The sequence below is a fragment of the Miniopterus natalensis genome, chromosome 15 (assembly GCF_054644295.1).
Source record: "Miniopterus natalensis isolate mMinNat1 chromosome 15, mMinNat1.hap1, whole genome shotgun sequence".
Taxonomy (NCBI): domain Eukaryota; kingdom Metazoa; phylum Chordata; class Mammalia; order Chiroptera; family Miniopteridae; genus Miniopterus; species Miniopterus natalensis.
In genome coordinates, this window is record NC_142095.1 from 36,097,197 (window position 1) to 36,235,620 (window position 138,424).

General features: G+C 53.9%; 5 protein-coding genes, 1 long non-coding RNA gene and 1 pseudogene across 7 annotated transcripts in view; 4 read left to right on the top strand and 3 right to left on the bottom strand.

Moving 5' to 3' along the window:
• Positions 1–3,751, bottom strand: part of LOC148091450 (uncharacterized) — a 4,017-nt gene extending 266 nt beyond the window's left edge. The window contains exons 1-3 of the long non-coding RNA XR_015715718.1: positions 2,905–3,751; positions 2,021–2,292; positions 1–403 (exon numbers count right to left, since the gene is read on the bottom strand). The exon at positions 1–403 is cut by the window's left edge and continues 266 nt beyond it. This is a non-coding gene — a long non-coding RNA (uncharacterized LOC148091450). The remainder of the gene's footprint in view (positions 404–2,020; positions 2,293–2,904) is intronic.
• On the top strand, positions 1,112–5,453 carry GLYCTK (glycerate kinase). Its single transcript, XM_016210025.2, has 5 exons — positions 1,112–1,238; positions 2,270–2,685; positions 2,925–3,076; positions 3,693–3,868; positions 4,193–5,453. The coding sequence occupies exons 2-5, from the start codon at positions 2,309–2,311 to the stop codon at positions 5,057–5,059; spliced, it is 1,572 nt and encodes a 523-aa protein (XP_016065511.1). The 5' UTR covers positions 1,112–1,238; positions 2,270–2,308; the 3' UTR covers positions 5,060–5,453.
• A 23,492-nt stretch (positions 5,454–28,945) lies between these two features.
• DNAH1 (dynein axonemal heavy chain 1) lies at positions 28,946–99,367 on the top strand. The gene is made up of 77 exons (XM_087825013.1): positions 28,946–29,311; positions 30,310–30,382; positions 32,584–32,758; positions 33,190–33,346; positions 34,271–34,403; positions 36,918–37,079; positions 37,634–37,886; positions 46,940–47,097; positions 47,922–48,133; positions 48,770–49,068; positions 50,256–50,406; positions 51,452–51,645; positions 51,734–51,959; positions 52,721–52,840; positions 53,329–53,411; positions 54,473–54,614; positions 55,126–55,281; positions 55,677–55,875; positions 55,954–56,207; positions 56,787–56,999; positions 58,486–58,650; positions 59,623–59,744; positions 59,906–60,011; positions 60,617–60,796; positions 61,459–61,599; positions 62,169–62,332; positions 62,573–62,686; positions 64,154–64,342; positions 64,628–64,733; positions 65,414–65,527; positions 65,961–66,110; positions 67,589–67,675; positions 67,786–67,972; positions 70,137–70,228; positions 70,423–70,577; positions 72,015–72,192; positions 73,075–73,269; positions 73,358–73,477; positions 73,730–73,888; positions 74,053–74,157; positions 75,522–75,662; positions 75,779–75,939; positions 76,388–76,545; positions 76,871–77,044; positions 77,808–77,846; positions 80,456–80,634; positions 81,693–81,923; positions 82,613–82,809; positions 83,282–83,417; positions 84,335–84,543; positions 84,766–84,937; positions 85,698–85,889; positions 86,267–86,377; positions 87,133–87,318; positions 87,708–87,899; positions 89,127–89,294; positions 89,384–89,575; positions 89,768–89,899; positions 90,406–90,531; positions 91,169–91,288; positions 91,405–91,554; positions 91,681–91,841; positions 92,650–92,875; positions 93,029–93,224; positions 93,548–93,699; positions 94,136–94,332; positions 94,556–94,704; positions 94,929–95,083; positions 95,156–95,287; positions 95,674–95,844; positions 95,923–96,102; positions 96,171–96,347; positions 96,863–97,033; positions 97,191–97,321; positions 97,684–98,035; positions 98,353–98,587; positions 99,136–99,367. Exons 1-77 carry the CDS (start codon positions 28,964–28,966, stop codon positions 99,255–99,257), a joined length of 12,810 nt encoding a protein of 4,269 aa, XP_087681139.1. The 5' UTR covers positions 28,946–28,963; the 3' UTR covers positions 99,258–99,367.
• On the top strand, positions 62,808–63,241 carry LOC107534676 (prefoldin subunit 1 pseudogene; annotated as a pseudogene).
• Positions 99,368–99,859: 492 nt separating the features above from the next.
• Positions 99,860–108,841, bottom strand: BAP1 (BRCA1 associated deubiquitinase 1). Its single transcript, XM_087825012.1, is given in 18 exon segments — positions 99,860–101,220; positions 101,428–101,500; positions 101,617–101,739; positions 101,741–101,764; positions 101,954–102,114; positions 102,230–102,708; positions 103,244–103,377; positions 103,867–104,051; positions 104,537–104,684; positions 104,950–105,073; positions 105,525–105,603; positions 105,879–106,021; positions 106,105–106,166; positions 106,636–106,755; positions 107,119–107,251; positions 108,479–108,533; positions 108,645–108,674; positions 108,771–108,841. Coding segments are annotated over 18 exon segments (2,244 nt in total). The 5' UTR covers positions 108,808–108,841; the 3' UTR covers positions 99,860–101,086.
• Positions 108,842–110,939: 2,098 nt separating this feature from the next.
• On the top strand, positions 110,940–120,345 carry PHF7 (PHD finger protein 7). The gene is given in 11 exon segments (XM_016210010.2): positions 110,940–111,126; positions 112,531–112,583; positions 112,991–113,082; positions 116,774–116,875; positions 117,228–117,352; positions 117,812–117,971; positions 118,533–118,639; positions 119,109–119,225; positions 119,658–119,782; positions 119,995–120,050; positions 120,052–120,345. Coding segments are annotated over 11 exon segments (1,146 nt in total). The 5' UTR covers positions 110,940–111,088; the 3' UTR covers positions 120,223–120,345.
• A 9,862-nt stretch (positions 120,346–130,207) lies between these two features.
• SEMA3G (semaphorin 3G) overlaps positions 130,208–138,424 on the bottom strand; it is a 9,727-nt gene continuing 1,510 nt past the window's right edge. Inside the window, exons 2-16 of one of the 2 annotated variants that reach the window (XM_016210030.2) lie at positions 137,990–138,150; positions 137,813–137,875; positions 137,491–137,610; positions 137,131–137,221; positions 136,900–137,016; positions 136,517–136,662; positions 136,228–136,342; positions 136,064–136,133; positions 135,620–135,764; positions 135,092–135,323; positions 134,907–134,998; positions 134,174–134,215; positions 133,230–133,458; positions 132,827–132,966; positions 130,208–131,493 (exon numbers count right to left, since the gene is read on the bottom strand). In XM_016210030.2, coding sequence (XP_016065516.2) covers positions 131,053–131,493; positions 132,827–132,966; positions 133,230–133,458; positions 134,174–134,215; positions 134,907–134,998; positions 135,092–135,323; positions 135,620–135,764; positions 136,064–136,133; positions 136,228–136,342; positions 136,517–136,662; positions 136,900–137,016; positions 137,131–137,221; positions 137,491–137,610; positions 137,813–137,875; positions 137,990–138,150 — 2,204 coding nt within the window. In that variant the 3' untranslated portion in view covers positions 130,208–131,052. Of the gene's footprint in view, positions 131,497–132,826; positions 132,967–133,229; positions 133,459–134,173; positions 134,216–134,906; positions 134,999–135,091; positions 135,324–135,619; positions 135,765–136,063; positions 136,134–136,227; positions 136,343–136,516; positions 136,663–136,899; positions 137,017–137,130; positions 137,222–137,490; positions 137,611–137,812; positions 137,876–137,989; positions 138,151–138,424 lie in introns of both variants that reach the window. The other variant, XM_016210028.2, reaches the window with a different exon arrangement.

Here is a 138,424-nt window from a genome sequence, read left to right on the forward strand (position 1 = left end):
GGCCTCGCCCCGCCCACCCGCGGGTACTTCCGGTATCCCGCGCGAGAAGCTGCAGCCTCGAGCTATGGGTAAGTCTGCGCTGCGAGAACTTACAGAAGCAGTCCTTGAGCAGGGCCACAGCCGGTCCAGGCGACAGTGGGCTCCTATTTTTAGGGTTACTACCGAACATTACGCACCCGCCATTTCCGTCGCAAATTCCTGCAGGCCAGGATGTGGGTGACGTCACTTCCTGGGCCTTGCGAGCAGGCGAAGGCCAGAAGTGGCTTCAGCTCCACCTGGCGGCTGGGAGGAGTCACGGCGGATCTCGGAATATCCAGGTTTCGCGCTGTAGTGCCTTGCCTGGGCGTTTGAGAAGGTGTCCCGATTAGAGTTCATGGGTTTAGCAAATAAAAATACAGGACATCTAAAAAAATAAAAATAAAATAAATGCAGAACGTCTGGTTAAATTTGAATATCAGGTAAACAACAAATAACATCTCAGCATAGGTATGTTCCAAATATTCTATGGGACACCCCTGTATTAAAACAATTCTTGATCACTAAGTTGTACACCTGAAACTAATATAACATTGTTAAATGTTTGTTAAGAAAAAAATTCCTCAATTATGTGAAATTCAGATTTAACTGGGCGTTCTCTATTTTCTCTGGCAACCTTAACCTTGAGCACCCTCTTGCCCTGGGCTCTGCTATCCAGTAGCAAGGCTGGGGATCCACTAGGCCTGTGTCCACCTGGGAAATAAGTACAAAGTTCACCCAGGCTAAAAAAATCAGCTGTTGCTAGATGCTAAGATGCTTTTAACTCCAAGCCTAATGGGGACCAGCTCCAGGAGCCCCCTGGCAAAAGCTGGGCCCATTTTTGGAGTCCTCATCATGATGCTGTGTTCCCTTTCACAACTGGGGTCAAACAGAGTTGGTCTCTTATGGGAAAGCTGAAAACCAGCAGGCTCAGTGGTCGAGGGCTAGAAGTTGCCAGGTTTTGTGAGTGTGGGATAAATTGGTGTTTGGGATTTCAGGTTTTCTGTGTTAACAGTAGACAGCTTCAGAGAGCCCAGGAGTTTCAAGAGGAAAGTATTAGTCTTAATTTCATCCCACTTCTCATTTTGCAGATGAGGCCCAGTGAGAGAAATGGAGCTCTTCTAACCACCCAGAAAACCTGTGGCAGAGCTGGAATCTGATTCCCAGCCTACTTCTCCTGCTCTGTCCACACTTGTTGCTACAGTCAACTGGCAGCATTTATGGTGGGCATTTATTAAAGTATCTGCCTTTTTAAAGATAAGCTCTTTGGGGTTTTTTTGTCCCTAAATTTCTCTACAGCCTCCTGACCTTCACCTCAAGGCTTCTTTAACCTTTACCCTGCCCCGTGGGGAAAATGATTATTTGGGCTCAGCTGTGGAAGCCTGGCCTTTCCCTGCTGTAGCCACTTGGCTCTCACCCCTGTGTGTGGTGTGGCCCAAGACTTGTTTTTGTTATGTGGGAGCCAATGGCATGCTATTGGCAGGGGTGGGTCTGGCCAGCCATGTAGGTGGAAGGGCGTCTTTTTCTGTCCTGCAGATTGGGTCCCCTGGTACATCACCTCATGTGTTGTCTAGGGATTTCTCTGAGGTTCTACCATGAGCTAGACTTTGCTGCCACTTCTAATTTGAAATTGAACCTATTGTTGGACTGGTCCTGAGTGCTGGGATCCCTCAGGCTGTATGTCTTTAGGATGTGTTCTGGGTCTGTCAGTGCTCTGGCAAGCCTACAGCCTCCCTACACAGGCCCATAAGCTAATGAAATAGAGCAAGCTGGAGGTCAGCGGGCTTGGGTCAGTTGGTGGGATGGCCAGCAGCCTCCTGGCAACAGAAGTGGTGAAGAGGCAAGGAAACAGTGCCAGAAAGGGGCGTTGCCCCTGGGTGAGAGCTCAGACTGAAGGGGTGGAGAAGGGGCGGGGCCAGGAACCCACTGATAGGAATTGCTCACTCTGTGAATAATTAACTCAGCCAAAGTGGGTGACCTGGGAGGAGGGCTCAGCTAACAGGACCTTTGGACTCCAGGCAGAGCATCCAGACGTCCGGCGTGTGGCCCGCAGAAGAGAAGGACATGGCTGGGTGGCAGGCCTGGGCTCTGAGGACTGGAGTGAGATCTGGCAGCTGTGGGCCTCGGAAAGTCTCCTGGGACTGGCAGATGGTCCATTCTTGCAGTAGCAGCTGTGGGGTCCGCTGTCCCTGAGACATCAGGGGCTCCCTTCTCCAGCTTTGCAACTGCCTCACTAGTGCTTTCTTCCCCCCAGGTGGCTATGGGTGCCAGGTGGACCTGAAAGCAGTGGGGCATGGCTGTAGCCCTGCAGGTTTTGCCTCGCTTGGCCCGACCCCCATTACGCCCACTCCTCTGGAGGGGCCCAGGGGCACGACTGGCCAGTGGCATGGCCTTGGCAGAGCATGCTAGGAAGCTGTTCGAGTACACTGTTAGTTCAGTGCTGCCGGGCCCCATGATGCACCGAGCACTGTCCTTGGACCCTGGCAGCGGGCAGCTGAAGGTGCGGGATCGGAGCTTTCAACTGCGGCAGAATCTCTACCTGGTGGGCTTCGGCAAAGCTGTGCTGGGCATGGCAGCTGCAGCTGAGGAGCTACTGGGCCAGCATCTGGTGCAGGGAGTGATCAGCGTTCCCAAGGGGATCCGTGCTGCCATAGAGTGCAGTGGCAAGCAGTAAGGAGCTTTGGGGGGCTGCTCCCCACTGTCCATCTGGAAGGGAACCTGGGCCCATACTCAGGCTGGATCGGGGCCTCCCTTCCTCACTAGCTTCCCTTTTCTACTGGGTCTGGCCTGGTTCCAGGATGGGTGTCAGCAGGCCTTCTTGTTCTTGCCCCTCTCACTTGTACAGCTGGGAAATTAGATGGGAGAAGAGGAGCCCACTCCATCTCTTACTCTATTCTCTCTCTCCTCAGGGAGATGCTACTGAAGCCACACAGCCGTGTCCAGGTATTCGAGGGTGCAGAGGACAACCTGCCAGACCGTGATGCACTGCGGGCTGCATTAGCCATACGGCAGCTGGCCGAAGGACTGACAGCTGACGACCTGCTGCTTGTGCTCATCTCAGGTGCGGTGCCAGATTGGCTCAGGACAGTTGGATGGGTAAATGTCAGGTCTGCGAGAAACCATTGGTCTGAGCCCCCAGGGTCACAGAGCAGGTAAGGCAGTGAGGAAGTATGGCTGTGCCTGAGATGGCCCTGGGCCAGTTTGGCCTCCCCTGAGCTATGGAGTCCTCCCCTTGATTGACCAGTTTGCGGACCATGAGAGGGCACACAGGGAGCACCTAACTCAGAGTCTTGCAAGGAAAATGTCAATGCTCTTGCTGCTGTCTGTACCAATATCACCTGAGGCTAGAACCCAGGTCTCCAGCCCTCATGGAGCCCTCTCCTTGTTCCTCTGCTGCCCCATCCTGTGTCCCATCTGCCCCCTACTCCAAGATCTTAAGGAATAGTTCTTCCAGTACTTGCTGGGACCTGGACTACCCCAAGGCAGAGTACACACTCAGGTGCTCAGTCCCCCGGGTGTGGTGACTGCACACATTCACTGCATGCCCATATAGAGGCACCCTAAGCCCACCTTTCCGGCCCCCACCCTTTTCCTAATGCATTCACTGCCCTCCCGCATCCCTGGGTGAGGAAGTTTCTTTGCTGCCCCTCTGCCTGAAGTCCTCGCTGTCTCTGCAGGTGGGGGCTCGGCGCTGCTGCCCGCCCCCATCCCACCCGTCACCCTGGAGGAGAAGCAGACACTCACCAAGCTGCTGGCGGCCCGGGGAGCCACCATCCAGGAGCTGAACACCATCCGGAAGGCCCTGTCCCAGCTCAAGGGCGGGGGACTGGCTCAGGCTGCCTACCCTGCCCAGGTGTGTGAATCACTTCTTAGCCAGGCAGCCCTGGGTTGGTAGAGCCAGGCCCACATGTGCCCAGCAGGTGAAAGCCTAAAACGGTATAGATTGGCAGGGACCTAGTATGGAGTTCACAGAGCCATCAGAGAGGGACCTCAAAGAGGGTGCGGGGGAGTCCACATGGCCAGGTATTCTGCTAACCCACTTGAGAGGAGTTAGAAAGGGGCGGGGAAATGCACTGGTGGTGTAAAGTGTGTGGATACATGGGAAGGGGCCATTTGTCCTCAGCTCTGGGGTGAGGACCAGGCAGGACTGAGCCTTGCGTCTTTGCCCCCTTCCCAGGTGGTAAGCCTGATTCTGTCAGACGTGGTGGGAGACCCTGTGGAGGTGATTGCCAGCGGCCCCACTGTGGCCAGTGTCCACAACGTGCAAGATTGCCTGCACATCCTTAATCACTATGGCCTCCGCGCTGCCCTGCCACGCTCTGTGAAAACCGTACTGGCCCGGGCCGACTCTGACCCTCGTGGGCCACACACCTGTGGTCACGTCCTCAACGTGATCATTGGCTCCAATGCGCTCGCACTGGCTGAGGCCCAGCAGCAGGCTGAGGCGCTGGGATACCGGGCTGTGGTGCTGAGCGCAGCCATGCAGGGCGACGTGAAAAGTGTGGCCAAGTTCTACGGGCTGCTGGCCCGAGTGGCCGGAGCCCACCTCGCTCTGCCCGGCGCTGGAACCTCTGTGGAAGACGATGAACAACTCCGCGAGCAGGCGGCTGCACTCCAGCTCCCAGACCTGCAGCTGAAGGAGGCTCTGGAGGTCGTGTCGGGGGCTAGGGGCCCCGTGTGCCTGCTGGCTGGTGGCGAGCCCACAGTGCAGTTGCAGGGCTCGGGCAAGGGGGGCCGGAACCAGGAACTGGCCCTGCGTGTTGGGGTAGAGCTGGGACAACGGCCACTGGGGCCCATTGATGTGCTGTTTTTGAGTGGTGGCACTGATGGGAAGGATGGGCCCACAGAGGCAGCCGGGGCCTGGGTTATGCCTGAGCTTACCAGCCAGGCCACCGCTGAGGGCCTGGATGTGGCCACCTTCCTGGCCCACAATAACTCACATACCTTCTTCCACCGCTTCCAGGGTGGGGCCCAACTGCTGTACACAGGGATGACAGGCACCAATGTCATGGACGTCCACTTCCTATTCCTGCAGCCGCGGTGATGACATAGGTCATGTTTTGGGAGTCTAGAGAAAGCCTAAAGGGCAGAGTCCTGGGGCAGACCAGGGTTGGTCCCCAGGGCCTCACCAGCCTTAGGGCCCCTTCTCTCCTTGGCTCTGTCTGCATGGTTGGCCCTTACATCTCCCACCCAGGGCTCCTGCTTCACGTCCATTTCTCCAACCAGAGTGGAAGGATGGCGGCTCTCTCCCACCCTTACTTTCAGCCATGGCAGCAGGTACCCGAGACCAGGACAAGTCTTGGCCAGTTCACTGTTCCTGGAATTCCCTAGATAGCCCACTGCTGAGCACCCAAGCCTGTTTTCTCTGCAGGAGAAACAAGGACTGAAAATAAAAAAGATCACTCTGTGGGATCTCGATGCATCTTCTTTCTGCTCAAGGGAGCTGCGGGGGGGCTACAGCCACAAAACCCAGGCCCGATAGGAGTTCCCCACATGCTCTGCGCAACACACTTGGCACTTGTTTCATTTCAACAGGAGCCTGGGAGGGTTAAGCCTGGCTCCTGACATGCTCAATGAGAATGAGCAGAGACCCCAGGGAGGACAGGCCTAAGAACTGCAGTCCATGGGGTCTGGGAGGGACTGGCCACCCATCCAACAGTGACTCTCCTGAGTGGCATACCTACCCCGGTCTCTAGTCTCTGCCATATGCCTCACTGGGTGCCTGCTTGCTACCTCCCACCAGGGTCATCCCTCCTGCTTTGGACAGCCCTTAGTCACAGACCCTACCTTCTTTGGCTGAGCTGCCCTCTATCAAGGGGCTACCCCAGCCACATAGGACATTGGACTTTGTTTCCTTGTGGCAGCCCTTTCCCCAGGCTGAGTACCCCCAGTTCCTTCAGCCATTCCTCTAGGGACAGTCTCATTCCTGGTACCAGCCTTGCTATGGGGATCTCCACTACTGGGATGGTGGGTCAGTGCAGTGATGGGGTCCAGCAGCCTCCTGCCCCTCCTCCTATTACAGCTGGTGGGGAAAGGGCCAGTGGGGAGGAAAGCAACAGAGGAGGGCTCCCTTGGCCAGGTCAGCTGCCTGTGCTGAGAAAAGGATGGGCCACTGTCCCGGCTCTCCTTGGGCCCCCTTGCTCAGTATCCAAGTCCTCCGCTGGCTGCCCCCGCCGTGCGCCACGGCTCCAATCCCTATATGAGTGAGCAGTAGAATCACATAGGAATAAAAAGCCATAGAGAACAGCGAGGCCTGGGGCTGCTTCTGCTGGACCCTCTGCCACCCCAGCCATCCCCTCCTTTCTGAAGGTGTGAGGGGCTCTGGACCAGAGCTGGCACCCGGGAGCAGCCTTCCTTCCCCACTTGAACTCTGGACAGCCCAGCTTGCAGACAGCACATGACCTGGGGACAGCACATCAGGCAGGCTGGGGATTGAGGGAGGTGAGCAGGTGAGCTGGGCTCTGAGGCCAAGGAGGTTTGGGGAAGAGGGGAGTTTGCACCACTCTGATGCAGAGGCACCAGTTTCTTCTGTCCTGCATGGAGTTTCTACTGACTGGGGAGGTCATAGTTTTAGGGGATATTGTCTCCACATGGCAGTGCCTATGTGCTGGTGCTCCTCTAGCAGCCTCCAGATATGCCCTGTCCCTGCTTCAATCCTTGCTCGCGGGACCATGAGTATTAGTACCAGGTGTCAAGTTCCAGGCAAGAGCATGAAAGGAGGGCTGGGCAGAGGACCTGTGCCATTTCCCCAATATGTGTATGTGTGTGCATGTTGGTGTTGGCATACCGAGAGGGGGGATGCATGTTTGTGTGCACAGATACTCAGCACAAGAGCTATGCTGTGGCTTGTGTGCATGGCTGTTGACACACCTACTGAGGGGTTGGGCGGGTGTGGGGCCTTGCCAGAAGCTCCCCCTGTGCCACCTTGGTCCCTGCCCTTTGTCTGTTTGTGGGGACTGGGAGGCTGGGGGCTGGACTGAGCCTAACCCATTAGATTTGCTCATTTGGTAGCCCCGAGATGAGAGAATATATTTGGCCTCAATCTAAATGAAAATACGAGATAAACCCTGCATGGTGAGTGTTCAATAAGACTCATTATTTGCTCCATAAATGTCAAGTATGGGTCATAATGATTGCTCCCATCTCATGGGTCTTGGCTCTGTCTCTCCTGGCTCAGATTCCTGCTGCCCTCACACCCACCTTATCTCCATCCCCGGACTCTTCGTGGCCCTGCTGGAGCTTTTGTAGAGTGACTGTCACCCTTTGCTGCTGCTCTCACAGGCCCTTCCATTCTCTGAAATTGCCGTAAACTGAGAGCAGCTGGACAGTGAGCCTGGATAGCCCTTAGGTGTCAGCTAATCCAAATTCCTTTGTTTTATAGCTGGAAAAACAGAGAGAGGAGGTGGCTTGTCTGGAACTACACAGCAAGTTTGTCACAGAACCAGAATTAGAACCTGGTTGGGACCTACTTGACCATCCTTTGCGCACCCTCTGGAGCTCAGAGGGTCCAGCTAGGGCTGAGTCAAAGCCAGGGGTCCAGCTACGGCTGAGTCAAAGCCAGGGACCCACTCCTGCCTCCCTGCTGCCCCTCAAGGGCTTAGGGATGATGATAAGACCACACTTGGCATCTTTAGGGATCCATAAATCAGATTTGTCAGACCCTTTTGGCTCAGATTGCACAACTCCGTGTGTGCATATGATTTGGAAGGAAACCACATGCAGTTGGATAGTGGGCTTTTATACAAAGGTGCTTGTCTGCATCTGTACACACATCTGTATATGTGTGCATGGGGATGTGTGGGCATGTGTGTCCAGTTGAACCCACAACCAGTCACTGAGCCAGCCTCTGAGCTGTGCTCTGTTCCATGCCAGGGTAGAGACACAGTTTGGTGTAATTAGAATGTTGGGGATAAGGTGAAGCAAGATAGGCCAGGAGGCCATAAAGGTTGTCACAGGCCAATTGGCAAAGGGCCTTGTGTGTCTGGCCAAAGGGATTGGACTTCACATTGACAGTGGCGACAAGCCTCATGAGGATTTTTGGCGAGGAGTGATGCCAGGAGGCTGTTTTGGGACTTTGATACTGAGAGGCCTTCCTTACTGCAGGAGTGGGGGATAGGGCATGCAAGGAGGTAGAGGAGGTATCACAGGTGGGAAAGAGGTATGTCGCCAGGCTCAGGAACCCCTTCCCACCTCCCCTCTGCAGCTTCATCCAGCAGCCCTCAGCCAGCCTAGGCAACCTTTTAAATGCTCACTTTGGAAGCCCTGGCTCAACGCCATTCTCCCCCTCCCCCCGGAGTAACCTAGCCCCTCTGTCCCTGGGAATGCCGTTAGGGTCTTGAGGATTTAGGGGGCAGAGAGGCTGGGCAACTGGTGGACACTTTGGTGAACACAGGTACCCTGTTCTCATCTAGGAACTCATCAGGGTGGCAATTAAGAGTCTTAGGTCCTTATCCTGGCCTTAGTTTTCTCCACTGACTAGTGGGGACAACATCCTTGTCCTGCTCACCTCTCTGGGGAGGTGTCAGCAGCAGATGGATCTGGGTAAGAAACCTGTGCCAGTGAGGGGCTCAGGGAGGGATGAAAAGAAAGGAGTGCCCTGGCCAGTGTGTCTCCGTGGTTAGAGTGTCATCACGTGCACCGAAGGGTCACAGGTTCAATTCCTGATCAAGGGCACATACCTGGGTCGCAGGTTCGATCCCCAGCCTTGATCGGGGCGTGTGTGGGAGGCAACAGGTCCACATGTCTCTCTCATATCGATGTTTCTCTCTCTCCCCCCCTCCCTCCCTCCCTTCCACTCTCTCTAAAAATCCCCAGGTGAGGATTAATAAACAAAAAGAAGGGAGAGGTACTGACCTCTTCTGAGAAGCTCAAGGAGCTCTCAGCTCAGGGAAACTACCTTGGCCAGGCAGGGCCAGGCTTAGAGCCAGTAAGGCCTGGTGTTATTGACTAAGACCAAGTGAGTGACTGTTATCCTCGGGTCCTGGACTGGCACTAGCGAGGGGTGGTATTTGAGTCTTTAATGGCTGCTGGGGTGCACAGTGCCCTGGGAGGTCACAGAGCCAACAGGGGGGTTGTAGCTGGAACTAGAGTAAGTTGACCCAGCCTGGGAGAGAGCACCCTTGTATCTCAGGAAAATAGGCAGGGCAGCCTGATCTCTCTGGATCTGAATCATGTGAGGGACATGATGAGGCCCAGACCTGGGTGTGGAGACCTGGCTTAATCCCAGGCCAGGAATCTTTGGGATGAGCTGTGAGAGGATTTGGGATGTGCTAGGGGAAGACAGGGGTTGTATAGGGGCGGGGGATGCTGACACACCTTGAGTGGTGGGGAAGCCAATGACTTAGGCAGACTGCCACATGAAAGATAGGGCCAAGGAGCTGTAGTGTGCTGTGCTCAGGCCAAGAAGGATGGCCTTTCTCCCTGAGACAGGGGTGTCTGAGGGTCAGCCCCTCCCTGGGTAACCACTGGGGCGAGTCCTGAGGCTTTGCTCTCCCACTTTCCCTGGCTTAGGCTGCCCTTGGGCCTCTAGTCTAGAGGCTGGATGGGGTAAGCTAGAGATGGACCACCTCGGTCCTTGAGATTAGATGCCCACATCTCTGATTCTACTTTTATCTGGGAGGGGTAGCTGCCTGCTCAGATGAGGAGGCTCTGGCCAGGGAAGAGGGTGAGAGAGAGTTAGGCCCCAGAAACAGGTGCCCCATTTGCCCAGTCCTAGAGGGACAAACATCCTTAGCAGCTCTGCTCATAGGATCACTACCCACTATGATCTTGTTCACTGCTGGCTCCCTTGAGGTCCAGGGAGCTGTAGGACCTAGCTCTGCCCTGGACAGAAAGTCAGGGGCTGCCCCCGCAAGATGCACCCCTTTGGAAAGTGCCGCCCCCCCCCCCCGCCCCCCCGGGGCAGCCAGTGGAGCCATCCCGTTGGCCTCTCTGAGGAAAGGTGAGCAACACACTCTGCCCTCATCTAGCCCCGCTGCTGCTCCATCCCCAGCTCAGCTGAGAAGGGGGCGGGGCTCCTGGCAGTGGCTGCTGCCCCTTCCATCCACTCCCACCCACCCGTCCCAGCTTCAGTGTCTCGGGATCTTCTCACAGCCCTGGGGCATCTCCAATAATCACACTTGTAGCCTCACTCAAGAGCCAGGGCTATGTCTCCACCTATCCCCCAGCCTACAACCATTCCAATCTGTCCAGCTCAGTTCACCCCAGGAAGCTGACCTCGAGAACATCTGGGCTCTGTCCTGAAACCCTGCTGTTTTGCAATCTGGATAAAGCTATCCTAGGGACCCTGTCTGGGGAAGCTGGCCAGAGGCTCCTAGGGGAGGGAGAAGTGCCCCTCCCCAGTGTGGCTCTGTGGGTCTGGTGGTCAGTAGCTTGGGGTGAAAGCAGCCAGCCTGTGGCAGGGGCAGATCTCTCTTCTGTCTATACCCTCGACCTGGGCAGTGGGAGCAGCCCAGCACATCCCTGTCCTACAACCAAAACCCCAGCTATGGACAGGCACTTGCAGGGGTCACAGCCCCACTGACAGCACCACAGCCCAGCCGGAGGCAGGGTTCGCAGCCCGGGACTCCAGGACAGGGCATACATTCAGACCTTAAGGAGTAGCTGGCTGTTCCAGGCAGCCCAGCCCCCGCCCGCCCCGCCAGGTCCCCCTGAGGGTCTCCCTCAGCCAGGAACACCCACAGAAGCCAGGCACTAGGGCAGGGACAGAGCCTGCTAGCTCCCTAGCAGTTTTGCCCACCCCCTGCCCCCCGCCGCCCCCACCCTAGGCGGCCGGCTGCCCCTCTGCCCTCCGCTCCTCCTGACCACTGGGGCATGTGCAGCTGGCACTCGGACCGAGGCTCCCACTGGCCTGGATGGAGAAGCGTCCGGGCTGCGCCGCCCGCGCTCCCCACCTGCGCGCCCCCGAGGTCCCGCCGCCCGCCGGGCGGTCCCGGCTCCCCCGGCTCACCTCGGCGGCGCCGCGTCCTCGCCACGGGCGCTGCGGTGTGGGAACTGTCCCGAGGAGCCGGCTCTCAGCTGAAACAAAGAGGTGGGGGAGAGAGAGGGGGGCAGCGGAGAGGGAGAGGGTGAGTGAGCGGCGAAGGAGTGGAGGCTGGAGGGGGAGAGACGGGAGGGGATGCGAGAGAGGAGGGAGGGGCGGAGGGCCGAGAGCGTGCGCGAGGGAGAGAGCCCGACTCCCGGGACCCGAGGGCCGAGCGCGGGGTGGGGGGGGGGGGGGTGAGGGAATGGGGGAGGGGACGAGCCCCCGAGCCGAGAGCTGGTTAGAGGGGCGGACGCGGGGCAAGTGAGGGGGCGTGGGCAGGAGGGGGTGGAGGCAGGGCTGCAGGGGGCAGCAGCCGGGCTGGGGGGCGGGGCTGGGCTCGGCGGGCATCCCGCCCCCACCGTCCCGCGACCCGGCCTGGCCTCGGAGCGGGCAGCGGGCCGGGCAGGGGACCGGCCGGGCGAGGTGAGCAGCGAGGCGCTGGGCTGCTGGGCTGGCCGACTGGACGGGGCCAGGACAAAGGCGGGAGAAGAACAAAGGTGTCTGACTGGAGGAATCAGCCCCTGCTGACCTCCGGGTGCCGCAGTCTGGGGCGTCCCAGGCAGCGTCCTGAGCGGAAGGCAGTTCCCCTCCGGGCAGCCCCGGGTCCGAGGGCGCAGCCTAGGGTCAAGGGGAGAGGGGCCCGGCTGCGAGAGGGGCGGGGATCCCCTTCATTCCGTGAGAGCTGCGAACACACCGAGAGTGACCACACATCAGGATGCTGGTGTCACTGTCTCCTTGGGGGAGGGGATGGTTGATGGGGTCCAAAGCCGGACTGATAACTGGGTGGGGAGGCCCCCTTTTAGGGAAGACCATTGGGGGCCCCAAGGGAGGCGGGGCAGGCTGGTGGGTGCAGTAGGCCAGAGGAGGAAGGGAGAGGGGGGCAGGGCATAGGGAGGAGAGGAGGGGGCTGCAGAGGTGGGTCCAGAGCTGCAGCCCCTCCACAAGCTGGTCTAAAGCAGAGCCCCCCTCCACACCCCACAATCCTTGGGCTGCCTGATGCAGACCTAGTGAAGGATGGAGTAATGAGCCTCTTCCCAGCAGCTGCCCTTCTGCTGCAGGGCACTGCTGTGACAGGGCAGGGCACCAGGGCAGTCAGCTTGGGCAGCTGGGCACAAGTCTGCGTTAGTGCTGCTGGGGGCAGGCGAGGTAGGGTAGGGTGGCCTTGCCCATAGCTGACCCATCCTTTTCTACTCCAGGGCACACTGCCCTGGGCCGGTCCAGGCTCCTCTCATGCTCGGAGGCACAGGAGGCCTTTCTAAGCCTCTGACCAAGGCAAGTTCCCTCGTCCCACTGGAGACTCCTCAAAGAAATTCCAGAGCACCTACATTCTCTGGAGAGCAGAAGGGGGGGAGTCGTGGGCGGAGCCTGGAGCTGCCACAGGGAGAGCGGGAGAGAGTCAGCCCCCATCCCGCCGCTATATTCCCCTTGGACTCTGCCGGACCCAATGCCCTACCGCCTCCTCAGGGAAGCCCTCTGGGCCTCACCAAGCAGGGCCACGTCCACCCAGCTGCCTCCTCTTGTAGCCCGGAAACCCATGAAAAGAAAGGACTTTCCTCCTTCCCTTCTTTCCCCCCTTCTTTCCTTCCTTTCCTCCTTCTTTTCTCCTACTTTTTATTTAAAAATAATTTAAAACTTACAGAAAAGTTGTCAGAATAAGAATAGTATGACACCCATATACCCATGAGTCATATTCAACTATTGTAATATTTTGCCTCACTTCCTCTCTCTCCATATATATATACTGTGTGTATGTGTGTGTAGTCATACATAATTTTTTTCCTGAGCCATTTGAGAGTAAGTTGCAGACATCACAGCTGAAAAGACAGCTTCTTATCTGTTTCTGTCTCCTAGAGCCAACCTGTGGGAGCCCAGACCATGTCGTGTGGAATGAATGAAGGCCTGGCACAGGCAACAAATGAGTGGACATCATCCACTGGGAGCCTGAGGCCTGGGAACTGAAGGGGCCTGGCCGAGGCCACCTTGGACGTTGGGCCGGTTTAGGGCTAGGTCTCACATCCCTCTCGTTTTGTTCTCTCCTCCAGCCTGGGAGGCAGGGAGCCATTGCCCACTAAAGTGAGCATGTGGTGTTTGCTGGGTGTGGAGCTGCAGCATATGTCTGCAGAGATGGCAACAGATGGGTGGGGTGGAGCTGGGAGAGCAGGGATGCCCACGCTTCGGCCTCTGGGCACACTCGGGAAATTGGGCACTGCCTGGCTTTGAGTAGGCTTGAGAAGACCCAGCTGCTGGAGGCCCCAGCCACAGTGCCAAGGACTTGACCTCTTGCCTTTGGGACCCTCCCCACAACTCCATGAGAGACAGGGCAGGGAGGGGGCCCCTGCTTGACAGCTGGTCCATGCTGATCAGCTCAGAGAGGGCAGGATGGAGGCTGTGGTCATACTGAGGCTTATATAATGGTTCCTGACACAGGGCTGCCATTCCTCTGTGTCCTCCAGTCCTCCAAAAGGGATTGAAGTCCCATCTGAAGGCCACCCTTTGGATGGCTGCTCTCTTATCCCTCCTAACCCCCACCTCAAAGTTATGGTTAAGATGTTTTGCATTTAAAAACCATACCTGGAAAGATGATCTGAACTCTGAAACCCTGATTTCCTCTTTCTCTGTAGGTGAAGTCCTCCTCCTTCAGGAAGCCCTCCAGACTTCCTCAGATCATCCCACCTCACATGGCTTCTGGGGAATGCCAGCCCTGTTTGTTCCTTTTCTGGTTCACACCGACATTGCCCCCAGGGCCTAGGGCTTTCTCAGGCCCTCAGCCTTTCTCCCTCCCACTGCCCCAGGCAGGGCATGTAACTGATGTCCCATAGATGATTGACAAAGACTCGATTAGCCCTGCCTAATGAGTCCCTCTGATGCCGCTGTGCCCAGTACGTCTGAGAATCCATAGGCTCTGGGCTGGCTGAGGTGGGGGTGAGCAAGGAGAACCACCTGAGAGAGGAAAAAGGTTTGTTCAAGGCCACCAGCCTGTCAGGATAAAGGCAGACCTCCAACCTGGGTCTCTGACCCACCTGTTCAGCTTCCTCCCCTGTCCAGGGCGGAGCCGAGGGTCCTCACTTCGTGATCACAGGACTTGCTGAACTAAGGGAAAAGACCCTCATCCTTCTTCATTCTCCCTTCCTGCATCTGTTACCCCCAGCCCACCCATGGGACAGCCCAGGAGACACTGGTTTCCTCTCCCCCTGCCCAACCCCCAAAGAAATTTCAGCCAATTAGCACATACAGTATTTACTTAATTAGGGTAATGACATAATTAGTATAACGTGGGCTCCATCACATGGCTTCAACATGCAACTAGGAGCCGTCAGTGGGAGGCGACATTGTGAAAATGCTCATTCAAGTTTGGTTCCAGCATGGAGGCCACAGCAGCTGCCTCTGCTCAGGAGAGAGGCGGGAGCGGCTGCTGTGTGTACGTGTATGTGGGGTGACTGCTGGTAGCTGACAGCAGCCTGGGACAGGAGAGTCAGCAGCAACAGAAAGGCAGTTTCCAGGGCTGATGGGGTCCCTGACCAAGCCTCTCCCATCACATATGGGCACTACCAACCCCCACAATCCCAGGGCAGGGGCTTGGCTGGTGTGGCTGAGAGTGGGGCCCTGAGTGTTTTAGGTCCTTCTGTCCCCATTCGCAGGCTTTCTCTTCTCTCTTCAGGGCTTTGCTGTTCACAGGAACCACTGGCCCTACGTGGTGGCACTACTAGGTCACACACTGGAAGGTCTGGGATGACTACACTTTTCCTTATTGGACTAGTGAGGAAACTGAGGCTCAGGGCAAGAAAAGTGGTAGAGCCCATCGTGGCAGTGCTAACCCTAAAAGGCATCCCAACATGGCTAGAGATGCCTAAAGCCCAAGCAAGTCACCCTCAGCTTTAGGGAGGTCTCTTTCCCCCATGGAGGGGGCAGGGGTGCCTTTGGAATCACTTGGGGGGGTCCCCAGATTCCTGCTCCCTCAGCCTTTTCCACCCTTCCTCTTACTGCCTTCAACAAAGCTGGAAGGCAGGGCCCTGACTCTCGGAGACCATCCACAGCCTTTCCATCAGTGAACCTCACAACTTTGAGGAAGGGGTGCAGGGAAATGAGAGAGGATGGGAGTCACTGCCACCATTGTGCATATAGGGAAACTGAGGCACCAAGGCCTCAAAGAGATGCTGTTAGAACTGAAATCAAGTCTCAGCAACCCTACTCCCTGCCTGGCTGGATCACCAGGGCTGATCCCTTCCCCCAGGCCTCAGTTTCCCTGCGTGAAAAGAGAGTCTATGATCCATAGTCTCAGATACCTTGGGTGTGTCCAGAGTCTGTGCAAAATGGGACCCAAAGAACTTGACATCTATCTTCCCTCCCTCCAAATTATATCATCATAGCTGTCCATCCTTTTGTGTCCCACCTGTGCCCTACCTGGGGATTAGAGGGAGATAGTTCTGGGTGGCAATTCTGTGGGTCCCAGTCTAGGCCCCCTGTCCTTCTGAACTGGGTAGCCCCTGTCTCCTGTCCAGGAGGCCTGAGATCTGACCTTCCCACTCAATGGTGTTCCATTTTATACTCCATACCCCCAGCTAGCTGGACCCTGCTCTTAACCGAGCTCCTCCCCAGATCTAGAGCCACGTGGTCAGGGTGAGCTGACTTGTTTGCTAATCACTGAACTATGGGCCAGCCACCTTGGGTCTGGCTCCTGGGGCAGAATAGGGAGTGATAGGCAAGCAGAGATAAGGGTCACCACCTCCAGGAGCTTATGGCCTCAGGGTCCAGACGGACGTAGGCCCAAGGAGTCTCCTCCAAGGGACAGGCAGAGATAAGTGCCAGGAAGAGCCAAGGCCTAGGGTCAAACCAAGCATAAAGTTCGAACAAGCAGAGGTCTCAATCCTCTCCCTCACTGGTCAGAAGCAGTACCACAGGGCCCGGGGAGGCAGGGATTTCAGTCCACAGCCAATAGGGAAAGGAGCACTTCAGCTGGTAGGACCAGTGTGAGCAGAGGCTGGGAGGCCAGAGTAGGATGTGGGGATGCCATGCTCAAGTGTGAGGTGTTTGAGTGGGCCCTGGGGAGCTCAAGGAAGTCTAGAGGGCTTCCTGAAGGAGGAGGACTTCACCTACAGAGAAAGAGGAAATCAGGGTTTCAGAGTTCAGATCATCTTTCCAGGTATGGTTTTTAAATGCAAAACATCTTAACCATAACTTTGAGGTGGGGGTTAGGAGGGATAAGAGAGCAGCCATCCAAAGGATGGCCTTCAGATGGGACTTCAATCCCTTTTGGAGGACTGGAGGACACAGAGGAATGGCAGCCCTGTGTCAGGAACCATTATATAAGCCTCAGTATGACCACAGCCTCCATCCTGCCCTCTCTGAGCTGATCAGCATGGACCAGCTGTCAAGTAGGGACTCTGGCTGTTTGAAGGAAATTTGAGGCATTCCCTCAACATCCATTCAATGAAAAGTCCCTAATGAGTGCCAGGCATATGGTGTCGTAGACTAAGAATTCAGTAGGGACCAAGACAGATGAAATCCTTGGCCCAATGTTGTCTCTTCTCTAGTCATGGGAGACAGGATAACAAGAACAGTGCCACGCAGGTGCCATGCAGAAGATCCTCACAGAGTGATATGCTAGGAGACCAGGTCATGGGACCAGGAAAGTCTGCAGCGACATTTAAGCCAAGATCTGAGGGATCTAGAGGTTAGGGAAAGAGCATTGTAGGCAGAAGGAGCAGCAAGTACAAAATCCCTGAGGCCTTAGAGGCATTGAAGGGGAGCCTACGTGACCAGAGTAAGGGGAAGAGAAAGGAGGTGAGGAGGCCAGAGAGGCAGGTGGGCACTATTGGTCAGGCGGAGGCCCAGGGGCCTTATTCTGTGTAGGACAGGAAATCATTGGAGGGCTTTGAACTGGGAGTGATTTTTAAAAATCACTGGGGCAGCTGTGTGGAGACTGGATTGCAGAGGCTGGAAGACCAGGGCAGCGCTGTCCAGGTGGGAGATGATGGTGGCCGGGACGGGAGCTCTTGCTGGGAGTTGGTGGGAAGTTGGTATCTGGGGGTGTTGTTTGGAAGGCAGCAGGGCCATCAGGACTCCTGAGGTTGGCTGTGGGCTGTCAGAGAGGGTTGTCAAGGGCAGCTCTCAATTCCTGGCTTGAGCACTTCAGCAAATGGTGTGGTCATTTTCAGAAGAGAGGATTGCTAGGAAGAGCTGACAGGTGAGAGGGAAATCGAGGGCAGATAGGGCTGGAGGAATAGAAGAAACAGTTGTCAGACTTAAGGCTGGAGTTCGAGAGAGAGGACTGCTCCAGGGAGAGAGAGTGGATTCATCTTTAGCATACAACACAAGAGCTAAAGTCCCTCTCCAGCCCCAGGAACCCAGAGATCCAAAGGAGCCGAATCCTCTAGAGACCCCAGCAGGACCAAGGCAGGGGCCAACTGGAAAGGACCCTGCTCTCAATGCCTCCCTCATATCTGCCCAGTGAGCCAAAACCACCTCACCCCGCCCCAAAGCTAGAGAAGTCTATTAGACGAACTTGGCTTTTCTAAGCCAAGGCCCAACTAGGGGTGGAAGGTGTTGCCATGGAAATCCTGGAGGCCAGCTGTCCAGGCAATCCTCTGCCCACCCTAACCCAGCCCAGTGTGGGAAGGGCTGGACTCCATCTGGGGCCTCCATCACAAGTTAGCTGTGCATCCTCAGGCAAGCCCCTTATTTCTCTGAGCCTGGCTCCCCATCAGAAGCAGCTGGAGGAATAACTCTGGCCCGATCCTCCCGTCGGAGGTCTGTGAATGCAGAAGCCAGCCAGGCCGTGCCTGCCACACCCTCAGCAGAGTCGTGTGGCTTCAGCCCCAGCTGAGGCAGGACAGGCAGAATGCCAGGGCTGCGTGGGGTGGGGGGAATGCTGTTCCCACAGGTATGGCCCTTGGCCCCTGCCTCACCCCACGCCCAGACTCTCAGCTTTTGGGGCCCGCTCCTGGCAGACAGCATCACTCCAGAGCATCGTTTCCGCAGAGAGGAGGCCGCCGGTGCCGCTGCTGCTGCCAAAGCCATCCTCCAGGACCCGCCTTCATGCAAGCACATTAGGGGATAATTAAGTAAAAATAGGCCTTCCGACCAGTGTCGCTCGTTAAGGCCTAATTAAGTTAATTAGTTCCAGGTGTGAATGGCAAGGCCCAAGTGAGGCAGCGGCTGTTTGCTGTAATTGCATTTTCACAGAAGCAGTGGTGGCTGCGATGGTAATGGTGGTGGCAGAGGCGGTGGCTTCCTCCGAGGCCTGGAAGCCCGCCAGGGAGTTCAGGAGGCTGCCACTAAGCTGGGAGGGGCCAGGGACCACCCACGGAGAGCAGTAGCTGGAGGTTCCAGGTCAGGCAGGCCCAGGAAAATCTACTGCACTCTCAAATGTGTCCCCTCTCTGCATGGGTGGCAGGGGACAGGGGGAGGGTTTGTCCAAAGCCACCAACAGGCATCTTTCCCTCTGGCAGAGCAGGGTCGGTCACCATGGCTGGAACTTCGGATTCCCTCACATCCCCAGGAAGACTGTAAAGGGGCTTTGCTGAAGGGAATTTATGGCTTAGAGGCGGCGTCGGAGACCTCACAAGTCTGGGGCTTCTACAAGGACCTGCTGGGCCAGTCAGTCTCTTGCCCCAGACATCTCCCCAAACCCGCTTCCTGTCTCAGCTTCCACACCCAGCTGACCCTGACGACCTGCCTGTGTGGGACAGTCCTCCTAGCCTTGGTCACACTCCCATTCATTCATCCATGCAGGTGTCGCTCACTGAGCATCTCCTCTGTGCCAGGCAGCAGGGCCAGGCTGGGGACACAATGCTGGGAAAAGCGGGTAAGACCCTGCCCCATGGTGCCTTTGGTCTTTCTGAGGAGGCAGGCACACTAATGGCCCTGGCCGCACAGTTCTGTTGTGGCCATGGGAGCACAGGGCTGCTTAACTCTGATCTGGGAGGAAAGAGCCTGAACTGCAGGGACTATGATGCAGCTGAGGCAGGGGCAGCCCCCTGGTATGTGGCAGGAACTAAGTAGGACTGCCTCTGGCCAGAGGTGCCAAGTAGGAAGACTGGTGCAAAATCAGGCAGGACTGAGGGGGCCATCGAAGAGCCTAAGCAGGGCTGCTAGGTAGAAAAGGTACTGGTAACTAGCAGTTAGCAGGCCAGGGTTGCCACTGTGGATCTGGAGAGTTGTAGCTGAGCGTTAAGGATGTTAGCGGAGCTGATGTCAGCCCCCTAGGGAGGGGCCTAGGGAGTGGGGTTGGGCTCTGAGGCATCCTCACAGGGCTGGGACTAGGGCAAGGGAAGGGAAGTTCCTAGGATGCAAAATTTGGGGTGCTCACTCCCAGCCTTGTGTTCCCACCTGTGCTCTGTGATTTCTCACTAAGAAAGACATCTCAGAAAGTGGAAGTCACCCCTGGAGATGGGGCAACAAGGGGTTAGTTCTGGGCAGTGTCCCCGCTCATTCCTTCAGCCCCTTCCTGGGGGCTGTATCCTCCAGGGCTGGAGTGGGGCCGATATTGACTCCTTAGGGTTTTACATGCTCTGGACAAGTACTCCATTTCCACTCTGATGCCGGAATGGCAGGTCCCCACCCAGCTTCTCCTTGCATGTCTCTCATGACAGAAAGCTCCCTGCCACCTGGGCAGCCTGGACTTAGGTCATTGTAAAAAGTTTTCCCCTGAACCCAAATCTGCCTTGCACTATCTGATACATAACAGTGGCCTCAGCTCTGCTTCCTACCCTTCCCCACCCCTCAGGTGGGTCTGCTGATCTCCTTTCCCAAAACAGCCTAATCTCTCAGGGCTGGTGCAAGGATTGAATGACATAATGTGCATAATAAACCTCATGACACATGCTAATTCCTCAATAATGAGTTAATAACCCATAACAATGAATAACTACAGAGATGGACACTGTCCTCCTCCTGGCCTGGGCTGCCCAGTGGTGCAGCCTTAACCCAGGCTTTGGCACCCAACCGTTGGCCTCAAGACCCCATTGTTGCCCCCTCTCACATCCAGCACAGATGCAGAGCTAATCCTCATGGGGAAGAGGAAGTGACATTTTCTTTAGATGACCGAGCCGTGCTTCGATATGGAGCCTGCCCTGCTTGTTTAAATCAGTTCTCTGCTCGGTATTTATTCCAGTTGCAGGCACAGCTCCAGCCCCAGTCCCCTCCTTGAGACCTCCTGCTCCTCAAGTTTCATTCACGGGAACCAGTGGTGGCTGAGAAGGGGGGATGCAGACCCACCCTGACTAAGGTGTCTGCCTGGAGGCATCTCTGGGGCATGTCACCAGACCCCATGATGTCTGTGGGCTGCCCGTGTAGTGGGAGTCTGTCCTGAGTCTGAGGGGCATGCAGAGCCCCAGATCCCATGGAGGGTGGCAGACCCAACAGAAGCTCCCTCCAAACAGGCTAAGCTCCTCCCAATGGGGGTGTCAGCAGGAGGGATGACCTTGGGGCTCAATTTGCATTTGCTTTGGGGGTCTGATGCCTTGAGGTCCTGGGTCCCCAGCAGGCCTGGCTCTGCCACTAACTTATGGTGGTGTGATCCAGGCCATGGCCCAGCTTTGCTCTGTGCCTCAGTTTCCCCAGTTGTACAGGGGAGTTATCAAACTCTGGTGTGGCCCATGCTCTTTTACTTCCCAGAGCCACAGTGCACCAGGGGAGAGGGGTTGTTCACAGGTCCACTCACAGAAGGAAAAATGAGGTTCAGAAGGGGGACAGGAAGGCCTAGGGCACAGGCCACTCCCAGGCCCACAGACCCTGCTCGGAGGGTGTGGTCAGCCACTAGGACAGAAGGCTGCAGGGGTCAGTGGCCAGCAAAGTCCAGCCCTTTTGGTCTCCAGTTTTCTTTCACCTGCCCTCCAGCCCCCTCTGCTGCAGTTCACAACTCCACCCCAGCTGAGTGTGTCCTGAGGCAAGGCCCCCTTCTCCATACCCCCAATTATGGCTGGTCCACAAAAGCTGGACCGTGACCAGACAAAAGGACAGGGATGAAAGTGCTGGTTGTCATGACAACCTGGCAGTTGCTGGGACCAGGGGAGGGGCTTGGCTGTGTGCCTGGGCCCAGGCATCTGGAAGACCTCTGAGCATCAGCCAGGGTGGCCCAGGGGCTCACAGGGATCCCCCTCCAGAGCTGGGCATACAATGACAACCTCACCCCCTCCATAGCAGCACCTGCTCCCTGGGCCTCCCCCGGTGGCCCCATTATCCTGCACCTGCTACCCCCACACACACATACCACACCTGCTACCCCCCTAGGCACCCTCCCCAAGGCAATCCCTGTCCATCCCCAGGCCCAGCTGTCTGCTCTGAGGGCCAGCCAAGAGGGGCTGTGGAACCAGGTAGCTGGGAGGGCCCCAGGCAAGAGAAGAGGGTCCAGCAGCCAAGCCAGCTCTGCCTGGTCAGCAGCATATGTACCCTAGACAAGGCCTCTACTTCAGGGCCTCAGTCTTCTGACCTGTAAAATGGGAACAGCCATTCCCTCCCTCCTCCCTCTGCTTGGAAGGAGATCTGATCCCCAGAGATGAAGAGCTCTCTGTGCAGCTTCTCAGGGCCCCATGGAAATGTCTTTGGGAGGACATCACTGTCTTGTCACCTGTGACCTGGAGCTTTGACCCAGGTAGGTAGAGGCCAGTGAGAAGCCCTTCCTGGCAGCTGCTTCTGGAGAGCAGAGCCTCAGCATCCTGGACTCTGTCCTCTGGTGTGGTCTGGAATTACAGGTCAGAGGGAGGTGACTAGGGAAGATGGGTCGTGTGCAGCTGGGCTGCTGTCAGCAACCGCCATCTTTAGGGTGGTGGCTATGATGTGGGTTGCTCTGTCTCCTAGTCATTTCCTAAAGGTCTTTCTAGGACTGGTGGGTTGGCAGGGCTGCTGAGGAAAGCAATAACCCCTGGTCCTGTTGTTCAAGCCCAGCCTCCAGTTGGGGGACACAGCAGTGACCACTGTACGATTGCCTACCAAGCGGTACTGACCATGGTCCCCTGGGACCCCAGAGGAGAATATGAACATGGTCTGTGGGCTAAGGGAGGGCTTCCTGAGGAGGTGTAGCCTGAAATAGGATGGAAAGCTGTAGAAAAACTGAAAGAGGGAGGAGAGTCCAGCTGGAAAGTTCCACTTGAGTGCAGGTGGGAAGGGCTTCAGCTGGGGACTGGGATGAGAACTGAGCATTCATGGGCCAGTGGTTCTCAATCCTTCAGCGCCCCCCCCCCCCCAAGGAATTCCTTTCCGCTCCTCCTCCTTATGAGCTGGGCTGTCAAGCTGACCATGTGGGTCAAAGGAGAATGCGTGTCCATCTTTATTCAGCCAAGAAAATTCTGGTCAGAGCTGCTGAGGCCAGCTGGCCAATGGCAGAGGGGGTGGTCAGGGGAGACCTGGGGAGAGGGTGAACCCCAGGCCTCACCCAGCCCTCTCTGACATCCCCCATGCCTTTGACTTGGTTTTACGTGGCAGCAGCTTAGAACCCCTGGCCTAGCAAACCAGAGGGCGATTCCAGGGGCCCAAGAGGCCAGCTGAGGGCATGTGGGGAGTGGGAAGTGGGTAGTTCCAGTTACCCCGTCTGGATGCCTGTTGCTCTCTATTCTGGCTGGCCAGCTACTTGAAGGGTCCATCCTGTCACCCATTCACACAGCGCTTTCGTCTCTGCAGGCAGTGAAGCAGTGCTCCCGCCTCAGCACTGCCAGCAAGAAGGCACAGGGAGGGGGAATGGGCTGGGCCTGGGCACCCTAAGCAGTCTGTCTGCCCAAGCCCCGAGCTTCCAGGCCAGCAGAGATGGGCAGAGAACTGGCCCCCTACAAACTCTGGCAGAAACCCCGTCTCCCCTCATTTCAACAAGAGCAAATCTGACCTCCTTTCCATCCACACAGGGCAAGAGACTGCCACCCTTCCACCACAAGAGGGGCAAGGAGCTCAGGGTGGGCTCATGGCTCAGCCCCTTGTTCCTCTCCCAGGGAACAAGTAGATATGGTGGCCTCCAGGACAGGGTAGGGACATCAAAGCCTGATCCCATACCCAACCATTGGAGAAGATGGGGCCCACTAGAGGGTGGACACCTGAGGCCCAGACTGAGCCACAGTCTCCTGCTAAGGAGAGAGAGAGACAGTCATATCTACTGTCCACACCTGTAGAGGTGCAAGGTGGAGCTGCCAGGGCTGCTGGGAAAAGCAGCTCCCCCCCTCCCCCGTCCCCATTACTCAAGCCCACCCTCCAGTTGAAGGACACAACAGTGACCATTGCATAGTAGAGGGTGAGTGAGTCTGTGAGTTGAACCTCCTGAGAGTGGACCCTCTCTGCAGTGGCCTGTCCATGTGCCCAACAGCCATGGCCCCCATGATGTCACCAACCCGCTGTGTTGCTTGGCAACTTTTCAGGATTAGCACTCTGCCCCTGTCATCCCTGACGTCCCACCATGGGCTGATGTTGCCCTGGCAACCAGATGGGTACTGCAGCTTTTTGGACAGCTGTTCCCAGTGTGGGAAATGCCAGGCAAAAGCAGGGAAGCAAGTGGCTCTCCACAGGCCAAATGGGGTACACAGCCTATCCCCAGGCTGCTGAAAACAGGGGTTAGGGGGGTATGTCCCCTGGAAGAGCGTGGCTACCCTTGCTTCCAGTCCCCCTCACACTTCTTCCTTCCTTCCACAGTGGTCACTGAGTGCCTACCCTGTGAATGCTAACGAGAAAAGCAAATAGAACCATGGTTGGGGCTCAGAAAGGTTGCACCAGCATAGGTATTAAGGATGAGGAGTTGGCCAGGAATAGGAGCTGGTGGACAGAGATGTTCTGGACAGAGGAAACAGAAGCTTGTGCAAAGGCCAAATCACTGTCTCCAGCCACAACTTATACCGTCCCTCCGAGTTCCTCGTGGCCTGGCCTCTCTGACTCTCCTACTCAACAGGCATTTTATGGGAGGGACAGGGTCCAGTTCAAATCTGAATACTTAATGCCCAGCACAGGACTGGTACCAAGCCAGCATTACTAAAATGTAAAATAAAATAGGACATTTATGTAATGAGCATCAGGCCCTACTGCCACCTCCAATAGGAACCTTTCTTACCAAGCCTCAGTTTCCCCACCTATGAAATGGGGCCACTTCTGAGAAGGCTCTGGGAAGGGATTCTCAAGTGGAGGTGGGGTGATTTTTAAATTTTCTTTTGGTTTGTAACCCACCTCTTTTCCTTACAGAACAATTGAAAGACCGGTAGAGTGGACATCTGTAAACCTTCAGATTCCCTAATTGTTAGCATTGGGCCACTTTTGCTTTATCTCCTACCTGTACTTATCTATTTTTTATTTTTATTTATTGCTTTTAGAGAGAGAGAGGAAGGGGGAGCGAGAGAGAAGGGAGGGAGGGAGAGAGACAGAGAGAGAGACAGAGACGGAGAGAAGCATCGATTTGTTATTCCACTTATTTATGCATCCATTGGTTGACTCTTGTGTGTGCCCTCTGGGGATCAAACAGCAACCTTGGCATAGCTGGAGGACACTCTAACCAACTGAGCTACCCCGCCAGGGCCTACCTGTGCTTACCTACATATCAGTTTTGCTGAGCCATTTGAAAGTCGCAGCAGCAGACGTCCTGACATTTGCCCTGAAAGTTTCAGTCCACATCAGCTAAGACAAGGACAGTCTCCCATATAAACACAATACCATGATCGCATCTAAGAAAAGTAAACAAAATTCAATATCCAGGACAGGCAGGAGGAGGAAAGCCCGAACCCACGCGGGTCATTGGAGCAGTGGGCGCCTGAAGCTAGGGAGGGGTGCAGGCGCACCCACTGCCCACCCAGAGGAGGTGCAGGAGGTGTTGCGGCGGGTGGGTGGGTGCGGCTCTTACGCTGAGCGCCCCCTGCTCCCCCTGTGAGAACTGGAAGCCACCGTTTGGGCAATGGCCTGGCATGGCCTGACTTGACTATTGGCCCTGCAGCTGTGGCTTAAACACGAATTTCCAATTCGTAAATGTCCCCTCCCATTCTCCCCAAATTATTTGCATAGCTTTAAAAAAAACCCCACAAAAACAGGATTCAGTAAAAGTTTTCGCACTGCATTTGGCTTTATTGTCTCTCATTCTAGAAGCGTCTGGGAGGGGAAAGGGAATACGGGGCGTGGATGTGAGAGCCTAGAGGGCTAACACTTTCCCGCCGCCCCGAGGTGGCCCGAGCGGGGAAGGGGAGGGGAAGCCGCGAGCGGGCGGGAGGAACCAAGTCCAGGCGTGGGGGGGGCCAGGCCCCGGCAGACTTGGCGAGGTTCCGCCGGACGCGCCGACCCCGCGGAGCCGGATGGTCTCGCCCCTTAGCAACGGACCCAGCCTCCGTCCCTAGAGACGGGTCGCCAAACGCGACACTGCGCTGTGCAAACGGTAGGTCGTTGGGGCCGGGGCTTGGCGGGGCGAGCACGGGCTGGGGGACCCCGATAAGGCGCAGAGGGCAAGCGGACAGGAAGGAGGACTCCCTCCCGGCCCAGGGTCCACGACCAGGTTTCCTGAGCCTTGGCAAGTGGGAGAGGAGTGGACGCATTTTTTAAACAACCTTGCAGATAAGTCCCGTGTTTACTAGACCGGTTTTGGGGACCCTGCCCCTCCACCTCCACCTCCCGTGGAAGACCCAGGAAGGGAAGGAGCCGAGATTCTGGCCCTCATCAGCCACCCAGTTGCTCTCCTGATGGCCACCACATCTAGTCTCCTTAGTCCTCAGTGTCCCCATCTATAAATTGTCAGAGTTGTTACAGAAATCACCAGCCTCCCTTTACTTAATTCATGCATTCAGTCATTTGGCAAACACTGTCTAGGCACCTACCCTGTGTGTAAGCCTGTGTCAGTCCCCTGCTAGGTACCAAGGTTCTAAAGATCAATGTTACTCAAAAATTCCTGCATATGCAGCCCCCATGCTCAGCAGGCAGATGAGACAGGTGTTTACATATAATAACGGGAGATGTTCACTGGTGGGAGGAGCCTCAGACAGCTGTGGGAAGACAGAGGAGGTCACATCAGGTGAGTACTCCAAAAAGGAGAGAACCCAAGCCTGTGGGGGTTATTAGCATCCACAGTATTATTTGCCAGGTAGCCCTACAAGGACAGAGACTTCTGAAAACCCTTAAGCCACAGACCCACTTGTCAAATGAGATCTGTGAAATGGTATGTGAAACATAAAGGTACAGGGTCCTTGTTGAGTCAGGGTGGGTGGCTTAGAAGCCCTCTTGCTTGGGCTCTCCTCCCCCAGGTTTTCACTTTGCAGAGCCTCAGGGTTCCTTGGTACACGGTTTGAAAACCACTGCTGTGGTGCTTTGGACCTTTAGGTCAGCCAGAGGTAAAGACCTCAGTTTCCATTCTGGTTCTGCCAGTTCTTGGCTGTGTGTCCTTTGCAAGTTTCTAGACTGCTCTAGACCTTAATTTCCTCGTTTGTGGATTGCTGATAAAAATAGCACCTGTTGTGCAGATCAAATACACTTGTTCATCTGTGTCCATTCAACCCCGCGCCTGGCAGGTGGTTGGGTCACATGGGGTTGAATGTCAGTGAGTCCAACCTGAAGCTTCCTCCAGCTCAAGCCAATAGGGCTCCCAGGTGATCTGACTGGGGAGAAAGAATAACTTGGGTTCAGATTCTAACTGTGCCTCTTCCTGGCCATGTGCCCTTGCATAGGTCACTTATACTCTCTGGGCCTTGTTTTTCCCACCTCTGAGAAATGAAGGTAGTCTCAGTTCCTACCTCAGGGGTTTAAATGAGATGGTGCATGAATTACATCTAAGCCCCTTAATAACATTCACCATTCCCAACACTGGGCCAGCCCTGACATCTTACTGGCCAGTTGCCTCACACAAATGAGGGAGAATGCCCAGCAGAGGTCTTGCTGGGAGCCATGTCCTCTCCTTCTTGCCAGCCACACTAATTTCCATGCAGAGGCTGCCATCACCCATGGGGTTGTGACAGAAGAGCGAGGTCTTTTTGTCTGTCTGTCACATGTCCTGTGCACACTGGCAATGTACAGGTGCCCAGAGCTGGGGTGGGTGGGACTGGAAAGAAGCTATTGATCCTTGTGAAGGGCTGAGGGACAGAGAAGAAACAGGACTCTGAGTGTGCAGGCCAGTCTTCCACCTTCCTTCTTGGGACATGCCTAGATGCATGTTTCCACTGCCAACCTGCTCAGAGGGAAATGGCTCATAGAGACAGCAAATCCCTCCATCACAGACTCCTTTTGTCCTCAGCAACACTGATTTCCTAGACATTTGTGCATCTATCTCCATCAATCTTTATAATAGACCAGTGAAGCGGCTGAGCATATTTAAGCCTATTTGAGAGCTGGAGAAACCAGGGAATGGAACACTTTCCTGTGGAGCTGAGACCTTGGCCTCTCCTAGATCTGCTGTATTTGTTGATTTTGTTCATCAAAGATGAGACAGACATCTGTAGGTTTATAACCATGATGGGGCTGATCCCCAGTGGATCCTCTGTCCTTCAGGATGCTCTGGGAAGGGCTGGTGACTGTCAGACAGGTGGACCAGACTTAGCATTGTTTTCAGCACCTGCCCAGGGAGGCAGCTGGCTACCAGGGAGTGGATTTGGGGAACAGAATTCTGGTAGGATAAGCCTGACTGGATAGAAGCTGCTCAGCCTTTCGGCTCAGAGTCTGGGGCTCTGCGGCTCAGAGTCTGGGGCTTCCTGCCAGAGCCCCATCTGCCCTTCACAATCCCTCAACTCACCATCCCCTTCTTAGAAACGGACTCAGCAGCTGCAGGCTGCTTCAGCATTGCTGGGGAGCTTGCTCCACACAGCCCTGTCTGCTCACCCACCTTTCAGATCAGTCCAGGCAAGATGCCCCTACCGTGATCCAACAGGAGGCCTATACCAGCCAGTTTCAACAGTGGCTAAAGTGGAGATGATGGAGCATGGAATGCCTAGCCAAAAGAGCCGCCTGTATTGCAAATTGGTGGTTGCCTCCTCCCAGTGTGGAGGGGGTGGGAAATGGAATGGGGAAGGGGGAGAGGGTGTTTCTCAGACCATTTTGTTAAAATGTTCGCCTTTTTTCCCTTGAAATTTTTATTGAGATAATTTAGACTCGTTCATTTTAATTTTTGCATCAGTATTACATGAAAACCTCTCCCATACCTTTGTCCAATTTCTTATAATGCTCCCTGACCAAGGAGTTCACCCCGTGATGCATTTTGAGGTAGCCAAAAGCAACAATGGCTCGGCAAGGGCTTGTTCCCCCCACAATGAAAACTCTGCATGCCCTTGACCTGGGTTGATCATGCAACCCAGTAGCACGTCTGCTGCTCCCTTTGGGGAGATAGGAGGGTGTATGTTTTCTAAACTGGCCAACCCTGAGCGAAGTTGCTGGCAGTGGAATCTGTGGGCAGTGGAGGGTCAGTGTCCCTCTGTGGAGGCCATTTTGTCCTCTGGATCCTAGGGTATGGTTGGTAGGGCAGGGCATGGCCCTGTCCCCACATGGGGAGAGGCAGGGCATCCAGCAGGGCTGGGATGAGGGCACTGGGGCTGCCGGTGGGTGAAAGCCATTTTGGGGAAAACCAAGCAGGGTCCTTCTTTGACTGAGTGAGCTCTGAGCTGCCCTCTTTGTCTCCCCTTGTGAAAGCCAAGCCTTGCACTCTAACATGAGGGAGACGGGGTGGGCAAATGGGTGGGGGCATTTGCAGAGCTTCCCAGACTTTCTTTGCTCAGCCCTACCTACTCTGGGGGCTCATTTCTCACATGCAGCGTGCAAGAAAGGCCCCATCTCCTGGTGGGAGACACTGCATTGTGTGCCTGTCTAGATTAGGCAGAGACCACTCCCTCTCTTGATGCTCCCTCTTCTGTTATCCATGCATAGAAGGCTGGGCTTGTTTCATGTGGCAAACAAGGCATCCTGTATCATGGTGTCCCTGGAGACTGAGCAGAGGCTGGCAAGGGTCCAGTGATGCCAATATCTTCTCCTAGGAGCTCTGGCTGGGACATTGCCCTGAGAGACAGCATGGAAGAGCATTATAAAGAAAGCTGCTGCCCAGGAAAGAGCCCTCAAAACCCAGAGTCGTCGAGTATTTCTGACTTCCAAAAGTATACTGTGAAGAAGACTCCTGCCAACCTAGAGAATAACCTGAGGAAGGTTCTTCTGGGAACAGATTCTGAGCCGGAGAAGCCTTGTCCAAGCCCTGACCCCAATCCCCCAGCTTTATCCTTGCGCCTGGTCCCATCCATTCCCTCAGATTTGGGGCAGCCCCGGAAATTGCCCCTGACAAGCACTGATAAGAAGTACCCACTGATGAAGCAGCATGGGTTCTACTCTGACATCCTTGGCCCTGGAAGCTTGGATCAACTTGGGGTGAGTGTGGCACCATCTCCTACTAAGCCTGAGTCCTTGTGGGTTCCATTTGCCCATCCTTCCATCCATCCTTCCTTCCATCCATCCATCCATCCATCTATCCATCTGTTCATTTATTCACTTCTCCATCCATCTGCCCATCCATCTATCTATTCATTTGTCCATCCATCCACCCACCCATCCACCCTTCCATCCATCCTTCTTACCATCCATCTGCCCATCTATCTATCTGTTCATTCATTCAACAATTCGTTACTGAGTACCTGCTGTGTGACAGGCCCTGGACTGAGCACTGGAGGCAGTGAAGATGACATATACATCTCTCTTGTCATGGGGCAATGGCTTTGGTGGGGAAGTTATCCCCCCCCCCCCCCCCCGCTCTGGTTTGGGAGGGATCCTTGGATACGAGATGGCATACTGCTGAGATCTAAGAGATGGTAAGATAACGACTGGGTGGAGTGGGGGGAATGTCCCAGGCAGAAGGTACAGATCATACAAAGGCTTGAGGTTCCTGACAGAGTTCATGGCCCATGTGGAGGAGGGCATGCTGTGAGGGGAGAGTTAGAGGATTGGGTCAGGGAGAGGGCAGAGAGGGGGTTCACAGAGCCCTGCATGCACTAGACAGCGTTAGGAAGGTTTTAGGTAAGGGAGGGGCCAAGAGAGACCCTAGAGAGGGGAGGTCCACACAGAGACCCCGGTGGCCTTGCAGTACCTCTGTCTTGTGGCTCAGTTCCCACACACACCAGCAGTGTTCTCAGAGTGAGGTATACCAGACCAGAGCAGGGTAGGGCCAAGGGTGTCCCAGGTGGTCACAGCTTGTGGCCCACTATAGCCTCTGAATGAGAGGTTGTACAAACTTGCTGGTTCCGCCCTACCCTCACACCCCTGTGGTGCTCCCCAGTGGACTCAGGGTAGACACTTGGCCTTGGGGTCCCTCCCAGGTCCTACCTTTCCCCGGGATGTTTATGCCCCCTTGGGGTTCTGGGGTTTGGTTCTAGGAAGTATGCTGTGGCCCCTGCATGAACCAGAACCTCCTACGGCAGGCTGACCTTGACAAGTGCACCCCAAAAGGTCAGTGCCCTGAGGGGCTGGGTGGGCAGGTAAGGTAGAAGCCAGGGCTCTAGCCTCAGGGAGACTCACTTCCTGGTTGAAGGTCTCAGTTTCTTCAAATGTAAAATGGGAATGACAAGAGATAAGGTGCTTTGCGAGGGCCCTCCTCACAACAGGGTGCTCACCAAGTGCTGAGTGAGCCACAGCTGCTTTATCACTACGCTTAGCAGAGATGTGACAAGCACACCTCAGTGGGCTTGGGTGCTGAGGGCCAGGGCTCCTGTTCCCTCCACCCAGATGGGGATGGTAGGGCATTTACTTGTGTATTTTCTGCCTCCCCTGGGACAGGGCTTGGAGGAAGCCAGAACTGTGTCTGAGCTGTTCTCCACTAGGGCCTCAGCACCCAGAAGAGAGCCTGACACAGGACAGTGCCCAGCAGATGTTTGCTGAAAGAGGGAAGAGGGACTCTGTTATGTGTCTGTGATGAGTCTTGTAAAGACTGGGACAGGTCTGCCAGAAGTGGAGCAGTTACCAGTGGCAAAGGGAAGAATAGGGTGGCTCCAGGATAGGCAGCGAGCAGGGTGGGGCCCTGAGTGGCAGTGAGGAATCGAGTGGTCTGCAGACAGGACTCCCCCTTCGATCAGGCACAGATGCCCCCTGGTCCTAGCTGTCTGCCCCTCCTCTCCCACCCTAGCAGAGGCCTGGCTTCTTCCTGGCACTACCCAGATTAATCCTGCTGGGACCCACAGGCCTCATGAAATCTATGAACCTCCCAAAGTGGCATGGGAAACATCACATGCATGTGCATTCATACTGTGATCTGAGGATCCAGCCTGTTGTGTTCAACAGTTTCATAAGCATATGTGGCCCAGAAAATAGTTACAAACCACAGATGTAAGAGCTGTAGAGATGCTGGGAATGGTGCTCCTACCATCCATGGTAGGGGGTAGGGTGGGGTGGTCAGCAGCTCTGCAACCCCACCCATGTGAGGAAAAGCAGTCCTAAAACCCCACAGGGTGGTGAAGTCAGGGCTCTTGGCAGCCAGCAACAGAAGTCCACTCTGCTGCCAGAATCCTAAGTGGAGTGCTTGAGAAGCCTGCCTGGGGCCCATCGATGCAGCAGGGGCCAGAGACCAGGCTCTGTTCCTCGCCTTGGCCCCTGAGACTCAACGCCAGGCCCAGAAGCCTGTGTTCTAGGAGTGGAGTGGTGTCATGGACCCACAGACTCAAGAGCAGACAATTAGGAGTCTGAAAGCTGCCTTGGCCAAACCTTCTTGTTGCTGTGAGGTTCCCTGAGTACTTGGCAGCTCTGATGAAAGAATGGGCTTCAGCTGAAGGCAGGTGGCCTCTGCTGAGCCTCTCGAGGCTTCTGTGGGGCCCCAGAGAGATGATGAAGCCCACAGGGGTGGGTGTCACCAGGGCCTCCCAAGAATGTGGAGGGGGCCATTACTAAGCTGTCCTGAGCCCATCCAGCCCCTGGGGAAGGGGGCTCATCTCCTAAAGCGTATTCCCACACCTCATTTCCCAGCTCCATGGTCTCAATTTTTCGGGAACTTTCCACTTAATGGCCCAAATCCTGGGCAACACCTCAGTTGGGCAAACTGGAATGGTCACCCTACCAATGGGTCTCTGTCCACCAGATCCCCCTCCCCCACACCTGGAATGAAAGCCTCTGTCTGTCCTGGTTGTCTAAGTAGAAGTGTCCATTTTGAGCCCCTACTCTACAGTATCCAGGATGCCTTGAGTCTACAGATGGCCCCAAGGAGTGAATGGCATTCAGGCTGATATGCTTTGGGTGGGGAGGGGGAGCTCTAGGGTAAGGGTAGCAGGAACCCATCCCAAATGTGCAGGGAGCTACCACTTCACCTTCCTATCTAGTTATAATCCTCACTCATGGTTTGATTCAGCAGCTGGCTTGAGCAATGGCCCCTGGTGCTGGGGTCGTGGGCAGCATGGAGGGGAAAGATTGAATGTGCCTGCTCTGGGCAAGGAGAGCAGGACCAAAGAGACCTGCTAGAGGCCCTAATCCCTCAGGCTTGTGCTCCCTTGGTGGCTGGTGCCACACCTGGCTTCTCTAACCCCTGCCTGACCATAGGCTAGCTCTGAGCATCCCATGCCCCAAAGTCGTGTGGGTACCTGCTATCTGCCTAGTGCTTTGTCTTGGGCGGAGTGTTGGGCCTCAGCCTGAGCCTCTGTAGCTCCTGTCCCTTCTTCCACCTGTAGTCACAACCTTTAAGGTTCCTGAGGACTTCGAGGAGCGCCTGGAACAGCAGCGCATCGGCTCCACCACCCAGTTGCTCACCCAGGCCGACTTCCCGCTGCAGGCCTATGAGCCCAAGGTGCAGGTGCCCTTCCTGGTGCTGCCGGGCCAGTGCCCCCGCAAGATTGAGATTGAGAGGTATGGCTGGGTAGGTTCTGGGAGGGCCTGTCTTCTAGGAGGCTATGTCCACCCAGCTCCGGGTGAGGGACAGCAGGCAATTCAGTGACCGTTCCCACAGCAGAGGCCACTAAAATGAGCTTGTGAGCAAGTGTTCAAACCAAAGCCTCCAGCTCTTTGGTCTTTTAATAGGAACAAATTGCTTTCCTTGCTGTGGAACCGGAAGGGTGATATTTGGGTCAATGTGGTAGCACTGCCAGGCAGGACAGGGGGCAGTGGAGCCCAGTACACCAGTTCCAGCCATCTCACTACTTCCTGATGAGTCCCAGAGGGGTAAAGGGCCCTGGAGGGGTCCCTGGGCCACATCCCTACCACCTCGATCCTGTGGGCTTTTGCTGACACCCATTGAGCCACCTCACATGAGCCATCATGAGATTCCCCTTGTCTTCCAGGAGGAAGCGGCTATACCTGAGCCTGGACATTGAGCAGTTGCTGGCCAGTGAGGGCATTGACTCCAACAAGCTCATGCCCAGGCACCCAGACCCCTACCACCCTCAGACCATTGAGCAGGGCAATGACCCACTCTTCCCCATTTATCTCCCGCTGAAGGTGAGCCCAGCTTCCAGAGGGCTGGTGGTTGGGGGGTGGGAGTGTAGGACCTCTGCTGAGGGATCAAACTGGAAAGGGGACCCCATGGCAATCACAAGTGCTTACTTGTCAAACAGGGCACATTGCATAGTCGGAGCCCCCTCGGGGCCTCAAGCATCCCAAACTGGGATACAGGGGCCCCAGGACCCATGGGATGGCCTGCTCTCCACTTCTTCCCTGGGAGCCTATGCAGCCTGTATGCCTGCTCCTGCCCCCGCCCCACCCACAGGCACCAAGAAGCAGCCCAGTTGAACTGTGGAGTATTGTATAGGCCTCTGACCACTGCTCTGGGCTGAACGAGTTTGGGAGACTGGGAGTGGAGGAGAGCATCATTGCAGCCCCTTTGGGGTACTGATGGGAAAACTGAGTCCAGGGAGGAAAGAGGGAGGCTAGCCTGCTCTGGCTTTCACCCGTCTCCCCATCCTTCCTCTCCATGGCCCCGAGTATCTCTTGTGGGGAGGCAGAGCTGAATTCAGATGTACATCGCCCTGCTAAGGGTGGCCTCCTGACAACCCTGAATCTCCATTATTTCTAAGTCTGGGTGGGATGCTCAGGAAAATCCAAGGGCCACCTCTTGCCTTGGTCCTGAGCTGGATGATTCTGAGCAGTGGGAGGGAGAGCCCCTATCCCACTAAGAGTCCTCAGGTACCCCTCTGCCTGATCCTCAGGGTGGCTTGGCTGGACAAGGATCCAGGGTATCATAGAGCCTGAACTCACGGGCCCCTGTAAGCAGCAGAGGAGGGGCTCAGCTCTCTGGTCCCCAATCCGCAGCACCTGCACCTGGGGAGGAGCCTACATAGGTACCCCCATCCTCTGGCATGCCCAGCCTATTCGGGCCCCAGTGGGTTGAGCTGCCCCCTCCTGACGTCAGCTGCTTTCTTCCAGGTGTTTGACAATGAGGAGTTTGACTGCCGGACTCCCAGTGAATGGATCAACTTGGGTTTGGAGCCAGGGTCTCAGTACAGGAGACCAGTCCCAGGAAAAGCCCTCCTGCCCACCAATGACTTCCTAGGGCATGGTGAGTAGGGCCAGCCTGGGTGGGGTGGGGGTGGGGGTGGGGGCAGGATACTGGTTTGTACCATACCATCCCGGCAGTAACCCTGCCATGGATTTCTGGGCTGCCCTGGGGCCTGGCAGCCCTGGGAGGTGAGGGCCCCACCTTTTAAAACCTCCCAGCTGGGATACAGGCCATGGGGCTGGCTACAGAGAGGAAGGAAATGCAGGGACCAGGGATGACATTGGTGGGAGGGCTAGGGAAGGGACAGCTGGGTGGTATCTAGAGTTAAAAACAAAACAAAACAAATTTGACTTATTGGTAATAAAAAATATATATGCCTGTTGGGGATGTTCAAATGTGCATAGGGGAACAGTTCAAGCCCTTTCATGCACCCAGAAAGCACCATTCCTTCAGCTCTAACGGCGACCTCTCGGCTTTCACCTCTATGTCGACAACACACACACTGTCACACATACTCATACACTTGCAAACACACAGAGACACACCATCACACACGTTCACTGTCACACACACCATCTCATACACTCACAAACACACGCAGTCACACACACACATTTTTACCGCACACACACTCACTCCTACCATCCCCCATTTGCCACCACTATCGCACCCCCACACACCTACGTGCGCTGATGCCCAGGTTAGTCGGCTTTGTCTGTGTTGGCCCCTCCTTTGGACCCGGGTCTGCCCTGGGGGCCAAGTAGGCTCCATCCAGTTGGCTGCTGTTGGGAACAGTGCCAGGGTGAGCTTCCACGGCGGGCTGCCACCCTGGCCTGTGTTGCTGGCTCTGTGCAGGCATCCTAGGAAGGCCTGGGTCATGGGGATTGGAGTTTGGAGATGGCCATGCCCTTGTGTGGGGCTGAGGGCTGCCCTGCTTCCTGCCAGTGGTTGGACAAGCCACCATGGAGCAGGGAGTGGGCCAGGTGGCAGGTAGGAGTGTGAGTGCCATGTTGGTTTTAAGGCTGTTCTGCATCCAGGGGGCCATCAGTGAGTCCATTGAGCACACTGTTAACTTTATGTTTCGATTTAAAATCAGGTTAATGCTGGAATCAATTTCTCTGAACTAGACAAGAAGCCCAGAATGTTCCCTTTATTTTTGACTTAATTACAAAAATAATTTAACTCAATTGTTCCCAGATCGCCAATTCCTGGTGATAAAACCAAAAGGTTTGGGGCTACATTAACCTTAAATGCACCAAGTCCCAGCCCCCCTGGAGTGCTTCTGTCTGTCCCCCTCACACGGGCCCTGGCCTTGTGAAGCAGGAGGAGGGGCTGGCAGGGCGCATCTCTGCCAGAGAGCTCTTGTTTTCTGTCGGGGGCCTCTTATGATATCTTTCCCTCTAAGCTGAGCTAAGACAAGGTTGGCATTTTCAAAAAGGAAACTTACCGTGAAGGAAAGGGAAAGCAAAAACAGAACCAAAGCCAGGGAGATATACCACAGCAACCTCCTTTGCTCATCTATCTAGCATCAACCCGCAGAGAGTGTTTCCTGGGAATTCCAGCCCCTCTTCCTTCCTCAGTCCACTCTGCATTACCCACATTTGTTTTAAGCCACTACGTATTGAGGCCTTCTCTTCCCAGCACTGTGCCACATGTGTCTAACTTCTACAAAAGTTTATTGAGCACCTACTACATGCACCAGTTCCATTCTACCTGCAGGGATGCAGCTGTGATCAAGATAGGACAGAGTCACTCCTGCCCTTGGGGAGCTGACACTAGTGTGAGGAGGCTGACCAGAACCAGGAGAGGATGCACGCACAGTGTGACTTAAGCTCTCAGAGAGTGCCTGGGGCAAAGGAGCTATTTTAGGCAGAGAGGCTTCTTCAAGGAAAAACCACTTGAGCTGGGAACAAACCAGCAATGAACTGACTTGAGTGAAGACTGTTCCGGGTGAGGGCACAGCAGGAGCATGCTCCAAGGTCTCAGGAAAGCCAGACATCCAGTGGGGCTGGAGAGGAATGTGGGGGATGCAGTGGCAGGACGTGAGCTGAAGTAGGCTTTCAGCCCTGGGAGTGGTGGGAAGCCCATCCAGACCAAACAGGCCCTAAGGCCCCTTTGAGGACGTTGCAGGGCAGCAGTCTTCTACCCTGCCCTGGCCTGTCCTGATATGAGGGGCCCAGGGCCTCAACTGCCCAGGCAGCCTATGGGAAGGGCGTAGGTCACCCTGGGCTTGGTCAATTTGAAGGGGTCTAGCCCAGACACGATGATCTTTACAACTAGATCCTCTATAGGTCTCTGTTTGCTTGGGGCTTTCCTGCCTCCTCTCCCAGTCCTGCTAGCTTCTCTGCCTCGATGGGGTCATGCAGAGCACAAGGGCGGAAAGGTCTGCTCCTTCTGGCTCCTCCCGCTGCCAGGGGTTCCCCAGAGTCTAGCTCAGCTGAGAGAAAGCAAGGCCCCCACTCCGCTGGAGCCAAAGGGGGTCTTCCTGGTGGAGTGAGGCCAGACTAGTGACCTCTGAGATATGTTCCCAGCACCTGCTGCTCACACTCCGAGGCCCCTACCACCCCGTTTCAGAGGACCCCAAAAGTAAGGAGCTGAAGTACGAATGGTGCAATGTCGGTGTCCTGGACTATGACAAGGAGAAGAAGCTGTATCTGGTGCACAAGACAGACGAGAACGGCTTGGTGCGAGACGAGATGGGAAAGCCCATCCTGAACGGAGGGGTCACCGCTGAAGGTACAAGCTTTCTGCCCCTGATCCAGGCGGATTCCCAACTCAGGCTGGGCCTGGCCTGTGACTGAAGCCAACCCCCACCTAGGGCACAGCCAGCTCAGGTTGGAATTTTCCCTTGCTCTGTTTGTCCTGTGGCTGGCTCTCCCTGACCAGTGAGAACCAGAGGGCCCATCACTCAGAGACCCCAACTCTGAGCAGCTGGTAGTGCCACTTTCAGCATGATGTTGAGAAGGAGCCTGAGGCCCATCAGTTAGTGATGTCTCCCGTGGTGTGGCATCAAGGAATGGGCATGTAAACAGCCACCCCTGTATAGCTCCTTGTTTGTGCAAAGCTCTTTATAGTTTACAAAGCACTTGCTCATCCATCCATGACAAGCTAAGAGGTGGGTGGGGCAGGGAGTGTCATCATACTCATTTCACAGATGTGATGGGGGTCAGAAAAGGGAAACCACCTGCTCAGGGCTACCTTGCAGCAGCAGCAGAGGCAGGCTGCAACCCAGTCCTCCAGCCCAGAGAGCCCAGCTGAGTATTTTTTCTCTCTCTCCCACCCGCCTTCAGGAAGGCCACCCCTCCTGGTCTGCCAATACTGGGTGCCACGGATCCAGCTTCTCTTCTGTGCGGAGGACCCACGTGTGTTCACACAGCGTGTGGTCCAGGCCAACGCCTTGCGCAAGAACACCGAGGCACTGCTGCTATACAACCTCTATATAGACTGCATGCCCTCCGAGGGCCAGCGGCTCCTCAGCGAGCAGAGCATGAGCAGGATCAAGCAGTGGGCCATGAGCACGCCCCGGATGCGCAAAGGGCCCTCGTGAGTCCCTGCCAGACCTTTCCCCATGCCCACACGTTACCACCTCCAGGAAGCCCTCCGTGGGGAAGTAGTGCTGCCCAGGCGTAGTGCTCCCTTCATGCCCTCTTTCACCTTGCCAAAGACCACATGCTTGCCACCAAACCACTCAGTCTTGGTAGTGTAGATGAAAAAGCGGGAACCATTTGTGTTTGGTCCAGCATTGATTACTGTGGCTTTTTAGTAGGTTTTGAAATCAAGAAGTGTGAGACCTCCAACTTTGTTCTTTTTCAAGGTTGTTTTGGCTTTTTGGGGTCCCTTGAGATTCCATATTAATTTTAGGATGGATTTTTCTATTTCTGCAAAAAAAAATTGGGGGGATTTTGATAGGGATTTGCATGCTCATTTTCCATGTGAGATTTGGTATCAATTTATCTAGCTGTATTTTAAAAACACTTGGTATTTTTATTGGGATTGCATTGTATTTTTAAATTACCTTAGGTATAGCTGACATCTGTAGGATCTTGAATTGTCCTATCCAAGAACAAGAAATGTTTGTCCATTTTTTCAAGTCTACTTTTGTATCTTTTAGGAGTGTTGAAAATTTTTTCATATAGGTTTTGCATATTTATTATTAAGTATTTTATCTTCTTCATGGCTATTATATATGGGATTTCCTCTATCGTTACACCAATTGATAACGCTATGCTAATTTTATATCCTGTTACCTTACAGAAATCACTTAATGTTTGATTTTGTTTTATCATTGCTTCTCTAGGGCTTTCTAAGTACACATTATCTGTAAATAGAAATAGCTTTACTTATTCTTTTTCAATTCTTACTCTTCTAATTCCTTTCTCTTGTCTAGTTGCACTCTCTAATACCTCCAGTACAATATTGAATAGTACAGCAGATGGTAGTTGTCCTTACCTTGTTGTTAGTATTAGTGGAAATGCCTCTGGTGTTTCCCTCTTAAGAAAATGCTAGCTTTAGGCCTTTATGTATTTAATAACATACCCATTGATTTCTACTTTCTTAAGTGTTTTTGTTACAAGCACTTTAAGGACCTATGGGGATAATCATGTAATTTGTCTCCTCAGACCTATTAACATGGTGTATTATATGGTGTATTATTGATTTTCTGATACCGAAACAACTTTGCATTCTTTTAATAAATCCACTTGGCCATGGTGTATCTTTTTTTTTTTTTCCCCCAAAATATTACAGATGTCCCCTTTTATCCCCATTGACCCCTTCCACCTGGCACCCACTCCCCTCCCCAGGCCTTCGCCACACTATTGTCTATGTCCATAGGTTATACATATATACATATAAATTCTTTGATTAATCTCTCCCCACGCACCCACCCACCTCCATCTTCCCTCTGAGATTCGTCAGTCTGATCTTTGCTTCCATATCACTGAATCTATTTTGCTCATCAGTTTATTATGTTCTTTAGATTCCACGTATAAGTGAGATCATGTGATGTTTGTCTTTCTCTAACTGGCTTATTTCACTTAGCATAATATTCTCCAGGTCCTTCTATACTGTCCCAAAGGGTACGAGATCCTTCTTCTTTACAGCTGCGTAGTATTCCATGGTGTAAATGTCCCACAGCTTTTTTATCCACTCATCTACTAATGTTTCCAGATCTTAGCTACTGTAAATTGTGCTGCTATGAACATCAGGGTGCATATATTCTTTCTGATTAATGTTTCAGGATCCTTATGATATATTCCTAGAAGTGGGATCACTGGGTCAAAGGCAGCTCCATTTTAAATTTTTTGAGGAACCTCCATACTGTTTTCCACAGCGGCTGCACCAGTCTGCATTCCCCCCAGCAGTGCACTAGGTTCCCCTTTCTCCACACCCTCGCCAGCAGGTGTCATTATTTGTTGATGGAGCCATTCTGACAGGTGCGAAGTGACACCTCATTGTGGTTTTAATTTGCATTTCTCTGAGGTTGAGCATTTTCTCATATGTCTCTTGGCCATCTGTATGTCCTCTTTGGACAAGTGTCTATACAGGACCTTTCCCCATTTTATCTGTATTGTTTGTCTTCCTCTTCTTGAGTTGTATGAGTTCTTTGTACGCTTTGGAAATTAGCCCCTTATCAGATGAATCCTTGGCAAATATGTTCTCCCACATGGCGGGGTTCCTTTGTATTTTGAGGCTGGTTTCTTTTGCTGTGCAGAAGCTTTTTAGTTTGATGTAGTCCCATTTGTTTATTTTTTCTCTTATTTCTGCATTCATTGGTTGATTCTTATATGTGCCCTGACCAGGCATTGAACCCGAAACCTTGGTATATCAGGACGACACTCTAACCAACTGAGCTCCCCGGCCAGGGCTGTGTATCATTTTTTAATGTGGTATTAGATTCTGTTGGTTAATATGCTGTTTAGAACTTTTTGCATTGATATATGATGTTGGTCTGTAACTTTTTGTACTGTTTTTATCAGGTTTGAAGTAAAGTTATACTTGCTTCATATAAATAATTTTGACATTTCCCTTCATTTTCAGTACTCTGGAACAATGTATGTTAATTGGGGGTATCTGGTCACTCCTTTGTGAAATCATTGGTCTATTTAAGTTTTCTTATTTCCAATGAGTCAATTTCAGTATATTTTGTTTCTCTGGAAAATTATCCATGTTATTTAGGTTTTTAAGTACATTTGTGTAGAATTTTACAATATGATAAAAAAAAAAAATTTCTTCTGTTTCAATGTTGACTTCCCCTTTTTACTTCTTATTTTGTAGTTATATTCTCTCCTCCCCCCCTTTTTTATTGATTTAAGAGAGAGAGAGTAAGGAAGAAAGAGAGAAACATCAATTTATTGGTCATTGATTGACTCTTATACCTGCCTTGACCAGGGATCAAATGTGCAACTTTGGCATATGGAGATGATGCTCTAACCAACCAAGCTACTGCCAGGGCCCCCTTTTGTTCTTTATTAACTTATTTGGTGATTTGTTTGGCTTGTTAAATTAAAAAATATAGAATTTAGACATTAATGTGGTGTGCTGCTTTCTATATCTACCTCATTAATTTCTACTTTTACTTTATTTTCTTCTTGTGCCTTCTTTGGCTTATGTTTTGTTATGTTGATAATTTGGGAGTGTGTGTGTGTATGCATGGTAGGAATTTAATTCAGTTATTTACATTCTTTTTTTTTTTTTTAGTATATCTTTATTGATTTCAGAGAGAGGGAAGAAGAGGGAGAGAGAGAGATAGAAACATCAATGATGAGAGAGTCATTGATCCGCTGCAGCCTGCAACCCGGGCATGTGCCCTGACCGGGAATCGAACCGTGATCGCCTGGATCCTAGGTTGCCGCTTAACCACTGAGCCACGCCCGGCCGGGCCAGTTATTTACATTCTTACTGATAAATGTATTTAAAGCTATCAACTTGCCTCTAATAACTGCTTTAAAAATAGTCCACAGTTCTTATATGTAGTATTTCATTTTTTTATTCCAAAAATTTGGTTTGTATTTCCCATTTTATTAAAGAGTTGTTTAATATAAAGTTTTAAATTTTTTCTGTGGAAAGGTATTGTTAAAATTTTTTCTTAACAATGTCTGGTTTTGCCAAGCCTGTATGGCTCAGTGGTTGAACACTGACCCATGCACCGAGAGGTAGCCGGTTTGATTCCTGGTCAGCGCACATGCCAGGTTGTGGGCTTGGTCCCCAGTGGAGGGAGTGCAGGAGGCAGCCCATCACTGTTTCTCTCTCATCTATGTTTCTATCTCTTTCTTCTCCCTCCCTCTCTATCTAAAATCAGTAAAAACATACTTTTTTTGAAAAAAAAAAAAAAGAATAGTGCCTGGCATATAGAAGGCATTCAGTAAGTTTTAAAACATTTTCTATTTTTATTGCATTGAGATCAGAGAGTGTTATTTGTAATATTTCTACTGTATAAAACTTGCTGATGTTTTCTTTATAACCTAATATATAATCAATTTTTGTGAATATTCCATTTGTACTTGGGAAGAGGCATATTTCTATTATTAGGGCATAAAAGTTTTATGTATATATATATATACACGCACACACACATATATATGTTGTTTACATCTTCTGTATCCTCACTTTTGTTCACTGAGAGTAGTGTGTTATCTCATTATGAATTGGAGCTTTTAGCATTAAAAAGTATCCTTGATCAGGTCCAATGCTTTTTACTTGAATTTTACTTTGTTTGATATCAGAATTATAACCTGGTTTTTCTGTTGTTTCCATCTTTCTGGTGGACCTTTGCCCATCCCTCTCATTTTAGCCTTTCGAAATTAGTTTGTTTTAGATACGTCTCTTGTTATCACCATACTGGGTCTTTGTCAACCAAGTTAAGAATCTTTTTCTCGTAATAAGTGACAGAGCTGATGTGTCTGAGCTCAATTTTGTCATATTGTTTCATCTCATAGTTATTACGAGTATTATAATACAGTGCTGTGCTTCTGTACATGATGCGTTTTCTTTGTTTTTCTCCTTTTTAATTTTATTTTGGTATTTAGGAAGGTTTGTACCTTCATTAGTGGATTCTTTCGTACTTACCCCCTTTATAATGACCATAATCCCCTGCTTTCCTATTTAACCTTTTAATATCTATTTTGTCAGTTTTAATGCCATCCTCTAACTCCCTTCTACTTCCTTTGCAACACTCCTCGATGGTGTTCTTCTTTCCTCAGTCCTGTCTCTTCCCATTTTCAGTTGCTTTTTTCTATTTAATATTTTAACGTGATATTTTTTCACCCTCATCTCTATCTTTTTCTAGTCTGAAATCTACAATGAAATACGTTAAGTATATTCATCTTTTTTTCCTGAAGTTTCCCCTATCATTTTGTAGGGGAGGAAGAAAGTCCTTTTTCTTCATACCCTTCTAGGTTCCCAGCTGGGGTTCTGTAGTAAAGGACAGATTAGCAAGAGAAAAGCATACAAACGTATTGAATATGTTTCAGTTGACTAGTACCCTTCATAAGGAAATGAAGACCTGAAGAGGTTAAGCCTGAGCATTTTTATGCCAGGCTTGGTGAGAAGTGGAAAGCCATGGGAAGATGTGATGGGACAAAAGGCTATGAGCTAAGGGTAGCAAACTGGGTGAAACTTAGCAAGGCCTGTTCCTTCAGATTCCTCTTGGCATTGCTCTACCCTAGAGCTAAGGATGTCCCTTTCCTCCAAGTATAGGGAGAGCACCTCTATGCTTTCTATAGAGGGCCTTATGACCTTCTTCAGGAGAAGGTCAGAGGGTCCTTCTTGCACCTGTTGTTTCTCAAATTCCTCAGTTTAAACATTCAGTATGCCAAGGTGCCATATTTGGGGATAATGTGTCTGGAACCCCATCAATCTCTTGGTTGGGTGAAACTCTTCTTCTTGTATATTTCTCATAAAGGGCATAGCATTCCTAGAGTTCTTGCATGTTTAAAACTTGAAGGACAACCTGACTGGATATAAAATTCTTGGTTCACACTTTTATTCCTAGAGGTTTTTTGTTTCTTTTTCTTAAGATCTAATTTGCTTTATTAGGTGATTCATGAATCAAGCAGCATCCCATCTAGCAACTAGAAGGGTGCTCCCAGAGTGTTGTTTTTTAAATGCTTGCCTTGCTTTGTATGTTGCTTTTGAAAAGCCTGATACCAATCCAATGCTCTGTCCCTTGTAAATGCTTTGATTTTTTTTTGCTTGGAGCCCTCGAGGATTTTTTTAATCTTTAAAGCCCAATTATTTTACTAGAGTATGCCTCAGAGTTGATGATTCTGGGTCAGTTTTCCGAAGTGCACAATGGGCCTTTTAAATACAGAGATTCAGATATTCTTTTCTTTCTGGAAGTTTCTTTTGCCTTATAGTGGGGGGGGTCTTCCAGAGCAGGAAGTGGTTATACCTTTTAGACAACATATGGATACATTTGTGAAGAATGGAGAAACAGAGGGGTGGTTCAGGATGGGGGTGGGTAGTCCATGTGAAGAACCTAGGAAGATGGGGCTAGTTTGACAAGGTCTGCTGGTACGTGTGGATGGGCGCTCAGCAGCCCCCAGCGCTCCAGCTGCCTGCCCGCCGCACGCCCCTTCCCCTGAATTACAGTTTTAAATTAGTTCTGTTCCATCGTTTTGTTTTTCTTCATCAGAGATTCTATCTATCTTGCTGCTTCTTTGCCAGTTTCTAATTAATCCACTTTCTGATCCTTTTTAGTTCTTTTTATCATGTTTATTTCCTTGGTTATAGTCCTGTCTTTCTTCAATGTACTTTATTACATTTTTTTATTTGACTCTACTATTCCTTGGACACCTCATAATCTAGCCTTCTTTCCTGAGAAAGTTTTGTTTCTTCCATTTCTTTTCTGAGTTCAATCAAATATCTTTTTCTTTCTATTTCCCCATTTCTGTGTTTTATTTTTGAATCTCTGACTCAGGGTGTTTTTCTCATATGCCCAGTGGCTTGCTTGAAGATGTTTCATTCAGTTTCAAGTGTTGTGTTCGTTTCCTCCTGCTTTGTCTTTGTTTCTCTTTTGAGGTTTGGATGAGACGTCCTATCAGTGAAGGAGTTCTCTCTCTTTTTCTTACAGTAGCTTTATATAAATGTAATTTACTTTTGCCCATTCATTTCATGGATTTGGGATGTTTTACAAGACTCCTAGTTCAAGGGTGCCCTCCTCTGTTAGTGTAACAAACGAGCTTTCTTTTTTCAAATGGATGGCTGTGTGTGTGTGTGTGTGTGTGTGTGTGTGTGTGTGTGTGTGTTGGGAAGAGCAACTGTGTGTCCTCTAAGGTTTTGTTTCCTCTTACCTTTAGGACTCTGATTTTCACTTTTACTCTTTTTTCCAGCCACCTTCCAATCTCCAAATGACTCCTCTTTCTCGTTACCCTCCCCCTTAAAGAAGCTACTTGGAAGGCACGCACATCCGTTTTGCTCCTTGTGGGAAGTGCCGTCATCGGCCAGGGCTCTTGTTCAGTGTTTCTGCAGGTGGGATGGACGTGCTCTTCCCGGCAGGACTTAGCCCAGGCTCAGGGCTACCGCTGCTCCCCCTGCCCAGTGTCTCTCCGCCCGCCCTTGTTCCGTGAGTGTGAGCGCCAGCTCACTGGGACTTGATGTTTATTTTTCTGCTTAAAGATAGTGTGAGGTTTGAACATTCTGTCTATCCTAGTTATGCTAAAGTCGTTCTTTATGCTTGGTGTTTTTTTTCTTTGTATGTATTCACGTATGTATTTATGTATTTATTTATTTTTGAGAGTGTGCCGGGAGAGTTGAGTTGATGTAGCCAATTCAACTACCTGGGTTGCCCAGAATTCCATTTCTTCAGTTTTAGGTTAGTTAGAGTATTTTCAACTGTACATAACAAAGATGCTGGGCTCATACTGGCTTGGACATCAGGGAAATATACACCACTTCACCTGTAACAAGAAGAATCTGATGCAGGGCGCCTCGGGCTCAGGATGTGGGGCTCAGTGTGTCTCCAGTGTACGCTGGCTTCATCTTCAGGCAGGACAGAAGCACAGGTTCAGGGTCCATTAAGTGCTGCCATAGGTTAGATTCCCTAAAAGCTAAGTATGATTTGGGGAGTCTTGTATAAGTGATTGATTGATTTTTATTTATCTATTTTTTGTTAATCCTCACATGAGGATATTTTTTCCATTGCTTTTCAGAGAGAGCAGAAGGGAGGAAGGGGCGGGGAGAGAGAAACATCAGTGTGAGAGAGCCACATCAATTGGTTGTGTCCCGCAGTCGCCCCAACTGGGACTGGGGAGCAAACCTGCAACTGAGTTACATGCCCTTGACTGGGAATTGTACCTGCGACCCTTCCATCTGTGGGCTGACACTCTGACTACTGAGCCAAACCGGCCAGGGCAGTGATTGATTTATTGATGAAGTCCTCTCAGGAGAAATCTGTAAGGGAGAGAAGGATGCAGGATATTATAGAGGAAGCAACTAGGCAAAGCTGTGGATTTAGGGGAAGTCTAGCCTCTGATCCTGTGGGGGACTCTGAAGCGTGAATGACACCACAGAATTTATCCTGAGGGAGACAGGACAAGGGGGCTTGACTTTATATGTTGGCCTCAATTATTGATCATTGGAGGAATCAGCACTTGAGCTGAGCCTGCTGGGCTGGGAAGCAGAGAAGCACAGGAGAGCTGCAGGCCACGGACTGGATGAAGGGTGTCCCTGGACAAGAGGAGGGCTCCTGGATGTCACGGGCCACCTCCTGCCAGAGCCTTCACTGCTTGTCACATGGGGCTCTGAGCCATGGGCATGCTTTCATTCATTTCTTCATAGTGCACTCAACACTTGCATACTGAGAACCCTTTGAATACCAGGCCCTGTTCTGCAGAAATGACCATGAACTAGACACTGCCCATGCACACACTGTCCCTCATCCTGTGTTCACTGACCAGAGGGGACCAGGAGTGTCAAGACAAAGGAAACACTTTGGGAGCATAAATGGGGCCTACCCTTATCCAGAAAGAGAGCATATATGCCTGGGACAGAAACCCCAAGGGATGAGTGAGTTTGGTCAGGCAGAGTTGGGGCTGGGTCACTCAGGTGTGGCTGCCAGAGGGAACAGTGTGTGCAGAAACTCTGAGGTGCTCAAGAGCCCGGTGCCTCCAGGAACTCAGAGGCACTGCCTGTGGCTGGACCAGGTGAGAACAGGAAAAGTATCCTGAGAGGAAGGGGGGCAGAGCCAGCTAGCGGGTCTCTTGGGTTCCAGGAAGAGGTTTGGCCTTACCCTAGGATCCAGGGGACCCAGGGTTGGATTTTAAGCAAGAAAGGGATGTGATCAGATTCAAGTTCTGTGGGGAGTAGATTGGAATGAGGTGAGAGTGAGGGGTGAGAATGAGGGGACCAGGCAGGGAGGGTGGCCTGCACTAGGTGACAATGAGAAGTGAGAAGCAAAATGGGCAGAGTCAGGGACTGATGTGAGGGTGGAGGTGGCATGAAAGATGCAGCTGACAAGGGTGATGGAGGTCGGTGGCCAGGGTCCAGATGGGAGGCGTATCCCTAGGCCCATGCCCGAGCGGAGTCCGGGCCCCAGTGTCAGGGTGACAGGGTGTGTGGAGCTCCCTGATTCCCATTTCTCTGTTCCACATGGACAGGGTTCTGGAGCACCTCAGCAACCTGTCCAGAGAAGTGAACCTGGACTATGAGCGCAGCATGAACAAGATCAACTTTGACCAGATTGTCGCCTCCAAGCCTGACACGTTCTCCTACGTGACCCTGCCCCAGAAGGAGGAGGAGACAGTGCCTCAGTATGGTGAGGGTGGTGGCGAAGGTGGCCCTAGGGCTGCCCAGCCAGCCAGAGATCCCCCCTCCCCCCGCCGTCTCCTATAAACCCAGCACTCACCGCATGGATCCTGTCCCCAGCATTCATGCCCCACCTTTTCCTAACTGCCTGGAGGGCTGGGGGCAGTGGGTGAAGGCTCTTTAAAAACAGTAGTCTGCATAGTACAGAAGTAGCAAGGTAAACACGTACTAGGAAAACAGCTGCTCAGAAGTGGATGTAAAGGGCGCTGATTAGCTGACCCAGGGACATGGGGCCCTTTCTTCCTCCAACAGCAAGAGTAGGTTGACATTGCTGCGGCTCCATTGGACAGGTGGCAGACTGAGCCACAGAGTAGGACACCAGGTCCCCCCAAGCCCTCCTTGCTTTGAGCTCCCTAATCCCTGCTAATTTTCCTGGACTCAGGAAAGCTGGGTCAGGCATGGACAGTGGGCATTCCAAGGGCCCTGGTACCCACATCTTTTCTTGGTACCCTGGGCAGGCGCCAGATGGGCATCAGGGGTGGTGTGCAGAGTGGGCAAGAGTGGATGAGGAGAGGGGTTGAAGTTCTCACTCACCCATTTCAACGGGGTCTGTGACACAAAGGCGCCTGGAGGAAATTTACTTACGCACCCCAGAGTAGACACCTCACTGCAGGGCCTTCGGGCTGCTCTGACAGGCCGTGGAAAGAGAGGGATCCTGGGGACATGTGTGCCTCTTCCTGGGAGGAGACAGGAGCTGTGTCCCTCTAGATCTGTCCTGACCCAGGGTGTGTCCTAGGCCCATATGACACTGGCCCTTGGCCCCCAACCCCACAGGGCTGGTGAGTGTCCCCAAGTACCCTTTCCGGGAGCAGAAGGCAGACTTCACCTTTGTGTCCCTGCTCACACGGCCGGAGGTCATCACAGCCCTCAGCAAGGTGCGGGCCGAGTGCAACAAGGTGACCACCATGTCCCTGTTCCACTCGACCCTCTCTAAGTACAGCCGCCTGGAAGAGTTCGAGCAGATCCAGTCACAGACTTTCTCCCAGGTGTGTAGGCACCCAGGGCACAAGGTGGCAGCATGCAGACCAGAGCCTTGGAGCTAATAGGGGCAGGCCAGGGGCTCCCGGGGTGAGATGTGAGTCCCTGCTCTCCTTAAAACCAGGCCTCACCTCTTCCTACACTTCTGGAAGGCTGGGGTGGGTGCCAAGGGGGGTGGCTCACCTTGGAGAGAAAAGGAGAGCCAGTCACTTCCCATCCCGACCCTGGTGGCCTCTGAAGCAGAAACAGGAACCCTATGCACCCTTGTGTCTACCTGAGGATTGGGTACAAGAGAGAAGGGGTTCAGCCTCCTGCAAAACAGCTGCCAGGTGACTGAGGAGAAAGGCTCCCTCTCTCTCTGCCTCTCTCCTGGTACCTCTCTCTGTCTCTCTCCCTTGGCTAGAAGGAAAGCCTTGTTTTGTTTCCCCTCTCTTCCTCCTTTCCCCAGAGCAGTCCTGGTTCCCCAGGTCACAGGAGGGCGTTGGTTGGCAGGCACTGTCATTAAGTTGGGGTTGGGGGAGATCCCTCTGTAGTCATCTTCCTGAGGCCACCCGAGCACCCTGGGGCCTAGGGTCCTTCAGCATGGCAGCTTTGGGCAGCAGTTCCCTGGGGTGGCCACATGATGCCACCTGTGGCCACTCCAGGTGCAGATGTTCCTCAAGGACAGCTGGATCAGCACGCTCAAGGTGGCCATGCGCAGCAGCCTGCGGGACATGAGCAAGGGCTGGTACAACCTCTATGAGACCAACTGGGAGGTGTACCTCATGTCAAAGCTGCGCAAGCTGATGGAGCTGATCAAGTACATGCTGCAGGACACGCTGCGCTTCCTGGTGCAGGACTCGCTGGCCAGCTTCTCGCAGTTCATCTCTGATGCCTGCTGCAGTGTGCTCGACTGCACTGATGACATGGTGTGGGGCGGAGATTTCATAAACAGCCCCTACAGGTGGGGCCCGCCGGGCTGAGGCACCTGCTGACACCTTGCCATGACCCAGTGGCTAGGGTGGTGCAAGGTGGGGGGCCAGGGAGGCCAGGGTCAGGGTGCCCATCACTGCCAGGTCCTGGACATCAGGGAGATCTTGGTTCCCCCCGGAATGTCCCACGGCTTGCATTTTTCCTGTGAGGAGATGGGGGATAGGTGGAGGGACCAACACATGCAGAAGCAGGAAGGAGAAAGAACTTGGGGCAGTCAAGGAAGGAGAGTCCAGCAGCTGTGGCTGGAGTGGGGAGGTCAGGGAAGGCTGGTCAGGTGACATGGGTGAGGTGGCAGGGACAAGGCCAGACCATGCAGAGCATCTTGGAGTCATGGTCGGGGCTGGATTTATTCTAGGTCAGCAGCTATCAGAGGGGAGAAATGATCTAATTTACATTCCAAAATGATGCTCTGGATTTGTGGGGTCAAGTGAGACAGAAGAGAAGTCAGACCAAGGCTTCTGCCATTGTCTATACAAGGGGTGACAGGGCTGGGACTTGGTGGGACAGGTATGGGGCAGTGCCTACGTAGCAGTGCTGTGGGGCCTGGCTGCAGGAGAACGTGTGTGGGGAGGAGGGGAGGGGAGGGGAGGGGAGGGGAGGGGAGGGGAGGGGAGGGGAGGGGAGGGGAGGGGAGGGGAGGGGAGGGGATAAGGCTGACTCTGGGGTCCACCCCTAGGACCAAGCCTGGGGGAGGTGGCAGGGGTCAGGGGGCACAGGATGTTTGAGATGCCATTAGAGGTCCAAGTGGGTGCGTGGGTGGGTGGCAACCCAGAGTGCGGAGGGGAGGCCCAGCTAGTATCCAGGTTTGATAGTTCTTGTCATGTAGTGAGTGTCTGAAGCCAAGGATAGTGGGTTCCCAGGGAGAGTGAGAGCCATAAGTGCCCAGGGTGTGGCCAACCTGTCCTGATGACCTCAAGACTACATGGAGGGCCCTCCCTCTCCCTGCTGCCCATGGAACTCTGGGCAAATGGCAGGAACAGGCGAGCCTGTTCAGCTGGTCTGGGTCTCTCTGGTAACTTGGAGGTTTCAGGGAGGAGGGAGGAGGCAAGTCTCATGCATGAAGAGCTCAAAAGCCATCGTGGTGGCAGAGGACTGGGCCTGTTGCACACAGGCCTCCTCAGGCCCCTGCCCATGGTCAGCCTGGCCATTGCCCCACAGGCCCCGGAAGAATCCTCTGTTCATTGTGGACCTGGTGCTGGACAGCTCAGGGGTGCACTACAGCACACCGCTGGAGCAGTTCGAGACAGCTTTGCTCAACCTCTTCGACAAGGGCATCCTAGCCACCCACGCAGTGCCCCAGCTGGAGAAGGTACCCACAACTCAAGGCCCGGACACCTGCTGCTCTGGCTGCTAGTGGCCACCGTAGCCCCAGGGTGCTGCCCTGAGTATTAGAGCAGTTCAGCTTTATCATGGGCCTCCCACCTGGCTGCAGTGTGCTCAGCCCTTTAATAATTCTTATTCTTCTTTTTTTAAAAAATATCTTTATTGATTTCAGAGAAAGGAAGGGAGAGGGGGAGAGAGAGAGAAACATCAGTGATGAGAGAGTCATCGTTAGCCAGCTGCTTCCTGCATGCCCCCTACTGGGGTTCAAGCCCGAAACCTGGGCATGTGCCCTGACTGGGAATTGAACCGAAATCTCCGGGATCCTAGGTCAATGCTCAGCCGCTGAGCCGTGCCCGCTGGGCAGATTCTTGAGTAGCTCATTTCATCCTCACTGTAAGTTGAACTGGAAACCATCAACATCCACATTTTGTTGTGAGACTCAGAGATGTTTAGCCTAAGGTCACATAGCTGCTGTCAGACCTGTGATGCCACCTAGGCTCACTTGTCCACTCCTGCCACAGCCATGTCTGACCCAGATCCCACCCTCTTGGTCCCATCCAGCTCCTGACCTCCGTCTTCAACTAAGATGTGAACACAGATCACCCTCCACACCCCAGCAGGGGGCGTGCAGGAGGCGGCCAGTCCATGTTGATGTTTCTCTCCTTTCCTCTCTCTCTAAAAGTCCCCATTTCACTGCCAGATCTGGGCAGAGCCCAAGCCCTTGGTCCAACAGCCTCTGTAACTCTGGTCTCCTCTTGTCTTCCTTGCTGGCCAGAGCCATCAGTGACCTGGTTGTCCCATCTGTTCCTTACCTTGGCAATGGGCTGAGTCAGACAGAGAAAGCCGGTGCCCCTTGGTGGACCCCATGGGGCTTCCGGCCTTGTATTTGTCCACAGCCCTAACCCTGCCCTCACCCCCACCATGCTCTCTGTGCTTGGCCACACTGCTGCCCACTCAGTCTTTGGGTCACATTTCCAACTCCTCTGCCCACCCGCCTCCTGACTCATCCAGTTCTGCCCCCCACTCCACAGCTGGTGATGGAAGACATCTTCATCAGCGGTAACCCCCTGCTGGAGTCAGTGGGGCTTCACGAGCCCCTGGTGGAGGAGCTGAGGGCCACCATCGCCAATGCTGTGCGCAAGGCCATGATCCCATTGCAGGCCTACGCCAAAGAGTACAGGAAGTACCTGGAGCTGAACAACCATGACATCTCCACATTCCTCAAGTGCGTGTGTCTGAGTGTGTCTGTGTGTCTGTGTGACCCCCATCCACACTCTCACCACCCTCTATCCCTGTGTGCCCACTGTCCATAGGGCCTACCAGGAGCAGTGCCCATCAGCTGAGGAGGTGCGGGAGGTGGTGCTCACCCACCTACAGGAGAAAGAGATCCTGGACAGCTCGCTGCCCAGCAGCATTGTCATTGGGCCCTTCTACATCAACGTCGACAATGTCAAGCAGAGCCTGTCCAAGAAGCGCAAAGCCCTGGCCACTTCCATGCTGGACATCCTGGCCAAGACTCTGCACAAGGAGGTGGACAGCGTAAGTGCCCCCCAGCTCAGCCCCAGTGACTGCAGCAGTGCGTGTACCCTTGCTTCCATGGTGAACTCCCACTAGCAAGATGTCCCCAGGCAGGTCCGGCCGGTGTGGCTCAGTGGTTGAGCATTGACCCATGCACTGAGAGGTCACCAGTTCGATTCCCAGTTGGGGCACATGCCCAGGTTGCAGCTCAATCCCCAGGAGGGGGTTTGCAGAAGGCAGCGGATCCATGAGGATGTTTCTCAGCAATGTTTCTCTCTCTCCTCCCTTTCTCTCTCTCTCAAATCAGTAAGAACATATTTTAAAAAAAACAAAAAAGATGTCCCCAGACAGAGTCAGTGATGCCTGTAGATACTAGGCCAGTGGAAGGACCTGGAAGTCATCCTGCCTTGACCCTACCTGTCTGCAGAGAGCTGTGCAATATGGAGGGCCCCAGGGAGGGATGCTGCTAACTTGTAGAGAACTGGGAGCTCCCCATGAAGGGCACCCTGAGATGGATCATTTCACAGAGCTGAGGGTGTGCAAGTGCAGGCCTAAGAAGTCCCATGTATGTGTGTGTATGTTGGCTTGGCGCAGGAGGCTGGGCAAGTGAAGTTGCTGGGTGACTCCCTTGCCCCACCGCAAGGCCTCAGCTCCCCAATGAGCCTGCTGCAGAATGTGGTGGGGTGGGGGCAATTACCTGTCTGGAAACACTGGGGACCAGAAAGGGGGAGCAGGCCCCGGGGAAGGCAAGGGCCCTGCTAATGCCCTCCTCCCACCGCCAGATCTGTGAGGAGTTTCGCAGTATCAGCCGCAAGATCTATGAGAAGCCCAACAGCATAGAGGAGCTGGCTGAGCTTCGTGAGTGGATGAAAAGCATCCCTGAAAAGCTGGTGGGGCTGGAGGTGAGGTGCACACATGGGAGCCGGGGAGCGGGGGTGGGGGTACTGGTGTCCAGGATCCTGGTGGGCTAGAGGTCAGGTGGGCACATCCGGAACAGGGGAACTAGAGTCATGGGCCATTGTTCAGCTCTGAAGGAAGGGGCTGGGAGATCAGGAACCAGGATGCCAGAGGTGAGGTACATACAGAGGACAGGTGGGGCTCCAGGGAGCTATGAGGCCCTATGCATGGTGGAGGTTCAGAGCTGTGCTGTCTGAGAGGCCAGGAAGGTGGAAGATATGGGTCAGGGGCTGAAGGTTGGAGATGTGGTGGCCATGGCCCTTGGAGCTCTGAACCCAGTGCTGGCCTTGCACCTCGCACCTCCTCCCCCACCCCAGGCCTCCCCTCCTGGAATAAAGCAGCCTCTCCCTAGCACCCATTCACCTTGGGGAACCCAGTCACACACCCACACACCCGGGCACACATGCATTTTCATCACCGGCTGTCCCTGCAGGAGAGGATTGTGAAGGTCATGGATGACTACCAGGTCATGGACGAATTCCATTACAGCCTCACCACAGATGACTTCAATGACAAGTGAGTGGGAGTTTGGATCCCACCCTCCCTGGGTGGGTGGCGGACAGCAGGAGGTAGGGGAAGAGGTGCCGAGCTGCAGGGGCTTTTGAATATCCTTGTGGCCACGGCTGTGCAGTCACACCAGAAATGCCCTGCCAAGATGCCAGAGGCCATGGATCCACATGGTCTGGGACCAGGGCCAGGGTCAGGTGGCCAATGGGTCAGAAGGAAATCATTTGAGCCTCTCAGCCTAGGGACCCTGCCCCCAACCCTGTCTCCATTCTCTATTCTATCATCAGCCGGGCCCTTTGTTTATGGTTGGAGCCCTTTGGGGTCCTTCGGAAAAGAAGGCAAACTCAGCCTGCTGGGCGGTCCCTGGGGAGGAGCACTTGTCCCCACCCAGCTCATGGGAAATGACCTCAGGTTGGAACTGCCTTACTGAGGCCACCAGAGACCCCTTGCCCACCCTGCCTCACAGACTGGTGATACCTCCAGGACCTCAGGGACAGGAGAGATTGGCACTCTCTCCTGCCCAGGAGCTTCAAGACTCTAACTTTATAGGGCATCCTGGTGCTCATAGTGGGCCTTCCCCAGGTTTGACATCTCCAGGCCAGCTGCAGGCAGAATCCCTGAATCCCACAGGGCCCCATGTCTGCCAGGCAAAGAGAATTGGTCTGACATGAAGGAAGCTGGCCTGGTGGCCCCGGTTTGTCACCAAGGAAATGCAGGCTAGAGATCAGTCACTTTGCCTCAGCATCACTCCTCTTATTTCCAACACTATCCCCCACACTTGCCCTGTCACTGCTCTGGGCACATTGGATCTGCATCTCCCTGGATGCTGACCGCAGGTCCCAGACCACAATCTCAGGGTAGGGACTGCTTCCTCCGCCAGGCAGACCCAAACCCTGCAAAGTGGCTGCCTCCCGGCTCTCTTCTGCTTCCCACTTGTCCAACCCTGACTGCCTTCAGCTGCCACCTGGAACCCCTGTTTTCCCCTTTACCATGGGTGTCCCTGCCTACCCTGCCCACCCCATGATTTCAGCTGTGACATCCTCCCCAATCCCCACCCCTACCCCATCCAGATGGGCTGCCAACAACTGGCCTGCTAAGATCCTTGGACAGATAGAAATGGTGCGGCAGCAGCACTTGGAAGAAGAGGAGAAGTTCCACAAAATCCAGATTATGGATCAGAACAACTTCCAGGAGAAGCTGGAAGGGCTGCAGGTAGGGCTTGGCTGAGGCTCTGCTGGGACTGGCTCCCAATACACACACACACACACACACACTTCTGCAGGGCTGGGCCTTGATTCTTGTATTCAGGAGTTGCTGTGCCAATGTTTGATGGCGGAATTGGTGGATGAATGAACAAATGTCTAAAAGAATGAATTGGAAAAAAATTAAAACAATGAAGTGAAAAGCCAGGAGGGTGTCTGGACAGCAAGCTCCAGAAGAATTCAGAGTAGCGAAGAGCCCCAACTCTTCTGTTGTGTCCTTCATGCCCAGTGGGCAATAGATGCAGTGTTCAGGGCGTGCGTGGGTCTTTCTCTGATTTTGCTGTGTTACCACGGGGTGGTCAGCTTCTGCCTGTAATGGGCCAGGAACCTGCTCACTCTTGGAGAAGGAAGTGCTCTCAGAACTGGGAGATTCTGATGCCCAGAGATCTTGGGCTTCCTGGGTGTGTGTGGGCACGGGTAGGGCTGCAGAGGCCTCTGACTCCTTGCTCCTTGGCCCACAGCTGGTGGTAGCTGGCTTCTCCACCCATGTGGAAACTGCTCGAGCGCACGAGATCGCCAATGAAGTGCGGAGGGTCAAGAAGCAGCTGAAGGACTGCCAGCAGCTGGCCATGCTCTACAACAACCGTGAACGCCTCTTCGGCTTGCCCATCACCAATGTAGGCCTCCCACCCCTAACTCCCAGGGTTTAGGAGAGAACCCATGGTGTTTGTGGCCACATCAGAACCCAGCTACCAGGTTGCAGGGCCCTGGCATTTGGAGGAGCAGGACCAAGCAGGCTGCAGAGAGGAGATAACCTACCCCTTGTCCTCAGTGCAAGGAGACTGGCTAGAATGAGGCAAGAGGCCTGAGGGTCAGTGTAGGCGTTGCTTAGCCACTCAGAGCCCAAAGCCTGCAGGGGGCAGGAAGAAAGGAGTCCAGGCCCAAGTCCACGGGGACAGGATTAAGGACAGCAGCCAGGAGCCAGGATGGGGAGAGGACCTGGCCCAAGAAGGAGCAGCGTGGAGAAACTTGGGAGCACCTCAAGGCAGCCCTGGCTCTTTTGCCCCTGCAGTATGACAAACTCTCCAGGATGGTGAAAGAGTTCCAGCCCTATCTGGACCTCTGGACCACAGCCTCCGACTGGCTGCGCTGGTCCGAGAGCTGGATGAATGACCCCCTGTCAGCCATCGATGCTGAGCAGCTGGAGAAGAATGTCATTGAGTCCTTTAAGACCATGCACAAGTGTGTGAAGCAGTTTAAGGACATCCCAGGTAGGTGACCAAGCCAGTCCATCTCCCACTTCCTGCCTGTGCTGGCTGCTTCTCACACCCTCCAACCCTGCCCGGCAGCCTGCCAGGAGGTGGCCTTGGACATCCGGGCCCGCATCGAGGAGTTCAAGCCATACATCCCGCTGATCCAGGGGCTGCGAAACCCTGGCATGCGGAACCGGCACTGGGAGGTGCTGTCCAATGAGATCAACATTAATGTCAGGCCCAAGGCCAACCTGACCTTTGCCCGCTGCCTTGAGATGAACCTACAGGACCACATCGAGAGCATCAGCAAGGTGGCTGAGGTGGCCGGCAAGGAGTACGCCATTGAGCAGGTGGGCAGCCAGTGGGCTTACCTTGCCCCTCCCAGGCCCTGCCCGACGGCATAGGAGGAAGACAGTATTGGGCTCCATCCCTGAGATCCTTCACCAGGCCCAGAGGTTGAGGTGCATTCTGTTAAGTGAGTTAATAATGTATGTGAAGACCAGTTATTACTCAGTTACATTACTCAGTTACTCCTCTCAAGTTACTTCCTCTCCCAGGATGGAGCTGATAGCATGACCCTCATTGAACAGATGAGTAAGTTAAGGCTCAGAGAGGTTCAGCAATGACTAGGGCGACATAGCCAATAAGGGCTATGAGAGGGACCAGAGCTCCTAACTAACACCTTAGCTCTCTCCCAATATGCATGTACATGCGTGTTGCACACATTCAGCACATGTGTGAGAGCCAGTTGGCTTTGGATTCAGATGAGGGCCCATGGACGGTTTTTGGCCAGACAAGCAGTGTTTGCCAGAGGGACCCAAGTGAAGGTTATGGCCTGGCAGAGCCTGCTCTTCCCTGCCCAGTGCTGGTCAGACAGAATGTGGGCCAGGCCCTTCTCAGAACCCAGCCTGGCTTGTACCCCACCCCAGGCACTGGACAAGATGGAGAAGGAGTGGTCAAGCATCCTGTTCAACATACTGCCCTACAAGGAGACAGAGACCTACATCCTCAAGAGCCCAGATGAGGCCTCACAGTTGCTGGACGACCACATTGTCATGACCCAGAGCATGTCCTTCTCGCCCTACAAGAAGCCCTTCGAGCAGCGCATCAGCTCCTGGGAGAACAAGTTGAAGCTGACTCAGGTGGGTCCTCCGTGGCCTTCCTTTATTTCTCCCTCACCCTCGCAGCCTCCATCCCATAAGTGGCCCTTTATCGTGTCTGGGTGGTGCTTGAAGCAGTGGAGAGCCTTGCCCAGGTTTGCACAGCTCCTGGCTCTCTGACAGGACCCTCATTCAGACGAGGGCGACTAGAATGGGACTCTCCATATCCGATGTTTGGCTGCTAGAGAAGGCAACTCAGGACGTGGGGGTGGGCCACTGTTGGTCAGAAGCTGTGGCTGAGGAAGGGCACGAAAGCTGTCAGCAGACCTCCGAAGGACTGGCTGGGCTTGGGACAACTAGAACCTCGTCTTGGAACTTTCTGGGCTGGACACCACAAAGCTCTGAGGTTCCTCAGTGCCCTCTCCCACTCCTGTCTCATTTGGAGCTGGTTTGGGGTGAGGTCGCCAGGGCACTGGAGACTGCCTCTCTTTAGAGCTTTCAAGGCCAGAGGCAGGGGCTATTTACAGAGCCTTAGAGGACTGTCCTGGGGTCAAGCCTACCTGTGTGATTCTAACAGCCCCTTCCCTGTGGACTGTGTGTGTGCTCCTTGAATAACCCAGAGATACGTGAGCTGGTCAGCATTGTCCTAGGGTCTCCCTCCTTTTCTCATGCTATCCCCTTCCCCTGGATTTCCATCCCTACCTTCCATCCCCAAGGCTCAGCCTCAAGAGGCCCTCTGATTCCCGCACACTTGCCTGCAAGGAGTTCCCATCACAGCCCTTGGCCAGTGCCTCTTACAGAGTCCATTGCTCATGCCAGGCCCGTGGTGATTCAGAGGCAAACCTGGCTATTTAGTGGACTGTGGGCTCCTTGAGGGCAGGGACCACATCCTGTTCCCCTCTGCTTCTCCTGGTGCCCACATGGGCCTGGCACAGAGCTGGCCATGACAGACATCTCAAGAGGAAGAGAATGAATGAATGAACAAATGAACGAATGAATGAGTTTGCATTGATAGGAAAAAACGAGATAAATCCTGAAAGGGGAATTTGGAGGCAGAATTTAGAAAAAAAGTAGCCTGTTTTGAAGATGTCTCACTCTTGAACTAATGTTTCAGAGTATTTTAGAGATCTCAAGCTCAAGTCCCAGTACACCTCAGAGAATTCTGGGTCAAAGACCCCAAAGTCCTGCCAGGCAAGGAGGCTGGATGGGCTTCCATGCACTGGGGGTTTTTCCTCTGTTACTTCAGGGTTTGCTGGTTGGGGTGTGGTTCCCTTCTAAGGAAGGGTGGGTCCACGGCTGTTGGAGGCTCTGGCATCCTGTGGTGGACTTGGCGTTTATCTCAAGAGCAGGCATCCACGCAACCTCTTTGTTCCTTGGAGTACTGTGGCTGATAGCGCCATCTAGAAATTTCCCCACAGACATTGGCTCTGATGCCCAGTTCTCTGCCCAGCACTCTGGTATGGTGAAATCATGGGGACAGGACCCCCAGCTTGGACCCTGGGCTCTGACAGTTCAATGCCTTGCCCAGGAAGTGCTGGAGGAGTGGCTGAACTGTCAGCGGTCCTGGCTCTACCTGGAGCCCATCTTTAGCTCTGAGGACATCAACCGACAGTTGCCCGTGGAGAGCAAACGCTACCAGACAATGGAACGGATCTGGAGGAAGATCATGAAGAATGCCTATGAAAACCGGGAGGCGAGCTCGCATGGGGATGGGATGGGGAAGCTGGGACCCCCAAGGGCCCCCGTCACATTGTTGGGAGGCTCCTGCTGTCATTTCTCCCTGAACAAGAAAGATCAGAGAATAAGTCCAAGGCTTGGTCTTGGCCTGTGTTCCCAGGTGAGCTCTCCCATCATGAGAGACACCCCTCGGAAACACAATAGTTAATGATTTAACAGTTGATGATTTTCTTTTCTTTTCTCCTCCCTACTTGATATTTTTTGCATTGCTTTTCAGAGAGAGTGAAAGGGAGAGAAAGATAGAGAAACATCACTGTGAGAGAGACACATCGATTGGTTGCCTCCTGCACGTGCCCCAACTGGGGTCGGGGATGGAGCCTGCAACCATGGTACATGCCCTTGGCCACAGGCCAATGCTCTAACCACTGAGCCAAACTAGCTAGGACTGATGATTTTCTTTGTGGAAATTTGCCATCCACATTAGCATTTTTTAAAAGTCCTGCAGCAAATCAACCCCCTTGGCTTTGTTTAACCCTATTTTTTTTTACCATGGACTTCTTTTTTTCCCCCTCCCTCACCTGAGGATATTTTTCCCATTGCTTTTGAGAGAGAGTAGAAGGGAGAGAAAGAGAAACATCGATGTGAGAGAGACACATCGATTCGCTGCCTCCCGCAAGCACCGGGGTTGGGGATCGAGCCTGCAACGGAGGCACGTGCCCCTGGCCAGAATCAAACCCAGGACTGCTCAGGCCATAGGCCAACGCTCTAACCACTGAGCCAGACCAGCTAGAGCGACCATGGACTTTTTTGTGGGGGACTGACAGGCGTGGTGGATGCAACCCCTAGTTCAGGGTCATTTTCCTGCCCCTGTTCCTTCCCAGGCCTCACTGAGGGTCTCTGGCCCATATGGGTGCTCTTTGAGCCCACCTTACTGCCTCCCAGTTGGACCATGCTCACTTCCAGTTTCTCTCTGACCCGGGCCATGCAGGTGATCAATGTGTGCTCTGACCAGAGGCTGCTGGACAGCCTGCGGGATTGCAACAAGCTGCTAGACATGGTACAAAAGGGCCTCAGCGAGTACTTGGAGACCAAGAGGAGGGCCTTCCCCAGGTGGGCACCACCTTCCCCATGCCCACTCTCTCAGTGCCTGCCCGTGAAGCTGGGGCATTGAGGATCCCACCCATGCTGGCATGCAGGGCTATCAGTGGTACTAAGGCAGCTGGGCCTTAGGCGGAACCTGACCCACTCCCTTACCCCTGTTCCCTTGGCAGATTCTACTTCCTATCAGACGATGAACTACTTGAGATCTTATCCCAGACAAAGGACCCCACTGCTGTGCAGCCCCATCTGCGCAAGTGCTTCGAGAACATTGCCCGGGTGGGTGACTCTGCCTGGGGCTCCGGGCCTTGGGCTCAGGGCCAGGAGCATTGGGACTCCTTCCCAAGGAGAACAGCTTTTCTCTAGCCCCCAAGTTCTTTTATAGCAGGAAATGAGGGCCAAGTGAGATTTCTGGCCCTCGGAGATGCATCTGGGGCCTGTGGGAGGAAGGTCAGCTGCAAAACTCCCAGCTCAGGACTGGGAGGCCCTGGATCTCAACTCATTCAGGGGAGCCCCATCCCCACAATACACTGAGGTGCTGGCTGGGTTGAGAAACCCATGAGGCTAAAGGCTCCTGACTCTCCTTGCCCTCATTCTTGCCTACAGGGAGGCTGCACAGGTCAGCACAGGAGGGGGACTCACAGGCAGGGTTAGCCTTCTTCCCCAAGTAGGCTGGCTGGGCCAGAGCTAGGGACAAGGCAGACCCATCCTGCCTGAATACACACTCAGGGAAAGCCAGCACAGCAGATGTTCAGGTGGGGACCCCTAAGGCAGAGCTCTCTTCTGAAGGTGAAGGGTACAGGTAGGTCAGCCCTGGGGCTGTGGTGGGTGGAGCCTCTGGGCACACCTGGTACAACCCCCACTCTTGCTCGCCCTGCCCACAGCTGATGTTCCAGGAGGACCTGGAAATTACACACATGTACTCAGCAGAGGGTGAGGAGGTGCAGTTGTCCTTCTCCATCTACCCGTCCAACAATGTGGAGGACTGGCTGCGGGAGGTGGAACTCAGCATGAAGACCAGTGTGCGAGACATCATTGAGAGGGCCATCAGGGCCTACCCCACAGTGAGTCATGCCTCCCACCCCAGCACAGCCTTCCAGCCTTGTCCTTCTATTTGCTCTTTGCTCCATCACGGTAGCTGGGCTGTCTGCATGCCTCATCCTCAAACTATTGCCTTGACTGCTGCTGCTCTCCGTCAGCCAGGGGATCTCCGGGAACAGGGGGTCCTTGAGGCCTGCTCAGTGAGGAATCTGAAAATACACTCCAGAAAATGAGACTTGCTCCTAATAATAATCAGTCACTATTCTGTTTCAAGCACTCACTATGTGCCAGGCCTGGGCTGGGACTTTACCCACATTACCTCTCCCAGCCCCACAGTCAGTAGCAGAGCTGAGAGTTAACCCTTATCCTACAATGTCAGTTCAGAGATATTTTCTGCCTAAAGGCATGTGATTCACAGGTGGCAGAGTCAGGGTTTGAACCAAGAATTATACGTCCCTGATCCTGGGCTCCCAACCCTCTGCTTCAAGGTCTCTGCTGAGGAAGTGATGACCCTGCCCACCCCTGAGGGTTCCAGAGCTTAATGGCTTCTCTGCTTTTGAGGTGGAATTAACAACTTGAGCCCAGAGTTCAAAAGGCAAAGCACAGATGATGCTTAAGGAAAAAAAGGGTGCAGGGTTGGGACTGGCAGCTGCCTGGGTCAGCCCTGCCTGTGTTATCTTCCCAGATGACCAGGACCCAGTGGGTTCTGAACTGGCCTGGCCAGGTGACCATCGCTGGGTGCCAGACCTACTGGACTATGGAAGTGGCAGAGGCCCTGGAGGCCAGCAACCTCAGTAACCAGCTGTTCCCCCAGCTTGCCCAGCAGGTGGGAGTCAAGGGCGTCATCATCTGCTCCCTACACACACCCCACCCTGGGAGAGCCCAGTCCCTCCAGGACCTTTTCCTATATTGAGCCTGAAAGAGGCCTTGGGTTAGATCTAATGGGCAGAAGGGCAGACACACCAGAAATGAGTGTCTCACAACCAGCCACTATCGGGTGGGACTGGGGGTCTGAGGATAGCTCTGAGGCCAGGCAGGTGCCCTCTCCAGATGGTCACTGAGAGAGCTATCGCCTGCACCATCCCAGCTCTATGCACTGGCTCCTTACTACACTCCTTCCTCCAGCTCCTCACCAGGCTCCACCTCCTGGCTATTGAAGGGTCAGGAGGCATCATACACTACAGGGAGGCAGATGCCATGTGCATGCCTCCACTTTTATTTACTTCCCTGCCAGACTTCTTACGTGACCAATGCCCCCCTGTGCCCCTCCCATCCCAGACCATCAGAAGCCCCCAGGAGAGAGAGGTTGTTCCTGGCAAAAACCCACCCTCTGTGCAAAGGAGAGAGAGCCTACCCCTGGCATGATTGCCTGACAGTGTCCCCCAACTCCTGCAGCTCAGTGACCTGGTGGCCTTGGTACGGGGGAAGCTGTCCCGCATGCAGCGGGCAGTGCTCTCAGCACTAATTGTCATTGAGGTCCATGCCAAGGATGTGGTGAGCAAGCTGATCCAGGAGAAGGTGGTCAGTGTGAATGACTTCGAGTGGATCTCACAGCTGAGGTGAGGAGGCAGAGGACCCTGGCCCAGCCATCCCCAGGGTAGAGCATCTGCAGGCCAGTGCCAGGGGAGGGTGGAGAGTCAATCAACAATTGCTGTTCCCAGACCTTGAGGCCCTGGGACAAGCTGGACAGAGGTACCTGATGCCTTTATTCACAAAAGAGCCACCTTTCCTCAACCACATACCCTTCCTGGTGGCCTATGGTCCCCATGGCCTGAGAACCTATTTTTCTGCAACACCAGGTACTATTGGACAAATAACAACCTATACATTCGAGCCGTGAATGCTGAGTTCATCTATGGCTACGAGTACCTAGGCAACAGCGGGAGGCTGGTGATCACACCCCTCACCGACAGGTAAGAGTCCTATGTGGGACTCCCCGCGTGCCCTCCCACACTGGGTCACTGGGTCCCTTCCTCCAGCTCTAGCTGGCCCAGAAGAGCAGGGATAAAAAGGCGCAGCCAGTCCCATCAGAGCATGCAGGGTTAGGAACATGGGCTTCAGGTTTAAAACCAGCTCTGGAGGTGCAGGAGTGAGCCGAGAATGCTGCGCCCGTGGGTCTGGAGTTGAAAGAGGCCTTCAAAGAGCTTCAAGCCAAAGTTATTGACAACACAAGGTGGAGCTCACAGACATACAGACTGAACAGCCAAACAGGACAAAAAAGGATGCCCATCTTACAGACGCGGAGATTATGACTTTGGGAGACGAGACTAACATGTCTGACAGTGTAGGAAGGAGTTTTATTCTTCAGTCCGAGGAGATAATTTACAATCAGCTGTTAGAGAGACAGAGCATAGCAGAAGGAAAAATGAAAGAGCTGGAACAGAAAAAATCCTACCCGGAGCACACGCAGCGTGAAGGAAGCTGAGGACAACATCCAGGAGATGCTGACGGCATGAAGGGCACAGTAGGAGGCCTCAGGGAAGCTCTTCCTCCTGACCCCTCCCATTCCTGGCAAGGACAAGGGGCCTGTGAGGGGAAATGGCCTCTGCTTTACCCTGATGGACATTTATCTGGATGGTCTGGTGACCCTCAGGATAACAGAGATTATCCTGAGCCCCTTTCAAATCCAAACCTGTATTTTTTATCCTGTCTCTGCCTGCCACCACTGCCAGAGATACTCCTCTCTCCTGGGGGAGGAGTCCTGAACTCCCAGGAGAGGGTGTATTCGAGCCATGACAGACTGGGGGGGGCTCTGCCCATGCCCCCTACTAGTCATGCTGGTCAGACCAATAAAAGGCATCTATGCAAAGAAAAAACCACACCCAGCTCTGACTGTCACAGGCTGAGTGACTTTGGGCAGGTGACTCAGCCCCTCTATGCCTTAGTTTTCTCTCTGGCTTCCTCAGGGTGGTTATGAGAATTTCATGAGCTGGGACATAAAGCTCATAGCTCAATAAACATTAATGGGTGTGAGCTTTACAGTTTTTTCCAGAAGAATTGATCTTGAGAGAAACAATGGGCAAGTCCTTTTATAAAGTGAACAGTTCTCTTCTGCAGTCAGCTTCTTCCTCTTGCCAACTGTCTTTAGTAGCAGATTTTCAAGTTGGATTTTGACTAAGGGAAGTGTGGCCACAGGTGAGCCTTCTCAGGGGTCTCTGAGCAAGGCTCTGTGGGGCCACAGGGTGGGGTGGGGAAGCACTGGGCGAGGGCTGCAGTCCTGACCCCGGCAACCAGGCCTGAGCACGCCTGGGGTCCTGAGGGGATGGAAGCGCAAGAGCCGCTCATCCATGGGGCCGAGAGAGGGAGGTTCTCTCTCCCTGTGTCTGTGGGAATCCCAAGGAAGGTGCAGGACCCATGTGTACCTCCTCTGACTCCTGCAGGTGCTATCTGACACTGACCGGCGCCTTGCATCTCAAGTTTGGGGGTGCCCCAGCTGGCCCAGCCGGCACAGGGAAAACAGAGACCACCAAAGACCTGGGCAAGGCCTTGGCTATCCAGACTGTTGTGTTCAACTGCTCTGATCAGCTTGACTTCATGGCCATGGGCAAGTTCTTCAAGGGCCTGGCCAGGTGAGGCTCGGTGTGAGGGCAGCACAGGACAGGGCAGGAAGGCTGACCTCTCCTGGGGGCCCTGCCCAAGAGGAGCCTCACAGGATGGTGGAGGGGACAGGAGGGGATAACAGGAGTCAAAGGCTCAGCCCCTGCGGGCACTGGGGAGGGGTGGTGGGCAGTGGGATCATGGCCGAGCAGATAGAGATCACTATTGACCACTTCTTCCCCAGTGGTGTCGGGGGGCCCTTGGAGGTGCCAGGTGGGCTCTGAACTCATATCCACTCATGTTCTCACCTCATTTAGTTCTGGGGCTTGGGCCTGCTTCGATGAGTTCAATCGCATCGATATTGAGGTACTGTCTGTGGTGGCACAGCAGATCACCACCATCCAGAAGGCGCAGCAACAGCGGGTGAGCCATCCCCCTCCCCGCTTCCCCAAGTCACCACCTCATCACTTCATCTAGACCTGCCACACCCATGCCTTCTTGTGACTTTCCACCCTGTAGGGTGAGAAGCCAGGCACTGAGCCTGCCTGAGCCCAGCCTCTCTCCTTTCACAGGGGACTGAGTACTTCCCCCTCCTCCTTTTGGAGCTCTCCTTGGGGACTGTTATAGCTAGTCAGGGAGCCCAAGATCCCTACCCACTCTGGGGGTAGCTCCCAGTCCAAGCTGCAGTAGTTGAAGGCATCCCTCCCACAGGAAGGACATCTGTCCTTCCTGTAGCCTTGTTCAGATTGGCCAGAAGTCTTCTGGGAACAAGAGCTGGGAGGCTGGCAAGAGCCCCAACCCTACCCGAGTAGGGCCCTGGGTCCCAGTCAGAGCTAAGCTTGCTCAGGTCTGAGGAGAATCAGTTGTCAGGACCTGGGTGTGGGAGATAGGAGATTTGTGAAGACCTCAGGTAGCTAGGACCTGGGACGCTACAGGTAGTTACTAAGATTGGAGGTCTCAGGCCAGATCCTGAGAGAGGAGCCAGCTCATGATCAGGGATCCAGTCTGGGCTGACCAACTATAGTCAGGACGGGGGCATCAACAGGGGACGAGAGGACCCATCCAGAGGAGGGGCAGGCAAGCCAACCCCTACCACCCTGTAGGTGGAACGCTTCATGTTTGAGGGCTTTGAGATCCCACTCGTGCCATCCTGCGCAGTGTTTATCACTATGAACCCAGGATATGCTGGCCGCACTGAGCTGCCTGATAACCTGAAGGTGAGTTCAGGCCTGGAAGGCCACCCAGGGCACTGGGAGGCACTGGAGCCTGTGGCCTGGGCTTGGAGATGCTAAAGAACTTATGCAAGGCACACAGCTGCTGGACATTAGGGACTGTGACTCCCCATGGCAGCACTCCTGTCCAGGGGTCCTGAAGCCCATTCCCAGGCACAGAGAGGAGGCCCCAGGCTTGTCCCAGGGTTGGGAGGAGTCAGGGTACGAATTCAAGTTAGCACAAAAGACCAGTTTCTAACAGGCAGAGTGGTCCAGCCACAGGGAAGTATAAGCCTCAGTCATGGCAGGCGTGCTCCGAGGATCCACAGGGGAGGAGGGCAGTGAAGTGGCCTCCTGAGAACTAGACAGCCCTTAAAATGGGTAGTGCTCTGGGAAGAGAGGTCTGCCTCTCTATTCACATGTGCACTGTGGACCCCAGGCGCTCTTCCGGCCTGTGGCCATGATGGTTCCAGATTACGCCATGATTGCTGAGATCTCCCTCTACTCCTTTGGTTTCAATGAAGCCAATGTGCTGGCCAAGAAGATCACAACCACCTTCAAGCTGTCCTCTGAGCAGCTCAGCTCCCAGGTGAGGCCCTGCCCCAACCAGCTTCCAGGGTCTGAGAGCCACTGTCTGCCCCCAGCAACCCCATGAGATAGGAATTACATCCCTATTTCTCAGCTGAGGACACTGAGACCCTAAGCAACTAAGAGACTTGCCAGGCTTATGCAGTGCCCAGGAGAGCTGGGGCAGGAGCCAGGAACAGATGCCCATCCCAGCTGGTTCAGGTGCAAGGGAGGGTCAACCATTAGGAGGCCAAGAGCCACACAACCCAAGGCTTTGGATCAAGTGCACCTGGGTCTCATGGGGACAGAGTGGGATAGCCAGCCCCTTACCTGAGCCTCCCAGCTCTCAGCCTCCCGGCTGTGGACCTTCTACTCAGCATGCTAAGCCCAGGTTTCAGGGATAGATACCATTGGTCCAGGTACCAGCACTGGTGGACGAGCTTTTCTGTTTAGCTCCACTCTTAGTCTCCCCTTTGCAGTGGTAAAGATGAACCCCAACTCTGTCTGGGCTCACATCCTACCAGCTTAGTTTCTCTTTCCTAATAGTTCCAGAAAAAGTCCCAACTCCCACCTCTCTGGGTGGCATGCTTATACATGAACACCAATCACTGTGGCTAAGGGGAAACCATACTTCCTTTGGCCAAGTGGAGCCCACCGAAGCCCATGGCCTAGAGAAGATGCAATCCGTTACTGGGAAAACATCTGTCCACCACAGAGCATCCTGGTGCCAACACCTGCACACACCTTCCATCTAACCATCCACTTTCAAAATGCTTTCCCCTTTAATAGAGCAACTGTTCCCACATGGTTCTGGAAATAACCTCAGCCCTTCTCAAATGACAGTGACCCAAAGTCAAGCCCAGCCTCTTCATTCAAATCCAAGATTTCTGGGAAATGTGCTGGTCTGTGGATCCAGATGTATTCTCATGGTCTGGCACCATGGGACAATCTGATAAATTTAACTATTCCCAACACCTGGTATATAATGAAGAGAAACAGGACCAGAGGGAAAAGCCATGGTAGTGTGACTGAAAAGGGTGGGTCTAGAGCCATGCCACGAGGGAATCTTAGAAGGAATCTCAAAGGCCATTGAGGCCAACTCGTCATGGCACACATGGGAAACTCCTTGATTCACTTTGTGAATAAAAGTCGAGTGCCTCCCTGCTCTTGGCACCATGTTGGTACTGCAGGGATTTAGCTGCAACCAAGGCAGAGTCCTTACCCTCGGGCCAAGAGTCAAGCAGGGGACATAGAATAAGTAACCCGGTAAAAGGAGAGGGCTGCTGGGATGGTGAACTAGGGGGTGGCAGAGGGGAGCAAAGGAGGGCACCTGGCCCAGGCTGGGGCACGCAGGTAGTCATAGATGGGCTGCAGGGGAAGTGACATTTTAGCTGCAAGCTGGGCAATGGGCCAAGTACCAGGTGGGAGGCAGAGTATTCCAAGCTGAAGCCCTAAAAGGGACAGTGCCCACACCTAACCCCTCCTGTATGGTGGCAACAGGATCACTATGACTTTGGGATGAGAGCTGTGAAAACTGTGATCTCAGCAGCTGGGAACCTCAAGCGAGAAAACCCCACCATGGATGAGGTGAGTGCCATCCAGAGGGGTGCCTGGGAGAGGCTCTAGGAGGGCTCCAGAGCGGCTGGAGGGGCATCTAGCCTGGGCCACCCTGAAGGCTCCTCTGGCCTCTGCTTCAGGAGCTGATCTGCCTCCGGGCCATCCGTGACGTGAACGTGCCCAAGTTCCTGCAGGAGGACCTCAAGCTCTTCTCCGGAATTGTGTCTGACCTGTTCCCCACCATTAAGGAGGAGGACACTGACTATGGCATCTTGGACAAGGCCATCCGCAAGGCCTGTGAGAAGCACAACCTCAAGGATGTGGACGGTGAGCCCCTGGCCCCTGCCCCACAGTCCCGTGGGTGTCTGAGGAAGGGCTGGCTCCAGCCACCTGGGATCCTGGGCAGGGGAACAGAGACGGGCTGACCAGCCTCAGGGACCCTCATGCCTGGCCCAGTGTGCTGTGGGCTGGGGCTCTCTGTCAAGCAGTCTATGGGGGCAGGTGCCCCTAGCCCTGTCTCCACTGGAGCCCTTCAGGTTGATGGCTATCTGGAAAAAACTCCTTTGTTCTGACACCAGATGTGTGGGATTTTCTTACACCAACCAATGCCAACTGGCTGGGTATCTTAAAACTCAGTTCAATTCTGACACTAGTCAGCATTAGCATAGACCCCACAGGTTAAGGGCTCAGTTCCAAAGACTGTCCCTACTTCAGATGCCAGTTCATGTAGTAGGTCCCCAAGTTACCCACGACTTCTGTCTATCTTGGCTACAAATCAGAGGTTCCCATGACCCCCTCCTCAGGTTTGATCACTGGCTAGAATGGCTCATAGAACTCAGGGAAACACTTATGTTTATTGGTTGACTATATTAAAGGATATGAGAAAGGATACAGATGAACAGGCAGATGAAGAGATACGTAGGGTGAGGTCTGTCCCCATAGAATTGAGGCATGTGGATGTGTTCACCCACCTGGAAGCTCTCAGGAAATTACAGAGGTCTAGGAGCTCTGTGTCAGGAACCAGGGTCAAAGACTAAATATTAGAAAAGAAGATTCTGCTAACATCCCTCTTTACAAGCGTTTGAGGAGCTCTGTCTCAGGGACTGAGGCAGAGACCAATATATCATTATTTTTCCACAATGGGGAAGCAGCTGGCGTCCCCTCCCAAGACCTCTTGCTGTAGCCTCTCCTCCCTGTGTGAGGAGCAGTCCCAGACCTTGGGCCTTTCTCGGGCCTTACTTCTCCCACACAGAAGCTGTCCTCTGCCCTGTGCATGACTGGGGCTTGATGCCATGATTGGGGGAAGATGGTAAGCTGTGGCCTGTCCACCCCTCCACCCCGCACCCCACCTCACCCCAGCCAACACTCCTCTCTTTTGAACGAAGGCTCCATTCGCAAGCAAAGCATGTTGCTCCCACCTGTAGGACTTGCTCACGTTCCTTGTGGAACTACAGGCCTGGTGTCAGGAGAACTTGAACCCTTCCTGAACAGACTTGTTACAAAGGCAACCATGCATCTGGAAGGGCTCTGGGGGACACCTCCCTCAGTTAGACTTCCTATGACCTGAAACCCCTTCCCTGATAGAAATTTGGGGTCTCAGTCCTGCTACCATGTGGGCGTGCGACTTTTGTCCCCACAGCCCCAGCCTGGCAGCCCTCTCCTCCTTGCAGACCCTCCCAGGGCCCTTTGGGAGGTAGAATGATGCTCCTCCTGGAAGCCACACTGCTACCCTGGCCATGTGGGGTCTTCCTCGGGCCTGCTATGCTCATGCTACAAGCCTGTTCCTTGTGCCCTGCATTGTTCTTCCTTCCACGTGGGGCTCTGACACCACCTCCTGCCCCCCCAGGCCCCAACAGGCTTATTGGATGAAGCCTCAAGCTCTTCTCTCCCTGATGGTCTTGGGTCAGCTTTGCTATCACTGAATAATGAGCCCTTGTCCCTTTGACAAGGATCCCCGGCCTGCAGTGCCACAGCTCCCCTACACACACACTCTTAGGCCAAAGTGTTGCTCTCATTTCCTACCTTCGTGGGTCTGGCCTTCCACCTACAGCTAGCAGCTGGCCCTACAGCCCTGGTGTTGGTCAGTTAAAGCTCCTGACTGACCCTCGGATTTTGTCCCTGGGATTTTGCCTATATTGGCCAGCACTTACTTGGGGCAATGCTGTCAGCAGACTGGGCAGCAGCTTTGGGGCTGGAGTTGATTGTGGGCCTGTGACAGCTGACACTGAGAAGGCCCATGTGGCCTGCCACCTGACCAATGGATATGAGAGAGTAATAGTCCCAGTGGAAACCATGTCTGCTCTCTGCCAGGCGCCGTGCTTAGAGCTTCACCTGCCTCTGCCCATGAGGACTATGTGGCCTCATTTTACAGATGAGGAAACTGAGGCTTAGGGAGTGAGGTGACCATCTGAGGGCACACAGCAAGCTAGTGGCAGATACAGGACCTCAGCCCATGCTCTGACCCCTGGGTTCCCCTGCCATGTCCCCCCAGGCTTCTTGACCAAGTGCATCCAGCTCTACGAGACCACCGTGGTGCGGCACGGCCTCATGCTCGTTGGGCCCACAGGCTCCGGCAAGAGTAATGTAAGTGCGGTCAATCCAGGCAGTCCAGTGCCCAGACAGTGGGCCCGAGGGCAGTGCAGCCTCAGCAGGAACCTTGGTCCCCATTTGCACCTCTTGGTCTCTAGAATACCTCCCATCCCCTGTGGCCCACAGCCCACTCCAGCCCTGCTCTCCGGGGGGGCCAAGAGCTCACTCTTGAGTGCCTGTCTCCTCAGTGTTACAGGGTCCTGGCAGCAGCCATGACATCGCTGAAAGGGCAACCATCCATCAGTGGTGGTGTGTACGAGGCTGTCAACTACTATGTTCTCAACCCCAAGTCCATCACAATGGGCCAGCTGTACGGGGAGTTTGACCTGCTCACCCATGAGTGGTGAGTGACCGTTGAGCCCCTCCAGTGACAGCCCTGCTCCTGGATCTCTGGAGGCTGTGGGCCATGGGCCCCCTCCTCCTCCCCTAGCCCAGTGAAAGGTCTGGAGCTCAGGCTCTGGAGCCTCAAGCCTGGGACTCTACCCACCACTGCACTTCCTAACTGAGTGACCTTTCTCACTTCCTGGACCTTGGTCCCCTCACCTGCAAAGGGGAGATAAAAGCAGCACTATTATTATGGTAAGGAGAAAATGAGATTAACACATGAAAGATACTAGGATGGTGTGGCACACACCAAGTGCTCAGTAAGTGTTGACTTCAGTCATTGCCCCAGGAGAGGCTGGCGGTCCCTCTCAGGGCCTCTGTTCCAGGCTGAGGCATGCATTTTAAAGGACATGCGCTGAGCTGGGAGAATGGCAACTGGGTTGAGACCCTCCACACATCAGTACCTAAGGGTCTTTTCTCGGCGGGTGGGGGGGAATCCTGTATCTTCGGAGAAGTGTCCATTCTCCCGCTGGGGTGTCTGCTTGGCTCCAGTGTTCTGGTAACCCAGTGGGGGGGTGGGTACCCTTCTTTCTGAATGCAGGCCTGTCCTACTTCCCTCATTTCTGGTAAAGGGTCTCATCCACACCCACCCCAGGCTCCTGTGTGGGTAGACGGGGACCTGGGGGTCAGACCAGAAAAAGGGCCACCTACAGCCCCTTCTCTGGCACATGGTGCCCCTGAAATCCGAGCCTCCCTGGTTCTGTGGTCAGAACCAGATGCATCTCGCAGCCCATCGCCTGCTTTCTCTGCTTGGTCATTTCCCTCTCCTCCATGTCTTTCCTTCCTCTGGAACCATGTGGGCCTCCAGTCCCGTTGTTGCCCCTCCCTGACTTCCTTTTACTTTCCAGGGTATCATCGTTTGTGTTCCTTTAATATTGCTTAGTGGGGATTTGGCAGAGGGAGTATGAGTACACATTGTTATGTTACACCAGGAAGTCCTTTTTTCCCTATTACATTTTTTAAACGAATGAAGATATTGAAGAATGAAAAAACAGAAAACAAAACAAAACAAAGAGCAGCCCTGGCCGGTTGCTCAGTGGTTAGAGCATCAGCCTGTGGACTGAAGGGTCCCGGGTTCGATACTGGCCAAGGGCACGTACCTTAGTTACAGGCTCAATCCCAGGCCCCGGAGGCAACCAATTGATGTGTCTCACATCGATGCTTCTCTCTCCCTCTCTCCCTCTCTCCTTCTCTCCCTTTCTCCCTTTCTCCCTTTCTCCCCCCCCCCCCCCCCCTCTGAAAAGTAATAGAAAAAATATCTTAGGGGTAAGGATTTAAAAAAAAAAACAACCAGCAGAGCAGGACCAGACTGGCAGGCAGGTTTCCTTCTTAGCTAGCTGTGCTTGCCACCTTGCCTCCCTGGCACCTCCAACTCTCCCCTCCCTGGTGGCTCCAGGACAGATGGGATTTTCTCCAACCTCATCCGGACTGGGGCCACCGCATCCGACACCAACAAGAAGTGGTACATGTTCGACGGGCCAGTGGATGCCGTCTGGATTGAGAACATGAACACGGTGCTGGACGACAATAAGAAGCTGTGCCTCAGCTCCGGGGAGATCATCAAGCTCACAGAGGTGCATCCCCCCGCCCACTCACCCTCTACTCTGCAGCTGGGGGGACCCGGAGGCCATACTGTGCTTGGCCAAACCTTCTTCCCCACCCACCCCCCCCTTTCGGGCCACAGCTTCATCTCAGGCAGCTGCCAGGACCCACCTTGGAGCAAGGTCCTAGCACCCCTCCCGGTCCCTGAGCTCCCGCACAGCAGCCATGTGCTACCCAGCTGCTCAGGGCTGCCCTTTCGGCAGACCCGCCTTCTGTGATACTCGGAGCCCCAGGCTAGGACAACCACCCCACCCCTCCCAGCTGGTGCTGCCTTGTGCCTCCCAGGCCCACTTTCAGCCATGTGGGCCCAATCTAGGTCACTGTTCTGGCAGTGCCCCCAGAGTCCGGGGGACGGGTGGTACAGACCTGGCCAGAGGGACGCCTCCCTGGTGTGTGAGGGGCAGTTCTCAAGGGAAGGAGGGGTATCACCAGGAAGGAAAGGCAGTTCACCATGTCTACACTGAGCCAATCTCTCGCGCCCTTCTGAGAGCACCTGGAGGTCAATGCGAACTTATGTCCATGTACACAGGTGCACGCTCTGTAGCAGAGCACACAGCTCCCATCAGGTTTCCCCAGGGCTCCAAGGACCCCCCAAATGCCCTGACCCTAGGCTGGCCAGAGAGCTCCCAGGAATCTCCTGACTCCCGTTCCTCCTCAGGGATCAAGGGAGGGCACATAATCAGCTGAGGGCCAAGGGGTTCCTGCATCCCCCCCACCCCAGCACTGCTTCTGGCCCACTGCTGGACCCCTGCCCACAGCTACAGGATGAGCAACCCCTTCTCATGGCCCTGTAGCCCTTTTACTTGCCCTGGGGCTGGCGGCTGGCCCACTCACACAGTTCATCTTGGTGCCAGGAGATGACCATGATGTTTGAGGTGCAGGACCTGGCAGTGGCCTCACCAGCCACAGTGTCCCGCTGCGGCATGGTGTACCTGGAGCCCAGTATCCTGGGGCTCATGCCCTTCGTCGAGTGCTGGCTGAAGGGGCTCCCTGCCTTATTCAAGCCCTACCAGGAGCACTTCAAGGACCTCTTTGTCAGCTTCCTGGAGGTAAGCAAGGCCACAGTGTGCCTGGCCCGAGTGTGGCAGCAGGGTGCTGTGTCCACCAGCCACAGGAACTGGGTGCCATCCTCTGCAGGAATCCATCACTTTTGTCCGGTCTTCAGTGAAGGAGGTGATCACCTCAACCAACAGCAACCTAACCATGAGTCTTCTCAAGCTGCTGGAGTGCTTCTTCAAGCCCTTCACACCTAAAGAGGTATGGCCCTGAGCAGTGGGCTGGCTCCCCCATTCTCCTTGCCTGGGCTGCCTGAGGGCCCTGAATTCCAAGTCCAGCTTCCTAGAAGAGGGAATTGGATTGGTCCCCCTGGGTCATGGGAATGCCCTGTCCATTCTGCTGTAGACACAAAACTGTGCAGTGGAGACCAAGGGATATCCCCTACCCACCAGCTTCCTCAGGCCACTCAGTGCTATTCCTACCTTAGCCTGATGCTGTGCCCTCGGTCCCTAGGGCCTCAAGAAAATACCCCCCGAAAAGCTGAGTCGCATCCCAGAGCTGATTGAGCCCTGGTTCATCTTCTCCCTGATCTGGAGTGTGGGTGCCACAGGGGACAGTGCCGGTCGTATCGGCTTCAGCGAGTGGCTCAGGATCAAGATGAAGACGGGAAACGTGAGAGGCAGCAGCCCCTGGGCTGGACCCCTGGGTCTGGGATGCATGTGCTGAATGCTAGATGTTCTGGGGCTGTCCCCTGGGCCTGGGCCCAGGCCCCCAGGGACAAGTAGCTACACAAAATACTGGGCCTCACAAGCTGGTTTTCCCCCTGGTTCTTGCAGCTGACCATGCACTTTCCAGAGGAGGGGCTGGTGTTTGATTACAGGCTGGAGGACGCTGGCATCAGCAATACCAATGAGGAGGAGGAAGAGGAGGAGAGTAAGCAGGTGACTGCAGGCCTGCCCCGAGGGGTGAAGACAGGGCAGGGAGGGCTCCACTGGGTGGTGGTTGTCCTGGAGGAATGACTAGAGAGAAGAGGCCATGCTGACAGCCGCAGGTCTCAGGCTAGGGATAGATGCATCATCTCATGAATCCCCCCAGACCCATGGGTGGTTGTTTCCCAAACAAGGAGACTAAAGCTGAGAACAGCCACACCCAGCTGGTCATTGCAGAACTGGACTTGCACCTGGATCCAGAAGATGTTAGAGCACCTCCCTTCTCAACCATAGTCACTGTCTCTTTGTTAATGTTGAGTCCAGAATTGGCAGCCTCTGCTTTACTTAAAAGCCCCATTTGTCCAGGACCTAGGCTCCCCAAGAGTGGCCTGCCTCAGTGTTCCCATCCCTCCGGCCACCCAGTGAGGACTCTGTGAGCCTTACCTCATTCCAGGATCAGGGCCCCAGCTCAGCAGGAGGAAGGGGCAGAGAAGCATCTGCAGAGATGGTCACAGTGCAGAGTCCTACTGGGGACCCCGCAGGGCACATTTGAGTCTAACAGTCAGAACTGTCCCCAATGGGACATGTTGGTTTGACCATAGTGAGTGCCCCCACCAAGGGAGGTCTGCAAGCTGAGTCAGGGCTGTGGGTGAAGGGATGAAATGCAGGTGGGGATGGTGGGGGAGACCAGGCCAGGTGATTTCTAAGTGTCCAGGTGATGCCAGCACCCATGGTTCTGGTCCCTACACTTTTGGGCAGCCTGAAACTAAATAGCAAAGACCTTTTCATTCTGGGTTGTCCAATTGCCAGAATACCTCCTTCATGTAGAGACCTAGGGACTAGCAGTCCCTGGGGAGCCTCCCACTGGAGGCAGCTGTGTGCAGGGCAGCCCCTACGTGGGCAACTGTGTGCAGAGAGCCCCTCATTCCTGGTGATTTGTTTTGGAGGTCCCTCACCCAGGCAGAGGGTGGGGCATGGGGCTTCCTATTTCTGTCAGAAGCAGCCCCTTGACCTAGCCAGTTTGCTCAGTGGTTAGAGCGTCAGCCTGAAGACTGAAGAGTCCCAGGCTCGATTCTGGCCAAGGGCACGTACCTCAGTTGCAGGCTCCATCCCTGGTTGGAGCATGTGCAGGTGGCATCCAATCAATGCGTGTCTCTCACATGGATGTGTGTGTGTGTGTCTCTCTCTCTTCCACTCTCTCTGAAAAGCAATGGGAAAAATATCCTCCAGTGAGGTTAAAAAAAGCAGCAGCAGCCCCTCACCTGGGCCCTCTTGCCAACGCCCAGCAGTGCAGCTACTTGCCCTCCTGGTGCACTTGGCTAGGGGTGGGCTGGGGAGGGGTTCCAGGCCCAGCCCTGAGCCACCTCTGGTTCCAGGTTGCCTGGGTGAAGTGGATGGACTCTTCGACCCCATTCACCATGATGCCGGAGACCAACTACTGCAACATCATCGTGCCCACCATGGATACCATGCAGATGTCCTACTTGCTGGGCATGCTGCTCATCAACCACAAGCCTGTGAGCGCCCCCCCATGCCCTACCTCTCCCTACAGTAAGGCCCGAGTCAGGGTGGCTAGCTCCTGCTCTGCACTGGGCCGTGAGGGAGCTCTGCCTTCTTGACCCCACTCTCCCAGGTGCTGTGCATCGGGCCAACAGGCACGGGGAAAACCCTCACCGTCTCCAACAAGCTCCTAAAGAACCTGCCGCTGGACTACATCAGCCACTTCCTCACCTTCTCAGCCCGCACTTCAGCCAACCAAACCCAGGACCTCATCGACAGCAAGCTGGACAAGAGGCAGGCACTCCTCATTCCTTCCTCGGCTCCAATGTCCCCCCAGCCTGGCTGAACCAACTGTTGTCTCACCTCCCCACCAAATTATGCTCCTGGGTTTACCAGAAACCTCCCGGGGTGGGTGAGGCTGGGCTCCCTTGAAGACTCTTCTGGAGCCTTCTTCCATCAGGAATTCCCACTGAGCCCTTCCCTGGGTGCTTGCCCTAGGCTGGGCACTTGGGCAGGGCCTGTTATCCATATGCCTGGGAGGCAAGACTCACCTTGAGGGAGGCCAGACTTAGGACATCCAGGTGTGATGTCCTAGGACACTCAGGATGGGGCAAGGGACTGCTCAAGAGGTCCAGCAATTCAGATGAGGTCGGAGTTAGTGAGGGTTTTCCAGACGCTGCCCCTGGATTCCCAGAGAACCTGGTGCCCACGGGTGCTGGGCTCACATAGCCCTTCCCTATAGGCGGAAGGGTGTGTATGGACCACCCCTGGGCCGTAACTTCATCTTCTTCATCGATGACTTGAACATGCCAGCCTTGGAGACCTATGGTGCCCAGCCGCCTATTGAGCTGTTGCGCCAGTGGATGGACCATGGAGGCTGGTATGACCGCAAGATCATCGGTGCGTGCCGGCTGGCCCGGGGCAGTGGGGTGTGGGCCCGGGGTGCTGGACAGGGCAGGGCATTCCTCCATCAGGCACTGTAGGCACATGGGGCCTAGGGCCCATGGTACTTTTAGAGGAACCACGGAAATGTTTTAATTTATTTTAAAATCAGGGGGGAAGTGAACTTTTAGCCTAAAGAAAAATTTAATGTATATTAACATATTTGTCTTTATACCAATACTGTTGTAAATGATCATGTTTAATACTGTTTTAATGGAGGAAGAGGCCCATGAAAACAAAAGTGCCAGCAGGGCCCACTCCTGACTGCCTGCCCCCACTCCAGGAGCCTTCAAGAACCTGGTGGACATCAACTTTGTCTGTGCCATGGGGCCCCCAGGCGGAGGCAGGAATGCCATCACTCCACGGCTGACCCGCCACTTCAATTACCTGTCCTTTGTGGAAATGGATGAGGTCAGCAAGAAGTGCATCTTCTCCACCATCCTGGGCAGTTGGATGGGTGAGCACTGGGCAGGAATGGGGAAGGGCCGGGTAAGTGACACCAAGGACAGCTGGGCAGCTGCTGGAAAGGGTGGCATGCTGAACCACTGACCTGGCTTCACCCCTTACTCAACTATGTTACCTTTGGCAAATTCATGACCGTCTCTGAACCTCAGTTTCTTCCTCTGTAAAATGGGCAATAATATTAGTGCCCCCCCCCCCATCCCAAGTCCTGAAGGTAAAAAGAAGACGTAGCATGGAGAGCATCCAGCATGAAGCCTGGCAGTTGTTGACTGCTGAATGTGATACATACATATGTACACATATGCATTTACCTGCATAAATACCCACGTGTCCGTTAGTACTTGCCCAGAAACTCTGGTGAAAGGATTTACTTTTGGAACTCAGGAAAAGCCATCAGGATGACATGGACAAAGTGGCCCTGATCCTTCATGGGGTTGGGGGAAAGGTCCACCCCAGGATAGAGTTTTCCCCACCAGCCCACCTCCCACCTAACACACACTCTGACATGTGAGCTCCACTTGATGCTGTGCCAGGTTATGGGTGATGGGAATCAAGCTTTCCTCAGGCCTTCTCTCACCTGACCTTGCCTACCCTGCCCTCAGGTGCTATAGGCCAGATGTACCTACATGCCCAGCTTAGAGGTGGAGCCACATTGCTCTAGGTGGGGGATTGGTGGCTACTTTGAGAGCAGCCAGCCAGGGTGGGCTGCAAGGGGCCCACCTTACTCCGATACTCATGTCTCTCCTTTAACCCTCTAGATGGACTCCTCGGAGAAAAAAGTTACCGGGATCCCATGCGTAAGTGCGGGCCTGGATGGGAAAGGGCTCTGGTTGAGGCTAGGGACCAGGAGCCACAGTGAACCATCCTCAGGCTCATGGGGGGCGACCTTGGGCCTTTGCCAGAGCAAAGGTTAGCCCCGGGGCAGAGTGCCTTCCTAGGCTCATTCACCCCTTCTTCTAGCTGTCAGTCCTTCAGTGCCTGGGTTAGCGTCTGGCCCATAGTAGAAGCCAAGTAAATGCAAGTTGAAGGAAGGAAGGAAGGAAGGAAGGAAGGAAGGAAGGAAGGAAGGAAGGAAGGAATCCAGCAATCTCCCACCCTGTGTGAAGAAGCAGAGGCTCCAAGAGAGCCAGCCTCTCCTAGGAGCGGGCATGAACTCAGGAGCCGGGGGTGATCTGCCGCTGGGGTCAGGCAGCCCTCGTGAGGCAGCCTCACACAGGGCAGGTCTGTCGGTCATTGCAGCAGGGCTATGGGCACTCCAGAACTCTGTCCCCACCTCATGTCCTGCCTCTGCTCCCCCCTCAGCTGAAAGGCTCTCAGAAGAGAGCGCCCTCTCTAGTCCACATCTACTGCTCACTTGCACCCAGGCCTCCCTCAGTATTCTGTGCTGTAGTCTCTCCTATTTCGGGAATGAACTTCCCTACTTCCCAGGGAGGCCAAGCCCTCCTCTTAGGCCTGAATCCCATCCCCTGTTGTCTGCTTGAAGACGTGGCTCCACCTCCACCCCCAACACCAGTAGTCCCTCTTGCAAACATGTCTTGATTTCTCTCATCTCAACAACAAAACAAAACCACCTCTCTTGGTCCCCTCCCACCTACCCAGGGCCATTGCTCCCTTTCTCTGCTCGTCTTGACAGAAAAACTCCTCAAAAGCACTGTCTCCTCCTGCTGGCTCCAGCCCTCTCCTCCCACGTTCCCTTGAGCCCTGCCACTGCCCTAGGAGTGCTCTTGTCACCAGAGGCCTCATGTGGCCAGACCAAAAGTCAGCTCTCGGTTTTTACCTACCCTGGTTGTCCGCAGTGACCCAACAGGTGGCCCCTCCTTCTCTCGGGTCCCCCAGCCCCTAGCCACCCCTTCCTAGCTTGACTGGGGCTTGCTCTCCGGCCTTCTCTCCTCTTTCCCTTCTAACCCCACTCTCCCCGGACAATCTCATCCCACCCCGGCAATAAAGCCCATCCGCTCTGAGTCCGCATGTTCAACCCAGACCTCTCTCCCAAACCCGACCCCACGTCTCGTCTCACATGTCCACTGGGCATCTCAGACTGAATTTGTCAAACCCAGTCCCCTCTCATCCCAGGTGATGGCAGCTGTGTCCTTTCGGTCACTCAGGACAAGAGCCTCAGCGTCATCCAGACTCCCCTTTCTCTCTCACACCCACATCTGTCAGGAGGTCCTGCTGCCCATCCCTCCACAGCCCACGCCAGCCACTGCCCATCCTCACTCACCAGCCATAGCAGCAGTCCTCTCCCTGGTGTCCTTGCTTCTGCCATACCCTCCGCATCCATCCATCTGTCTTCTGTCTGTCCGTCCTCTACTTGCAGCCAGCAGGACCCATTCAGATCACATTCTCTCCCTCCCTCCCTCCCTCTCCCTCTCTCTGGCAAGCCCCCAAGCCCCAACAGTGGCAGCCCCTGTGCTCTCACCTCCCCCTGCTGGTCCTCAACACCCCAGGTGTGCCTGCCTCAGGCCTGTGCCCACCCCTCAGGCCTTTACCCTCGCTGTCCCCTCTCTGGAACCCTGTCTCCAGTTATGGGGCTGCTTGCACCTCACTTTACTTTCTGCTTGAGAACCCCTCCTCCGTGAGGCTTATGTCGGAATCCCGACCCTGGCTCTCCCTAACCCCTCCTGCTACCAGTCTCTCCACTTTCTGTCACTGTTTCCTGTCCACCTGACTTACGGGTCTGTCATAGTCTGTCTCCCACAAGCTTGCTTGCTTATTGGGTGAGGAGTGTCTGTGCCCAGGACCAGGAGCAGCACCTACATGTGCTGAAGAGCCCCCTTTGGAGCTCGGGAGCCCTCCTACCCTTCTTTATTTTTTCCCACTTCTGGGGGCTCCCTCTGCCCCAAGTCCCTGCTGTCAGTATCCTGGTCCCCAGCAAAGAGTTGGACAGTTTTCAGAGAACAAGCAAATGGGTGGTTAGCAGTGACGAGGCAGCCTGGAGGGTGCAGCAGCCCCAAGGTGAGCCTGAGGGCCATGGCTGCACCCAGCCCTACTACGTCCACTGTGAAGTCTGAGGCCATGTGGACCATGTGACCCTCCCCATGCGTGGCTCAGAACCAGCGTATTTCAGGTCTGGGACACAGTCCCGTAGGGAAAGAGAGTCATGGCCCCCCTGCACTGAATGCACCCCAGTGCCCAACTCACGGACAGGCTATGTTAGTCATGAGGATGTAAAAGGGGGGCCCTCAGAGCGGGAGACTCCTCACCCTGAGGTGGGGGACATCAGGAAGTCCTGGTGGAGGAGATGGCATCTGAGAGGGGCTGAAGGGTAGCTAGAATCCAAGCATGCACCTGAAGAAGGGGTGTCTGGGTGAGAACACAGCACCAGCGAGGGCAGGCGGCTAGGCTCTTCAGAGGCTGCACAGGGAGCTCCCACATGTGTGACCCAGGCCTACTCCTCTTCCCACAGCCGGGGCCCCCAACATCACCCACTTCACGGATCCCCTCGTGGAAGCTACCATCACGGTGTACTCCACCATCACCTCCCAGCTGCTGCCCACCCCAGCCAAGTCCCACTACACCTTCAACCTGAGGGACCTCTCCAAGGTCTTCCAGGGCATGCTCATGGCCGACCCAGCCAAGGTCCAGGTGAGGATCTGGCAGGCCCCTTTCCTGTGTCCAGCAGAGAAGTGCCCACTCTGCCCTCACTGTCCTCCCCCGCCCCCCAGTTTCAGGTCTCCCTGCCCAAACTCCGCAGCCTTGATCAGGCCAGGCCTCCAGGAGCTCTGCCCTCTTGCAGCTGAGCTCCATCTTACATGCCAAACCCATGCCTAGAAGGGCAGCTGTGATGGGACCACACAGCGGAGGAAGCCAGGGCAAGGCCAGAGAGGAAGAGGGTTCCTGATGGAGGCCCTGGGTGTGAGGAGATTTGGGGGAGAGCGGGTGGGATGCCTTCCAAAAATGAAGGGCGCCCAGGGGGAAGAAGCAGATAGTACAGCGGGGAGCAGAGTATCAGGGGTGCTGGACAGGCTCGGGCACAGTCTGTGGGCTGCCAGGGGGACAGCATCCTGAAGGAGATGGGGAGCCGTGGGGCGGGGCGGGGAGAGATCCGCGTAATGGAGAATTGATGGTCAGTGTGTGTGGGGCCCAGGACCAGGAAGGGAAAGTGAACGGGACAGAAGGCGCCCCGGCCCTGCCAAGCTATAACCAAAGGCGCTGAGAGAAGAGCCGGGAGGCTTCCTGAGAGTGGTCTCGTCACCCAGGGGTGGGGGGAAGCTGGGATGGCAGTGACAGCAGAGATGGGGGCAGGGTCAGAGGGGTCACATCAGTGGAGTTTGCTGAGTGGTTAGATGTGAGGTATTGGGAAGGTGTAGAAAGAATCAGGCATCCCTCCCAGGCTTAGAACTTGGGGAGCCATTATAGGGGAGAAGCCATGACCGGCTAACGGAGCTGGTGCCCAGCAGGCACTTGGCCAACTGGGCCTGGAGCTGGGGGTGGAGAGGCTCAGGCAGCACCCTGCGGGCCTTGGTCCTCAGTCGGCCAGCAGATGCACCTTCGAGCAGCCCCTGCAAGCGGCCCTCGCCTGGTCTCAGTGGCAGAGTCAGGCCCAAGAGCTGTGGCTCCTGCTCACCCTCCCTGTCCTGGTACTTTGAGAGGTGGCTGAGGACCCAGGGCTACGGGCGGGTACTGACGCTGGGTGGCCACAGGACAAAGTGCAGCTGCTGCGACTGTGGTACCATGAGAACTGCCGCGTGTTCCGGGACCGTCTGGTGAATGAGGAGGACCGCAGCTGGTTCGACAAGCTCCTAGAAGGCCGCATGGAGGAGTGGGAGGTAGCCTTCAATGAGGTTTGCCCCTTCCAGCCCATTCTTTATGGAGACTTCATGTCACCAGGCTCTGACGTCAAGTCCTACGAGCTCATCACCAGTGAGAAGAAGGTAAAGGGGCCTAGATGGTGCCCTACCCCTGGTGGGGGCCTCTTCACTCTGCACCCTTGGGACCTAAGCCATCTGCAGCCACCAATAACAGGCCAAGTGTCAGGACACTGGGTTAGAGGGCCAGCTCTCGGACTTGAGGCCAGCATTTGCCTCCCTGCATCCTGTTTCCTCACCTGTCAGATAGGTACAGTTGGCCCTGCTTGGCCATCTCTGAGGACAAGTCTATGGTTCAGCTGAGGCAGGCTCTGTGAACAGGGACCTGCTGTGCCTGTTTGGGGACTCTCATCCCACTCACAGAGGGCCAGCAGGGCCCCTGGGGCCATGAGTCTGAGTTAGGACCCAGGGAGACAGGAAGAGGCCTGAGCCCGTGGCCTTGGAGCTGTGTGGCTGGAAGGAGCCTCCTGATGGTCTCTCTCCACACATCTCTCCTTGTTCCCAGGAGCCCCCATCAGGGTCCCAGGTCAGTACATCCTGGTGAGCCCCAGAGGAAGAAGGCAAGGTTCTGACCCTGACCCTCAGGCTTCAGTGTGTCCTATGGGTCCTGCCTCATTCAGGCAGACCTGGCTTCTTAAGGCCCAACACCCTTTCATGCACAGCAGAGGAGGGCAGTGATGGGAAGGGGTGCACCTCTGCTTGGGGGTCCAGGTGCACAGGCACAGAGGAAAGACCCTGTCTCCCTATCCCTCCAGATGATGCAGGTGATCGAGGAGTACATGGAGGACTACAACCAGATCAACACAGCCAAGCTGAAGCTGGTCCTCTTCATGGACGCCCTGAGCCACATCTGCCGCATCAGCCGTACCCTGCGCCAGGCATTGGGCAATGCACTCCTGCTGGGTGTAGGTGGCAGCGGCCGCAGCTCCCTCACCCGGCTCACCTCGCACATGTAAGAGCCCCAAGCATGGTGGACAGGGGCAGACTGTTGGTTCCATCCATGTTCTTCCACAGTGCTTGGAACCCAAGGCAGTTCCAAGCCAGACCCTCCCAGCCCATGGGCTTCTGGAAGGACTGGAAACAGGACCTGGGGTCCAAGGAGAGGCAGCAGCAGTGCACTGTGCTGCTATGGGCAGGGGGTATATGTGCAGTCATCCAGGAGGGATTCCTAGAGGCGGTGGCCATAAACCTGCTCTCAGAATCAGAGCTGGGAGGATGGAAGGGAAGGGAAGGGCATTTCAGATCTAGGGAACAGCTTGAACAAAGGTCTGGAGACAAGAGAGCAGGTCAGGGCCTGGAGAGTCTGCAGATGTGCTCGGGGTGAGAGCAAGACTCTGGATGGCTGGGGTGGGTTGTGGGCACCCACTAGCACCTCAGCATTTGGCCCCAAGCTTTGGCACACCTCTTCCCAACTTTATCTCCAGGGCTGAGTACGAGTGCTTCCAGATTGAGCTGTCCAAGAGCTATGGCATGACTGAGTGGCGCGAAGATGTCAAGAAGATCTTACTCAAGGCTGGCTTGCAAAACCTGCCCATCACCTTTCTGTTCTCGGACACCCAGGTGCCACCACCATGGGCAGTGGTCAGGGTCCAGAGTGGGCTGGATATAACCCCATCTAGTATGGCATCCTGGGAGTGGCTTGTGACATCATGCCCATGTCACTGTCAGTGGGGTGAATCTTAGGAGAGATGGTCAGGACCAGGGGGAGCCACAGATGGATGGGTCAGGTACATGGGGCATAGATCATTACTATGCCCCAAGTATAAAGAAGGTCCCTGGCGCTATAGCTGACCACAAGCAGCACCCACTCACTGGCCAACAGCTTCTTGCCTCAACAACCACCTAACTTGTACCCAAAGTGCTATGCCAATGGCTCCCCTCTTGGGGGTTGCTCCCTCTGGAGCACCCTATGCATGAGGCCTCTCCCCATGACTCTGAGAGAAGGAGAGGTTGTGGCTCTAGAGCCTCAAGACAAACAGAACAGAGATTAAACCTGGCTGGTGGTCAGAGTTGGGCCGTGGCTAAATCCCTGGGATGTGTTCCACCCTGACAAGGACTCCTCTGCTCCTACCCCTGGGATCCCTATAGAGTCAGCCAGGGAAGGATGCCCTCTGGCACTGGCTAGGCCCTGACCATATGAGTTGGGCAAGGACCCATTTCTGCCTGTGGCCTGGTTTCTGCCTGTGAGTAAACTGAGGCATGGAGAGGCCAGAAAAGTGAAGAGAAAGATACCACAGCTCCCACCCAGGACCCACGGCCCTTCTACAGCGCAGTGGAGATGCTCAGGGTCTGCCGTAGGGTGGGCCTGGATACAAGTCCTCGACCATGAATTATGAGGTTACTATGTGACCCTGGGCTTTTCTGAGACTTGGTGGCAGATGAGGCTGTTGTGAAGGTCCAGTGAGACCACGGTTGTGGAGTCCAACACCTAGGAGCCATCTTCAAGGCTCAGCTCCTCCACCCCTATCTGTCCCCAGATCAAGAACGAGTCCTTCCTGGAGGACATCAACAATGTCCTGAACTCGGGTGACATTCCCAACCTCTACTCCACGGACGAGCAGGACCAGATCCTCAACATCATGCGGCCCTACGTCCAGGAGCAGGGCCTTCCACCCACCAAGGCCAACCTCATGGCTGCCTATACGGGGCGCCTGCGTAGCAACATCCACATGGTGCTGTGTATGAGGTACAGGCGGCCAGCACAGCCACACAGGGACAGCAGGGCTCAGCAGGGGTGCACTTGGGCCAGCGATGGGGAGAAATGGCCTGGGCGTTGCCATCATGCCATTGGGTCCACGCTGCTGGGTGTTGCCTCCCAGCTGCCATGCCACTGGGCTATGGAAGGGCCCTGGGTCCTGGGCTGCTGGGGGTGTAAATCAGTGTCTCATTTGGACTCCTGGCCCTCCAGCCCCATCGGAGAGGTCTTCCGAGCTCGCCTGAGGCAGTTCCCGTCCCTAGTCAACTGCTGTACCATCGACTGGTTTAACGAGTGGCCGGCGGAGGCCCTGGAGTCTGTGGCCACTATATTCCTGAATGAGATCCCAGAACTGGAAGCCACTTCTAAAGTAATTGAAGGACTGGTGAGTGTCTTGATTAGAAACAAGCCATCAGAGGAAAGCGTTTAGGTTTGGGTTTGGGGTCACCAAGGCCTGGGTGAGAGCCCTAGGCCCACCACTGATGGTAAGCCTTTAAGCAAACAGCTTTACCTGTCTAAGCCTCAGTTACTTCATCTGTATAATGGGAGTACCACAGGTCTTTACAGTAACTGACACTGGGCACACAGTGGCAGTTACCATCTATCTAATTCCCTGAGGGCTTTGTGGCAGCTTTCTTCAAAGAACTCCTTATCACAACCCAGAGACCAAGATGGGGGTGGGGCTAGAAGTGTCTGGTCCAAGTTGAGAGAGCGATGGTCACCTGGGGGCCAAGAGCTAGGGTGAACCCATTTCCCATTTCCCCTCAGCTATGCTGAGGCCGTGGGCTCTTCCGTACCTCAGATCCAGTCTAAGGGGGGGGCCTCACCTTAGGACTCTCCCAGAGAGGCAGGTCATCGGGGCTGTGACTGGGCCGAGAGCTGGAAGATGCCTGGGTCCACATTCAAAGCCAGCTCTGCTTTGAACAGCCCCTTAACTTCTCTGGGTCATGGGGGTTTTTATCTGCAGAATAGGTGGCCTTGTCCTTGAGGTTGTGAGGTCATAGGAGAGAGTGAGTGTGAGTGGCATCGAGGTTCCTGCAGTGGCTCCCTTCTCAGGACCAGGCTGCGGTAGTTTCGAGAGCACCCGGTGCCCTCTCTTTGCTGGAGGTTCTACAAGGCTGCCATCGGTGGTCTCCCTCCCGCAGATCAAGGTTTGCGTGTGTATCCACCAGTCAGTGACCAGGAAGTGTGTCGAGTACCTGGCCGAGCTGGCCCGCCACAATTACGTGACCCCCAAGAGCTACCTGGAGCTGCTCCATATTTTCTCCATCCTCATCGGGCAGAAGAAACAGGAGCTTAAAACCGCCAAGAACCGCATGAAGAGCGGGCTCGACAAGGTGAGCTGCGTGGAGCTCGGGGCAGCGGCCAGCCGTGCATGGTTCTGCCCCCTCCACCTTAGCCCCGATCCCGGCGGCCAGGCCAGCCTTCCGTCGGAGCCCATAGCATTTAAATGGCTGGCTTCCTCCTTCACCAAAGGAGCAAGGCTGCCAGCCCAGAGGCAGAGCCAGAGCAGATTTCTCCTCAGATTCTTAGGGGACTGCTCCCTTCCTCTGGGGTCTACTGGGCAACCTGGGGTCCCCTGAAGCTGCCAGCCACATCCTCTCACTCGTGAGTGAGGACAGCCCTGCAGGGCCCTCTCTCCAGCCTCCTTCTGGCCAGGCTCTCTCTCTGCTCCCGTCACACCTGTTTTTCTGTCTGTGCCCCCCACCCGCAGCTGTTACGAACTTCGGAGGATGTGGCCAAGATGCAAGAGGACCTGGAGGTTATGCGCCCTCTGCTGGAGGAGGCTGCCAAGGACACTGTGCTCACCATGGAGCAGATCAAGGCAGGGGCTGTTCCAAGCCAGTCCCTGATGTCTGACCACGTCTGAGGGTGCCCGGCATCCCTGTGCAACCACAAGAGTGCTAGCTGCCTGACCTCTGCATGTCGCTTAGCCTATCTGTGCCATTTCCTCATTCAGTGGTCAATTGTTTATTCCACAAATGCTTGGTCAGAGCCTGTTCTATGTCAGGCACTGCACTGGGCAGGGGATATGCTGAGGAGCAAGACAAACAAGTCCAAACCCCAATAATCGCAACATGAACTACGTGGCTGGGCCGCCACAGGCAGCCGTGCAGTCTGCCTGGTTTCTGAGATCCTCTGAGCCCCACCCCCTTCAGACATCGCAGATTTGCGCACTCACTATGACAGTTTTCTGGCAGAAGTAGTCTTGCTCTACAAAGTCCGTATATTGAAACTTTTCCCAGCAGGTGGAAAGACAGGGACTTGTGGGAGGAGCGCCTTTCTCTTACATGGGGCCCTATGGTCTCAGGGGGCCTGCCCCATAGGGCTATTATGCTTAAGCATGTAAAGCCAGAGCCCCATGCCAGGCCCACAGAGAGCGCTCAGGACTGGAAGGGGCTCTAGCATTACAGATCCCCAAGGCCTGTGGCAGCTAAGAGGGTCCTTGGAGCACGGAGCACCCCAACCCCCATTTTCTTCCACCTGAGGAAACAAGAGGCAAAGAGGAGAAAGGGGAGGAGGGCACACCTATCCCTGACACTTTCCACCAGCTGGGCCTTCCCTGCCTCCGGTCCCCAGGTGGACACGACCCTTGCCGAGAATACCCGGAAATCAGTGCAGGCAGAGGAGATCAAGGCCAACGACAAGGCCAGGAAAGCACAAGCTATTGCTGATGATGCCCAAAAGGATCTGGATGAGGCACTGCCTGCCCTGGATGCAGCCCTGGCCAGCCTGCGCAACCTCAACAAAAATGACGTGACTGAGGTGGGTGGCCAGGCATCTCCCAGAGCTCCCCTGGCATTTTTCCCTGGTGCTTCTTGAGTCCTGGTGCCCAGGCCCTTCCTCGACCCATCCCTTGGGGGTCATGTGCCGAGAGGGTAGACCTAGGACTTGAACCCAGCTACCTGCCTTTACCTCCTTGTACCAGCCCCAGGACAGGGGCATGGGAGGGCTTTGGGCCCTGAAAGGTGAGCTTCCTGGCTGGGTACATGGGGGAGCAGTAGGCCTCCAACCTTGAGGTCTCCAGGTATGCCCTTTGTCTGTGGTGGCAGAGACTTGGCTGGTGGGGCCCACCCTGTCTGACAGCTGTCCTACTCAGGAGTACCCACTCAGCGATGGACTTCCCCCTTCTCTACTTTTGGCCCGGCCACCAGGTGCGAGCCATGCAACGGCCACCCCCGGGTGTGAAGCTGGTCATAGAAGCTGTGTGCATCCTGAAGGGCATCAAGCCCAAGAAGGTTCCTGGAGAGAAGCCTGGCTCCAAGGTGGATGACTACTGGGAGCCCGGCAAGGGGCTGCTGCAGGACCCCGGCCGCTTTCTCGAGGGCCTCTTCAAGTTTGACAAGGTGAGCCTGCTAGGCACCTGACCAGCCAGTGAGTGAGGGCCACCCAGCTGGCCAGGGAAGCAGGGAGAGGAGCCTGCCCCACCACAGCACTGGAGTCTCTGTCCTGTCTCCCTCTGCCTGCATACACGCAGCCCTGTGGCCACAGAGCTGACAGGAACTAGATCCTGGCCTGGAGGAACTCTGGCTGGTGGGGGTGACACACATACCCACCAACAGATGGGTATTGAGGAAATCAGGACCTGGGCAGTGCCCTGTGCCCATAGGATGTCACCCTGTTACTCCAAGGCTCTGCAGCCTGGAGATTCTCGTGCCCTTTCCTCCCTGTGACTCCCATGGCCTTGGCCTAGATATTCACCATCTGCTTGATCATTGCCTCTACCTCTCAGCCTCAGCAGCTGAGATTAAGCTTCCCCTGTTTGTCTTTGGGTTTCTCTCCCTGTCTCCCTGGGGCTCTCGTTGTCCATGGGCATATGCTCGGGAGTCGCTTCAAGGTTAGGTCAGCCGGGGGCCCGCAGCCGTCCTGGAGGGCTCCTCTTCAGCCCAGAAATTGGCTAGGGGGCAACTATCTGTCCCCGGTAGGCCACCCACCACCACCATGTGTTGGTGTTGGGGCCCCAGGCATTCCCAGGGTGCACTGGAAAGTAGCAGGACCTCCTGTGAGTTTCCCCATCCCTCCTCCTCCTCTTCCATCAGCCTGGAAAACAGAGGCCTCACAGGCCTAATTAAGTCCGAATCAGAAGTGCTCAGGGCCAGTGCTCAGGCTCTCCTGGCCCCAGGTCTGAGCTCTGGGAGCTCGTGAACAATGCGTCTTCTTGGGCCCATCCTGCACTATAGGACTGGAGTCTCCCAGGATAGGACAAGATCCCCAGGGGTGTGGTGAACTCTTGGGGTGGCGATTATTACCCTTGAACATGATTCATCTTCACACCTGCAAGGAAGCTGCCCTTGTCCCTAAATGAGTTTTAAATGGGCCTGTGTATTATCAGATCTTGAGGCTACGTCATTTCTAAAGAAATCTCCGATCCTGTTATCTGAAATCCTGGAACATGAAAGCTTCCCTTCTGGCCAGTCTTTCTGGATCGTGTTTATTCTCTAAAGAGGATACCTGTAGTGAGGCCTATACAGGGCATGGGGCGCAGAAGCAGGATCAGGGTGTCCCTTAGCAGGCCCCACTACCCTGTCTGCACTGGGAAGTAGCCTTCTGAGGTCCATGGTTCCCATGTCCAGGACAACATTGGGGAGGGGGTGATCAAAGCCATCCAGCCATACATCGACAATGAAGAGTTCCAGCCTGCTGCCATCGCCAAGGTGTCCAAGGCCTGCACCTCCATCTGCCAGTGGGTGCGCGCCATGCACAAGTACCACTTCGTGGCCAAGGCAGTGGAGCCCAAGCGGGTGAGGGCTGGGTACATCTGGAGGGCAGGGGAGGGGGGGAGGACTCCACAGGGCACTCAACAAGCTGCCCCTATGCCCTCTGGTTGCAGCAAGCCCTGCGGGAGGCCCAGGACGACCTGGAGGTAACACAGAAGATCCTGGATGAGGCAAAGCAGCGCCTGCAGGAGGTGGAGGATGGCATTGCCACCATGCAGGCCAGGTACCGAGAGTGCATCTCCAAGAAGGAGGAGCTGGAGCTGAAGTGTGAGCAGTGTGAGCAGCGGCTGGGCCGAGCTGACAAGGTGCACACACCCCTCCAGGGAAGGCCTGTGGTCATGTTCTGCCCCAGAAGGGCTAGAAGGGTCTGGGTGGTGGGGGGTATTGCGGTGGCGGTCTGCAACCCCTCCCAGGCAGCCTGGGGGCTGCATTGGGCAGGAATGCCCAGGCCCCAGGCCTAGCCTTCCAGAGCCCACCCCATGGGGCTCCCTCTGCAGCTCATCAGTGGTCTGTCGGATGAGAAGGTGCGTTGGCAGGAGACAGTGGAGAACCTGGAGCACATGCTTGACAACATCTCTGGAAACGTGCTGGTGGCTGCTGGCTTTGTGGCCTACCTGGGCCCCTTCACAGTAAGGAGCCTCCGGCCCTGCCTGGGACAGCCTCACCTCCCAAAGAGGCCCTGCCCCTCACCTCCCTGAGGGGCAGCCTGTGGGGCAGCTCTTCCCTTGCTCACTCATTCAGCAAGAACTTATCAGGCACCCTGTCTGAGCCAGGTGCTGTTCCAGGCACTGAGATTATGGCAGTGCACGAAACAGCCAGAAAACCTGCCCTGGTGGGGCTGGCCTTCTGGTGAGAAATATGAGCTTGCACTTCCGGGCTTGCTGTGTGCGTGTCATTCATGCTCACAGATGCCCTGATAGGTGGGCATTGTTAGGATTACCCCTATTTCATAGATGAGGGGCTGAGGTTTACAGAGGCCAAGGAAGTCACCCAAAGTGGGACTAGAGTGCAGGTGTCAGCTCCATGTCTGAGCTCTGACCTCTGTGTACAACTGCCGAGTGCTGGGGTGCAGAGGGAGATGGGAGGGTGTCACCGGTGTCGTGTTGGGGTAGACCTGAGTCTGGCATCTCCCCAGGGCCAGTACCGCACAGTGCTTTATGACCACTGGGTCCAACAGCTCAAAATCCACAACGTCCCACACACCTCCGAGCCCACGCTAATCGGGACACTGGGGAATCCTGTGAAGATCCGCTCGTGGCAGGTGCCTGCCCTGGGGGGTTGGAGTACCGGGGCTGGGCTTGTGACACATGCAAGCTGGGCTGAGAACCTCCTGCCTCTCTCCCATCCTCTTTCCTTCATTTGCTCGGAAATGCCTCCCCTGAAACCACTCAGGCCCAGCAAGAGGGTGATGGGTAGAAGAGGAGAAAGCTGAGCACAGTGTGGCTCAGATGCTAACTGTGGGCAGAGAATTCAAGGGGTGCTTGAAGAATGGGGGTGGAGGTAGAGCAGTGTCCAGAGGGAGGGTTAAGAAACATTCCTGAAAGAAGTTGTGTCTCAGCTCAACCCTGAAGGACAGGCAGGGTTGGCAGAGGGAGAGAACCAAGAGGCAGTAGGCAGAGGTCAAAGGTGAGCATAGGCTGGGAGGGCCGATGGGCTGCAGGCTCTGTGGAGATGGTCTAATTGAGTGAGAACTCAGTAAGCAAAAGGATAGAGAAGCCCAGGGAAGGAGAGTGTTGGGAGCCAGCCTAGGAGCACACTGCCCCCTGCCCCCACCTCCAAGTAGACACAATAAGGAGAGGACAGACACAGCCAAAGCATGAGGCTGGGGGTAGCTGGTGCCCCAGCTGGCACTGTTCATGTGAGACCCCCAACCCAGTATGGCTCCTGGCACCCCACAGATCGCTGGCCTCCCCAATGACACCCTGTCAGTGGAGAATGGGGTCATCAACCAGTACTCCCAGCGTTGGACCCACTTCATTGACCCTCAGGGCCAGGCCAACAAATGGATCAAGAACATGGTAAGCCCCACTGGCCAGGTGCCACCGCCCCACCCAGCCAGGCTTAGCAGGCACAGGAGTAGCTGAGCCTCAGTGTGGCTCTGGGCCCCACCACCCCTGCCTGCCCTCCTCCACAGGAGAAGGAAAGTGGGCTGGATGTGTTCAAGCTGAGTGACCGCGACTTCCTGCGCAGCATGGAGAATGCCATCCGCTTTGGCAAGCCCTGCCTTCTGGAGAATGTGGGCGAGGAGCTGGACCCAGCTCTGGAGCCTGTGCTGCTCAAGCAGGTAAGCCTGCAGCCGTGGGAGGGTGGGGAGTGGACTGTCGGCCTGGACAGGGGAGAGGGCAGCCTCCCTCCCCTGCCACGCTGGTGAAGCCTAGGCCACAGCACTTGCCCATCCGCCCCCCCGCAGACATACAAGCAGCAGGGGAACACAGTGCTGAAGCTAGGGGACACAGTGATCCCCTACCATGAGGATTTCAGGATGTACATCACCACCAAGCTGCCCAACCCACACTACACGCCTGAGATCGCCACCAAACTCACCCTCATCAACTTCACCCTGTCACCCAGGTAAGCCCCCAGCCCCGAGGCTCCTGAGTAACTGCTACGCATTGGGCCTATCCAGCTGCCCCTCTCCTACCCCCAGGCCGAGACTCAGTGGATCTTTCCCCCACTCAGAGGCTCTGCCAGCTTCCTCCTGGTCACTTTGACACTCCAGGCCTTTCTAGCCCTTCCACCAGCTTCCCTTACTTGCGTGTTTCCATCTAAAACCCCCACCCCCAACTCATCCTGATCCCTGGTCCAGACCCCACCCCAGCCTCCCTGGAGAGCAGTAGTCCCAGTGGTCCCTTCCCCTGCAGCTCAGCCGTTTTGGAGCCCTTGTGCATTCCCCCCCAGAGCTGTTCTGGAGCCCTGAGTCAGGCACACTCTGGATCCCTGCACCCCAGCCCTGTTTCCTGCCCTTGCTGCCATGAGCCCAGGCACTGTGACTTTCATTGATCACCCACAGACTCCAGAGGCATAGTGGCCACTATGAAACTCTCCAGAGAACAGGGGGTGGAAACACCCTTAGGGCCTGTCCCTCCCAGTCACCTTCAGCTTCCTCCTGCTGAGAAGGAATTTTTCAGGGACCCCACAGCTCACACATCCAACTGCCTGGCCCTTACTGGGATTCCAGGCTACCACCCGAGGTCTCACTGAGAACTGATCACTTTGAAAGTAGGCTCTGCATTATCCCTGCAGCCTGAGACAGGTTAGGCCTCCCAGGCTGACACCGGCAGGGACTCTGTGCTCTTGGAGCCCCAGGAGCACAGATAGATAGTGGGACTGGCCCTTGGGCCTACCAGGTATTAGATAGGGTGTTCCCTGCCCCTGGCAGTGGCCTAGAGGACCAGCTGCTAGGCCAGGTAGTGGCTGAGGAGCGGCCCGACCTGGAGGAAGCCAAGAACCAGCTGATTGTCAGTAATGCCAAGATGCGTCAGGAGCTGAAGGACATTGAAGACCAGATCCTGTACCGGCTCAGCTCCTCTGAGGGCAACCCTGTGGATGATGTGGAGCTCATCAAGGTGCTGGAGGCTTCCAAACTGAAGGCTGGGGAGATCCAGGTCAGCAACTGCCTGCCCACCCTGCCGGCCTCTCCCCACCCTGCCTGCCTTCCACCACCTGCCCCAGGCCTGACCCCTGTTCCCACCCACCTCTACCTGCTACTCTTTGCCAGTCTACCTGGGCCTGACCATCCCCCTCCACTGCACCCCCAGGCCAAGGTCAGGATTGCAGAGCAGACAGAGAAGGACATCGACCTCACACGCATGGAGTACATACCCGTAGCCGTCCGCACCCAGATCCTGTTCTTCTGTGTGTCTGACCTGGCCAATGTGGACCCCATGTACCAGTATTCCCTCGAGTGGTTTCTCAACATCTTCCTCTCAGGCATCGCCAACTCAGAGAGGGCAGGTAGCCCCGGCACACATGCACATGTGCACAGAAACACCAGGCTCCCCCCCGGCACAGATGGGATGCATGAACACATTCCACAGTGGGCACATACACAAACTCACACCCATCTTCACTTGCACATGCTCTCATATCAGACACACACTACATAAAAACACACTCCCCGCTCTGCCCTTCTAGGAGCCCTTTCACTGGGAACTTCAAATGCCCCAAGGGGAGGCCCAGGCTGCCCTGTGGCTGCTGGGGAGGCTGGCTGGGTTGGACCCCAGGGGTCTTGCTTCCCCCCCTCTCCCCATGTGCTACATCACCTCTCCGCCCTGCAGACAACCTGAAGAAGCGCATCGCCAACATCAACCGCTACCTGACCTACAACCTCTACAGCAACGTTTGCCGCAGCCTCTTTGAGAAGCACAAGCTGATGTTCGCCTTCCTGCTGTGTGCCCGCATCATGATGAATGAAAACAAGATCAACCAAGTGCATAAGCAGAGAGGCAGCGGTTGGGCTGGGGGGCCAGGGGGCCAGGACAGACTGCCCGAGGACTGTTGTTGGGCCTGGGAGAACGGGGGAGAAGGAAAAGAATGGCCAGGCATGAAGGCACAGCCAGAGCAAAGGGGCAGAGGCCTCAGGAAACACGGTTCCTTGCTTAAGAACAGCCAGGAGACCCTGGGGTAGCTGTGGCCCAAGCAGTCCTGTGAGCACAGGCCTCGGAGCCTTGAGTGTGCTGATGGGTACAGAGGCTGGCCTGAATCTCCCAGCTCATGCTCTCATGAGCCCCAGGTATTTCGTGGTGTGTTGAAAAGCACTGCCAAGACAGTGAGAGTGACAGCCACCACTGCTCAACCCTCACTGTGTACTGTGTGGGCTCTGGGTACACAGGGGCTGGCACTAACCTCCCTCTGTCCCCTGCCAGAGCGAATGGCGCTACCTCCTATCTGGGGGCTCCATCCAGGTCATGACTGAGAACCCTGCAGCAGACTGGCTGTCAGAACGGGCCTGGCGAGACATCCTGGCACTGTCAAACCTGCCAGCCTTCTCCTCCTTCGCCACTGACTTTGTGAAGCACCTCTCAGAATTCAAGGCTATCTTCGACAGCCCCGAGCCCCACCGGTGAGCTGGGCCCCAAAGCATGGCAGGGTGGGCACATTAAGGGGGCAACTCGCCAGACACAGGACCCTTCTGAGGGGCCACCCAGGATTGCCCTGCAGCTGTGGCCACATTTCTTCCATGCCCCTGGGACACTCCACTCTCCTGTGCCAGCCAGCCAGCAGAGTCCCTGTGGCCAGTGCCTTCCCACAGGTCAGCTTTCAAGGAGACATGGGCACTATTGCAGGGAGCCATTGCCTGGCATCTGGGACCAGTACCTGGACCATTTTCAGAAGCTGCTGGTCCTGCGCTGCCTGCGTGGAGACAAGGTCACCAACGCCATGCAGGACTTTGTGGCCGCCAACCTGGAGCCACGCTTCATTGAGCCCCAGGCAAGTGCTGCCTGCCAGTGCCACCAGCTAACTCCCACCTTGGGTTCCAGGGGCCTGGCTGTAGCTGGACAGACCACTTTGCAGCCCTGGTCAGGCCAGGACCCCCAGCCCCACCCCTCCAAAGTCTCTGAGAGGTTCCAGGCCCCACCAAGAAGACCCCTGGGAGCCCCTTGCTGAGAGCTCCTTAGTCCCAGGTAGCCCCAACATCTCTCCTGGCCCTGCAGACAGCCAACCTGTCAGTGGTGTTCAAGGACTCCAACTCCTCCACGCCCCTCATCTTTGTGCTATCTCCTGGTACTGACCCAGCTGCTGACCTCTACAAGTTTGCTGAAGAGATGAAGTTCTCCAAGAAGCTCTCTGCCATCTCCCTGGGCCAGGGCCAGGTAAGGGTGGGACAAGAAGGGTGATGGGGTCAGGCCAGCTGGTCCCACCACTCAGCACTCCGACCCTCACAGGGTCCTCGGGCGGAAGCCATGATGCGCAGCTCCATAGAGAGGGGCAAGTGGGTCTTCTTCCAGAACTGCCACCTGGCCCCAAGCTGGATGCCTGCCCTTGAACGCCTCATTGAGCACATCAATCCCGACAAGGTGCGTCAGCCTCCTCTGCTGAAGGGAGTACTAATGTGTCCACCCAGAACTGTGAAGCTAAATGAGATGGTCCCACAAAGTACTCTGCCCAGCCCAGGCACACAGGGAGTGCTTAGGAACCGACATATGGAACATACATCGACTGCATTAATCTTCCCAGTGCCCCCCCCAAGTCACATTACCAGTGGTGATGTGACTTGCTCAAGGCCACCCAGCACAGACCGGTGACACTGGGATTTGCCATAGTTCATATTCTTAACCGGTGGTCCCTGTAGCCTGGCCTGGCCCATCCAGAGTAGAATCAGGCTGAGGATGGCCCACGGAGCTTGATATTGGGGAGGCCACAAAGTATGGGTCTTGATGCTCATGTGGAACATGGCCACCAGGTGCACCGTGACTTCCGCCTGTGGCTCACCAGCCTGCCCAGCAACAAGTTCCCAGTGTCCATCCTGCAGAATGGCTCTAAGATGACCATTGAACCACCGCGTGGCGTCAAGGCCAACCTGCTCAAGTCCTACAACAGCCTCAGTGATGACTTCCTTAACTCCTGTCACAAGGTGAGGCACACTGGCAGTGCCCCGCCCTACCTGCCCTGGTCCTCGCCCCTCACGTCTCCTGCTCCTTACCTCTCACAGGTGATGGAGTTCAAGTGCCTGCTGCTGTCTCTGTGCCTGTTCCACGGGAATGCGCTGGAGCGCCGGAAGTTTGGGCCCCTGGGCTTCAACATCCCCTATGAGTTCACGGACGGGGACCTGCGCATCTGCATCAGCCAGCTCAAGATGTTCCTGGATGAGTATGATGACATCCCCTACAAGGTGGGTTGGGGACAGGCTGGGGGCAGGGGGTGAGGTGCTTGTGGGGGCCTCACCCATCCACTGCACAGGTCCTCAAGTACACGGCCGGGGAGATCAACTATGGGGGCCGCGTCACTGACGACTGGGACCGCCGCTGTGTCATGAACATTCTAGAGGACTTCTACAGCCCCGAAGTGCTCTTCCCTGAGCACAGCTACAGTGCTTCAGGCATCTACCACCAGATCCAACCCACCTACGACCTCAACGTGAGCACAGCCTGGGTTCTGGGGTACTGTGAATACCTGGGCGCTGTGTGAGAGGAGCCACAGCCCCTGCCCTCCACGAGCTCCTTCTTGTTGGTTAAAACATCCCACAAAGACTGTCACTACTGCCTGAGTGTACTCAGTGAGGCAGGGGTGAGGCAGGGGCAACCCAACCCAGCCCACACAGACAGGGAGGACTGCCCGAGGAAACGCTGCTTCAGTGAAGATGTGTGAGGAGTGGTCAGGGGCTGGATCAGGCATTCCAGAGTGTGGGTCATCAGTAGAAAGTAGGGAGTGTGACAGGTTTGAGCACCAAATGAAGGAGCAGGAAGCTGGATGGCAGTGAGAAGGGGACTGGGAGGCAGAAGCCACCCAAACAATGCCTCAGGGGCCTTAAAGTCCTAAGAACAGGGTTACAACCAGGGTGATGGGCGGGGGGATGTGCTCAACTGGAGGGCCGCCCACAGGCTGGGGGTAAAGCCAGGCAGGAGCTTCAGTTGTATCTTCCTACCCCCCAGGGCTACCTCTCCTACATCAAGGGCCTCCCACTCAACGACATGCCTGAGATCTTTGGCCTGCACGACAACGCCAACATCACCTTTGCCCAGAATGAGACTTTCGCCCTGCTCAGCGCGATCGTGCAGCTGCAACCCAAATCCTCCTCTGTGGGCGGCCAGGGCAGGGAGGAGGTGGGTGACAGCAGGGGGAAGGGGCCCAAGGGTTGCGCAGGGCTAATCTCCCACCCACCATCCTGCCTGCTCCCTTGTGGGAAGGAACTCTGCATGTGGAATCCTACCAGGGTTGTTGGGGGCCGGCCCTGACCCCCAGTATCTCTTTGCCCCTCAGATAGTGGAAGACATGGCCCTAAACATTCTACTCCAGGTGCCTGAGCCCATCAACTTGAAGTGGGTGACGACCAAGTACCCCGTGCTGTATGAGGAGTCAATGAACACGGTGCTAATACAGGAGGTCATTCGGTAATCCCCCCACCACCCCCATCCCTGAGTCAGAGGACCACTGGGCTGTAGAGAAATGACAGCAAGAGGTACTATGGGCCAGGTGCCATACCAAGTGTGATAAATCCATTCTCTAATTCAGCCACATTTTTATTTTTCCCATTTTACAAATGAGTAAGCCAAGACCCAAAAAGAATAAGTGAACTAAGGTCACACATTTGTTAAATGTCGGAGCTGGGATTGGTACCCAGGCTACCCAACCAGCTCTATGTTCTAGCTCCTATATTCAGCTATTGTTTTTTGTCTGTGGCCCATAACTGGGGCCATAGATACTGCTACATGGCCCTGGCCCATTGCCTCCCTTCTTGCCACTGGCCACATAGGTACAACCGACTGCTGCAGGTGATCACGCAGACACTGCGAGATCTGCTCAAGGCACTCAAGGGGCTGGTGGTGATGTCCTCACAGCTGGAACTGATGGCTGCCAGCCTGTACAACAACATCGTGCCCGAACTTTGGAATGTCAAGGCCTACCCATCTCTCAAGCCACTGTCCTCATGGGTCATGGATCTGCTGCAGCGCCTAAACTTCCTGCAGACCTGGATCCAAGAGGGCATCCCGGCTGTTTTCTGGATCAGTGGATTCTTCTTCCCCCAGGCTTTTCTGACAGGCACCCTACAGAACTTTGCCCGCAAGTCTGTCATCTCTATCGACACCATCTCCTTTGATTTCAAGGTCTGGATACAGCCAGGGCCAGGTCAGGTGACAGGTTGGGGTACAGCCAGACAGAAGGGACCTGAGGCCACAGCTGGCTGGCAGAGTCAGGGGACCCCTGAGCAGGGGTTGGGGGAAAAGGAGGGCCAGGTGAGAAGAGGCTGTGAGTCCCAGGGAAATCACAAGAGGCAGGACATAGACTGCAGGCTACCAGCTAGAATGGTAGGTGAGTGATGGGCAGGCAGGCAGAGCTCTCAGGAGTTTGTGCCTCTGGACCCAATTCTAACCCAGATTCTGGGTATTGATACATGTGGGGCATATCTGTGTGCCTGCCATAGGTGATGCACCAGTCAGTGTCAGAGCTCAAGGAAAGGCCCCAAGAGGGGTGCTACATCCATGGACTGTTCCTGGAAGGTGCCCGCTGGGACCCCATGGCCTTCCAGTTGGCTGAGTCTCGACCCAAGGAGCTATACACAGAGATGGCTGTTATCTGTCTCCTGCCGGTGCCCAACCGCAAGATTCCGGACCAGGCCTTCTATTTGTGCCCCATCTACAAGACGCTGACCCGTGCTGGTATGAGGCCCAGGGCAGGGAAACTTCACCACAGGTGGGGGCCCAGGTCTGGGCTAGCTCAGGCCAGTTAGGCTGACCCAGGTTAGCTGAACAAGATGGCCAACAGAGGTCAGCAGTCCTGAGACCAACCAGCCAAGGGGAGAGCCTGGCAGCAACAGGCACATTAGTGCCCAGCAGCTGGCTATCTATGGAGTGGCCTCTGAGCTTACCATCTAGTTGCCTCCCTCAGCAGATCCAACTTGGGTCCTGGGAGCCCCAGCCTGACAATGGAAGTTCAGAGGAGGTAAATGAGGCCTGGAGAGGGGAGATGGGCCTGGGCTGGGTCCAACAGGAAAGGAACAGTGGCATCATCTCCCATTACTGCCTGTCCTCAATCAGTACATTAACCCTGGGCAGACCTGAGCCTTGGCCAGACCCATCCAAGCAGGCTTGCCCTTGGGTCAGGATTCCCTCCTTGTCCCCAAGTCTGCCAAATCCATTGCCTTTACCCTGTCCCTTCTCTAGTTGTGGCAAACAACTTAACCCTCCCCGCTTATTGCCTGTTCCAGGAACACTATCAACCACAGGCCACTCCACCAACTATGTCATTGCTGTGGAAATACCCTCCAACCAGCCCCAGCGACACTGGATAAAGCGTGGTGTGGCCCTCATCTGTGCCCTGGACTACTAGACTTGGATAGAAGGGTTGGAGCCATTAAAGTTGAGTTTTCTAAGCAGTCTAGCTGAGCCTTACCTGCTTTCATCTGGCCCATCCTGTAGGACTCACTGCCAGGGAAACTGGGGGTGAGGGGCTACAGCGGCCTCAAAAGAGAACATGGTTATTAGCAAGGGGAAGAGGTGGCAGAGGTAGCAGCTTTGACCTGCTAGACCTGTCCAGGTGCAACAAGAGGAGAGGTGAGCCCTCCAAGGTCCCAGAGCCCCTCCAGGAAGAGCATACGAGGCAGGACTAGAGGCAGCCCTGCCTCAATCCAGAGCCCCAGCATCTCTCCAAGTTGCAAAGCTATCAGATCTGGTGAAAGCCATGGTATGGCCTTCTCCCAAAGTGCACCTTTTACACAACTCTTCAAGTTCCACAGCCCACCTGGAGCCCCTCCTCAGCTCAGGTCCTAAATTCCAGGTCTAGGGTCCCAAGAATCTCTGCTCCAGAAGGCTAAATACCCAAGGATGCATATTTCTCACCTCTGGTCACCAAGCCTTACACCCAGGCCTGGTGAGCTCCTCACTCCCATCTTAGCCTAGTCTGCAAACTTCAGGCCAGCAACCACAGGAGGGTTCATTTTTTTAGGATAGTTTTATTCACTCATTGATCCAATATTTACAGGGGGTTGAGGAGTCAGACTGTGCTCAGTGCAGAGGCAACTGCCATGCCTGCCAGCTGTCCCCTACCCACCTCCCCTCTCCCAGATCACTATGTACAGATAAGGGGCCTCCTTCGATCTCCTTCAAAGCCATCTGGTAGAGGCCATGGGGCTATAGCTAAGGGCCGAGCTCCAGAGGCAGTGCTGGGCCTATTACCCCTTGGCATCAGGCCCTCTGGGAACATGGCGCCAACTGGTAGTCTTGGTCCTGCAGTCCCCACCCTGAGTGCCTTGCAGAGGCTGAGGAAGCCGGCGTGGCCGGGAGAGCTGAGTGGTGCCAGTCTTCCGCAAGCAGCCCTGTCTCTGCTACCCCCAAGAGGAGGGAAACATGGTAATACTGAGGGGCTGGATAGAGGCTCCTCTGAGCCCCAGGCTCCAGGGACAGTGCCCAGGAGCCCAAGGCAGGCCCTCTGCCAGGGCCACAACACTGAAGGCAGAGAGCCCCAGAGCCTTGCCGTGGAAAGCAGACTTGACAAGCCTGATAAGAGCCAGGAAGGGAGCTTACAAGCCACCAAACAGCTCAAACACTCCTCTCTGCTCAAGCCATGGGACCCCAACAGGTTGCTCACCCACCACAGCTGGCACACCCCACTCCCTACCCAGCCCAGAAGCCAGGTCCCTGAGTTCGGAGCGCTCCCAAGAGAAATGAAGAGCAGACCTGGCTCCCTCACAAGAGACAATTGGCAGGTGGGGCTAGAGCAACAGGCCCATGCCCACCCAGGCTCCACCAGGATGACAGCTGTTAGAAGAGAACGCAGAGTCAGGAAGCCAGCTATGTCAACACAGTGGTGGCAAGATGGGCCAGAGCCCAGAAAAATAGACATCTCTGTAGGTAAAATATATATTCTGCTACCCACGCAGAAAGGCCAGGTCCTGCAGCTCCACAGCCGGCTGTGGAGAAAGCCGCAGCACCTAGCTACACCCCAGCTCCAGCTGCTGCTTCCTGAGCACTACGGGCTTGACCTGCCCTACCAGGCCCAGGGTACAATGCAGGGAATCCCAGCCTGGCTTCCATTTCCAGGGTCTGAGCTCTCTGGCTGGAACTATTCATTAATACTGGGAAGGGGGGAGTGGGACAGGGAAGGGGCCCTGGTGAGGGCCACAAGGCAAGAGCAGGCTGCAGAGTTGGGGCCAACAGTCCTCACTGGCGCTTGGCCTTGTAAGGGCGTGAGCGTTTCCGCCGGTCAGGCTTCCGCTGCTTGTGGAGACGGCCAATGCTGACCCCTTGGCGCCGCCGCACCGAGATGTTCTGCTCCACCAGGTTGGCCAGCATGCCTGCAGAGGGGCAGAGGCCCTTGAGCAGGTGGCTGGACGCCTGGCAGCGACCTACTCAATAGGCCACAGATTCAGGCCAAGAGCTGAGGGTTTCTCCAAGCCCCCCAGTCTGCTCAATCCGTAACAGAGACCTGATGGAGGGGGGACCTGAAGAACATGGCCCTCAGCAGGGTATGCCAGGTAAGAGGCAACAGAGAATACGCTCACCTTCCTGAGCTAGCATGGAGATGAATGTGCAGATGAACTCGTCATAGTTGTGGGTCCTTCTCTGGTCGTCAATCTGTGGGAGAAAAGGGTGAGGTCACTGCAGCCCATCTCCTCAGAGCAGCCACCAGCAGATCTCGAGAGGCTCTGGGAAGGAAGGGGCAGAGGACCAGGCAGCTGGAGAAGACCCACCTTGAACTTCTTCCTTTTCTCTACTTCTTCCTTGAGGCAGGCCTCATAGTTTGCAATCTCGGCCTCCACACACTTCAGCAATGCCAGCAGCTCCTGACAAAACCCGGCATTGCACCAATGAGGGAGGCTGGCCAGCACCAAAGCCACACTACCAGGAAGCAGCGAGAGGCAAGGATAAGCAGCCAGAGTGCCTGGAGCTTCCAAGGCCGCTCCTACCACCCAACTCAGGCTTCACAGCCACCAACCTTCCCACCAGAATTCCAATCAAGAACCCAGCCCTAGGCAGCAGTGTCCCAGCCCTTCCCTCTGCCAGGATTAGAAAACTACAGGGGCTCACCTTGGGCGAGTACTTCTCCCCACTCAAGGGCTCACCAGACCTGACAAGCCCAGACTTCTCTCTGCCATCTACAGCTTCCACCACCTCCTTCTCCTCTGGGCTGCTGGATCCCTGGCTGCCCTGGCTTGGTCTGATGGAGGGTGAGGAACCCTTCCCACCCTCTGGGAAAAGAAGGCATGAGAAGACCCATCAGAGTGCAGGACACTTTGTCACTTGGCTACCTCCCTCTTCCATCCTTGGTATACCAAGTGGCCAGTGAGTCAGTCCGAGGCCCACCTGTCAGTGCCAGGGGACTCAGCACACCATCCTCAGCCAAGTGCAGCAGGCCTGTGCTGATGACAGGACCCAGGTCACGTACAGCACGATTGTAGCGTATACAGTCAACACGCAGCAGGCTGTCATCCTCTCCAAAAAGCACCTTAGAGATGTGGGAGGTGACAGGGCTGGAGGGCCGTGTGGGGTTGGCTGAGCGGATGGGCGAGCGCAGTGGTGAGTTGAAAGCACTGCCAATCTCGGAGGCTGTGTCTGTGCTCTCATTGCTGGGGGTGGGCGAGGGCTGCGAGTGCATGGGTACTGCCACGGCCGGACTCCCAGCACCGCTGCTGGTCTTGATGGACAGGGGAATCGAGAGGTCTTTCTGGGACTCTTTGAGCTTCTCAGCCAAGACGTTGATAGTGTTGGGCTGCAGCACCGACAGCTGCCCATCCCCGGCGCCACTCAATGGCCCTGGCTTCCCTGGCCCCTTTCGCTTGTACCTGTGGGGCCCAAGGAGAGGTGAGCCAAGGGAATGGGTCAGGTGACCACACACCCAGCAATGCCTAGAATTGTCTGAACACACCCTGGCATCCAAGGACTGAGCCTACAGCTCCTCACTCCGTCCAGCAGCCTGACCCAGCCATGCCAAGCCTGGCACCCTAAGCTCTGACAAGCTGCAGCCAGGTGTCCTCAAAGGACACCTTCTCTATTTCAGCTGCTGGCCTTTTGCCAACGTCATGCCTTCCAGAAAAGCTACCTCTCCCCATCCCCTCCTCCCCTGCTTCATATAATTCTTCTTCCAAGGCCTAAACAAAAGGCCACCTCCCAACAGGACATGTCTTGACATCTGGTTAAATGTGCTCAGCCCTCCCATCCCTCCAAAAGCTTCCTAGGACCTGGAGTCAGCCCCTTCATGCCAGCCTCCCCCAGGCCTGTACGCAGCAGGTGCTCAGCGCCCTCTATCTGCTGAAGAGCAGTCTGGCACAAGCTGAAATAGTCAAGGCAGGACCTGCCACCCTGGGAGCCGAGCCTAACCTGGCAGCAGAGGTGGGGTTCTGCACATCGTCATCCTCGTCATCCTCATAATCGTCCTCATCGTCCGAGTACTGCTGGGGAGGGCGCACTGGGACTCGGCTGCGGCCCACTCCTGCTGCCAGGTCTTCCTCCTCCTGGGGCAGAAACCCAGGGCAGCCATGAGCAGGGGCCAGTCACAGAAAGAAAGCCAGCATGGCTCCCAGGTCAAGTCCACAGAAGCCCTCCAGGTGTTCCGGAGTCCACCCCTGGTTCTCGGGAAAGCGGCTGCCCACCCACACTACCTGCCTACGCAGGGCTTCTGAGAGACAGTGTGCCCTGAAACATGTGCCTTTATTTTGCCAGCACAATCCAATCCATAGAGTTGTACCAAGGAACATGATCTAAAATTTAGCCCCACAGCTGTGTGGCTAGACTTAAAAGTCAGAGGAGCTCTTCCTGTTTCCTTAAACCCTGGCCATTTCTCTGCCTCCCTAAGCCCCTGACTTTGTGGGTGCTTCCAAGTATCAGAAAGAGGAACCAGGCCCAATGGAGAATGAACACCAAGGAATCACCTGAGGAAACTGCCTGTGGCAGCCCCTTGACAGAATCCTGGAGGGACTCCTGTGCGGGAGCTCCCAGCTCACCTGCATGGGGGACTTGGCATAGTTGTGATTGTCCAGAAAAGCTGGCAGCCGCTGGACGATGGGCGTGGGGTTGGGGGGAACACCATTGAGGCTGCTTCCTGAAGGTTTCACCACCAGCTTGGGTTTGCTGGGAGGGCTGTGGGTCAGGGCTTGTGGGCATGAACCAGCCACCTCCTCCACACCGTCTGAGAAGCACAGGCAGGACCTTCAGCTAGATCCTCAAGAGAAGCTGTCCCCAGCCCACTGTCTCCCGAATCCTGTGACACAGCACTGCTCCCCTCCCTTCCCAGAGAACAGCCGAGCCAGCTGGTGGGACGGCAGTCAGTCATGGGCCCACAGCAAGATAGGAGAACAAGATGGAAAAAGCGAGGGAGACAGAAGGAAAAACGCCTCTAAGAAAATCAGAAAGGGACTATGCGTTACAGAAAAGGCTCAGGGGCCTGTGGTAATGGCAGCCCTTTACAGATGCCTTTCTTTAGGGAAAAACTGCTCTCCCTCCATGTTCAGACGGGAGAGGGATGCAAGCACTAGGCTTCAGGCCTCCCGTAGGAGCCTCTGAATCACTGCCCAAGTTCCTCCATAGGAAAAGGCTTGCTCTGCTTGGGTCTTGCAGGTCAAGCTATGAGGGGATGGCTCTGAGGACCATGAGAGGCCCTAAGACCCCTAGTACCTGTGTGGGTGCCCTCAGAGGCCACTGGGGCCCTACTTGCTTCCAGAGCCACAGGGGACTTGCCACTGGCTGGTTTGCATTCCTCAGGCAGCTGTGATTCTTGAGACTTGTGGGTCTGAATCAGCTCTGGTTGTGTTACCCTGATCAACTAAAAAGAGAATCCAAGGCTTAGAGGCGAGAAGGCAGCCCCAGCTTCTATCTTGGACAACTAAGGGAAATAAAACAGTCAAACCCAAACCTCCTTTTAGAAACTACTTTCCTTCCCCACCCCAAGTCCCACCTTTCCCAAAAAGGGCTCGAAGAAGAGGAGTAGCTGAAGCCCAGATCCACAATAATGATTTGGGAATCACAGACAGATGTCCCAGTGAGGGGAAGAAGATGGCTGGGCAGGGACCAGGCAGGAGAGTACCCACCTGCTGCAGGGCCTCCAGTACAGTCTGACGGTTCACCTTCAGCACATGCAGCCTGGCCTCATACTTGATCCTGCGGTCGGGCACCACCGCCATCAGGTTGAAGCGGATGTCATGGTAGGGCTCCCTGCAGTCACAGAGGCAGCTGTGAGAGCAGCTCCTGCCCAGCCCCACCATCAGGTTGAGGCAGACATCCTGGCAGGGCTCCCTGAAGTCACACCTGCAGCCATAGGTACAGGCCCCACCCCCAACAGGCAAGCAGCAACTGACCATGCACACCAGGCCCCTGAGCTGGTGCCTTCCAACGAGTTGTGTGAGAGGCCTGGCAGGAAGTGAGCCAGCATACCTGGGCAACCCAGGGCTCCACCAAGGCCTTCTCTTTCTCAAAGCAGGCCATAGGCAGCCTGGGCAGGAAATAGGGCAATGAGTTGGGAGCCCAAGATCTAAGCCTGATCTTGCCAGATTCACCATGTGGACTTGCACAAATCGCCTAGCTTCTCTCTGCCTTGGTTCCCTTTTCTGTGTCCCTCCCAATGGGGGCACAGCTCCAGAGGGCAGGGCAGGCACAGGACCCTTACCCTGCAGTGGCGAGGCCGATACGTTCCATGATGACACGCCGGGCCTTGTCTGTCCACTCCTCATCTTCCCCCCAGGGCCCTAAGGACACAAAGACAAGGAGTCAGCAGGCAGGAAGCCCTGAGTTTGGGCAAGCCAAGAGTGGGAGGGAGGGTGGAGAGCAGTTGAGCCAGGGAGTCAGGAACTAGCCTGGCAATGCAGTGCAGGGTACCATCTGGCCAAAGCCCGATGTCCTCAACACCCACTTCCCACCACTTGAGTACCACGCATTAGAGGACCCTGGAACCCAGCTCCTTAGGAGTTTAGCAGAGAAACCCAAAGTGTCCCGTCCCCACCCCCCCATTCAGAGTGCCTACCATGGTCAATGGGGTAGACCTTGAGCCCATCAAGCTCAAAAAGCCGGCCTGTGATAGGCACATAGCTGACAAAGTGGAATGCCTCCATGGTCCGCACAGCACTAAGGCCATTCTGCTTCTCAGGGAGGTGGCGTGGCTCTGGCCTGGGGAAGGACACAGTCAGGGACTGGAAGGGAACAGCCCTTCCTTACCCCCACCCCCATCAGCTCCCACAGCTCCTACACACCTGGCATGGCTATTATGTGCCTTGGCCAGCTCCGGGGCATTGCCAATCGCATATCCTTTGCTCTAAAGGGAAGAAAATAAGGCCACATCAGAACAACTTCTCAGGTGAGCCTGAGTGGGAAACAAAGCTTAGGAGAGCAGGCCTAGAGGGTTCCAATAACCTGAAGAAGCACAGGTGGACTCTCCTAAAGGGCAGAAGAGAGTTCTGGAGCCCCAAACAGATGGGCTCTAATGGCCTTGCATAGTAATCAGTGGACACTGGGAGCAATGTGGCCTGTAAAGTGCTGACAAAGTTCTCAAATGGTGTTACTTAAGCAATGTTCCTTCCTTCTACAGGTTTGTCTCCTTTCCTGATAATTGGGCCTAAAACTAATTGCCTTAAAAAATTAACTTAAGAGTCAAATGTAATATAAATGATCATGTGAAAAGTAAAAAGCCTCCCAGTGTCAAATGTCATGCAGTGGCATCACCAGTAGCCCTGGTCAGATTTGCCGAGCCAGCTGTGATCCAGAATTAAGGCACTGTGGCCTACCTCTGGGCTGAAGCCTTTGGTGAAGTCCTTCATGCGACTCAGGGTGGGCCCTAGGTCCACATTGCTGCAATTCAGGAGCACGCTCAACAGGGCATGAGTGGCGCAAGAGTTGGGGATCAGCTGCGGAACCAAGAACAGTCACCCATACACAGTATCCCTCAATCAAAGCCCACATTCATCAGGAATGGGGACCCACAGAGGGACAGTCTTATCTGGACAACAACCCTCATCTTTGCCCAACATTTGTTCATTTAAATACCCACCAGATGTATGGGGACATAGGAAGTGGAGTCAGACCCCACACTGCTCTAAAGATTCTCCTTTTTAATGAATAAGAGCTCAGTTCCTTCTGCCAAGGGACTTCCATAACCACCACCCTTGGTGTCTGCCTATCTTCTCCTCCTGCCTTCTCCCACTTCCACTTCCCAAGCAAAGAAAATGGCAGCATCCCACCCTCCAGACAGAACACAGAGCCCAGCAGACCTGATGGGCAAAGAACATATTATTCACAATATCGTCATCAATCACAGATGTATCATCCACCAAGGTAGAGACCTTGCGACGGGACCGGCGCTCTTCGATCCATTTGAACAGGAAAATGAATCCATACACAGGGCTGGGGAAAGTAAGGAGCAGAGAGCTAAACCAGCCAAGTTGGGGAAGGCAACCAGTACCCCCCCCTTTTTATTTAATCCTCACCCAAGGATATTTTTTCCATTGCTTTTCAGAGAGTGTAAGGGAGAGAGAGAGAAACATCGATGTGAGAGACACATCAACTGGTTGCCTCCTGCTCACACACCAACCAAGGCCGGGGATTGAGCCTGCAACTGAGGTACATGCCCTTGACTGGAATCGAACCCAGGACAGTTCAGTCTCTGGGCCGATGCTCTAACCACTGAGCAAAACTGGCTAGGACCAGTATCCCCTTTTTTCTCCCCCTATTCCCCTGCACTGCGTTACCACTCAGGTGCCCTTCCCGTAATCCCACTTCTCCCCTGGTTTCTTCCCAACACTGCCCAAAGTGGCTCTGAGCCCTCACACCCCAGAAGCCCGCTACAGGCAGTCTAAGCATCAGCTTCTGGCTGTGGTTCTCCAGGAGTCCACCCAGTGTCCTTATGAAGTCTATGGTCTGGGAAAAGAGAAGAAAAGCAGGGACCAATGGCCCAGAACAGGGTAGGAACAGAAGGTAAGGTGAGAACAAAAACTCTGATGAGGAATTTAAACACTAATTCTCACTTGTGAACCCTAAGGCCTGAGCCCCAATGCAGCCAAGGAAGAAAATGAACACCCATATCAGTCCCTTCTTTTCTGGGAAATAAAAGCAGGCTTCTCAGTTCAGTCACTGTAGCAGTTCCACCACACCTCTATTTTGCAAGACCACCGAAAGAAGACCCTGAGGTTGGTCACCCAGGAGGGGCCTTGTAGATGCCACATACCAACCAATCAATACAAGACCTTTGTGTGGAGATTAAAGGCACTGGCACACCCACACATTAAAGCAGTAATTAATAAATTACAGCTGCACAAAAGGCACTTTGTGATCTGGGTCTAGAGAAGGGCCTGGCTTCCTCCTCCATACAGAAAAAGCAACTGAACTGTACTCCAAAGGATGGTTAGAATCTTTATGGGGGGAGGGGTGCTACTACATAAAGGGAAGTGCTGAGGGAAGACTGGGAGAAAACAAAAATATCAGCTTGATCAGGAGAGCACCCAAAGAGGAGGGATGCTTCCTTATATGAGATTTTACAAGTTGGGGTTCCTGATACTACCCCCTTTGAGAGGCACTCTTCCCCAGGCCCTTCCCTCGAGATGTGAAAGGCGGTCCTGCAGCCAAGCCACTCACCCCTGGCACTTGCTCTGAAGGTCATAGATCTCCTCCACTTGCACCCCTTTGACACCTGCGATCAGGTAAAAAAAAAGAAGTCGGGAAGGCGAGCTCCTGGCCGTGCAGCGAGGGAGCAAGAGTGGGCCCCCACAGCCTGGGTCCGGCGGGTAGGAGAGGCGCTTACCGAAATCTTCCACCAGGAGGGTGAAGAGGCCTGGTGGGGCGACAAGAGGAGTGGGTGGTGGTCAGGAATGCACTTCCCGGGCCGCCCCCGGCCCCCCAGCCCCCGGCCAGCGGACCCCCTGCTCACCAGGGTCGCTCTCCAGCTCCAGCCAGCCCTTATTCATCTTCCCGCGGGGCGGCCCCTCAGCGCCATGTCCAGGCCCTCCCGACCCACCGCCGCCCCCGCCGGGAGCCCCCGACGCCCCCGGGGCCCCTAGCCCCACACACAGACAACGGGCCCCGCCGCGTCACCCGCCCGCGCCGGCGGGACACGTCACCACGGAGCGACGGTCTCGGCCCCGCCTCTGGGCCTCTCTTCCGCCGGTTGGACTCGGAAGCCGGCGCGCAGGCGCGGGGGCGGGGCGATATAAAGGGGCGTGGCTAGAGGGAGGCTGGGCGAGCGGTGTTGGCGCCGGCGGCGGGAGGGGGAGGGGAAGGGGCCGGACGAAAGGAGGGGCGGGCGCGCGGCCGTCAGCGGTTCCGCTCCGCCGACGGTTATCGTAGCGGCAGTCCCCGGGGCCGCAGTCTCCTGCGTCGCAGTCCGCGTGACCCCGGCCCCCGTTTGCGCGCTTGCCCCCGTCGCCGGCGCAGTCACCGCGCGGGGCGGCCGCCCGTGAGGTAGCTCCAACGAATAAAGCTCCAGGACACAGGCTCCCTCGGCGACAGCTGAACGGGCGGCCCCGGCCGGGAGCGGCGGCCCGTGTACGACCGTGAGGAGCGAGCGGCGGAGGCGACCTCCGTCCGGGCCCCGCACCATCCTCCCCGCAGGCGCGGCATGATCCTGGCCTGGCATCCGCGGGATGCTCCTTGAGCCCCTTCTCCGGCGGTTACCTCCAGGGGACGGTTGTGGCCACACCGACACATATTTTACAAATTAATCATCGTTTATTCTTGTGGCGGCGGGGCCGAACACGCTTATATTTTTAATTTTCTCAACAAGCTTATACCCAGCACTTATCCAGCGGAACAACTTGGTAACCGTTTCAAGGGAGCATCGTTCAGCTGGGACATCTCGGACTGAGCCGCTCGTGGAAGCCCGCCCTTGCATCGTCCCGCCTTAAACGCTTGGAAGAGTGTTGCTTCTTCCTGTAACTGCCGGTGTGCACAGAACCCCGTTCAAGGAGCGTCTTGGTCCAGCGATGCAAAGAGCTGAAGTTTCAAGTTTCTGTTGCTAGACGATCGGGATCTCCCCAACAACTCGGAACCCTCAGTAGTCAGCTCACGTGGATCCCCTAGTGCACGCCCGTCTCTCCCCTCTTCCCGCCTGTCCAAGTGCTTTTGTTGAGTAAGCCATCCAATGTCATTGCTCCCGCAGGTGCAACTCCCGGGTTAGAAGGAGAGACGGAGCAAACCGAAGGGAAGGGCGGCATAGCCTTAGTAGTTGCCTGAGTGGTTGTATTCATAGGGAGCAGTGGAAAGTCCTTGAAAGCGTTCAGGGCTCCCCAGCTGTGCCCTGAGGTCATGGGTGCTGGAGTGTATGTCCCTGGAGTGACCTGATTCACTCTGTTCTCCCTCTAGGAAATGCCGTCCTTCTCTCTTACTAATCAGTCAGCCCTTCCTTTATAGAAGTGGGTTTTACTTCTGTCCGCAGTCACTTTCAGGGTTCCCCCACCACCACCACCAATGAAAACTTTCAGTTTGCAATCTTGCTGACATTGGTTGGGGGAGTAGTCCAGGGGGTCTTCTCCACATTGAGGCATTTTACTCTTGGCTCAGAGCTAGACAAAGTCTGAGAACCGGCCAAACCTCAATGGCCATCTGACCCTGGTGAAAGTGGGGAAGAGGGGTTGTCAGTGTTATCTCTTGTCTCTCACTAGAGGGAGTTCTTGCTTTAGGCAACTGAATACCGCAAGCTCCTAGGAAAAAGCTAGCGTGTCTAGATTTTACTGGGCAGAATTAAGGCACCCATACATGGGGGCAAACGGGGGCTTTTTTCCTGAGTGCTACCTTGTGAATTTAGTAGGCGCAAAGAAAATAACCATTTAGCCATGTCAAGCAGTGGCTCCAAATTCTTATACTGCTGTGTGATAGCAGTACCTCTGACTAGGCAAGTGCCTCTCCGTGACCTCTCTGTGCCTCCATCTCCTCATCTTGAAAAGTGGGGATAATAATGGCGCCTAGTGCGTGGGGGGACGTTGTGAGTTAACACATGTAAAATGTCTAGAACAGTACTTGGCAAGATTTTAAAAATTACTATTACTAGCATTGATCCTGGGGGGGGGTTCCCTTATATTCTGTCATGGGGTTGGGAGGTGAATACACTGTTGCTTTGACCCTGTGGAACTTGATAACCAACTGTAGAGTTAAATTGCTGACCAAGCCCTGTTTATTATTATAGCTGGAAGAGCCTGTATTGTCCTCATAATAATATAGAATTCAAGATAGGAGAAAGAGAGGCTGCAGCAAATGAAGACTTTAAAAAAGAAAGAATGTCGAAGATTCAGGTAGAGTAGGTGACATAAGGGAATTTGGGATAAATTATTCAATGGCCTCTGATAAATGCTGTACTTCCCCCCCCCCCCCCCCTTTGCGTGCATGGTCTTGAGGGCTAGGGTTGGGTAGTGTGGAAGCACACACCATTGGTACTCTGGAAGCTGCCCGGGAACCTGTCCTCCCAGGACTACCCCTCGTAGCAAAGTGCTGGCTCTTGAACCCTACTGCCTAGGTTCATACGTAGCTCTAACACTTGCTAACGAGGTGACCTGGGACAGGTTACTTAATTTCTTTATGCCTTAGTTTCCTAATCTGGAAAATACGTATAATAATAACACCCACTTTTGAAAAAGATTTTTTATTGATTTTTTAAAGAAAGAGGAAGGGAAGGGAGAGAGAGAGAAACGTCAGTGTGAGAGCAACACTTTGATCGGTTGCATACCCACTACTGAAAATTGAATCTGCAACCTGGGCATGTGCTGTGACTGGGAATCGAACCCACCACCTTTTGGTGCGCAAGATGACACCCAATCAACTAAGCCACACTGGCCAGGGCAATAGCACCACTTATTTATTTATTTATTTATTATTTATTTTATTTCAGAGAGAGGACGGGAGAGGGAGAGAGAGATAGAAACATCAATGATGAGAGTCATTGATCAGCTGCCTCCTGCACGCCCCCTGCTGGAGATCGAGCCCACAACCCAGGCATGTGCCCTGACCAGGAATCAAACCTCAATCTCCTGGATCCTAGGTTGATGCTTAACCGCTGACCCACGTCAGCCAGGCTAGCACACACTTTTTAGAACATTCTATAGATTCATTGAGCCAACACAAGAATAATGTCTAGCAATAGGAAATTCTTGATCAATTTTAGTATCATTTTATTATGCTTTATGAATGTGATACCGCCTGAGATTCAGAGTAGGTGGAAGAAGAAACAGTAAAAGGGCGTTTGCTCCTGCATTCATTCAGTCACCACAGGCAATACAGGTCAGGGAACAGAAAGATGGTTACTATCTCACATAATTCAAACAATTCAGTAGGTATGTTTTGTGCTTTCAAAAGATATGGAATAGAAGACCGGATGGGTTGCTCAGTTGGCTAGAGTGTCATCCTGTGCACCAAAAGATTGCAGGTTCAATTTCCGGTCAGGGCATGTCTGGGAGGCAACCAATCGATGTCTCTCTCATATCTATGTTTCTCTCTTTCTCTTTTCCTCTTTCTAAAATCAATAAAAACATATCCTCAGGTGAGGATTAATATATATATGAAATAGAAAAAGAAACTGGTGTCTTAGCCTTTAGATATTCTGGCACTTCATCAGACCCATGGTGCATTTTGAGGAAAATGTTACAAGGGATGTTGACAGGATCCTCAAAGACTGCCTTGTACTTCTTCCGTCTCTTGTATAGAAAATCTGCCAGGACAAGAAGGGTGACCCAGAGGAAGCCATCTTCAGGGCCTGGTAAGAAAGACTGGAGATTCTGTTCAGCTGATGCCTCTCAGCCTCAGTAAAGACCATTTGTGTAGGGCAGCAGACTTGCTCCTCTCACTGTCAATCCTACTTCCTTCCCAGATTCTCTAAATTGCTGAAGAACTCAGGGTGTGTAATTTTTAAATGTCACACTCAAAGTTCAAGAAACAAGTTAATTAAGGCCACTTAAGACAAAAAAAAAAAAAAAAAAGCTATGAAGTGATCAGTTGTAGCCAACTCCTTCAAATGTGGCCAAAATTATAAAGACCTAACTGATACCAGATAACACTTCATCCCAACCTCCCTAGTCAGAATGACCCTCTTCCCAGTACTCTCCTCCTGGTGTGTAGAGAGGCGGTTACTCTCCGGAAGTGAATTCTTAACATTCTCTCTTTCAGTATGCCGGCTGTGCCTTCAAGAACCTGGGGATCCTGAAAAATTAGGGGAATTCCTTCAGAAAGACAATCTTAGTGTGCACTATTTCTGTCTTGTGAGTATAAAGCCCCCTTTGTTTTGAATGTCATGGCTTTTGCTATACAGTCTGTTCTCTGTTTTTGCACCCAGCCTCAGATCCACAGCCCTGTTTGTTTTCCATAATGGCTTTTTCTTTTAAAATCTAATTTTTAAATAATATACGTATCTGGTATAAAATCCTAACAGTATAAAATATGTACAATAAAAAGTCTCTTCCCAAAATAGTATTTCCCGGGAATCTTTTGCCCCCTCCCCATGTTTTATATAATATATATCCCATGTAAACACTGTCTAAATCAAAATAAATATTTCCATCACCCTACAAGTTCCCTCCTGCCCTCTTCCAGTCAATCCCCTGAGAGATAATCACTGATCTATAGATTACTTTGGCCTGTTCTTATGCTTAGTATAAAGGGAATCATACAATTTGTCCTCTTTGGTGTCTGGCTGCTTTCACTCAATGCAGTGTTTTAGAGATTGATCCCTGCTGTCGCATGGGTTAGTAGCCTGTGCCTTCTTATTCCCCAGTAGCATTCTGTTAAATATTTTAAGCTGCTTATCTGTCCACCTGTGGATGACCAGTTGAATTGTTTCCATTTGGGGGCTATTATCAATAAAGCTGCTGTGAACATTCCTGCACAAGTCTTTTTGTGAACATGTGCCTTCACTTCTCTTGGGCAGATGCCTAGGAGTGAAATTACTGGTTGTATGTTAACTATATGTTTATCTTTCTGTGAAGTTGCCAAGTCACTTTCCAAAGTGGTTGTACCAATATACACTCCCACCAGCAATTTATGAAGTTCGAGTTACACAATACTCTTGCTAGAACTTGATATTGTCAGTCTTTTAAACTTTAGCCATTCTACTAGGTGTGTGCACTGTGGTTTTAATTTGCATTTCTCTGATGACTTAAGATGTTGAGCTTCTTTTCATGTGCTTATTGGTCATTTACATATTTTATTTTATGAGGTGCCTGTACAAATATTTTGTCCATTTTAAAAGTTGGGTTCTTTTGTCTGAGTTGTAAGAGTTCTTTATATATTCTGGATACAAATCTCTTTTCAGATATGAGTATTGTGACTGTTTTCTCCCTGCTGTGGCTTGCCTTTTCATTTTCTTAATGATGTCTTTCAAAGAACAAAAGTTTTTAATTTTGATAAAGTCAGTTTATCAATTTTTTCTTTTATCATTAATGCTTTTTTGTGTGTCCCAAAAAATCTTTGCCGACCCGTTAAATTATCTCAGTGCCTTTTTCAAAATCAATTGACCATATATCTATGCATCTCAATGACCTATTTATGTTATTGATCTGTGTGTCAGTCTTTACACCAGTAAAACACTGTCTTGATTATTGTGACTTTATAGTGTCTTGAAATTAAGTATTGTAAGTTTGTGTTATTTTCCAAGATTGTTTTGGCTATCAGGTCCTTTCCCATATAAATTTTATGGTATAGTTAGCTTAAAATTTTTCTTTTAAAAAAAGCCTTTTGGAATTGTGATGGGGGGATTGCCTTGAAGAATGGACAAACAATGTTGAATCTTTTGTTTTTAGTGAAGAAGACTTGCACATCTTTTGTTAAATGTATTTTTAAATATTTTGTGATTTTATGCTATTTTAAAATTTCATTTTCAGGTTTGTTGCTGGTGTATAAAAATGGAATTCATTTTTGTACATTGATTTTATATCCTGCAATCTTGTTAAATTCACTTATTAGTTCAGTAGGATTTTTTTGGTGGGTTTGGTTTTTTTTTTGGTAAATGCCTTAGGATTTCCTGTGTACATAATTATATGTGAATAAAGACAGTTCTACTTCTTCCTTTCCAAATTTTTATGTCTTTTATTTCTTCTTCTTGACTTTTTGTACTAGCTAGGACCTTCAGTCTAGTGTTGAATAGAAGTTATGTGAGTGAATATCCTTGTCTTGTTTCCAACATCAGAGGACAGTATCCAATTTTCCACCTTTAAAATATGATGTTAGCTGTAGGTTTTTCATGGGTTCCTTTCATTAGATTGAATAGGTCCCCTTTTACATCTAGTTTGCTGGAGGATATCATGAATGTGCATTGAATTTTATCAAATACTTTTCTGCATCTATTGAGATGATCATGACTTTTCCCCTTAATTTGTTAATGTGATTTGTTATATCAATTGAATTCTTTTATGTTAAACTAACTTTGCATTTTTGATATAAACCCTGCTTGGTCATGATGTTTTAACCTTTTTATATGGTGCTGGATTCAATTTGTTAATAATTTTGTTTCATGTTTATGTCTATGCTCATGAGAAAGATTGGTCTGTGATTTTCCTATCTTGTAAGTCCTGTCTGGTTTTGGTGTCAGGTCTTGGTTAATTTCAATGCATTTATAAGCATATACATTTTCAACATAAAAATAAATATACTATGCACAGTGTTTTATATTTGTATTTTGCTTTTTTTTATGGTCATTCCATATACAACGTATTGATCTAGTTTTTTTCTTTTTAATAGCTAATTGGCATGGGTATGCCAAAAAGGGTATAAAAACAAATCCCTATTAAAGGACATTTCGATTATTTCTAATCTTTCACTATTGGTTTTTCTGTTTATTGAAATAATACATGTTCATTGTAGAAAATAATAATACTTAAAAGTATAAATAAAACAGAAACCACTAATATAGTCCTAAAGCTCTGAGATAATTAATGTTAAAATAGATATATTTTAAACCTAATTGAGAACATATGGCTGTAATCCAAGTGTTCAAGTTATCTAACCTTGTAGGGTCACCTTTTCTATCATGTTAAACTAACCTGAATCCCTGTTCACATTACATGTAATTCCTGTGGGAAGTCCACACCCTCCCCAGTATTTTTGGCATATTCTTGGAGTGGGGCTGGTGTGCTAACATTCTTCCAGTCTGTGTACACGTACATTGTTTATGAGCACATGACAGATTGGCTTCTTTTTCCTTGATTTCCCCTTCTAGACTCTGCTTTGGGGCTTTTCAGAAACAAAGGGCCCTGTAAAGTATGTTTTTAAAGAAAAGTTCAATTCCTCCCCTTTCACTATAAGGCAGAATGACTACATTTAAAGCCCTGCTTCCCTTGCTGTACATAACACACTCTGAGAAGAGGATTTCATCTATACCAAGGAGGCAGTATAGCAGAAGGGTAAGAGTGTGGGTTCTGGGGGCCTGGCTGTGAATGCCTGCTCTTCTGCCTCCTCGCTGTGTGACCCCAGCCAAGCTTGCTTACCATGCTGCACTTCAGTGGCCTGCTCTCTAAGATGAGGATCACAATAGCATCTGCATCACAGGGTTGTGGTGAGCAGAACATGAGTCAGTACACAGGGAGTGTTTCCCCAGGTGCTCGGCACACTAAAGCAGTCCTCAGCAAATGAGAGGCAGCACAGCACAAAGGTGAATACGAGCCCAGGGTCTGTCGTTCTGTGGGCTTGAGCAAGTCACATAATTTCTCCTATAAAAGGGATGTCGATAGTACCCACGTCTTAAGGTGGTTATGAGGATTAAATGAGTCCATATTTGAAAAGCGCTTAGAGCATCCAACATACAGTTAATGCTGTGTAAGCCACTGGTGAGTAAATTACCCCGTAAATGCTCATGTGCTCCACCAAGCTCTATTTCTACTCTGTCCTCCACCCCACTGCGCTTCTCCCACTAATCATCGATGTTGACAGCCTGGTTCTGCTGCCACCCTCCCCCCCCAGATTCTATCTAGCAAACTGCTTCAGCGGGGCCAGTCTAACAGAGGTTTCCATGGATTCCTGCCTGAAGACATCAAAAAGGAGGCAGCCCGGGCTTCTAGGAAGGTTAGAATGCCCTGGAATGGGGGCTTTGGGCGTGGCCTCTTCTCATACCTCCCTGATAGTCCCGGCTTCAGTTCCTTTCCCTAGTTGCTAATTTAGAAGTCAAAAGACTCCTGGATTTCCCAACTAGTCCTCAAGTTAGGTGCTTCTCTGGAGTGTAGTATCCCTAAGTGAGGAGAGGGAGCAACATCCCTGGAAAACAAAAGAATTCAGTGCTTGAAGCTCCAGAGCTTTCAGGACCACTGAGGCAAGGGAATGCCTGTTGCTTCACAGAATTTCCATGCCATAGAATGATGTGCCACAGAATGTCTGTCTTTCTTGGGACCCTGAGCACTGCCTGGGATCTCATTTGCAGATCTGCTTTGTGTGCAAGAAAAAGGGAGCTGCCATCAACTGCCAGAAGGATCATTGCATCAGAAACTTCCATCTTCCTTGTGGCCAAGAAAGGGGTTGCCTTTCACAATTTTTTGGAGAGTACAAGTGAGTGATGAAGGGGAAAAGTCGGGTTGCCCTTTTGCAAGTTGCTATGAATTAGCCGCTACTCAAATGGGAGTCCGGTTCTCACGGGTCTGTTTTGATTCACCAGTGAATCTGTCTCTCCGTTCAATAACGAGAAACAGTGTCTTGACTTGGCAATTTCACAGGGGTTACTTCTTCCTTCCCGTCCCCTTCTTAAATTACAAACAGCTGAGGTTCTTAGACAGCTGCTCAGAACCAAGTGGGGCTTTCAGGAACTAGAGATGCTGTAGAGAGAGTCCCAGGAGCTTTGCGGAGTTGGAGAGCAGCTGTGAGAAGGCTGTTCTTCACCCTGTCGTCGTCCCCCCCGGATCACAGAGATTTGCTGGGCACCAGCCTGGAAGTGGATTGCCCTCCCTAGGCCAGGCAGCTGGAAAACTCCATCAACGACAAATCAAAACAAGTCTATTTACTCTGCCACAGATCATTTTGTGAAAAACATCGCCCAACACAGAACATTCAACGGGGGAATATGGGGGAGGAAAGCTGCGTCTTGTGTTGTGAAGACTTATCCCAAGCAAGCGTGGAAAACATCCAGAGTCCATGCTGTAGTCAAACTATCTACCACCGCAAGTGCATACAGGTGGGACTTTACCCTGGGGACCTTCCACAGTTGTCTTAGTTCAGAGCACCCTGGGAATGCTCAGGCAATCTCGATAGGAGGCCTGTATGCAGGGCTGGTTCCAGGCAGTCAGAGGAAAGTCAGCCCAGTCTCTGGTCACCCTTGCCCTGTACAACCTCATTCTTGTTACAATTTAGACAGAGCAAAAATCCTGAGGATGGCTAGAGCATATGAGCTCATCCTAGAATGAGTCAAGTAGTCTCCAAACCAGCCTTGCTTCCTCAGATGGAAGGAAAGGGGAATGTACCCAGGTACCCGAGCCCTGCTGGGTTAGTGCTGCCTAGTCTCATGGCCACAGGTGACAGCTAAGGCACTGCTGGGAACTTTCTTAAGCTTTTGGTCCCTGGTCTGGGACCAGAATTTGCAGCCCTCCACCCTAACCCACCTAAACTCCTTTTCCTGTAAGCCCCAGTCAGGCTTTTTTAGCAACATTCTCTCTGTGAGATGAGGGTGGGGGTGGAAATAAGGTGATCAAAGATAGTGTTTTTACAAACATAAAGTTTTTCCATGTTTCTCTTACAGAAATATGCCCACACATCAGCAAAGCATTTTTTCAAATGTCCACAATGTAATAATCGAGAAGAGTTTCCTCAAGAAATGCTAAGAATGGGAATTCATATTCCAGACAGGTAGTGGAAACTCTAAAGCAGGAATTGAGCCAGGGAATGGGTTTCCTAGATTTCTAGAGAGGAGGTGAGTGTGAGGATAGTTTAGAGAATAAAGCAGCAGCCAAGACATTGATATATTGAGGAGGGAAAGGGTGGAGGGAGAGCTTTTCAATTATCAAAAGAAAATAGGGGGTAGTGAGGGTTGGGGGATAGGCATGTTTCTGAAAAGATTGCATTGGGGATCATAATTCCCTGGGTGAGGGGTAAGTTCTTGACTTCCAGTGTGAAACTAAGGAGCCCCTGTGTTCCACTATCCTGCTTCAGCCCTCTCCCACTGCTAGGCCACCTTCCCAGCCCTGCTGAAATGATTCAGGGAGCCTGTTGAACTCTTTTGCTGTGCTAGTTTGAGTTCTTTCTAGTTCCTCCCAGGTGGACAGTGGTTTCACAAACCAATTACATGTCCCTTACTCGCTTTCTTTTCCCACTGCAGAGATGCTGCCTGGGAACTCGAGCCAGGGGCTTACTCAGAGTTGTATCAGCGCTACCAGCATTGTGACGTCCCCATCTGTCTGTATGAACAAGGGAGAGACAGCTTTGAGGATGAAGGGTAGGGAAAGGCTTCTGGCTAGAAAGATCTCTCATCAGTGCCATCTTAGAGTTAGACCTTGGCACAGGTATTAAGAGCAAAGAATTCACTTTTGTCTACAGCCCTCAGGGTGAAGGCAATTGCTAAGTCCCGTTCTTGAGCAGTCTGGGACTCACTCACACACATGTGAACAGGTCTCCCTGCAGCGTTTGCTTCTCCTTGAGCCCAGTAGAGAGATACTCAGGGCCAATTCCTTTCTAAATCCGCCTTTCGAGTGTCTGTGCCTAACTGCAGGGTTCTGGGGTCAGCACACAGCCATGCATTCATCATGGGTAAAATGTACAGAAGAGATGCCTGGGAAGCCCTCAGCAAAGGCCTAGCCTGTAGTGAACATCCTGAGAGTGGCAGTTAGTGTTATATTTGTGCCCACAACCCTTCCTTGTCTTCCTGCAGGAGGTGGAGCCTTATTCTGTGTGCTACATGCGGATCCCGTGGAACCCACAGGGACTGCTCCTCTCTTAGATCCAGCAGTAAGAAATGGGAGTGTGAGGAGTGTGCACCTTTGCCTAAAATCACAGGTGGGACTCAGGGATGGACTGGTCTAAGAACTGGGGTGGGGATGGGGTGGGGGTACTGGTGGTGCCTAGGAAAGGAGGAGGGCATGCCACCAGATAGGGACTTCATGGTGCCTTTAGTTTGGGAAGGAAAGTGGCTATGGAGGAGCTTAAGGACCTGTACCTGGGAGAGACAGAGGGTTGAGTTTTCCTCTCCCACCTTTCTTTCACCACAGACTACATACCTGAAAACTCAGGTGACATCCCCTGCTGCAGCAGTACCTTCTACTCTGGGGGGGCATGACAGCAGAGACACCAGCCTGGAAGAGAATCTGGGCCCTTCTTGGACTGATTGGCCAGAACCTTCCTTATTAGAGAAACCAGAATCCTCTGGTGGCAGGAGGGGCCACTCCTGGCAGTCCAAGGGTGTAAAAATTACTAAAAGCTGCAAAAATTACAAGTAACAGCTTCTAAGTAGCTGCTGCCAAGCACATTTGGCTAACAAAGCTGTGTTCCTCCATCAAGTTTGGGGAGGAAACCCTTTGGGACTGTGAGACCAGAAAAGAGGGCCAGCAGTGAGACCATGAATCAAGGGAAGAGAAGTCCCAGAGAGCGTGAGGACAGAGCAGTCCAGATGCCAACTGCTGAGCATGTGCATGGCTATGATAGCTAGCGTCTCTGCTCTTTCTGCCTGATTCCCAGAAGGCCCTTTCTTCTCTTCTTCCACCAATATTCTTCCACCCTAATCTGGTGCTCATATGCCTCTTCTTACTTCACCCATGTTTGTTACGCAAATAAAGGCTTTCTCTCCATTGGAGTCTCCTTATAAATTCACTCTGGGTTTTATCTAGCACAGTAAGGAGTCTGGAGGGTAGAGTGAAGGAATAGGAAAACTATAAAATTCAGTGACTTAAATGGAGAACTTTCAATTTAGAACATAGGCACGTTGCTTTGGAGGGAAGCATGTTGCAGGGAAATCGACTTTACGGGGACAGAGATTTCATCATTGTGCAAATAAACACATAGGAACTCAGTAGGGAGGTGAGCCAGCAAAGTAGTCCACACTGGACTGAGACTAGGCCACTGTTAAAAGGCTTGGTGCCTTGGACTCGAAAAGAGGCCAGGGACTGCCATGCTCATGTGTGGCAGGAGAGACTCTACTAACCTCCCCAGCATGAATGAGGGCACACCTCCGCACACACCCTCTCGGCCTTGTGGCTCAGGCATTTCCTGCAGGGCGGGAAGCCGGGACAGTTACATTAAGCAAGGCAGCTGGGAGGAGAATCTGGCTAAAGGCCTTGGGAGAAATTGAATAAAATCTATCTCACATTTGTTTGTTTTTAATGATTTTGTGGGATTTGGATTAGTGGGGCAAACTCAGAACCATTGCCAGATACTGAGTTCTCAGGGTCTCACTGGGTCATTGTCACTAATGGCAGAGGATGGGGCCCTTGGTTCAAATATTGCCGACCCCTGGAGACCTATATTGAGTTGTGCATGTGCTCGCCTTCAGATTTGACCAGTTTCACTTGGCATCACATGGCAAGGATGGGAGACTGTGTCTTATTAAAGTATATAGACACAGTAATATAGATTTTTAAAATGAAAAGTAGTGTCTTGACTCATCCTTCCCTACTCCCAGTCCTACTCACTAAAGGCAACAACTTTCCACTTCTTTTAGCCTTTTTTTTTTTTAATATGTCTTTATTGATTTCCGAGAGAGGAAGGGAGAAGTAGAGAGAGATAGAAACATCAATGATTAGAGAGTCATTGATCGGTTGCCTCCTGCACACCCCCCACTGGGGATCGAGCCCGCAACCTGAGCATGTGCCCTGACTGGGAATTGAACCACGATCTCCTGGATCCTAGGCAGACTCTCAACTGCCGAGCCATGCCTGGCCGGGCCTTTTAGCTATTTCTTGATTTATTAATCTTAAACATTATTGACTTCCTATTATGTTACATAACCTTCTAGCACCTTTAAAACGTCCCCTTTTCATTCCCTTTTATAATTACATCACAGTTTTTAAGCCGGGCAGTATACCATGGTTATTTTTCCTCTCCTGTACATTTTTTTAAATGAAATACCTGCCTATTTTTTATTTGCTATATGTCTATGGATAATTCTTCCCAAATGTTTCACATGATCAATTGCTTCAAACTACAATTTTCCTCATAGGCCAAGCATCAGATCCCTATCAGTTGCACTTCTTTGCTGGAAGATCTGCCTCCGAGAACCTCCTTCTGAGCGAGCTGCTTCCTGGGCCTACCACACAACTATCATCCTAGGCTTCCCCATGACATGCCTTTTCCTCCACTTTCTCTCCCGTGAGTTTGATAACTCAGTGCTATGCTTCCTACCTTGGGCACCCAAGGACACTTTGTCAAAGCTCTGCAAGTGATGAGAGTTTTAATTGTGGATTTTCATTGCACAAACAATATTTTGCTTGTCCTAAAGAATCAACTCTTGCAGTGATCATTCACAAGTGAAAAGACACTTTCAAGATTAAGACTTTAGTTTCTTAATCTAGAGTTTCTCCAGGCACATTCTTAGACTTCTGGGTTAGTATCTTTTCCTTTAAAGAGTTTGTTTGTATACTAAACTGAGAAACATCATCTTAACCAAAAGTAATGGTCACCTAACAGTGTCCTCTGTGCTCCAGCTGCATTGGATGGGGGTGGAGCTTGTGGCAGGGGTAGTGGGGATAAGGGGTGCTTTTTGTCACCCAGACATTCAGCTACCCGACCTCTGTGTGCAGGTGGTGTACACACACACACACACACACACACACACACACCCCTATTAACTATTTACTCTCTATTGATGTAGTAGCCAACCTCATTTTTTTTTTTTTAATGTCTTTATTGATTTAAGACAGAGGAAGGGAGAGGGAGAGAGAGTTAGAAACAATGATGACAGAGTCATTTATCGGCTGCCTCCTGCACAGACCCCACTGGGGATTGAGCCCGCAACCCGGGCATGTGCCCTGACTGGGAATCGAACCATGACCTCCTGGTTCAGAGGTCAACACTCACCCACCAAGCCATGCTGGCCAGGCAGCCAGCGTTATTCTTATAGGCTGGAAAGTCTAATTTTGAAAAGTTCTATTCTTCATCTGGGCTTAATTACAATTAGTCATTCTCTACTAAATAATTGGGCTTTTTTCTTAAATAAACTTTTAATTTGGGATAGTTTTATATTTACCAAAAAAATGTGAAAATAGTACAGGGGATCCCCCCAACTCGAATTTCCCCTACTAGTGACATCTTACATTAGTGTGGTACACTTGTCACAATTAATGAACCAATATCGATACCTTCTTATTAACTAAAGCCATACTTCATTCAGATTTCCTTAGTTTTTACCTAATGTGTTTTTCCTGTTCTAGGATCCCATCCAGGATACCATGTAGAGTTGGGTCGTCATGTCTCCTTAGGTTCCTCTTAGCTGTAACAGGTTGTCAGATTTTCCCTGGTTTTGATGACCTTGACAGTTTTGAGGAGTACTGGTCGGGTATTTTGTAGAGTGCCTCTCCATTTGGATTTGTCTGATGTTTTTCTTATGATTAGACTAGAGTTATGGGTTTGGGGAGGAAAACCACACAGGGAAAGTGCCTTTTCCATCCCCTCATATTGAAGTTACATACTATATCAACATGACTTATCACTGTTGATGTTGATCTTGACCATCTGGCCAAAGTAGTGTTTGTCAGGTTTCTCCACTGTAAAGCTACTCCTTTTGCCCTTTCCATACTGTACCTTTTGGAAGGAAGTTACTCTGTGTAGCCCACAATGAATGAATGGGGACTTATCCCCCCTCCTTGCTTGAGGAAAGAGTATCTACATAAATTATTTGGAATTCTTCATAGAACATTTTCCTATTCTCTCCCAGTTATTTATTTTGTCAATCATTTGTTTATATCAGTATGGACTCATGGATATGTATAGTATACTTTGGGTTATAATTCAGTACTACTATATTTATTTTGTTGCTCAAATTGTTCTAGCATTGGCCATTGGGAGCTCCTGTATCCTTTCACATATCCTTATTATCGTGTGTTTTGTTTTTAAGTACTTTTTTACTTTTTGGCAATTCAAGGTGCCCCAGGCTCATCTTGTATATTTTAAATACATGTTTTTAAATATAATGTGTCTATTAGAATTAATTACTGTTTTATAGCATAGGACCTAGAGCAAATAGTTCACTTGTGGAGGGTAGAAATAGATGTTAATAAAAATTTTCCAAAGCACCTGCTTTCTTTCCTCTAATTCTTATCTTTGTAGAAACCATAAACTAGGGCCAGAAACCTCAGAATCTCCTGCTGCTGCCTTTTATGCTCAGCCGCCCTCTTTCTTGTCAATCTGACTGTTTTTCAAATGTTTGCCTTCCTCTCCAGTGCTCAGCTCAGACCCCTGTGCCTCATGAGACCTCAGCAAAAGCCTTCTCTGTGCATGCTTTCCTATGTCCACTTGCTTTACTGGCACATCCACTCCTTTCCCTTCTGCTAATTGTCATAAAACATCTGTTAGCTCTTTACTTAGGATGGCCCCTGCTGAGATTGGCATCCAAAGCCTTGCACAAATATGGTCCCATACAGCGGCATCTCCCAGAATGCCTCACCCCTGGGCACTCTGCCCTGGCTACCCTGAAATCCTGAGCATGGGACTCACAGTGTGAAGAGCCCTAACCTCTATCCTCAGCCTGTCGAACCCAGCATAAGGCCCACTTCTTCATCCCTAGGTGCTCTCACTGGACTCTGCTCCTACCCTTATTGTAGCCCACGTCACTCTCCATCTGGTCCTACGATTGTGGATCTGTCTCTCCCACTAGACTGGAAGACCCTTATGGGCAGGGACCTGTCTGTCTTATTAACCTTCTTGTGGTGTCTGGCTCCAGACTCAGATTCAGAGGCAGTTTGAGATCTGCTTCTACCCTGTATATTCATATGCCTGTTATTTTGCTCTCAAACACCAGAGGGCACTGCTAGCATGTTGAGGTGGAAGATTATAACCCCTTAGACCTGGAAGATTGAGAAAGGCTAATGAAAGGCTTGCTTCTGTTTGGGGATGCGCAGGATTTACTGCTCTTCATTTGTTCGAATCACACCCGTTTGAGTATATTCATGAGTTGTGCTCCAGTTGGGTTTAGAGATTAATATGAGAGTTACTAATGATACTTCCATCACAGGTGAAATCCTCAGACAGGATTGCCTTCATGGTCTGTCCAGACCCAAAGTAGCGCTTCTAACCCCAGCTGCCCTCCTCCTACCCCCAAAACAGGGACTGCCAGTCCCAAGGGGTGTGGGTGATATGGCTCTGTTCTTCTGCCCAGCCCTCCTACCACACACACTGATACTGCGGCCTCCAGGTGGTGGTTTAAAAGCCCTGATGACCTGTGGACAGGATGGGAGGTTGTTAAGAGGTACAGCACCTGCACTGGCCCCGACCCCAGGGTACTGCATCAACTCCCTGTGTGTTCCCAGGCTGGCTGAAAGTGAGTTGCAACATCATGAGGGCCCCCAGGTATGAGAAGGCTCCATAATGACTAAGCCAGGGAGCCCCATTCCGGAGAAGTCAGCTATTTGCAAAGGTCTCATGTCCTGTACATCCCCCCCCCCCCCAAAAAAAAGCAACATGGAAATTGGAGGTCATAAAATAAAGAGTTGATGTTTTTCAGAAAACCAAAAAAACTTGTCTTCCCTTCTCCCTAGCAATTCCCCTCCAGCCCTGGGATCCCTGAGCAATGGGAAAGCATGAGGCCCAGATGGAAAGAGTGAGGCCCAGGAACTCCTCCCCCTTATCTGTGGAGTAAACTTGTTCCTTGATCCTGCCTGATAAACAGGAAGGCATCGTGTCATTGGTGTCCATCCCTCTCAGAGCATCTGAGGCCTGTCTGGGTCATCAAAGCCACCCCCGATCCCCAGGAGCATTCTGGAGGGGACTCCAGCCTCACTACAAACAATTCCCCATTGTGTTCCCCCCCCTTGGAAATCATGGATTTGTAAACAGTCCTCTGCATTTAGATAGGTCCTTGCCCTGGCTTTGTGCTGGTGTGTTATTTTTTCTTCTTTGAACAATGTCCTTTCCAGTAGGGCCAGCCGTTCACACCATTGTCTGAGACCCTTGGACTACAGGAAACAGCACCAGATTCTTATCAGCTGGGATGGGGGGGCAGAGTGAACAGATGAGGTCATGTCCATAAAGCAAGCTGCTGGTCTGCCATATCATTCTACTATACCTTTATCTGTGAGAGCAGGGCCCCCCTCTTGTCCTCCTAACAGGCCAATCTGGGCATTGAGTGTCCCCAGTATGGTCCCCTCCATTTGATGACAGAGAACTGGACTCTCCTTCACTTTGGTATTCTTTCCAGCCCACAGCTGTTCCCTTGCTCTGGTTCCTCTCTGCCCAATGGGATGCTCATCACAGTGAAACATGCCCCATTGGTGTAGATTAGGGTACACTCTAGTCATCTTCCCCCCTGGGGGAAAGGAGTCAAGACTGGTTAGTCACCTGAGTCCCCTTCATCAGCAGAGTCCCTGAGTATAAGCTACTGACTGACTGCTGGTGGCCTGGTGTGAGGATGAGGGCAGGAATCCCCTAAGAGGCCTCCTCCCTGGAGACTGCAGTGTTTCCCATCCTCAGTGGAAAATGATTTTTTTTTAAGGCTGCATTGAAGAACCAGGAGTTTCCTTAATGAAAAATCCAGTGTGGAAAGTGAAAGGCTCCATTAGGACACAGTCTCTAAGGGAGAGGGGCTCAGCAGGGGTACCCACGGCAAAGGCATTGGGCTGGGCAGTGGGAAGTGGGCAGAGGGCCACAGCAGCCATTGCCTCATCTCCTGTGCACCAGGGGTGTGGGTGAGTCCGGAAGAGGGGCCAGGGTGGGGGCCCAACAATCCCTGAGCTCCTTATCAGGTATTGTATCCAAACCTAGCCCCACCTATTCATTCTCCCTCCACACCAGGGCCAAGTCTGTAGTCTCAGGAAACCCTAGGGATTTGATCTTGGCGTGTGTTGAACTTTCTCCTCGCTGGAGCCCCTGCAGACCAGGACTTGGGTGAGGCTGGGATGGATCCTTAGCTCAGATGGAAATTGGATGTTTCTGAGCAACTGTTCCTAGTTTTAAGAAGGCAATGTGGCTGGATAAGGGAGCCTCAATTTGCTGGACTAGCAGAAGCATGCAAACAAGTTTTTGGGGGGCCACTCATCTCTAGCTACATCCGGGGCCTCTACCATCTGGAGAGGACAGCCTGGTAGGGACAGGCCTGCCCACTCCTCCAATTGGGAGATTCTAGGGGTGCCTGGGGCCTGAGCTGGGCTTAGTGAGTGAAAGGGAAGCACAGAAGCCATTTGAGAAAGAGAAGAGGACTGCTTTCCTCCAGTATCCTGCCTCCTCCATGCCCGCTACCCTTCCTTAGAAACTAGTATGTGGACTGCAGGACAGTCACAGGCTTGGGTGAATCCTAGCCCTCCACAGAGGACCACGTGGGACACAGGAGGAGCAGGAACTGAGCTGGGGAGGAAGGTTGGGCGTGGAGGGCAGAGTCCAGGCAGTCTGGCCTGAGGTGGCTGGTCCTGTTCTGGTGCCGCCATGGGAAGCCAAGATGTGGCTGTTCCACCTGGGGAGTCAAGGCCTCCATAGTTTACAGGCTTAGAAGGCAGAGATTGATAAATTAATCTCACAGGGTAAGAGAAAGAATCTAATCAGTTTCCCAAAGTATTCTCTTCAAAACACTAGAACCGTGAGATGGTAACGCTCCACGGGGAAAAAGGGGATAGCGGACCAAATGTTTTGGGAATCATGCAGCACACAGTAGGTGTGCAAATCAATGAGAGCTCATCATGGGCTTCTCAGGGATTTCACGGGGCAAGCAAGCAAGCAGTGCACAGTTCCTTGGGGGCTAAGGAGGTAGAAATCCCCAGATTTATTTGACCATTTTTATGGATTAATTGTTCCACAGGACACCATTTTGAAAAACACTCGACTAGTGCCTTTAACAAAGTCCCTTCCCGGATCTAAATGTGTTTGGGAAATCATAAAACAGAGACTCAAAGACCAGGGGAAGTATGAGACTTAGAGGAAAAAGCTGGCAGAGGAAGATAGAGTGAAATCCCTGAGGCAGGAAACAGGACTTAAGATGGGAGGAGGGGGGAGGAGGGGGGGCCAGGGAGAAGTCCAAACCCAAGGGGTCTTCAGGGCTTGGGAGAAGGGGGCTGTGGAGAGCACATTCACACCCCCTCCCAGCACAGCACTGTGCCAAGCAGTGTGCTGATGATGGCTTGGGGTGGGGAACAGAGGTTCAGACTCTGTCGGGCCTGGCTGTTTGTGCAGAAACTAGGGGGCAAAACTAAGGGCCCCAGGCTGCAAGATGGAACTGATGACTGACCCGTTCTGTTAAGCCCCCTTAGTCTATTGCATGGATTGAGGTGCTCATCCAAGCTAGAGGCTAGTCTCCCTGGTGAGGTGGGGCAGTTTCCACCCCCAGCTTTTCTCACCTCCCTCCAGCACCAGTGGAGTCTGCTCTCTGGGCAGCATCATGTCACAGGGAGTGGGAGCGTCCCGTAGCACACCCAGTAGGCGGGACTATGGGGCCTCCCTCCTCCCCAGAAACTGCAGCCCCCACGGCACAGCCTGGCCCCCTGGGCGAGAGCACAGGGGCCTTAATAAACGTTGGTATGTGGTTTGGGATGAAGACAGGCACCAGGCCAAGTGTTGCTGTCACAAATGTCAAGTGTTATTGTGGAAAAAACAAGGCTGCCTACGTGCCCAGCCACCCTTTGCCAGCATTTTTTTTTTTTTTTCTGGTTCAAGAGCCTCCTGAAGTCCCAAGAAGATCAGTCTCAGGAGCCCAAAGGGCAGGATTTTCCTAATTTAATAAGCAATCTCAGCTTCATAGACAACACCCCCTGACTCTTTCCTTCCCTTGATACCCACCCTCCCTGCTAGAAAATACCACCTACGGTGGTCTTCTCACGCATGGAATGGATGGAGAAGGCTCTTCATTTCCAACTCACACAGATGGTATCAGTCAGTTCAGTACAGAAATACACAGATACAATAATGATGCAATTATGTGATGTAAATATTAACTTCATTACTTTCCTTGTAGGCTCTGTGTGGTAGGCCACTGTGCTATCATCACCGGAGCTCAGGGATGGTCATGACAAAGTAACAAAAGTAATTAGAGGAAGTGTGTTCTGAAGACCGAGAAATCACAAAGCCCATCTCAACATATGAATGCAAAACCAGAATTCACTCATAGAGGCATTTCCAGGGTTAACAACGCATAGTACCATGGGGGCCCGGAGCTGGTGGGAGCTGTCCATAATTTTCCAATGCAGGTGTTCTTTGTTCAGGATTTTGAGCTCCTCCCTCCATTTTCCAGAGTAGCTTCCCCAAAGGACCCTACCTGGAGCCAGCCACACCTGGGTTCAGCCTATAGGCCACTGAGGGCCTGGTTGTTTCTTCCTGGCTTCCCTGGGCAGAGGGGCAGAGCTGGCCGCACCGTTGACACCAACACCCTGCGCTCTCTCCTCCCCCTCTATCCCCCTTCCCCGCCCTCCTCCAGCTCCCCTTCCCCTTCCCTCCCCTTCTCTCCTCTGCTTTTACCAGCTGATAGCTGGGCCATCCCAACCCAGGCCAAGGCTCCCCACAGCGCTGTCAGGTTCATCTCGATGCAGTCAAAGGGGGAAGGAGGGCCTCTTTCAGGTCCCAGGTGGGGGCTGGGGGGTGGCACAGGTACAGTCCAAGGCAGACACCGGCTGGGTTTGAGTTCAATGGGGCAGGAGGCCCTGTCTTACTTTTTATCTATTTTTTTTCTCCTTTATGCATCTTGGTTTTTTAATGGAGGGAGTCTTGAACCTGACGCTGCTGTCTCCCTCCTGCCAGTTCTGTGCGTCACTAAGTTGTTCATCTACAGCTGGGAACAGCTTTTCATTTAGCCCCCCTCCTCTTCCCCTGCTGTGTCACTAGCTCAAGAAAGACACTACTACCGATGGCAAAACACCTCTCGACATGTGCAGACAGAGTGTGGACTGGCCACCTGAGCCGCAGTCCCCAGAACCAGCAGGACCTGAAGCTCTTAGCAGCTTTTTCCCCTATGTTTTTCCCTTAAAAGAAAAAAGCCTTCATAAATGAACCATCCACAACCAACCCTTATTTAGCAGAAACCAAATATCCCACGGTGGGAAACATCTGGCCTTCCCTGTGGCTCCTGAGCTAATTGATGCCATCTTGAGTCCTTGGGCATGCCCGCTCCTGGGTCCCCTAGCCCATCCTAGGCCCTCCCACCCTCTTCCCATCTCAGAAGCCTGCCAATCCCTGGGCATAGCCCTACCCCTGGTCCTGCCCACCAGCTGCAGCTTGCTCTCAGAGCTGCCACATTCCCACCCTCCCAGGCTGGGGGTGAGCCTGCATTGCCCTGGGAGACATCCCACTCCTACCCAGCTCCCCTCACCCCATCTCTAGTCCACAGAGATGGGGATGACATTCTCCTAGAGTCCTCACCTTGCTTGTCAGCATGGAGACCCTGATGGTGGGGAGGGGGAATACTATCAGGAGGGGTGGGCATCCCAGGAAAACTGGCCTGCAGCTCAGGAGCCTGGGGAAGGGAAATCAGGCTGTGAAGCTCCCTTGGTTTATGAAGTAGAGCCTGAGACCTGGCCCATCCCCAGCATGAAGAGAGCTCTAGCAGTCTATGCCTCTGTGATTCTGAGATGGAGAACAGGCAGTGGGCAGTGGCAAGGGATCACCAAGATATCAGAGCACAAAGCAGAGGCTCTACCTTCTCAGCACCTCCTCTTTTCCTCCCCAACTCAGTCAGTGTTGGTCCAGCTTAGATGCAATGTCCGCCCTCCTTTGGCAGCCTAAGGGCCTCCTGCCACAACCTCCTCAGAGGCACCCTCACACCCACTCTAAGGCTCACTCAGAATGGCCTTTGTTCTGCAGCTGGGACAGAACCACCCAGCCCTCTTGCCTCTGGGCACAAACAGAAAAGCGCTCTGGGGGCCACCTCTGAGAACAAATAGCAGGCCCACTGGGGTTGCCAGTGGCCAGAGGGTGCTGGCTCCATCTAGAACTAAGAGCAGAAAGCTGCAAGGAACAGGCACAGGGCCCCTCCATCAGGCCCTCAGCCTTTCCTGTAGCAGCCTGGTAGGAGCTTAGGGGGCAGAGAATCCCATCTTTAGGAGGTGATCAAGCCTGAGGGCTCCCTCTGCCCTAGTTGGGTGGATGGGAGACACTAGGGGTTGATACTGGGCCACTGGGCCCATCCCAACCACCCCCTCCTCTGCCTTCTATGTGGCCTCCACCTCCCGGGGTGTCCGATTTCTCTCGGCCTGCACCCGGCTCTTCACCTTCTTGCCCAGTTCGAGCCCTGCCCAGCTCTTGCCCTTGGCCTGTTTGCCCCGGTTCCGGGAGGAACACCACATGCGCTCACAGTACTCATCCACCCGGGGCAAATTGGCGAAGCCGATGAGCTGCAGGATGTCCTTGTACCAGGCCTTGGGTGGGGTGGAGGCCAGGCCTCCCCGGGCAGAGGGCTCCTGTGGCCTCTGCTCCCCATGGAACAGGCTGCTGAGCTGCGCAGCCACAATCACCTCCAGAGTCAGGCGGGCCACGGTCTGGGAGAAGCCGTGCTCCAGCGTAGTGCAGGTGTAGGTGCCCTCATCGAGGCGGCTGAGCCTGCGGAACAGCAGCCCCTGCTCCGTTTGCAGGACTCGTTCATCTGTCTTCACCTGCTGGGCACCAGGGAGGGCGTGAGGGGGCCGTGGAGCAGAGTGCACACCATCAACTTCTCTGCACCCTGCTTTTCCAAATGTGCCATCTCAGGGCCCAGGGCTGGGGCACTTCCCTTTCCCATTCTCCCCTTTCTAGGCTCGGCCTCCTCGAGACTAAGCTAATTGCAGGCAGGGCACCACCATCCCATAACCCAGGGCATGGTCTGGGAAGGGGGCTTTTCAAAAATTTGGCTGATTTCTCGCTAGTCAAAGTTCTGGAGCACCTATCTTGGCTTTGGGGGGGCCCTGGCACACATTCCCAGTGAAGTGAGAGGGTAGGAGGGTATTTATAGGCTTTTACTCAGGGGGTCTGTAACCCCAGCCCCAGGACTAGAATTCCGCTCACTCTACATCTCTGCATTGTTCACTCCCCCACAGTGCAGGGCCCACAGCCCCAGCCAGGGGTGGGACAAGCGCCCATCACAGTGTGGGAGGCGGGAGTGGTGTTCTGACCCGGCGGATCTCTGGCCCAGCCTCTGTCTGGGCTTTCGTCTGCATGGCTGTATGTTGAGGCTGGCCTGCTTGGGCAGTTAGTGCTGTGTAATTTCATCTCATTGCTCCCCCTGCCCCGGGCCCCTGGGGGAGTCTCTCAGTGCCTAGCCCAACAGCTGGCCCAAGGCTGGCCTCCTCCAGTTCCCAAGCTGGAAGGACAGCCCTCCCCCCCCCCCCCCCCCGTAATTAGCCCACTCCCTCCCCTCCCCTCCCCTGCCTGTGGGAGCTCTTGAGAATTGTTCCTTACCCTGCCGCACCCACACCCAGCCTCAGGCCCCAGACTGAAACCATCTCTGGGGCTGACAGATCTTTCCAGATGGGGGAGGAGGGCCTGGGCAGACTGTTGGACTCTAGGGAGGAACTGTGGGACCAAGCAGCGTTGGAGGCATGGGGGCCAGTGGCCAGGGGCACAAGCCTGGGGCAGAGGAGAACCAAGAACCCCTGGGGAGAAGACCCCCTTCTAAGAGGAGCCATACGTGCAAGCATGGGGGACTTCCTGAGCAGTCCACCCCCTTCCCTCTCCTCCATCTCTGCTATCCACCTCTCAGAGCTCGGCTCAGAGCCTTGGGAGTTGGTGGGCTCCCTGTCACTAGAGGAGTTCCAGGCACATCTAGCCTGGGCGTTCCCAGATGGCAGGAGCAAGCACCTCATTCCAGGCACCCCAGGGGCTAATGCACAGTTTTCTTCAGTTGAACTTGGCAGGTTCCCTCAGAGCCCCTTCCTAGGACTCAGGACTTGGGGTTCAGGGAGGGATGTGACCTAAGGACAAGTACGAACTGGAGGCAAGGTCCTCACTCACCTGGTCAAACCCCTGGTCCCCCGGCCTCTGCAAGAACCAGTGCACAGTTGCCTGGGGAGACTTGGGCAGGCACTCCAGGAAGGTGCTGTTGTGCTCCGTGCCATAGACCGTAGTGGTGGCCACGAGTCCTGCAGCCACCTCTGGAGGGAAGTGGAGGTGGGCTCAGCTCAGGAACTATGGGACCCCTAACCCCCACAGTCCAGGAGCCCCCATAAGTGTTACAGGGACCTCGATGTCTATCAGTCCCCAAGCCAGTCCCACTCTGTCCAAAGACCCTACACCCATATACTGAGAGAACTGCTCAGATAGGGAAATTGAGGACTGTGTGTTGCAACAAGACAAGTCTGAGGCCCCATTTCACAGGGGTTGAGCCCGGGCCACGGGGTGAGTAGCTGCCACTCACCTTCCTGGCTCTGGCCCAGGCACTGCAGGGCAGGGTTGCCATGACGGATGTCCTGCCGGCGGAACCGGCGCTTGCCGGTGCCAGGCCGGTAGCGGGTGCAGGAAGCACCATCCCAGGCGCAATATGGGTCCCGGGCCAAGCAGCACTCTGCACAGGCACTGCCGTAAGTCTCACACTGGTGCAGCTGCAGCCGGGCCACACCCAGCCTCGAGCCCACGTACAGCATTTGCTGGGGAGAGACCCAAGTAGAGCCCACAGTGAGCCTGGGCTTCCCCAGAAGCAGCTAGGCTCTCAGGTCCCTTGGTTTCCTGAGATCCCTGCCATTTTCAAGCAACCTTCCAGAACGTCTTGGGTGCATTCACAGAACAAAATGCTTATCACCCACATGCTGTACACCAGATCCTGTGCTGGGACATGTAGGGGATGGGGCAGACCCAGGATCCTTTCTCCAAGGGGCTTCCCCAGGCTCTCCCTGCTCTGACCTTTGCCCTCTACCCCAATGGCCTTTATCCTGACTTGCCTCTGACCTTAGAGGTGCACTCTGCTTTAAGCAATCCCAGTACCAAAGCCAGAATTTACCCAACGATCAACTGAGGCAGATAAACTGGGGAAGATGGTATTTGCCACTTGTAAAGGGACACAGCAGTCCTCTAAGAAGTGGCTCCCCTGTTTGATTTCAAATCTGGATTTTTGTTTTCAAGCACTTTTTTTTGCCTCCCCTGGGGAGCCGGTCTTTGTGGATCTCTTATCTGAACACAGCCTCACTCACTCAGGGTCTCCTGCTGCCCACTGGTTTCATGCATGGGAATCTCAGCTCCCAGCTGGACTCCCAACCCTCTCCTGCAGGGCCTAACCAGGAGGCCCAGTGCCAGACACAGGCAATGCTCAAGGAGGCTTTGGGGAAGGAAGGAAGGAGGCGCTGGGAGGGGTGCAGCTGCTCTTACCCTTTTGACAGAGATCTCCATCTCAGTGATGGCTGTTGGCACCTGGGGAAGGAGCAGGGCCTCAGGGTGGGGGGTGTTGGAGACCCTTCCACTGCACCCCCTCTTTCAGCCTCCTTTAACCCCTGGGTGGGAACCACCCACCCCCCAGCCCGGGTTAGTGCAAGCCCTGCCTACTAGGGCCAGACAGTCTTCCCAGAGATCAGGTTACAAAAAAGGTCCCCTTACCCTGGCTGGCCTCCAAGCACGATGCTTGGCTAACAGCACAAATCTCCAGTGTCCCCTCCCACAGCCCTGTTCCCCGGCAATGAAGCAGCTGTCCCAGATCACCCATTGCATCTTGGGAGGTATGACAGTCCCCCAGACACATCACCTGCCTGATTCTTTAGAGGGGCCAACAGAACCCCTTGGGCAATTGGGGTCTCAGCCACCCCCTCACAGTGACCTGTGCCTATCAGGGCTTTGTCAAGGGGTGCTCACCTCGGCCATCCCTCCCTGGGTCCCCCCAACTCTCAGCTCACAGACTGCATCTCCAGGCCCCTCAGTCATTCAGAAACACCAGCAGGGCCTCTGCAGCAGAGAGTGTCATCACTTTCCTCCCCCACTGGCCACAAGTTCAGTAAAGACAGGCCCATCTCCCTCCTGCGCTTTGCTCCTGCTTCCCTGTAGCCTGGGCTAGACCCAGGGACTGGCTTGAGGAGACCCCTCCCTCCCATCAGCGAGCCTCCCTGCTCACCTTAAACACCTGGAGCTCTTCCAGAACCACCTCCTCAGGCTCTGCTGAGTCCCCAGACTGGAGGGCCATGACCTTGAGCACTGACCCTGAATCTGAGTTAGGAGAGGAGGGGTCAGTAGGAGGGGAAGGGGCAGCCTGGGCACCCACACACCTCCCCAGTCCAGCTACCTTACTCAGCCACCCACCAGTCCCCAGGAAGATGACATCATAGGTCCCGTCCTCTGCCTCCACGCGATCCACCACGATCTGGCGCAGCTGCTGGGCCAGGTGGGTTTTGACGAGGACAGGGCGGCCCCGCCGAGGTCGCACAGACTGGAACATGAGTGGGTGGGCTCGGGCAAACTGCAGCACCTCGTCCGGGTAGTCCTTGGTGCTGCCAAAGGGTCGTCGGGGCTGTGCAGTCATCTTGCTGGGACACTGTGGCAGTGGCAAAGGGAGCACCTGGAGTCCTGGGATCCTGGGATCACAAGGTCCCCACCCCAGCCTATCCAGGGCCCCATTGTCTGGGCATGCCAACCTCAGAGGGAGTGCTCTCATTGTGCAAGATGCTCCTTAACATGGTCAGGGCTCCATGCCAAGCCTCACCCTTACCCTGCCCCTCTGGAGCCCTAGATCTGAGCTGCTATGGAGCTGCGTGCAGACACCATGCTGTCCCAACATAGAGCCCCCTGGCATCTGCTCTGCTCTCTCCCCTGGCCTGGCCAGATACTCACCACGCCAGGGCGGGGGAAGGGCACCTTGCCCCCATAGGGCCCCCACTGGTGCTGGGGACCCTCTTGGTGGGCAAAGGGCCCCCTGAAGACCTCCCAGATGTCCTCCATGTGATACAAGCAGACTGCGAAGCCCTGGAACACAGCACTGCCACAGGCAGACAGGGAGAGTCAGGCCAGGGTGGCCGTCTTAGATGGGAAAAAGGCAGCCTGGCTCTATGGGCAGGGCAGAGGGCCACAGTCCCTGCAGTCAGCAGAAACTGGAAAACAAGGACACCCAGGCAAAGGTAAAGAGAGCGGAGAATACAGCCAGAGTCACCAAGTCAGAGACAGGGACAGAGACAGAGACCCACGGCAAAGCCGGGATATGAAGCCAGACGCTCAACAGAGGAGCCCGGGGTACAGAGACCAGGCCGGGCTGGGGTAAGGGGAGGCTGGTGTGCCCACCTGACCGTGCTGAAAAGCGCGTACACCTCCAGGCTCTTCCCTGCCTTGGGCCACAGCAGGAACACATCCTCTGGGAGACAGAAGGCCACTGCCAATGTCCCCCACTCACTGGCTCTGAGCCCTCCCCACTCCCGCATCCAGGCCTGCCCTTGGCCTGCCCTTACCCAGCTGGTCAAAGTGGGTCTCTGCACCACCGGGACCGGGCACGGAGCAGACCAGCCTGGCCTTGAGAAAGGTGCTCCATTTGTTCACCAGCACCCGCTGACCCCCGGCGTCATTCTGTGGTCGGAGGGCCAGAGTCAGCCCCGGGCCCCAGAGGATGGCCCCTCCTCCTCACCTCCACCCCTACCCCTCAGGGCAGAGGCATGGACATTGGCTGAAGGTGGGGCAGGCTGGGAAAGAGGGAATGCAGCAAGGACATCGGGCCCCTCCCTGCCCCTCCCCAGCTCTCACCACGCAGACACGGCCCACGCGGCTGACGGTGACATGGCCCGGGCCACCATCTGGAGAAGGGACAGTCTCGGAGAAGAAGAAGTACACCTTGTCATCATTACGGTCAGAGTTGTCAGAGATCCGGGCAGCCATCACAAACCGGGGGTCTGGACGGGGGGCAGTGACAGTGTGAAGCTGGTGGGGGAGCCTCACAGGGGAGGACAGGTGGCTGAACCCACTGGGGAGGGAAACAGGTACAGGGGCCCCCACTGGAGGCTGGAGTCCCAGGGGGTGAAGAGGAGATGGGCCGCCCCTCTGTCTCTATTCCAGGGTCAGCTCTCCTGCCTCCTGCAGATGTGGGGCAGACCCCAGCCCACCTCGCCCTCCACAGGCCCTGGACTCACTGTGCAGGAGGTTCTGGTCAGAGTCAGAACGCAAGGCCGGCCGGGGACCTCCACTGCGGAAGATCATGGCCTCCCGCCCCAGGAAGTCGGCAGTGAGGCCTGTGTACAGCTCCCCACCTGGGGTGGGGTCGGGGCAGAGTCAGGGGAGGCGGGCCCAGCCACCATCCCTTCCCAAGGACATCAGCCGGCTCCCACCCTCCCCCTGCCCACCCAGACCTGGGCATCACCCACCTACAAAGGTGCTGGCGAAAGGACTACTGGGCTCGTGCGGGCACCGTCCCCGCCCACTTTCAACACTGTGGGGCTCCAGGCGAAGTACATGCTGGGGGAGAGCAAGGGAGGGGTGTCACCTAGGAAAGCCGTACCAGCCCCCCCCTGCCCCCCCAGTAGTGGCCATTGCGTGCAGCTGGAGAGTGGGGGGGTGAAGGTACCCTCAATTCAGGGCCTTGCCAATGAGGTCAGCTCTGGCACAAAGGCTCCTTTCAGGCTCTGAAACCTCTGTCCTGACCCAGGCTCAACAGGGAGGGTTCAGGGAGCCTGGAGGAAATGTCATTGCTTCCCAGTCCCCCGTGGGGCCTGCCACAGGCTCACCTCCCCACGGTGCCCAACAGCAATGAGTGCGCAGGTGGGATGAAAGGCCCCAGTGCCACACGCCAGCAGGTGGGTTCGGTTGTGGGGCTGCAGCACCCGCACGAAGTTGGCACACTCCATCTAGCGGGGAGAGGGACAGGACTGCTCACCATCTCCTCAGGTCCCAAGGTTCAGCTTGCCTGGCTTATCAGTTCTGGGGGTCTAGGGCAACATTCTTCATGGATCTTCAAGAGCAATTCTGTTATCTGCTTCAACTGACCCCAGCACAGGCAGCTGGAGGCTGTCCTGGGGAAGTTGGTCAGGTTTGGGGACAGTCACTCACCAAAGGATCTCGTCCCTTTCGAACACACTCCTCCCTCTGTCCTGGCTGTGGTGGCCACAGGACCTGAAACACAGCCCAGCTGACCCCTGAGCTCACGGCCTCAGTTTCCCCATCCAGCCTCCCATCCAGAGTTGCCCAGCTCCCAGACAGACCCTCTCCCTGGTCAGCCCAGCTCACCTCCCGGGGGTCCGCCCATGCCTGGTCCAGCTGCAGAGAGTAGATGGCATCACGACCCCCCAGAAAGAGGCGGTCTCTGTACTCATCCAGGTACATCACCTGAAGATCTAGGGGGCCCCGGGGACCCAGAAAGATGGCAGAGCGGTTGGCAGATAGGAGATCTACAAGGGAGCAAGGGAGGGGGTCAAGGTCCCCCTCAGCCAAGTCATGGAAGTAGAGGGTCCCAGCTGTGCATTTACCCCCCACACACTCACATCTGGAAAATGTTTCCATCCACAGGGCTGCCAGGAGGGCTTCTGGGAAATGGCTCCTGGGGGTGGGTGGGACAGAGGGCTCTGAGCCCCCACTCAGCCCAGCCCACGCAGGGGCCAACGCCTATCCCTCCACTCCTTAGCCCCCTGGTCCTTCAGTTAACATCTTCCCAGTGGCCCATCT

Coding starts and splice junctions, on each gene's coding strand:
- DNAH1 (XM_087825013.1), top strand. CDS start 28,964: ATGGAAGAGCATTATAAAGAAAGCTGCTGCCCAGGAAAGAGCCCTCAA. Junction 51,960..52,720: donor TGCACAAGGAGGTGGACAGC/GTAAGTGCCCCC, acceptor TCCCACCGCCAG/ATCTGTGAGGAGTTTCGCAG. Junction 66,111..67,588: donor CTGAGCAGCTCAGCTCCCAG/GTGAGGCCCTGC, acceptor TGGTGGCAACAG/GATCACTATGACTTTGGGAT.
- GLYCTK (XM_016210025.2), top strand. CDS start 2,309: ATGGCTGTAGCCCTGCAGGTTTTGCCTCGCTTGGCCCGACCCCCATTA. Junction 2,686..2,924: donor ATAGAGTGCAGTGGCAAGCA/GTAAGGAGCTTT, acceptor CTCTCTCCTCAG/GGAGATGCTACTGAAGCCAC. Junction 3,077..3,692: donor GCTGCTTGTGCTCATCTCAG/GTGCGGTGCCAG, acceptor CTGTCTCTGCAG/GTGGGGGCTCGGCGCTGCTG.